Source organism: Apium graveolens, chromosome 9, assembly GCF_009905375.1.
Source record: "Apium graveolens cultivar Ventura chromosome 9, ASM990537v1, whole genome shotgun sequence".
Taxonomy (NCBI): Eukaryota; Viridiplantae; Streptophyta; class Magnoliopsida; order Apiales; family Apiaceae; genus Apium; species Apium graveolens.
Genome location: NC_133655.1, coordinates 30,280,183 through 30,424,361, shown reverse-complemented (window position 1 = coordinate 30,424,361; position 144,179 = coordinate 30,280,183). Strand labels below are relative to the sequence as shown.

General features: G+C 35.1%; 1 protein-coding gene, 2 long non-coding RNA genes, 3 other non-coding genes and 2 pseudogenes across 7 annotated transcripts; 7 read left to right on the top strand and 1 right to left on the bottom strand.

Moving 5' to 3' along the window:
- The first annotated feature begins 74,325 nt into the window (after nt 1-74,325).
- On the top strand, nt 74,326-82,217 carry LOC141686998 (plasma membrane ATPase 3). Its single transcript, XM_074492128.1, has 22 exons — nt 74,326-74,414; nt 74,596-74,672; nt 74,764-74,883; nt 75,129-75,227; nt 75,323-75,460; nt 75,887-76,021; nt 76,110-76,289; nt 76,373-76,579; nt 76,654-76,773; nt 76,855-76,974; nt 77,060-77,182; nt 77,282-77,386; nt 77,505-77,649; nt 77,934-78,098; nt 78,221-78,459; nt 79,498-79,530; nt 79,651-79,732; nt 80,429-80,589; nt 80,950-81,135; nt 81,222-81,404; nt 81,493-81,671; nt 81,894-82,217. Exons 2-22 carry the CDS (start codon nt 74,619-74,621, stop codon nt 81,988-81,990), a joined length of 2,871 nt encoding a protein of 956 aa, XP_074348229.1. The 5' UTR covers nt 74,326-74,414; nt 74,596-74,618; the 3' UTR covers nt 81,991-82,217.
- A 2,444-nt stretch (nt 82,218-84,661) lies between these two features.
- LOC141688182 (U5 spliceosomal RNA) lies at nt 84,662-84,778 on the top strand. The gene has a single exon (XR_012561642.1). It is a non-coding gene; the product is annotated as a U5 spliceosomal RNA (small nuclear RNA).
- A 674-nt stretch (nt 84,779-85,452) lies between these two features.
- On the bottom strand, nt 85,453-102,434 carry LOC141682983 (uncharacterized). Of its 2 annotated transcripts, XR_012560031.1 has the most exons (15): nt 102,123-102,434; nt 100,677-100,742; nt 99,500-99,594; nt 99,174-99,235; nt 98,973-99,059; nt 98,139-98,219; nt 97,324-97,403; nt 96,543-97,241; nt 94,822-94,942; nt 92,996-93,275; nt 92,587-92,712; nt 91,457-91,581; nt 90,326-90,451; nt 89,296-89,421; nt 85,453-88,402 (listed from the first exon to the last, which is right to left on the bottom strand). It is a non-coding gene; the product is annotated as an uncharacterized LOC141682983 (long non-coding RNA). The 2 variants fall into 2 exon arrangements; XR_012560032.1 differs by lacking the exon at nt 99,500-99,594.
- Nucleotides 85,968-86,113, top strand: LOC141687834 (U4 spliceosomal RNA). The gene has a single exon (XR_012561315.1). It is a non-coding gene; the product is annotated as a U4 spliceosomal RNA (small nuclear RNA).
- LOC141687950 (U4 spliceosomal RNA) lies at nt 93,507-93,642 on the top strand (annotated as a pseudogene).
- On the top strand, nt 94,383-94,577 carry LOC141688668 (U2 spliceosomal RNA). The gene has a single exon (XR_012562101.1). It is a non-coding gene; the product is annotated as a U2 spliceosomal RNA (small nuclear RNA).
- On the top strand, nt 95,299-95,393 carry LOC141688303 (U6 spliceosomal RNA; annotated as a pseudogene).
- Nucleotides 102,435-105,329: 2,895 nt separating the features above from the next.
- Nucleotides 105,330-108,959, top strand: LOC141683225 (uncharacterized). The gene is made up of 3 exons (XR_012560168.1): nt 105,330-105,452; nt 105,605-105,682; nt 108,533-108,959. It is a non-coding gene; the product is annotated as an uncharacterized LOC141683225 (long non-coding RNA).
- Nucleotides 108,960-144,179: the final 35,220 nt, after the last annotated feature.

The window sequence follows — 144,179 nt, the reverse complement described above, 5'->3', positions numbered from 1 at the left end:
CAACGTTATCCAATATCTGATTCGTTTTATCCAGTTTCAAAATCACTTTACCTATCTCTTGTTAAAATTAATTCTTTCACAGCACACTATTCAAAACCTCTTTTCCATTTTTAATCACACTTTAGAGATAGGTATTTTCAGAAGTTACTTTCCCCCAAAAACACATATTTAACAACATTTTCAAACACAGGGGATACGTAACTTAAAATGTTTATGTTCCTGTTCAAAAAAAACAATATTTCATTCATTAATACTGAACATAAAGAATGGTCAGGGGTACTTCCTTGCAGAGCTTTACCACTACTACCGATCGACCTTGGACTAACTTGGACACTCGGCTTTATCGCCTTACTATCGTACTATCTTGGATCTGACTTCAACGTTCAGGTCTTTTGCTTAGAACCTTGCTACGCTTGTCGACTGATCACTAGGTTATCTTTAGTTCAATTTCACTTCTGAAGTCCTTCAACTACAACCTACAGAGCCGAAATACCCTACATTAGACGTCTAGGTATGCTTGCCATATCCTCGACACCAATTCTACCCAACAATATTCAAACCCGACTCATAATTATATACATTATTACAATACAATAACACACCCAACAGTCAGGGTTCACGTTCTCGAGAAATCGGTTTGGTGTTCGTTTTCAGAAATACGTATACTCGTCATTTTACGAAATTAGGGTACTGGATTTCGACAGCACATTCATCACAGCATACAATCAGGTTTCTTACAAAATATATGTATATACTTATTTATACCCGTTCGACGTTCCGATAATTACAGGGTACGTCCCACATTTTTGAATTTTAATTTCTAAAAATTCGGGCAGCACCTTCTCTGTTTATCGGCCTACCCGTCGAACAACTCGACGTCACAACCACAAAATTCACAACAATAGCAACTCCAATAAATCACCAATCCATTTCAAAATTCCCAATCACCAGTATAGTTCAATAATCACAACCAATTCAACCCTCCTGATACAATATGTACTAATTAATTAATTAATTCGATCCAGAATAAAAACACAATACCAATTTTATTTATTTTAAAATTTTAGGACTCAGAACAAATCATCACAGTCCACCATCCGCTCGTAAAAAGTCATCGCGAACGGCGGAAAAATTTCGCGGGTACCCTATTAATTCTCGGGTTTCCAACACGAAATTGCGCCGATTAAGTCATATTTCCCGCAAATAATATTTTTATATTATGAAGTTTACTCAAATACTTTATCTGCAGAAAATAATTAAACTGAACCAAAAGTACAGGACCAACAGAACTGAAATCACGCAGCAGCAGCAACAGCATACACGCGCAGCATGCGCATGCACACTGCATACACACATCGCACCACACACACCACACAAATTACACACACACACACATTCACATATACATACACGATACACGCTTACAATACACACAATCGAGCACACACACCACCACCATTACCTCGCCGGAGAACCGGCAACAACAGGCCGGCCGGATACAGAAGAAAACGACAACACTCAGCGGAAAACCGGAAAACCGGAAAACCACGGAAGGGAAGAAAAAGGGAAGAAGAAAAGAGAGAGAGAGAGTGATAGAGAAAAATGAGAAAACAGAGAGAGAGAGGGAGAGTCGGGAGATTCAGAGAGACGGAGAGATTGAATACGCGAGAGAGAGAGCCGAGGAAATTAGAGATTAAGCTGCTGTTGTGTTTGTTTTTTTTTTCCTTTTTATTCTTATAACAGCAATACACAACAACAAATAAAATGTTGCCATGATGTTTAGGAATTACCAGGGAAGCCACACGCGTCCCACTACTTACTGTAGATCCAATTTCTGACCCGTGTTTTAAAATTAACGGACCAAGGTGAACTTAAAATGACTTCCGAAAATTATGGAAATAGTCTCAGAATATTATAAATATCCTGAAGTTCATTAAAACGTAAATTTTGAAAATTTTAAACAATTTCAAAATGCAACTTGTACCTGTTTTGCTCAATGAGATGAACCAACGCGCAGGTGAAATTTATCTCAAAAATCCCCAAAATAATTTTAAAATTCTCGGAATATTCCAAACTTAAATAAATACGAGTTTCATAATTTTTAAAGATTTCCTGAATTAAATATAGGTTTTACAAATAAATACAATCAGAAAATTATACAAGGCTAAATAATTGATGAAATATTGATTTCTGAATTTTATAAAATCCCAAAAATAAATATAGAGATTATAAAGTCATGAAAACAATTTTAGAGACAATCCACATATTTACACAAATAAACTTCTATTAAATTCACTTTTAAAAGTGAAAATAATTCAATACAAGTCCATAATTAATTACACGAACCACCCTGGACACCATAATTCACACACATAGATAAAAGTAAAACAACACATAGCTGATAGAAGCTATACACATATATTACTCATTTATTAATTCCATAATTACACTTTAATTAAATATAAAAGTATACGAGTCGTTATAGTACCCAAACAAGATGACTTCACTATAATGATATCAAAATGATTACAAGTGGTTACAATCAATGATATAATAAGAAAACATGGTCGAAAGTTCCTTCTTTGATTCTGCAGTTTGGACGAGTGCAGAAAAGTATATTGATGATCAGTTGGTGTAATAACCCCAATTTTTGGAAATTTTTGAAACCCTTATGAATAGTGTTTTTGCTGAATGAGAAAACTGTTCATGTCACGCTATGTAGGGGTTCTGTTATTGATCTTATGGGATATTATTAGTACTCTATGAAGTATATAAGTGTATGTAAAGATCGTCAGAATCCAATTCCGAACACTTTGGTTTTTCCCGGAAATCCACAAGATACGGAGAGAATTGAGTATAAGGTAACAGGATAAAAAGGATTTAAATTAAAGGATTATAATAGAGGATCATAAAAAGGAATATAATGTATTGAGAAAGGTTAAGGGAACCTAAGTAATAAGATCCCGGGTGTGATCCTTCAAACGATAAACGAGAACGAAAGTTAAGCGAACCGTATAACAGATCAGCGATCATTAGGCAAACGATTAGGAAGTTAATCAAAGGGATTAGGGGGAAAGATGTCATCCAACCAATAGAAAGAGGACAAGGAAGGGAGGATGACATCATGAGGATGACATAAGCATGATATGGGAAGGAAGGAGGTGTGGTGGCTTTGTAACCACATAAATCCAAGGGCAAGAAGGTAATTGACTAAAGCAAGCACAAAAACCAATCAACCAAGCCAAGTAAAATCATTTTCATCAAAAATCAAAAGCAACCAAGGCTTTGTTCTTCATTGCTCACGGCTTTTCACTATTCAAAAGGCAAGAGAAATTCAAAATCCAAGATCCAAGCTTCCTAAATTGGTAAGATAATTCCCTAATCATCTTCATGCTTAGTTAGGACTATATCATGAGTTTAAGCCATTAATTCCTTCTCAATCTTCTTCATTTAATCAAAGAAGAAGACAATGAATAGTGTTTTCAAGTTTTTAACTTGAACTTTTTTTGGTTTTCTTGAAGATCCAAGCATTCTTAAGACTTCTCCAAGCTTCTTAAGGCTTCCTAGCTCCACCCACCACTTCAAGGAAGGTATACCATCTCCAAACCCTAGATTCCTATATATTATAAGATGATTTTGATTAGTGGGTTGATATTGTAGCTTGTTGTTATGATTTAGAGTTTGGGATTTGGAATGGTAGTGAAATGGAATGGTAATTGTTGTGGTTTTGATTTAAAGGAACTTAAGTTTGATTAAAGATAAGTTTAAGCATAAGTATGAATGATTAAATTGAATTGGTTGGGGTTGTTATGATGTGATAAGGATGGATGTTGGTTGTATGTTGGATTTGAGGTTGGTTTGTGGTTGGTTTTGTATGGTTTAAAATTTGGAAATCGCGTAAACATAGCCGTCGTAACGTCCGATTTTCTTTGGACTGTTTTTGTGCATAGCATTAGGACCCGAGAACCCCCTGCTAGATTATGACCACTGCCATGATTAGATAGCTCATGTTACGAGCTTCGTTTTGATATGTAGTTCGTTCGATTCCGATGCACGGTTTAGGAGAAACGACCGTTTCAAGTAACGGCGTTTCGCGAACGAAACTTTTCCCCTCGCCTTACTTTGAAACATAGGTTAAAGACCAAAAAGGGTTAATTAATGTATGAAACATTTATGGTAAGTGTGTTAGGCAGTTGGTAAGACACTCGCGAAGGAATCGCTTTAAAACTCGTAAAGGTTAAATTATTAAAAATGGTGGAGCCGAGGGTACCCGAGTGACTTAAGCGAATCGGTGAGCGCAAAACAAGCGTTAGAGTCTAAGTTAGTTAAAGTATAGGTTTACAAGTGATTTTGGTTTAATTCCAACTTACTTGTTGTTTATAGGTTATCAGACTCGTCCCGAGCCTTTCTCACCCCCAAGTCGCTCAGGCAAGTATTATATCCGTTATACTGTTGTTGTGATGAATATATGTATTTGCATTATCTTGCGATAGATGCATGTTGGTTAATTAGCAAAATCTTGCGATATATTGTAGCATGTGATATGGTATATATATGCATGCCTGTTTCATATTCTTGAAATATATATCTGTTGGTTCAGTTGATAATACCTATGCTAGAGGATAGCGGTATCTTGCATATACCCTTAGTATAGGGACCCAAAGGTGAAAATATTTTCTAAAACCGGGAGTCGAGGATCCCGAGTAGATTTTGTATACATATGGATATGGATATATATATATATATATATTTATATATATATATGGTTATAGTTTTTCCAAACTATTAATCGAATAAGGTTTATTCGATAACTTTAACTTTATTTTATTATTGAATATTATTTCGAATATTATTCGAAGGCGTATGACTCCGTTTATTTTATTAATAAATATTATTTTGAATATTCATTCGAGGACTTATGACTCCTTTTATTTTATTAATTGAATATCATTTGAATATTCATTCGAGGGTTATGACTCAGTTTATTTTATTATTTCAATATGATTTGAATATTCATCGGAGGACTTATGACTCCTTTTATTTTATTAATTGAATATTATTTGAATATTCATTCGAGGGCTTATGACTCAGTTTATATTATTTAATGAATATTATTTGAATATTCATTTGAGGATCTATGACTCCGATTATTTGCTGAAATATATTCTTTATTTTATTAAAGAATAAGGTATTAATAATCAAACTTATTTTCGATTATTCAAATAAGGATAATACTTTCATATAAGTATATCTTTGGTTATTTAATACTCGTTTCAAGTATAAGTTTTAATACTTCTACTTCAATTATTTTTATAAAGATTATTCTTATGGGAATATTATTTAAATAATAATATTCAGTCATTTTCTAAATATTCTGGGGACTGATTTACTTCATTAAATCAGCTTTACTCCAAACACTCTATAAAGTGTTTTCGAGTCTTCAAAATGATTTTTAAAAGTTAGAGCGGATCCCAAAACTCAATTTTATATTTAAGATCTTCCTTTTTAAGGGGATTTAAATACTCGCTTAAAACCTGAGGGATCCGGCTCTGTGGTGTATTTTATATTCGCAACAAGGTTGCAGTTTTGGTAAATGAATTGATTACTTACCCAACGTTCGGGAAGTAAGTCCATCTATTGAGTCGGCATAAGCAACATGGGCTCAGTGGGCGTCCATGATAGTGTAAGTGGCTCAGTGGGAGTCCATCAAATGCATAAGTGGTTGAGTGGCAGTCCAGCATAAGGTCCTAATTATGACCAGGGTGATGACCAGTGGGGAATTCGTCCATCTACTAGTAGAAAAGGTTACTAATGGGTATCTTTGCCTGATCAGCAAGATATCTGGTTTATGCCAAAGGTTTTCTTTTCCTTCCAAATTTATTGGATATTGCAACTCTGTTCATACTTTACATAACAGAGGTTCCAGGAAATGTTTAAGAGATATATATATATGTGGATATATATATATATATCGGGACTAAATAAAGTATCTCGTAACTTTATTTCATTCAATAATATTTCAAAGATTGAATCTATTCAAATCTTGTCTTGTAGTCTCATCTATGTGATGAACTTTTGAAACTGATTATAACTTGAACGGTGGTAGTTCAAGTAGTATTGGGAAAGATATAAGTATATTGGGGTATTTGGTAACCTCATCTTTTAAACTTATATCTAATTAATAATTGTCTTATGAATGACAAAGATTTTCAGAAAAACGTTGAGACAAGGTTAGATATATGAGATCACCTTGCAACGATATTTTTTTTATACAGTTATACACTGGGACTTTGTGTATATTATGCATGGAAGAGGACTTCCAATATTTTGAAAAGAATATATGTATATATACTGAATATTTTGCGACTTCATCGCATTAAGATATCAAACTTGGTTCATTTCTTTTGACCAAGACTTTCATGAGTATTATGAGTAGGCTCATATATTGTAAATCATTATACATATTATTTTGGTGGGCTTGCTGCTCACCCTTGCTTTATTTCTTCATCACACAACAACAGTTAGGAAAGATGGCCAGACTCCAGCAGACCCAGCGCAAGCGCGTGGGAAGCGTCCCGCGTCTTCCCGTTGATGTTGTAGCTGCTATAGCTGCAGAGGTAGATCTATTGTAGATCAGACCATCTACTTTTGAGAATCAATTATGTATAATTATAACTTGTGGCAGATAATGGCAATTAACTGTAAATTATCAAGTAATCATTTTGGGTTGTAATAACTTTTAAATTGTGGATTCAAAGACTTGTACTTATTTAAATTTCATCTCTGAGACTATAACGGGTTGTGGTGTGTGTTAGTGTGGGGTCACAGCATAAGGTTATTTATTATTAATTAATGAAGTGATATTGTGGAAAGAAAGACCGTGACGACCCGGATCCCCGACCCCGGATCTGGGGGTGTTACAGAAATGGTATCAGAGCTAAGCGTTATAAACCTCAGAGATGATGGGACGTTAAGATAATAAGTTCACTAAGATAATAAGAACTCTTGCCAAGTTCATAGTCGGGCTACCTAACGTAGTACTGACAGTTAAAACCCTTATGGGAACCCTTATAAATATCGTGATAGGAGCATAGTTCGTTATCGTATATGGTAGCGGGACTCCGAACCCTGAGGTTGAGGAGCAACATCGCGATGATATTTTATTACTAATTGGAGATCGGATTGTGGATCCGATAGAGTGTCCTAATGCAGGACCGGATGATGTTGATATTGAGGATTTAGCGGTTGAGGATGTTGTCCTAGAAGGGATAGTTGTTGAGGAGGATCCCATGGAGAATCCTGACAAGATTTGGATAAAGAACCACTGATGAATTGATGACCATGGTTAGGTCGACTACCAGAGGTAGGATTGGTCGGTCACTACCAGAGGTTCGTTCAAGTTTGTAAAGATAGTAGCCCCTTTAACGTGGCTTACTCATAAGACTGAGAAGTTCGAATGGACAGAGAAATGCGAGAACAGCTTTCAAGAACTGAAGCAGAGGTTGGTGATGGCCCCTATGCTGGCGTTGCCGGATGGAAAAAGGAGATTTTGTGATTTGTAAGTGACGCTTCGCATAAGGAATTAGGGTGCTTCTTAGCACAGGAAGATAATCGCGTATGCGTCAAGACAATTAAGGTAATATGAAATTCGATATCCCCGCCCATAAGCTTAGGCTCGTGGCAATAGTTTTACCCTAAAGATTGGAGGCACTACTTGTATGGAGAGAAGTGCGAGAATTACCTAAGCCATAAGTGCTCTAGTACATTTTCACGTAGAAAGAGCTCAACATATGCCAGAGGAGGCAGTTAGAGCTAATCAAGAATAATGATTGGGAGATTCTTTATCATTCGGGGAAAGCCAATGTGGTGGCTGATGCCCTTAGTAAAAAGGAGAGACTCAAGATGATAATGTCTTTGGGAGAGTTTATAAGAGATTTTGGAAATAGTAGTGAAGGTAACCGGAGCCGGTACCGAAAAGCTGTTTGAGATTGCAATACAGCCCGAATTATTGGAAAAGATCATATTATGCCAGAAAAAGTTATGAATGAAGGCAGGGAGCCAACAATTAGATAAAAGATTAATATCGAGAAAGATGATAAGGGAATAATGAGGTATTCCTATAGAATTTGGGTTCCGAAAGTTCAAGAGCGTAATGATGAGAAATTAGATGAGAGCCATAGTTTGAGGAATAAGATTTAGAGCAAACCCTGAACGTGATAGTCAGGGAGGTCGCCATCAAGATAGAAGGAACCCATGACATAATGGAGTGGAAAATGAGGATTTTAAATTAAAAGATGACCCCAATTATGGGGAGTAGGATGAAACATTTCATACTAAGGAAACAGAAAGTCGAGTAAGGAAAGGAGACCCGGGACGGTACTCCTATACGGCAATTCATGGACCTGTCTAAAAAGAACTTAGACTATTATCCCCAACCACCACCCTGAGGAGACACTGCGGTGAGAAATTCTTTCAGGATCTTTAAATCGCTAAGATCTCAGAGTTCCAAGGAACAAGCTGACCCAGTCGAGGCAAGAGCCTGGCTAAAGGAAATATAGGAATCATTTGAGATTCTAAATGATTGACGAATCACAAAAGACTGTTTTTATCACTTACCCTCCTAAGAGAGAGACCACCCGCCGGTAAAAGGCCAAGGAAGGCACGGAGCAAGAGATTATAATAAACTGATTTAAGTTCAGTCAATTGTTTTCGGGAAAGTAATTCCCAAAGATAAGAAGATAGTGTAAAAGCTTTAGAGCCAGAACAAAGGCATACGAGTATGATAAATTATGAATCTAAGTTGTAAAAGTTATCAAGATTCGTTCTGAGGACACGAATCCAGAATGACGGGATGTTTGAAATCAATGCTTATGTTGTGTTGGTTCATGAAATAATGATAAGAGAAAGGAAAATAAAAAGAAATTGAAGTGGAAAGGAATATAACGGCAATAGAGTTTGAGGTATGATAAGGGAGTTGGGTATAAGGAAACCCTAAAGACTCGTAGTAATAGAAATAGAAAAGTATGCATTTGTCAGGATGAGGGTGATTCACCATGAGTTAAAATTGATGGTTGAAGGCATAAGAGATACATATATTTTATCCCCTGTAAGTTGGGAGGATTCAAGGAAACCTTGAGATAGTTCGAAGGATAAATAATGAGACGCGGATAGACTGAGGAGACAAGGAAGTAAGAAATTAGGAAAAATTGGATGAAGGAAGTGACCTTCAAGAATGTGAAGTGTAAGACCGGTGGCATGATACCCAGAAAGGGAGACGCCAGGTATGAAAGATATCCCAACATTGAGGTGACTGTTGAGATAAACAACAAAAGTAAATAAGGAATTATTAAGAAGAAGTTCATGTTGAACATGACCAATATCTTCGAGAACATCCATGTTATCATTACCAAATCAGGAAAGAAAAGCGGATGACCATTGTTATCTTTTGGAGGCCATATGGATTGACCTCAATTTGAATAAGGATGCTATTATGAAGTTAGGTATAGACTATCGAAGTGGGGAATGATGAATAAGATAATCTATCTAGGATATATGACTTGATTTATCCATGGAAGGATGCAGGTACCTTTTAAAGGTGGAATTAAGGATAGAACATTGGTAACTTAAAATGAATCCTAGGGGACTGCATAAAGGTTGGCATGTCACCCTTAATAGGGACAGTATGAGTTTTGACAGTATGATTGGGAAAGGGTTAAGGTAACAACAACCTTTAAGGATCAGTGGAGAAATTTTTCAGAAGTATATAGACAATGGTTCTACTATTAGTAAATGGTATTGTGATATGCCCTGTATCTAGGGAATACAGGAGGAACGATTGAAGGATAACCTTAGAGGTTTTATAAGGAAAAAGGTAATATTCAAAATTCTCAAGAATAGAAATGTGGATAAAGGAAATATGACGTAATTATAATGATGCCAAGTGGGGCACGTGTTGAACCACGAGAAAGTATGAATCGAACCAGTAAAGGTCGAAATTGTTCAGGGCAATTAGGGCCCAGGATAAAAGATGTTCTAAGTATGATTAAGAGTCAGTCATGACAGTGATTAACCTCTAAAGACTGAGGCAATAACTTATGGAAAAATGGTGATATTTTTTTTAAGGAATACATCTTCACAAAAGCAGTGATTGAAATAAGGTAGAAAATTTATTTGGAGGTGGTTAAAATGACATTGACTATAAGGAAATTTTACTATCAGGAAAGGCCAAAGAGGTGGCCGACACTTTAAAGGTAAGAGGATAATTATAGGCGCTTGTGCCAAAAGAATACAGTAATGATGGTTAAAACTGTGAAGGTTGTGTTATGGTTTGGAAGATTGACATTCCTTCTGATGACTGTGCAATACCCAACCGTAATAGTAGTTGGTAAAGGTTTAATTCATATAATCGCCATGAACGGGCTATCTATCTTAGAAGGTCCTATCTTGAGATAAGCCAGGACCATGTTTCAAAAAGGACTAGATGAACCCTTGAGTTAAGTCTTCTATTTAGGGCGTATGATTAAGAATGGTATTAACCTACTATCGTTGCTTGGATTGAAACTCTTCTGCAATTTTATCTGCTTCATGTCATGTATGTATGTCAGGATCAGGAGTGTTCTTCACGAATCAGAAAAGGTGATTATGTTACCTCCTTAGAAGAATTAGATACGATATATATGGACTCCATATGGCTAGCTATTAAGACTTCATGGAAAATGAATGACTACAGTAGGTCAGTGGTGGACCATGGTAAGGCAGCAATGATTATGCGAGTATTGAGCTGATTACAACCATGAGAGTTGTATTGGAATGGGTGTTGAGATTGAGTACCACTAATCGGGTCGTGGTAGTGTATAAGTTATCGTTGATAGACTAATTAAGTAGAGTATCTACCTAGTGAATTATTATTCTTCCTTATCAATAGAGAGTCGTATTATTATACGAGGAAGGTTGCAGTGCAAGCATAGAATTCTAGTAACGATGAGGTATAGAATGAGATCCCAGATTTGATTTTCGATATCGAGGGAGTTTCAAAGGTGATTGTGTATAAGCTCGAGGAAGAGCATGGGTCCATAGAATGATGGACGGAATGGCGAAAATATTTAGGCACGTGAAATGCGATGCTATAATACTTGATGTTGATATAAATACATATATGTTTTGTTCTTCTATGACAAACCTCTATAGTTCAGAGGTAGATTCCAAGCCAGATATTTTATGGCAATAAATTTTTTTTTAGAATATACAATTCTCTTCAATTCGTTCTTTTCTCTTCTTTTCATTTCATGTAAGCTGAGAAGAACAACCCTTCCAGAAGGGGAGGTATTGCCGAATGACTATCTATCTGTGTGATAGAAGCCGAGTAGGATACCAGCTATTGTTTAATTGCTTGTCAAGTACTAAAGGCTGGCCACCTTCTGTACTAACTATGCGATATAACAAGTGTTCATGATCATAGTGATCTCTCAACAAATTCCTTTACTTCTATATGATTAATCAAATTTTGGAAAATAGAAGCAACTGAAAAAGGAGTAATAAAGTGGTGGTAGTATGCGGAATGGGAACACATTCGTGATACTAAGGTTGACGTGGTTATTAAAAGGTTATAGAACGCTAGCGAGCAAAAGTATAACCCGTATAATATTAGGAACGGAAGGTAGTAGCGATTACGAACTGGAAAAGAATGGGTATTGAGAAGCAAGAGCTCTAATGATTGGAAGCTATGATGAGAGTCTGTGTAATAGACTTGAAAGAATTTGGAATGATCACTTAATTCGGATTGAGTTATCTTACGACAATAGATCATATGTCATTATCGAGATGTCGCCTTATGAGATCCTTGAGGGAAGACAATGTCGATCTCCCTTATGTTAGGATGAAGTTGTAGAGCGCAAGATGCTCGGACCCGCAATAGTCCAAAGGACCAAGGATATGATAGATCTAATCAGAGGACGGCTGGTAGTAGCCCAAGATGGTCATGATAAGTATGTTGATTTGACACGAAAGGATAAAGAGTATGAAATAGGGGACCTAGTAATGTTATAGGTATCCCTTGGAAAGGATTGATGAGGTTCGGAAAGAAAGGAAAGCTAAGTCTACAATTTGTTGGACCCTTGGATATATTAAGACGTTTGGGAAGTTAGCATATGAGCTAGCCCTAACCCCGAACATGTAGTAGGTCGTAACGTGTTTCACGTATCAATGTAAGGAAGTGTAAGTCAGATGCCAGATAAATAGAGGCATATGAGCGCATAGATATGCAACCCGACTTAACCTATATGGAGCAACCAGGAAGGGTTATAGAGTGAAAAGGAACAAGTGCTTAGGAGAAGGATTATCAAACTAGGCAGAGTTTGATGGTAGAACCACAATGTGGGAAAATTGACTCGAGAGTTAGAAAGTGCAATGCTAAGAGAGTATCCCTGTTTATTTTCAATTTGATTCCGGGACGGAATCCTTTTAAGGAGGGGAGACTGTAATAACCCCAATTTTTGGAAATTTTTGAAACCCTTATGAATAGTGTTTTTGCTGAATGAGAAAACTGTTCATGCCACGCTATGTAGGGGTTCTGTTATTGATCTTATGGGATATTATTAGTACTCTATGAAGTATATAAGTGTATGTAAAGATCGTCAGAATCCAATTCCGAACACTTTGGTTTTTCCCGGAAATCCACAAGATACGGAGAGAATTGAGTATAAGGTAACAGGATAAAAAGGATTTAAATTAAAGGATTATAATAGAGGATCATAAAAAGGAATATAATGTATTGAGAAAGGTTAAGGGAACCTAAGTAATAAGATCCCGGGTGTGATCCTTCAAACGATAAACGAGAACGAAAGTTAAGCGAACCGTATAACAGATCAGCGATCATTAGGCAAACGATTAGGAAGTTAATCAAAGGGATTAGGGGGAAAGATGTCATCCAACCAATAGAAAGAGGACAAGGAAGGGAGGATGACATCATGAGGATGACATAAGCATGACATGGGAAGGAAGGAGGTGTGGTGGCTTTGTAACCACACAAATCCAAGGGCAAGAAGGTAATTGACTAAAGCAAGCACAAAAACCAATCAACCAAGCCAAGTAAAATCATTTTCATCAAAAATCAAAAGCAACCAAGGCTTTGTTCTTCATTGCTCACGGCTTTTCACTATTCAAAAGGCAAGAGAAATTCAAAATCCAAGATCCAAGCTTCCTAAATTGGTAAGATAATTCCCTAATCATCTTCATGCTTAGTTAGGACTATATCATGAGTTTAAGCCATTAATTCCTTCTCAATCTTCTTCATTTAATCAAAGAAGAAGACAATGGATAGTGTTTTCAAGTTTTTAACTTGAACTTTTCTTGGTTTTCTTGAAGATCCAAGCATTCTTAAGACTTCTCCAAGCTTCTTAAGGCTTCCTAGCTCCACCCACCACTTCAAGGAAGGTATACCATCTCCAAACCCTAGATTCCTATATATTATAAGATGATTTTGATTAGTGGGTTGATATTGTAGCTTGTTGTTATGATTTAGAGTTTGGGATTTGGAATGGTAGTGAAATGGAATGGTAATTGTTGTGGTTTTGATTTAAAGGAACTTAAGTATGATTAAAGATAAGTTTAAGCATAAGTATGAATGATTAAATTGAATTGGTTGGGGTTGTTATGATGCGATAAGGATGGATGTTGGTTGTATGTTGGATTTGAGGTTGGTTTGTGGTTGGTTTTGTATGGTTTAAAATTTGGAAATCGCGTAAATATAGCCGTCGTAACGTCCGATTTTCTTTGGACTGTTTTTGTGCATAGCATTAGGACCCGAGAACCCCCTGCTAGATTATGACCACTGCCATGATTAGATAGCTCATGTTACGAGCTTCGTTTTGATATGTAGTTCGTTCGATTCCGATGCACGGTTTAGGAGAAACGACCGTTTCAAGTAACGGCGTTTCGCGAACGAAACTTTTCCCCTCGCCTTACTTTGAAACATAGGTTAAAGACCAAAAAGGGTTAATTAATGTATGAAACATTTATGGTAAGTGTGTTAGGCAGTTGGTAAGACACTCGCGAAGGAATCGCTTTAAAACTCGTAAAGGTTAAATTATTAAAAATGGTGGAGCCGAGGGTACCCGAGTGACTTAAGCGAATCGGTGAGCGCAAAACAAGCGTTAGAGTCTAAGTTAGTTAAAGTATAGGTTTACAAGTGATTTTGGTTTAATTCCAACTTACTTGTTGTTTATAGGTTATCAGACTCGTCCCGAGCCTTTCTCACCCCCAAGTCGCTCAGGCAAGTATTATATCCGTTATACTGTTGTTGTGATGAATATATGTATTTGCATTATCTTGCGATAGATGCATGTTGGTTAATTAGCAAAATCTTGCGATATATTGTAGCATGTGATATGGTATATATATGCATGCTTGTTTCATATTCTTGAAATATATATCTGTTGGTTCAGTTGATAATACCTATGCTAGAGGATAGCGGTATCTTGCATATACCCTTAGTATAGGGACCCAAAGGTGAAAATATTTTCTAAAACCGGGAGTCGAGGATCCCGAGTAGATTTTGTATACATATGGATATGGATATATATATATATATATATATTTATATATATATATGGTTATAGTTTTTCCAAACTATTAATCGAATAAGGTTTATTCGATAACTTTAACTTTATTTTATTATTGAATATTATTTCGAATATTATTCGAAGGCGTATGACTCCGTTTATTTTATTAATAAATATTATTTTGAATATTCATTCGAGGACTTATGACTCCTTTTATTTTATTAATTGAATATCATTTGAATATTCATTCGAGGGTTATGACTCAGTTTATTTTATTATTTCAATATGATTTGAATATTCATCGGAGGACTTATGACTCCTTTTATTTTATTAATTGAATATTATTTGAATATTCATTCGAGGGCTTATGACTCAGTTTATATTATTTAATGAATATTATTTGAATATTCATTTGAGGATCTATGACTCCGATTATTTGCTGAAATATATTCTTTATTTTATTAAAGAATAAGGTGTTAATAATCAAACTTATTTTCGATTATTCAAATAAGGATAATACTTTCATATAAGTATATCTTTGGTTATTTAATACTCGTTTCAAGTATAAGTTTTAATACTTCTACTTCAATTATTTTTATAAAGATTATTCTTATGGGAATATTATTTAAATAATAATATTCAGTCATTTTCTAAATATTCTGGGGACTGATTTACTTCATTAAATCAGCTTTACTCCAAACACTCTATAAAGTGTTTTCGAGTCTTCAAAATGATTTTTAAAAGTTAGAGCGGATCCCAAAACTCAATTTTATATTTAAGATCTTCCTTTTTAAGGGGATTTAAATACTCGCTTAAAACCTGAGGGATCCGGCTCTGTGGTGTATTTTATATTCGCAACAAGGTTGCAGTTTTGGTAAATGAATTGATTACTTACCCAACGTTCGGGAAGTAAGTCCATCTATTGAGTCGGCATAAGCAACATGGGCTCAGTGGGCGTCCATGATAGTGTAAGTGGCTCAGTGGGAGTCCATCAAATGCATAAGTGGCTGAGTGGCAGTCCAGCATAAGGTCCTAATTATGACCAGGGTGATGACCAGTGGGGAATTCGTCCATCTACTAGTAGAAAAGGTTACTAATGGGTATCTTTGCCTGATCAGCAAGATATCTGGTTTATGCCAAAGGTTTTCTTTTCCTTCCAAATTTATTGGATATTGCAACTCTGTTCATACTTTACATAACAGAGGTTCCAGGAAATGTTTAAGAGATATATATATGTGGATATATATATATCGGGACTAAATAAAGTATCTCGTAACTTTATTTCATTCAATAATATTTCAAAGATTGAATCTATTCAAATCTTGTCTTGTAGTCTCATCTATGTGATGAACTTTTGAAACTGATTATAACTTGAACGGTGGTAGTTCAAGTAGTATTGGGAAAGATATAAGTATATTGGGGTATTTGGTAACCTCATCTTTTAAACTTATATCTAATTAATAATTGTCTTATGAATGACAAAGATTTTCAAAAAAATGTTGAGACAAGGTTAGATATATGAGATCACCTTGCAACGATATTTTTTTTATACAGTTATACACTGGGACTTTGTGTATATTATGCATGGAAGAGGACTTCCAATATTTTGAAAAGAATATATGTATATATACTGAATATTTTGCGACTTCATCGCATTAAGATATCAAACTTGGTTCATTTCTTTTGACCAAGACTTTCATGAGTATTATGAGTAGGCTCATATATTGTAAATCATTATACATATTATTTTGGTGGGCTTGCTGCTCACCCTTGCTTTATTTCTTCATCACACAACAACAGTTAGGAAAGATGGCCAGACTCCAGCAGACCCAGCGCAAGCGCGTGGGAAGCGTCCCGCGTCTTCCCGTTGATGTTGTAGCTGCTATAGCTGCAGAGGTAGATCTATTGTAGATCAGACCATCTACTTTTGAGAATCAATTATGTATAATTATAACTTGTGGCAGATAATGGCAATTAACTGTAAATTATCAAGTAATCATTTTGGGTTGTAATAACTTTTAAATTGTGGATTCAAAGACTTGTACTTATTTAAATTTCATCTCTGAGACTATAACGGGTTGTGGTGTGTGTTAGTGTGGGGTCACAGCATAAGGTTATTTATTATTAATTAAGTGAAGTGATATTGTGGAAAGAAAGACCGTGACGACCCGGATCCCCGACCCCGGATCTGGGGGTGTTACAGAAATGGTATCAGAGCTAAGCGTTATAAACCTCAGAGATGATGGGACGTTAAGATAATAAGTTCACTAAGATAATAAGAACTCTTGCCAAGTTCATAGTCGGGCTACCTAACGTAGTACTGACAGTTAAAACCCTTATGGGAACCCTTATAAATATCGTGATAGGAGCGTAGTTCGTTATCGTATATGGTAGCGGGACTCCGAACCCTGAGGTTGAGGAGCAACATCGCGATGATATTTTATTACTAATTGGAGATCGGATTGTGGATCCGATAGAGTGTCCTAATGCAGGATCGGATTGGGGACAAAATAGGGGATATGGTTCAACCATTCTTCAAATTTCCGAGGGTAATTGACTCTTCAAGTTGTTCCATTATTGTCCTTTACATGTTCATGCTCTTTTAGCTACACCCACGTCCATATCTAGTCTCCATGTCAATAATCACGTCTAGAAATATTCATGTCCCGATGGGTGAAAATTTGTTACTAAGAGTTTCTTTTTTTATCTTTGAAAGAACCGGTGTTCCCAAAATTAAGTGAATTCTTTTTACAAATAGTACTAAAGAGTTTGGGTTTAGCGTATGATTGAGCGGGTACATGGGTACCTGTAACACAAGCTATGAGTCCGCCTATGAAAGTACTCATTTCTTGTTAATATGACTTGAACAATATATCTAAGAAGTTGCACGTAGGAGTTGTCACGAGGTCAGATTTTCAACCCTGAATTTTTTTGAATCCGTGCGGCCTACTCGATCACCCCAATGCCCAGGTAGTCAGCCTTCTTAAGAGGTTGTCGCCCAGCATCCCTAGTATCCCAAAAACAACGGATGTAACTAAGAAACCCACGCACAACAAAGATCTAATCGTGTGTGAAAATATGTCTAATTACCAGGAAATATAAAGACACAACAAAATTACGAGCATGAATGCTCAACCTTTTATTGACCAACAATATAAGGATACAACCTCAATATATGCTTAGAGACTTTTCCTACTACCTAGCATACAGTACAAGTGCTGAATACACTATGAACTTGTACAAAATGATACTTGATAGAGTATATATTTATATATTTTTTAAAGTATTTTATTCTCATATTTATAATATTATATCATTAATTGGATTTTATTAATTAGAGTTTAATATTTTATGACAGGAAATAAAAAATTCCCAACTTTAGATGGAATTGGGCTTAATTGGACTTAAATCATAAGGAAGTTCGGATTTATTGGGCTGCACGCGCATACTTCACTGTTTGGGCCGTAACTTGGGTTTTTAGGCATCAGAATCGGGCGATCTAACGGCCCATTCGAAGCTAACAGAATTATCTAAGGTTTAGAAGTGGTCCAATATCAAGAATCTAACCGGAACAGCCCAGAATCAGGTCTGGAAGACAGCCTACGAATTTTATATCAAAGTTTAATTTATTTTGGGAAAAGCATTAAAAACTCTTTTATATTAGGTTTGAGACATATTGTATACAGAAAACCATAACATATTGTATTAGAGAATAGTTCGATAACTGTATTCTTGAGATAAGGGAGAGAAGCAACTTGAGAGGGAGATTGGAAGAAGGAGTGAAGGGATTCATCTAGATTTCCAAAGGAACTTTAAAGTTGTATTCTTTATACATCATTATTAAACTCATGGTTTGCATTCTTAATATATATTTTATTTATCCATCATGAGTAACTAATTCCTTTATCCAAGAGCTGGGTAGTGTTTATTGGCTTAATATGTTTGTTTGATTATATTGTGATTTTCTTGTTATTGTTAATTTATCATTGAGCGTTTTATACAATTAGAGGAGTAGCTAACTTCTAGTTGAATCATTAGGAGGTATAATGAATCGGGAGAGGAGTTGTAATTCTAGTACATGATATGATAGACACAATTTAAGTATTAGATCGGGAGATTGATATGAGAATTGTGAAACTTATAATCCTTGGCTTTTAATAGTCTATAATTGTACTTTCCGTGACCATGGGTGTGGCGTTCAATGGATACTTGTAGGCACTATATTCTACCTTGGGAAAGGATTTTATAAATATTAGAAGGATTGTTTTTAAAAAACAAGAACGCAAATTAGACATTCATGATAGCCATTGAAGAACCCTGATTCTTGGATTATTTTCTCTCATAGATATTATATAATTTTATTTATTTATTAGATTAATTAGTTGTTAATTACATACATCCACAAATTATTCTCCATATTTCTGAATTGTGAGAAACAGGAGACTTGAGATTGGTATTGATATTAGTCCTTCCCTGCAAACGATACTCTAAAATTACACAACAACAAATTGGCGCCGCTGCCGGGGAAGGCAGCAATATTGATTTTGAGTTAATTATTTCCTATAGTTTGGATTTTATCTTTGTATATAGTTTTTTTCCTTCTTTTTGTTTTTTTTTTGTGTATCTACAGGTTTCTTTGAGGTAGACAACATAAATATTTGAGTTGAGGAGACGACATGGATAACAATTTTGGCTGGGATAACGCTCAAGATTTCATAAGCATTCAAGAACGATATCAAAATTTTAATTCTTTTCAGGATTTTAATGCGTATCGGGTGAACTCGTTCGATTGCTACAACTCATATTATGCTCCATACCCTCCTAGCACAGATTTTTCATATTTTTTGGATAATCAATACCATGATGATTCATATGTATGCAATGGTGTTGATGAGAGTTTGAGTCATTCTAATCCTTATTTACTTTCTTTGGGACTTCTTAAACACTTTGATGACTTAAATTTTGAGATTTCTAATAAATGTGATATTCCATGTGAAGTAGAATCAATATGTTGGTACGAGGAGAATGCTAAAAGGAATAGGTTTATAATGGAAGTTCAACTTGTGATGTATGATGGTTGTCTTCAAGTTCCTCCTTGTGTCAATTTTCCAACGATCCATGATTATTATTTAGCAATTGATGAAAATTTGTGTTTGATGAGACTACTTGCTTAGTTGATTATAGTCACATGTGTGTTAACGATAATTTGGATGCAACTGAAATTCTACCAAATTTAGAGAATGTTGTTGAGCTTAGTAAATTGGTAGAAGAGATAAAAAATGATGAGTGTCCAGTTAAAATTGAGGAGGAATTTAATATTGATGAAATTGAAAGTCTTGCTTTGGAATATAGGGATCCAATTTGAGAGGACTTTATAAGTCGTACTTATGATGATTATTCTGACGACTTTTCTAGCTACTTTGATTTTTCTAAGTCTCTTGAGAAAGTGTGGATCCTAAAAAGTTTCTTATATTTTTATGGATCTAAGATATATCGGCACATCATAATGTTAATACTGATTCATAGATATGTGCATTTATTTGCTTTTTCACCACATTAATGATGCTAGTTGTATGTACACGTCAAACTAATGCCATTAAAGAAGCGCTGCTTGGGAGGCAGCCCAAGATTATAATATTAGTTATATTTTATTTTTTGTTTTCTTTTTTACTCTCACATGGTACTTTGATGTGTTTGTTTGAAGTGATTCAGGCGTTTAGAATGATTTTGGACAAGAATGGATGAACAACATGATCATGCAGGGTGTCAACATGGTCATGTAGCACAACCTATACCTCTCGGTTGATTTTTAAGAATAGCATGATCATGCAGATTTTTGGCATGTTCATGCAGTAGAAAAAAATTCACGGCCAAATTTTTGAGGTTTGGCACAGTCACGCATCATGTTGGCATGTTCACACAGCACAAACCAACACCCTCGGCTTCTTTTTGGTGGTTTGGCATGATCATGCAACCTTACGGCATGACCATGCAGTTGGTAAACAAAACCACGGCTTGTTTTTAAGGGTTTAGCATGGTCATGCATGTTATTGGCATGATCACGCACTGGATTGGCATGCTTGTGCAGTTTATTAGCATGCTCATGCAACATAACTACATCAACAAAAGAAGCGCTACGAGTTTACATAGACTCAATCGAGCTAGACATGGATCAGACACGTCAAGCATATACATAGGGGAGTATTTCTTTCATTTTTTTATATTATAGAATTATTAGTTTAGCGTGTCTTGAAGACACTGACTCAATTAAGTGTGGGGATGTGTTTTCAGTAGTTGCATTATACAAAAAAAAATCATATAGATTGTATTATATCATATAGTTACATATATGTTAGTTGCATTGCATTGTAATCATAATATGATCTCAAATTAGTAGCAGTCCGAGTTGGTGACCTATGATGATATTATGTGTACCTTATATTTGACTATCTTGCTATGATCACATGTTAAAGATGTTACATGCGTAGTGTCACTAGTGCGGAGCTTATTTTTTTAACACACACTTATTGTGCTCTTAAACTGAGACTTAGATATGCTTGTTTCTTGAGGGGTAGCCGCTTATTGATAATTAAAATTTTGACTCTTCCCTTTTGAGCTTAATACGTAAATGCTTAAGTTTGGGGGAAGCTATGGGGTATAAATGTCTTTAAAAAAACAAAAGAAAAAATATATGTATGATAGTAGCAATAAATAACATGCAAAAAAAATGTGGTATAATTGACTAGGTTGAGCTCATTAATACTCGAGTAATTAAGTCTGAGGGGACTTTGTGCCTAGTAACCTAAAGCCTTTTATGGTTTGGGATTGTTGAGCCAACACTCGCTACATGGGTATTAGTACATAAATCTTTAGGGATCTTGACCATTGTACAGTTAATAAACGATTTAGTATATATGTGTGTATAATATGGTTGGCAAAGTCTGATGGAGGTCGTAACTCACTTACACTGAGGAGCCACCCAACTTTAGACCGAGCTTATAAAGTCTTATGGCGGTCGTAACTCAGTTACACTGAGAAGCCGCCCAACCTTATTTCGAGCAGTAAAAAAAAATCATATGTACATATAGTGTAGTATTATAGTAATAAAGAAATACATGAAAATTCCTTGCTAAACTTGAACGATGGCTAGTTTTAAGTAACGAAGTGTTTAAGATCTATTCTAATACTCAAGTTGGGGCTATTAACTCGTATGATTTGTCATGTTGAAACTTGTGTGGCTTTGTTCTTGATTCATTAGAGAGCATGTTGTTAAGCTAAGCACACACGCACACTTTGTACTTGTGTTAACTATATGGTGATATTGTGTGTAAGCTTGATATGTCTAGATTTGGTGCATGAGCTGAGGTTTATTGCTGGCTTGGCATACGCTATGATGTTTGAGATCTTTGCATTTTAGATCATTTAGTTACATTCATGTAGTTGCATATTACATGGGTTAGATGGATTTTGTATGTACATTCACTATAGGCCCTCACGAGACCTTACTCCACAAGGGCTACCTTGGGGTTTAAAGGGCTTGTTGCATATGCCAAATGCAACTGTGATCACCTTACGAAAGTGGTACTAGTTAGTAGTATATTATATTAGTTTGCACGAGGTGTGGCGCCCTCCAAATCCGGGTCAGAAGTTTGGGGTCCACAACACATACACAATATAAAAACCTGTATAAGAAATATTATTTGCAATGACCCTGCTTTACATAACCACGGATCGCAACAGGTTAAAGTATGAAAACAAGCCACAACCTTAACTTTTATTACAACGCATCAAATCAAAACTAATTTAACTTACAATTGATAATGAAATTATTCATACAATCTTACTATCTCACTACCATAAGAAGCTCCTGCTAGCTCGATCCAACTCAATCTAAAATCCTAGCTCGTACTCTGGATTGAGGAACCTCGCTATCAACCATATCCTTTTTAACTGTAGAATACATAAAAGATTCGCAAGAGTGAGCTAACTAGCTCAGCAAGTCATAATAATGATAACTGAGGTTAAACAATGTTCAAATGGGATGATTCAAAAGAATCAAGTTTATTGTTAAACAATCGTTAGAATTGGATATTCATTTTAAGTTTTAAAACCAAGGTTAGGCTGCTGATCAGTCACGCACTAACCCCGAACAAGGCACGCAGCTCTGCTCTAATTACTGGATCCAAGGCACACATTGGCCTACCTCGACCACGAATCTGGTCTGACCTAGAATCTGGTCCACATAAGAAAACTATCCAATTCTAAAACAGTTCAGTATGATAAATAATATACTTCAATAAAACAAGATCATAATCAATGATGATAAAACACTTGAATAAAAGCGCAATGCAATTCATGGGTATCACAAGGGTATATCAGGGTATGATGAGAAACGGTTTTCAGCCTGTAAGAGGATCGGGTATTAGACGAATAATGATTTTTTGAGGTTTAGTTCTTTGATGTTATAAAGAATGGTTGGGGTATAAAAGTTTTTGTGTTTTCAAACGAATCTGTTCCAGTGTTTGGTAGTTATACATTTGGGGAGTAGTATCAAATTTGTGTGGTTTGGTATCTAAAAAATCTACAAAGGATGGTTTACAAAGAATAAGGCTTACGGCTCAAAGATCAAATGATGTGGCTCAGGTTCAAGGCTGAAGGATTCAAAGTACTTACAATATAAAACAGAGCTATTTTGAATACTTAACAATATGTCACAAGAGAATTTAAAAATATTTGCATTATATCACGAAAAAGTTTTAGAAGTACTTGCCTTGCAGGGCTTTATAACTATTACTGATCGACTCTGTCGCTCGGGCTTTATTGTCTATCCACTAGATCACCCTGGATTCGACCTCAATACTTAAGTCCTTTGATTGGAACCTTACTGAGCTTTTCGACTGACCCCCAAACTATCTTTCGTCCAATGCCAATTTTCGGGCCTTCCGACTAGAACTCGTATTTCGGTAGTTCGATTTCCCGGAAATCGGGCAGCATTTCCTTTATTTATCGGCTAACCCGTCGAAGCAATCCGACGTCAATCACAACAATCAAACAATCCAATAACCACTATTTATAATCCAAACCATTCAACAACAACCGCAATCACTTACGCAACCAAATCTCGATATACTTTTATATACCTGATAAATATCTTTCGTTTTGAAAATAACTTTACGAACTAAATTAATATTTTAAAAATTTTAGGACTCAGAATAAACATCACAGTCCACCGTCAACTCATCAGAATTCATCGTTGACGGCGGTAAAACCCAGAGGTACCCGAATTGGGTTTCCAGTCACAGATTTCACCGATTAATTAATATAAATTCCTGCACGATTAACTTAATTCCTGAATGTTAATCATATCGTTCATGTATACACATACACGAGCACACCACACGCGCCCACCGGAAATAAGCCGGAAAACCAAGCAGCGGCAGGACTCCGGGAACAGGGGCAAGGGAAACATACAGGGGAAAACAAGGAAATAGAGGGAGAGAACGAGAGAGATGTGAGGCAACGAGAAAGAGAGAGACGAAACTGAGAGAGATTAGCAGAGAAAGAGAGAAGAGATTAGAGAATTTTTGGATTGAAATTGAGAAATGAATATAACCTGTAAAAAATCACTCTGCAGCCACGTATTATTCGCTTGATAGGGAAGCAACACGTGTATATTATAATGCCTGACAACTTAATTCTGAATCGCATTTTCTCAATTTATCGAACCAAGCAACACATAAAACAATTTCATAAAATTATGAAAATAGCCTTAAAATGTTAAAAATATCCCGGAGTTTATAAAAACGTAAATTTCATAATTTTAAAATAATTTCTTTATATCAGATTTTTAACAATTAAATGAAACAACGCACGGGTGAAATTAATCCCGACAATTTCCAAAATAATTTTAAAATTCTCAGAATATTATAAACTTAGTAAAATATGAATTTTGTGATTTTTGAAGAATTCTGGAATTAAATATGGATTTTACAAATAAACACAATCAGAAAATCATTTAAAGATAAGTAATTAATAAAATATTGATTTCTAAATTTTATAAAATCCCAAAAATAATTATTGTAATTATAAAACCATAAAAATAATTTTAAAGACATTTCAAATATTTATAAAAATAAATTTGCATTAAATCCACTTTTAAAAGTGAAAAAAATTCAATACAATTCCATAATTAACTACACGAACAACCCGATACACCATAAATCACACATAGATAATAATAAAACAACACCGAGCTGACAGAAGCCATACACATATTTTATTTATTTAATACTTCCACAATTACATATTTAAAATACACGAGTCGTTATATCCTTTCCCCTTTAAAAAGATTATGTCCTCAGGATCTGATCTAACTAAACAAGTGAGGATATTTGTCAAGCATATATGACTCTAATTTCCAAGTAGACTCTTCTACTCGAGGATTTCAAACATACCCACTATAGATATACCTTCATTTCCAAGGACTCTCCTTTAACGATTAAGAATTTGGATCGACCACTATATGCAAAACAAATTTGGACAAGAGCCCATTGGCTCCTAATCAGTCACTTGATTCGAATTAGATACTTATCGCCTTAAAATTGACATGCAGAACACATTATATGTGCATATTGTTGTAATGGTAACATCAACTCATGAACAACTTTATCTATATTTATCAATACCTTGAATGGTTTACTAAATTTAGGACTGAACTTGTCCCCCTCTATTTAGACTTATTGAATCTCTTTCAAGGTGAAACTTTTACTAACACTACTGGTCCTATTTTTATATTCATACTCTCTCTCGATACAAATCCGCCTCTTTTTTTTTTCTTTGCCTACTCCAGGCTGCTTCAATCAATATCACTACGCCATTTGGTGTGCTGAATTAACTTAGGATTTGACAACTTCCTTTCTCCCACTTTTCTCAATAAAGTGGGGACCTACACTTGTGTCCACATAAGGCTTGGTAAAGTGGCATTCTAAAGCTGACATTGATGATAAATGATCATCCCAGTTTTCCTTAAAACTCAACCTCTCAACATATCTTATATTTCCTAAATTGCTTACTCACTTTGACCCTTCGTTTAAGGATGATAAGCGGTGTTCATTTTCAACTTAGTCTTCAAACATTTAAACATCTCCTACTTGTTTCCATCAGTTAAGGCTGAAAAGTAATCTCATATATTCACTTATTATCACCTTTAGGTATTTGAACTTCAGATTCCACTCTTTCCAATTCTTTTATTAACTCCTCATTGGTCTTAATTACATCCAATTCTTTCTTTCTGCACAAAGCATCTGTTACCATACGGCTTCGTTTAGGTAGTTATTAATGGATTAAACAGAATCTTTTGTTAAACTCGGTCAAAATTTCATACTTGAAAATTCAACATATAGTTGCTTTCCTTCTAATATTTAGAGAAAAATCCTTGGGCATTCCACACAAACTTTCTTACTCTTTGATTAGCTGAGGATGTTATCAATAAATACAATTTGCTTATCCAAGTACTCCTTATACACCATGTTCCTTAATTCCTTATAGACAGCTGATACACTTGTTATTTCACATAATACCACCAGAGCTTGTAATGCTCATAACTCGTTGTAGTCGCAATCTCTGATATGTTCTCAGGTCGGATCTTAAGTTAATCCCCGAGATATAACACACTTTTAAAATTAGGTCTCGTAAGTAATCAATTCTTTATAAGGGTTACTTATTCTTATTCCTTGTTTTGTTAAACTCTCGATAATCAGTACACAATCTTATAATTTCATCCCTTTTCTCTAACAACATCACAGGTACACTTTACGATTCACTTCTTGTAAAACGACTCCTTGGTCTGCTTTGTCCACTAGGCCTTCGCTTGCCTTAATTCTTTGACATGTCCAACACTTCCTAATCCATTTTGAAATTTCCTTCTTATACCTGGTTATCACTATTTTTCTTTAAATTTCCGTATATCTTGGCATTTCTTCAATAAATTAAATACTTTATATTGTGAATTCCCTATAGGATCTCATTTCTTAATTCTTTTACTTGTAGCATCCAAGTGCTGGAAGAAAACCTGGGGATATCGTTATCGTTCTCCTGGGCGCATAAATTTCCTCTTACTAACTGTTAACATCGTGATCCATTATCTTCTCTTGACATCTCCTTATCTTTTCTTAACAACTCTGACTAAAAGGTCATACTACCCATCCTTGTTTCCTTTGGATTATATATCTAGCTTCCAATTCCAACTTCCAAAATTCTATGGATAATTCTTCGGGTGCAGTCTCTGTGTTTACTTTCTTCTTTTTGCTTATCATTTGCCATTACATTTGCTTTTCCTTGTAAATACATACTTCAAACTCTTATGGTCCGTATAGATCTCACACCTTTCTCCATACATATCATGTTTCCCAATCTTTCAAAGCGAATATTATTACTGCTAATTCCAAATTATAAGTAGGGTACTTCTGCTCATAAGGTTTCGGTTGTCTGGATGCATATATAATAACTTTATTGTGCTGCATCAACACACATCATATTCCCTTATGAGAAGTACCACTATAAACTACAAGATCTCTTTGATACTTTCAAGTGATAAAGCAGGTGTTGTAACCATTCCCTCCTTTAACTCCGCAAAACTTTCTTCACCCTTCTCCATTTCATATAAACTTCTTACTTTTGTTGGTGCTTTTGGTCGTTCTTTATTTATAGTAACTTTAATCCCTGCTGGATCCCCCTTTGGTCTCCTCTTCATTGACTATTTGTACTAAGAATTATACTTCCTACTATCAAAGCTCTCACTTTGCAAACTTTATATACAACTTCTTTCTTCTTCAACTCCCCAGTTATCATTAACTGCTTGGCATGGTCCTCTGTTGACTTTAAGTAACACAAATACAGCTTGTCCAGATATTCCTTAAAGATTCTGTCCATCAAGTTTAAATATTACTGGTATATTGGTTAATCCAAATGACATTATTAGAATTTTATAGCAGCAGTACTTAGTTCTAAAAATTATCCTTGATATGTCCATAGGTTCAGTCTCCAATTGGTAACACCCAAATCTTAAATCAATTTTAGAAAATACTTTGCTTCTTTCATCTGATCAAACAAATCATTAGTTTGAGGTAACAGATACTTCCTCTTGATAGTAAACTTGTTGAGCTTTTGCTAGTTGACACATAACCTCATACTTCCATCTTTCTTATTAACAATTAATATCGGTGCACCTTATGGGGTACACTGGGTCTAATCGCTCCTTCTTCTAACATCTCTTGCATCTGTTTTGCTAACTTCCTCATTTTAACTAGTGCCATTTTGTGTAAGGCCTTGGTTACTGGCTTCGTCTCAGGTGCGAAGTCAATCACGAACTTTATTTCTCTATCTGGAGGAAATGTTGATGACTCATCTGGAAACATATCTTGAAACTCCTTAATTGCTATAAAATCTTCAAATTTTGTTTGCTTCTGACTTTTACTTATCATATAATCACCGTAATGCTCACATCTTGATCACCGTAATCATCGTTAACAAATTCTGTACCTTCCTTCTTCCTTTATACCTCATCATATTATTAGTTAATGTCTTAGGAATTATCTTTTCATCAAGACAGTCTATCTGGGCATCACGCTTAAATAGTTAGTCCATTTCTTAGAATAATGTCAAATTCTCCTATCTTAAATAATATCAAATCCTCACAGACTTATTTCCAGAAATCTCAATCGTACCATTGGTACTCACTTATTTAACAACTACATGTTCTTGACTTGCTAGTCCTTTAATCATAATCTTATCAATTCAACAGGGTAACCCATTTTATCAACAAAACCTTGGGAGATAAACAATCAAGTTGCTTCCACATCTTTCAATACTTTAACGCATAAGGTATCTACAATAATCATTCACGTCACCACATCCATATTCTGAATAACATATTTCACAGACAAATCATAAACTCTCGTTCTTGGAGATGTATTCCTTATTGGAGTAGATTCCCTTGGCTCTTAGTGCATCCCTGACTGGGGCTAGTGATTTGCAATCCTCGCCATATGCCCTTATTTTCTTTCTATGCGTGAAAGGTAGATGGAACTTCGTCCGCTTGATTCAGGATACGTTGATTTTTGTTTGAAAAACTCTTGCAAAGAATGACAGTACAACGAAACAACTAGAAGGGTTAACAATTCAACAAAAATTAGAGTTGAAAAGAAAGAAGAAGTAATGATTTAAATATGAATGAGACAACCACATTGGTACTTAAGATGACCAGTCTTTCATACCATATGGCGTACAGCACATGATTAGGTGGCGTCCCACCCGACTCTTTGTCATCCCGACAAAGCGTCTCACCATAATACTGCTCGTCCCAATCAGAGAGCAAACTTGAGGGGAAGAATTAAATTTAAAAGGAAAGTAACATCCTCATTTTTATTATCACAGTAAAGAATTATCAAGGAAAGAAGTTCATACATATTTAGGAATCAAAAAGAATATACGCTGTAATATTGCAGAAAATAGTGATATGATTGGTCACCATCCACATTTCACCCCTGTACCTCTTCTGAGCTGGTTCGATCAATAAATCCCATTTGATTCATTTAATAACTTCAGAAAGTCCGCTAAAATGTCATCGTAATTTAAGCACTAGGATAGACTCTTACTTATTTGTGTCTTTAGCTTCTTACCTGCACGTTTAATACTCTAACAATTCTATCATAAGTGCGCTCTTACCGGGTAACTTCAAGTTTTATCTATGCCACTTAAAATGACGATTCTTTTGTTAAGAATGTTCTTCCTTTAGAAAAGTCTGAAAATCTTCCCAATCTTCTTCGGTCATGCCCAAGCTCCTTTTAAATCATTGAATTCTTTAAAATTTGATGGTCTCTGCAACTAGATGAATAGCTTTTCCGTACTCTGTTTCTGTTGTTAATCTCATCAAACAAGATTCACATTCTGCTGTTAGGATTAATGGAAACTGCCTCGTAATAGCGGGTCCATTAGGCCCTCGAAATCAACCATAATAATTTCTGGAACACGTACTTTCTAAATAATCTGGTCTTATAACAAACAAAAAACTCAAGAAGTGACTTGACAACCAATTTTTTAAAATTATTTTATTCAAAAAGGCTTTTAGAAATTTTATAAGGGAAAATCTTTTTCGAAAACTTGTTTAAATTTTTTTTGAAAATCGTACATCTGGTTGTCATTACTATATGAGTTGGTTGTTGTCCTTCCTACCAATAACAAGGTATCAAATTAAAGAAACGATCACATAAAGGTCCATTCACTTCAATCCGCCTTCTCTCCTTTATTGGGTCAATTTGCCTTCCTTAATTGACGAAAACTTCAGTTGTCATTGCAAGTTATCTTATTCATAGCTTCACATCAAATCTTCCATATTGGTAATACTCCCGTCATCAACTTTGCAGTCGTTAAGTGGAACAGACTATCCAATAGTCAACAAGTCAGCTAATATCACATTACCTTGTTACTATAAATATATCACATCGTCATAGCATCATTATCTAATTTCAAGAAAGCTCCAGATCCATAATCTTCTCTAATTCTCTTTCAAAACTCATATAATCCATTCTACAAGCTAGTCATGGGTGGCCTAGTCACTAATGACTTATTTTAACCTGGTAGCAGCTATCCTCCGGAACACTTGAATCTTCTTTCTAAACTTCTTCTCTCAAGTACTCACCATTTACTGTAACTCCCGAATCCAACCTCGTAGGTACGATTGCTTCATAGGGCAAGTTTTAAACTGGGTGTATAGAACAGGGTGTAGGGTAAACTGAAAAGATACCTGCACAGCCAAATGTCTAGTAAAACAAGAATAAACAGATGAAGGTTCTTAAATAGGTAGTCTCATATCAAGAGGTGGTAAAATAGCGTAGAATAGCTTGAAGAGGTGCAACTGTTATAACAAAAGATAATACCATTAATATTGATGGAAGAACAAGGCGCAAATCAAATCTGGGAGAAGATGACGATCCTCGAACGGATGGCCCCAAATGATCAGATGATACAGGGAAATCAGGATTTGCCATTGCCGTTGTCTGGAAATCACATCGCAAGCTAAGAATCTCGAGTCGCAACACAAATCATACCGAAAACCTATTATACAGCCGCACTCAACCTTACGACATCTTATCTTTCTATTTCCTATTCCTAATCCTAACCCTCTACCCAATCCCGAAAATCTAGGCTTGTTTTAGTGACTTATAACCTGTAGCTCTGATACCAACCTGTGGCACCCTCCAAATCCGGGTCAGAAGTTTGGGGTCCACAACACATACACAATTTTTATCCTGAGTCGCCACAGCGCCCAATCTGAGTCACCGCCTGGCCACTAGTCCGTGTCACTGCCTGGTGCCTACTCAGTGTCGCTGCTTGGTGACTAGTCCGTTTCGCCGCCTAGTGACGCTCGGTCCCAATTTCACTTGGTTGCCTAGCAAATCATAACCCAAAATTCTTATCCAACCTAAGGGTCTTACAAAACCTCGCACACCTCCTGAGTTTGATGTCCTCATCAAATCATCAATAATTCTGAGAAGTCCGTTTCTCCAAGTAGCAAAACCAACGTCCATGAACCAAGGATGTAAATCCGTCTGCGATTCCTTCCACTTTCAAACCCAACCAGCTACCATAAGTTGATCAGATTAACCTCCATAATTTTCCCCCTTTCGTCACCAAAACCTGATGACCATGTGTAGACGCCCAGTCCCCCACATATCAAATTCCATTATGACTTAATCTCCAGCAGCGCCTCCAACCCTTGGAGAGATTGACTTAGGCCCAACCAGAAAATTACCAAGTTCACTACCTTGTAGAGATGAGTCGCCAACCTGTGATCCAATTTCACAAATCATGTCGCCGACCAAACTTTGAACAGCCCCTTAACTTCTTCATTTTCTTTTACCCATATCAATCTGCATAGGAACAACTTTCACAAAATACGGACATGCCTCATTCATGATCATAATCCCACCATAACGCAACATTATAGTGCTACTAGTCATCCTAAAGAAGTCCATACCTAGGAGGCAATCAAAATCATCTCAGGCAACAATATGAAATGTAAAGTTACCTTGCCAATCAACAAGAGTCAAGCCAATATTCGAAGTACCCCCAATTTTCTGCACCTCAGCATTAGCCATCTCAATCTTATTTGAACTCGATTCCAGCTTTAGACCAAGCTCCTCAACACATTACATTTCAATGAAACTGTTTGTGGCATTCGTGTCTACCATTGCCATGACTGCCTTCCCATTCACCGAGGCCTTAACATAAATAAGTCCATCCCCCTCCATGGATTTTTCAGTTCTTAGTGCAACAAAACACATAGGGTTCACCCTCACTTGAACCCCATCATTTCCCTAATTATTTTCCTCATTCTCTTCATCAACACGAAGAGCATTCAGTCTATATTTCTTGGGACATTGTCTTGAAAAATGTGACATTCCATATATGAAGCACCCATTGTCGCCAACCCATCGAGACTGCTTATTATCATTGGCATCACCATTATTATTTTTCTTGTCATTCTTCTTGTTTTTGTCTTCTCCTTGTAATTCTTGCCACTGTTTTTACCTCTTTCAGCGTCATGAGGACCAGCCTGCTTATAGTCACCCAAACCATCAACATCAATGATAGAATTAGGCAAGTCCCTCACAGCCTGTCGCCTCAATTCTGCATGCGCCCAAGGTTTCAGTCCCGCCAAGAAATTGAACAATTTATCCTCATTCGACGTGTTCTTTAAATCCAACAACAAAGAACTGATTTTTTTAACATAATCTCGAACAATTCCTGTTTGTTTAAGATTTCTTAAACTCTCCCTAGCAAGCCAAGAAGCATTAACTAGCAGCAATTGCTCATTAAGTTCCTTCATCAATACCTCAAACGTGGTTATCTCTGGCCTCAGTACGAGACTACCACCACAATTTTGCAACACCAGCAGAGTACATACTTGTGATTGAAACTTGCTCTGTAAAATCAATATGGGCAGCCCTAAAATACTGCTTAATGTCCCATAAGAAATTTTTCGGATCCTCGGCGACCCTCGCCCCATCATAAGGTTTCGGCCCAGAATTTTCAACTTTGAGTGGCCCTCCCTTCTACTCGATGAACCAGCTATAACATCTCGCTTTACAAGCACCAGTTCATCACGCAACTCCTGAATTTGGGCATCATGACCCTCATTCATAACCCTCACAAGATCATCAACCGTGGCCTTGTATTCATCCAAGCCCTCACTTAGAACCTGAACCTGATTCTCTATAGAAATCTCATCTGTTGATAAAGGCACCCCCAGAAAATCTTCAAACCTAGCCAACCTTTCACCTGTAGAATTTTCACCAACCATGAAGTTGAATCCACGAATCTATAAACACAACTCTGATATCACTTGTCACGGGGTCAGATTTTTAACCCTGAATTTTCTGAATCAGTACGGCTTACTCGATCGCCCTAATGCCCAAGTAGTCAGCCTTCTCGAGAGGTTGTCGCCCAGCAACCCCAATTACCCAAACACAGTGGATATAACTAAGAAATCCATGCACAACAAAGATCTAATCATGTGTGCAAGTGTGTCTAATTACTAAACAAATGTAAAGACACAACAGATTTATGAGCCTGAACGCTCAACATTTTATTGACCAACAATATAAAGATACAACCTCGAGATATGCGCAAACTTTTCCTACTGCCTATCATATAATACAAGTGCAGAATACAATATGAACTTGTACCATAATGATACTTAGATTATATTCGGGAAATGCCTATCGATATATAATAGAGCCAAACTGCCCACATAGCCCATACAGTCCCAACTACCGACGGTAACAAGCAGTTCCAGGACTGGAACGCCTTCAAATTCGAATTTTCCCACCAGTCCTTGAGCCCCAACTGCAAGGTAGTTACTCAGCAACCCACCTGTGCATATACCAGCAAATATTCACATATATATATATATATATATATATATATATATCACATATATAAATCAACCCCCCTTGCCACACATGTGTCCATATTTTTTACTTGCCCCTTAGTCATTTTTGGACTCCAAGTTAGCTATCAGCTCACTGTTGTCCATGCATAAATCAGCCAACAAATTTTTATTCAGAGTCGCCATAGCGCCTAATCTAAGGCGCCTCCTGGCGAATAATTTGTGTCGCCGTTGGTGACATTTGGTCCCAATATTACTTGGTTGCCTATCAAATCAGAACCCAAAATTCTTATCCAACCAAAGGGCCTTTCAAGAGTCCTCTTTCAGTTTTTGCAAGGCACCCATTTAAAGATTTAAAAAAAATTAGATAATACTAGAAAGTTTTTCTATCTTCATTCCTTAATTCACTCTCGGCGAAAATCGACCTAAAAATCGATCAAGTGGCCTGTTTGGCTAACCCAGTCCAAGTAATTTATTTACATATAAGTCTGTAAGTAGGAGGGTTTGTTAACCCTACTTATAATTCGAATTTACAACTTATAAGCTGATAAGTTGAATGTTAGCAACGATGTACTTTTTTTTTCAACTGATTTTGATTTTTTTGCTTTGTTTATTAACTTCAGTTTTGAAATATATGTTTTCAAATTTGTATATAGTATAAAATTAATGAATTAAGAAAATTTTATTTAAAAATAATTTATTTTAGTACATTTAAGAATATAAATTCTGACTTGTAGGTAAATTATTCAAACACTTATATAACTTATAAGTATTTATCTAATTATCACTTACAAGTTATTTATTTTAATATTTCCCAAATGGCACAATGTTTATTAGAAAGAAAATTATGTTGGGCAATTCATGGAATCGGATTCATAACAATTGATTGTTAACAATCATCCATTATTTATAATTGTTTGGGGAGAGCAAAAATTTCTAAAGCATAAAAAAATTAATGTTAGCTTTATTCACCAAAAATTATAAAAATATATAATTGTAAATCATCGTTCTAAAAATCTCCAATTTTATCGATTAGTCCTTTATAATGCATGTGTCCGGTTTTTGAAATCCAATTAATCATATGTATTATTCTTAATTGGCATATTACAAAAACACTATTATATACAAAATAGAATTTTAATAAAATTTAAATAACCTTAAATTATATAATAAAATTAATATATATTAGGTTATAAATTATTAATAAAATAAGGATATTAGCATTAAATATAATTTTAAATATTAATATGTATCCAAATTTTTTCCGATAATTATTTTAATTAATTCTTGATTCTCTAATTAATTTTAAATCGATATTTTGATCAATCTTTTTCGATTATCGATTCTTATAATATTACTGTAAATTGGTACATATATCACGATCCGGACCATATTTAAAACTCCTAATAAATGTTGAAAATTATCCGGACCATGCGCATGTGTTTTGCTTTCTAAGGGGTCATTTGTTAACTCCTGAACCAAACTAAAAGTACTGGACGAGTGATTATTGACTCATTAAGATTGTTTGTATTTTTAGTTATTTTTATGGACGAGGCAAATTTTCCTCCGGATGACAGAGGCTTAAATTTTACTCTGAATCACACCCCACCTGTGTTGTGGTTTGTTGTGTCCATGTTTGTTGGGAAAAAAATGACCGATATGTGTTTTATATTTATTTTATATTTTATTATCATTATCCTTTTATATTCATTTGAAATTATTAATATTTTATAAATCTCATATGAAATATAATTTATTGTAATTAAATAAATACTTCCTTCGTCCCAAAATATATGTCCATTTTGATTTTTGACTGGTCAACTTGACCAATTTTTGACTGAATTTACACCTATTATATAACTGACAAAAATAATTAAAATAATATCATTGGAAAGTACATTTAGTCTATTTTAAAATGTAACTTGCATATTTGAAAAATAATTAATCAATATTTTTTTATATTAATTCAAAAATTGGTCAATTAGACTTCTAGAAAAATAAAATGGATATGTAAATAGAGACGGAGGGGGTAACAAAAACTATTGATTTTATAAGATTATACCTTTCTTTAAAATGTTATGATTACGTATAAACTTGATAAAAATTATTTTATGCTTCTTCTAGAAAATATGAAAAAATTTGACATGATATTTTATTAATAACTTAAAAAATTACATTGTTCACAAAAAAAAAATTATCAAACGTTACTCAGATAATCAATCATCCAGCAATTTTATTCATTCAGAAAAGATGGTTTAGATTTAACAAATGACACCTAAGTATTTAATTTTCTGAAAGTGTCCCTGTCGGTTCGTCTGTTTGTTCTCTGTTTTTTAAAAAACCAAAGTTGCCTTTCTTTTGTACTTTTACCCCTGCTTTACAATTGCTAATACTACACTTGATTATAATTAGTCAATTTAGAATGTAAGATGAGGCTAAAACAAACTAATTCACAGCTGACAAGATATCATAGACTCGTAACCAACTATTGTCCGGCCACAAATTTAATACTCATCTTAATTTATCTTATTTGACTTTTTATGATTAAATTGACTCAATTTTGAACGTAAAATAAAAATCAATCTTTCATTATTTTAAAAAACTGAAAAATACATATTAAAGTAGATTACATATATTTTCTAATGATATAATTTTTATTAATTTTTTTCTATATGTTTCTCTTAATCTGATGTTTTAATTATTGTACATATTTTAATGTGTTTTGATCGATAATTATAAATATTACTTATAATTTTTTTTTAAATAAAATAGATATAAAAAATTTTAATTCAACAAAAAAAATAAAAAAATTATATTTTTAATTAACCGGTTAAATTATATTTAAATATGTGTAAAAGTTAAAATGCCAAATAAAAATAGAGAAAATAATAAAAAAGAGTCCAAAAAGTGAGCTAAACATGTAAAAAATTTGTGCGTAATATGTATTTTTGATCACTCATTAAAAGAACTGAACATAAAATTGGAGAATAGGTTACCAAGAACAGAACTTAAAATTGTAGAATAGGTTAAATAAGTATAGGCGTATCAAATATATTGGAAATTGAAAAGATCGAGGAGAAAAATGAGTGGCAGGGGTTGTGTACGGATGTACTTGTAAGGACAAAAAACATGTGAAGTGATTTCATATCGAAATCGAATGTATATATTTCTGTAGGACGGAGTAAATATTACCTCTATCCAGCTGTACATTATTATTGTTGTTGCATTGTACGCTCTGTTATTTATTACCACTGTGCATGTAACATGTCCACATGTTATCTTGTTCCTTATTCCCAAATTCCTGTCACATGCTACCTTTTCGTTCATGGACACTGCCTTGACCTTTTACCTTGATTTATTTCTGATGCTACGGACTCCCAACATTATAAAACATAAATTAAACCCCTAATTTCTATTCTAAAAATTATCGATTTTATTGATTAATCGCTCGATTAATCCTTTTAATATATTTTATCTATTTAATTTATAATTCGATTAATTACTGTATTATTTTTTTAAATTATTATGTTTAGTATAATAAATTAATTATTTTTATATTTTATTAAATATATACGATTGATACTCCGATAAATTAATCCAATTAATAATCAATTATTCAATTAATCACTGAAAAATTATTATACTTTCCCGTTGTTAGAACAATACCCTAACATATAATATCATTGATGTTGTGAAGTTAGTACGATAACTTTAGGTAACCTCTAAACCAGAATACAAGTTTTCATATTTGTTGGGGGAGTCGGGCAGATCATAGAATTTTTGTTTAGGAAGATGTCAGGCGAAAAAATTTTAAAAATAATTTATATTTTTGAATTTTGAAAAAATATTTTCATATAATTTTTAAAAATTTAATAACAAAAAATATAGAATTAAATTTTTATGAAAATACGTGTCTCTTGTTATTCTTCAATACATTTTCTCACAGAGTGATGGTTTATGTGATTGTAACAATACTTTGTTACGTTCTTCATAACACAATATGTAATGAATGACAAATTATGTATTCGGTTAGATCTTTATGTGAATATTATTTTGAAAATAAACATTAAACATGAATAAATACTCCGATACAAGTTAATTACGGATTGTCAACTAAAACACAGTCAAGTGAAGTAACCAGACCAAAGACACTTCATTATCCTTAAAGAGCATGTTAGGCATGATTACAAAAATTAGAAATATTCGGTTGAGATATCGATATATAATTTATAGGATGTTTTTTAAAAAATATAATGATTTACCGATAATTTATCGATTAAATTAGATAAATATTTTTAACCTATTTATCAGAAATTTTTGAAGATTTTTAGTTCGCTAAGGGAAATTTTATAATTTTATATTATTCTTAATTTTAACTAATAATATGTAAAAATTATAAATATTATTAAATTATATATCTTATTGTCAAAATTATAATAAAATTTGTAGATATTATTTTACATTTCTCCACAATATTCTTTTATTATTTATAGTTTAATAAATTTATTGAGTGAAAAAATTTAATGATTTTAAAATTAAAAAATGAAGTTTCAAGTAAGAAAATACAACAATATATAACTAAAATAATAATTTTTTGTTAATAAAATAATTTTCAACAATTTATTAGGGATTGAGGTATTGTTTTACAATTTTTCCATATATAAATTAAGTTAAATATATATTACAAACTCACAAAAATATATATAAAATAATCTGCACATTACATGAGATAAAGCTAGTAAAAGTAATAATAGTTGATTGTAACCAGTATTATAAAAATCGGAAATCGGGGAAGATCGGTTGAGCTACCGATTTATGATTAATTGAAAATGGGGGATTAATCGAAGGATTAATAAAAGTAAAAATCGGATGTATTATAATATTAAATTATACTTGATAGGTGAGTTAGGTGATTCAGAGAGCCACATTTCTCACATCTCTTTCTTGAAGCATCTGCAACATAAGCAAAATTGTTGCTTTTGTTTATCACAATTTTCTCATTTCTATTTTTCTTCTTCTTTCTTGCATCTTCAGTTTTGGTTTCTTTGACAGGTGTCTTGGAACCTTGGTTGTCCATGAGATTCTCTTCAGCTTTGGAAGATTGAGTTGCTTCTTCATTTTTCTTCTCAATGTCTTCATCAGCAATTTCTTACTTGATAATCAACTCTTCTTCACTGAAGTTAACTTCACATGTCTTGAACATAGGTGAAACAACCTTTTTCAGCATTGCTGGAACATTTTCATTTTTTGTTGTTTTTTCTTTGTCACCTATATTTTTCTTCCTGTTGTTCAAGGCATCATAATGAAGACCAGCATCAATATTTGCACATGGCTTGTTTATCTCATGGTATTGTCCAACCAACTCAGATGCATTCTTGAAGGACTTCAGTTTCAATTCATTATTTTCTAGCTTCTCCTTTAACACTGCTTCAATCTCACTTGCACACTTGAGTTTGTTCTTCAGATATGCATTCTCTTGTCTCACAGCTTCAAGCTCTACCAGCAACAATTCAGCTTCTTGTTTCTCATTTGTAAACTTCTCATTTATCTTTGTCAGTCTGCTAACCTCTTCATTAGCAGCAACCATAGTTGTATGAATGTGAAACATTTCTGTGCTCATCTTCTCTAAAGTTTCCTTATATTGACTCACATTTAAATCAATGGTGGTGAGAGTTGGTACCTGTGATTTTGATGAGGATGACTCTCCTTACTCTAAGGCCATTAGTGCATAATTTTCAACTTCCTCATCTTCATCATTATCAGAATCATCCCAACTTTTTCCCTCTGCAATATAAGCGTTGCTTTGTTGTTTCTTCAGAAAGAGCTTTATACTTTGCTTTCAGTTCAAGATAAGTTTTGTCTTTCTTTACTTTCTTGGGTTTCCTGCATTCTGTAGCAAAATGGCCTAGTTCATCACAGTTGAAGCACATTATCTTTGATATGTCCACATATCCAGTTTTGTAACCATTTTTACTATCAGATGTGTACTTCCCTTTTCCTTTTCAACTGATGTCTTTGTTAAATGATTATCCTTTACCCTTGAAGAATCTTGGCTTCTTTACTCTAATATTAGAGAACTTTCTTTCCAGATAGTCCATTGATTGATCAAGCTCATCAAGTTCATCCAGGGTGTAGAAATCATCTTCTTCCAATTCCAGTATGACTTGTTCCTGTGAATCGTTGTTTCTTTGCTCACTTGTTGAGGCAGCTGGAGTCTGGGATCTTGCCTCATCAATAGAGGTCTGGATTTCATTGACAATTAGAACACTTGAACCATCTACAATATGCCTTGACCAGCTCTTAATGATTTTCTTTAAATTATCTCTAATTCATATGTTTTTAAGATTCCATACAAAACTTTCAGAGTTATTTTGCTCAAGTCTCTCCCTTCTCTGATAGCTGAATTTTTTTGTTCCAAATAATCAGGGAGTGTAAGCAAAAATTTCAAGTTCACTTATTCAGCTTCATAGTATTTGTCATGGAGCTGCAAGTCATTTATCAGGGAGTGAAATGTGTTAATATTGAAATTAAACAAGTAAGAACAATGGACACAAATCTTTCAAAACTCACTTAATTTTATATTAAAATTAAGAATGTTTTACTACAAAATTTCTAGGCTCTTTGTTGATACAGAGCTTAGCATCTTCCTTGAGAGAATACAAGATTTTTCTTATCTAAATTGTTACAACTAACAAAGGACCGGTGTTAACTTTATATGATAGTTAACTACTAGTTTACACAGTGTATAATAAGAAATACTAATCACTTTAGTAAACTGTCACTAATCATTCCATTTAAGGAAAAGTATATCTTCCATCTGACTTAGCATATCTTTGCATACTGTGTTAAGTTTGATCTTCCTTTGTCAGTTAATCTTCACCCTTGATCTTGCACGCTCTTCAGACTGCTTTTTCTAGACTTGTCAATTGAGACACCCTCCAAACCCGGGTCAGAAGTTTGGGGTTCACAACACACATATAATATATAAACCTGTATATATAATATTATAAGCAATGACACTTCTTTACATAATCACGGATCGCAATAGGTTAAAGTATAAAAATAAGCCACGACCTTAATTTTTATTACATTGTACCAAATCCCAAATAGTTTAACTTACAACTGATAGTGAAATTATTATTACAATCTCGCATAACTCAACTACAATGTAAAGTTCTTGCTAGCTCGGTCAAACTCAACCTGGAATCCTATCTCGCATACTGGACTGGGAATCCTCGCTACAAACAAATTCCTTTCTAACTGTAAAATCATATAAAAAAATCGCAGGAGTGAGCTAACTAGCTCAGCAAGTCATAATAACAATAACTGAGGTTAAACAATGATCAATTGAAATGATTCAGAGGAATCAAGTTTCTTGTTAAACAATTATTAGAATTAGATATTCATTTTAAATTTGAAAACCAAAGTTAGGCTGCTGATCAGTCACACACTAACCCCCGAGCAAGGCACACGACTCTGCTCTATAAGCTGGATCCAAGGCACACATTGGCCTAATTCGACCACGAATCTGGTCTGACCACGAATCTGGTCCGACCACGAATCTGGTCCACATAAAGAAAACTATATAATTCTAAAACAATTCAATATAATAAACATTGTAATTCAATAAAACAGAATCATGATTAATATTAATAAAATATTTATCTCAGAGTATAAAGCAATTACTGAGTATCACCGGGGTTTATCAAGGTATATATATATATGAAGAACGACTTCAAGCCAGTTGAAGAATCGTGTATAACATGAACCATGGTTCAATGATTATACAAGGTGTGGGTCTTTGATGTCATAAGGTATTATAAGGTATATAAATTTCTGTATGTTCAAGTAATTCTGTTTCAGTGTTTGGTATATGGTGTATATGTATTTGTTGGGTGGTATTGTATTTATATGGTTTAATCTCTGGAAAATCGAAAATCGATGGTTTACAAAGAATAAGGCTTATAGCTCAAATATCAATGATATGATCAGGGTTTAAAGTTGAATGTTTTGAATCACTTGCAATATAAAACATGATTATTTTGTATACTAGCAACATGTTACGAGAAAGTACAGAAATACTTGAAATATATCTCGAGAAAGGTTCAGAAGTACTTGCCTTATCACAAATGATTTCAACTTCACTTGTACTTGTCTAATGATTCTATTCAACAACCACTTGTCTACTTTTTCTATGCCTCGCTTCTATTCACTGATCACTTGCTTTCTTTTCTACGCATCGGTTCTATTATCTGATCACCTGGTTTCTTTTTTCTATGCCTTACTTACTCTGTTGGGCATCATAAGTATCTATCAATATTTAATCTCATATTATTCTAATCATCACATAGACGTCATAAGATTTTACCTACCCTTCGTTTCACCCAATTCCGATTTACGGATTGAAAATTATGACTAAAACAGTCAAACACTAAACACATAAGCATATATCACATTAATCAGATAGCACATAGCACGTAACATGCAAGGTATTCGATAAAAATAAATTTTCAAAGAGGTTCGGGGTTAAAAATAATTTTTCTGGTATTTAATACTAATTTTTAAATATTTTTCAAATTTAAAACGGGTACCAGAATCATTTTATAAATAATTAACAAGTTTCTAATACCCGAACCTGACTTTAAAATCATTTAATAATAATTATCGAGTCTTGAAAATAATTTAAAATAATATTTTAAAGGACGAAACTATTTTTCGGAATTTTAAAATTAAAAGAAATTATTAAATCTAATTGAATAATCAATTAAAATTAATTAATAAATAATTAAATCAATTAATCAATTAATATTTAAATTATTTGACCAGTTAAATAATTAATTATTAACTAAAATTAATAAATAAATAATTCAGATTTATTTCTGAATTTTTTAAATAACTAAAAAGTATTTTTAAAATTAAAAATGATTTTTAGAAATTAAATAATGAATTTATAAATTTATAAAAATATTTAAATCCAGAAACACTTCTTAAAACAGAACTTTGGGTTGAGGAAGATCAAACCCCCTTTTATCAAGAACATGACCGGAGGCTGAAGAACCCTACCGGAGTTCGTGCCGGTTTCTAGAAAAGCTCTAGTTTCCGGCGGAACACCAGCAGCGCTCCGATGACCACCACGGGGTAAAAAGGATGGTTTTCGAACGTTTCTCATACAAAATCCATTCAACAGTCACCCAGAAACTTGAATAACCCCATGTCAACAACCATAAAGCAAACGAACTCGGATTCCGGCCAAAAGCCGAACCCCGCCGGCGAACTTCACCGGAAAAACATAATGCTTGATTTCTATACTAAATTCGATGAATCATGTGGAGAATTAAAGTCCAGAACCTGTAAAATCTAACACCCTAACTTTTAACGATCACCAATCAAGAACATTATCATAAAATTCAAATTGAAAATTGGACAAAACTTGAAATTCGCTTTTAATCAAAACAACACCAAAATCATGAAGTCTACATACCAAAATGATCCTCATGACCTCTATAATCATATTATAACATCAAATTATTCAAACAATTGCCCTAAATAAAAAAACTGATTTAAATTTAAATAAATACGAAAATAAAAATACAAAATCAATAAAGATACGACCTTATACGATGATTCTAATACGGATACGATCGTCTCGTCGAGAGTTTCGATTTGACTACTCATACGCCTCCATCGGATTCCAATAACGTCTTCAAATTCTCGTTTGATTGCGAAGAACGCGGTTCCTTTCTCTGGATAATTATCTATTTTTACTGTATAATAATGTTTATCTGTACAAAATATAATATTGTATTGGCTATTTATATTTACGGAATATTAGTACCCCGTTGGATCATACCGAATATAAAAATAGAATACTTAATCATTAAGTATTGACAAAACTGATCCAATTCAGTACCGGTTTTAGGATAATTATCCAAATCTATACATTTTAAAAATATAGACTTGGTCTCAGCACTTTGGTTACACGTATTACGAGAAGATAATATAATAATTTAATCAAAAGATCCCGTTTCTAAAAAATACGGGTTTTATCGATTTACCGAAACGAATATTGTATCGAAAATTTTGCGCTGGGACCCGCACAGGGAAAATCGTACTCTGGATCGAAAAAGTCAAAATATTGTATCGAAAATTTTGCGCTGGGACCCGCACAAGGAAAATCGTACTCTGGATCGAAAAAGTCAAAACATGGAAAATGCTCGGAATATTGCAATTAGGCTAGGAAGGAGTTTTTCCGAGACTTCCGGGTTGTAAAACGTAAAAACAGTTGAAGTCGGTTGGTTCCCGATTATACAAAATAGTTTATAAATATTCGGAAAATTATTTATTAAATTCATAAATCTTATATAAAATCATATAACAACATAAAAATTAATAAAAAAATATGACAATTATTTATACCTTATTTTGGACATATAAAAATTAAAATACTCAAATTATATCATATTTACACATCCAAACACAGATACCACTTAACAGATAATTTACCAAAATTCATATAATAATCACAGAATATTTATTTATTGATAAAAAAATAATTATACAATATATCCCAAATATTACATCCTTCCCCCCTTAGAAGGATTTTGTCCCCAGAATCACTTAAGCAATCACTAAGGGTACTATTTCACGCGTATCACTTTCTAAACCTCAAATTGACTTTTCAACCCTTGGGTTTCTCCACAATACTCTTACTAATTTTATAACTTTCTTTTTTAACATTTTCTCTCTCTTTTCTATGATCCCTATTGGATTCTCAACATAGGACAACTCTGCCTGAAGTTCTATTGGCTCATATTCTATCGCATGTCTGGAATCTGGATTATACTTCTTAAGCATCGATACGTGAAAAATATTATGAATATACTCCATATGCGGGGGTAACGCTAATTCGTATGGTATCTTGCCAACATGTTTCAAAATCTCAAAAGGTCCTACGTATCTAGGACTCAGCTTTCCTTTCTTTCCGAATCTAGTCGATCCTTTCCACGGTGACACTTTTAACAATACTAAATCTCCTTCTTCAAACTCCATATCCTTCTAACTTGATCTGCATATTTCTTTTGACGATCTTGTGCTGCACTTAGTTCTTTTCTAAATAATCTTAATGTGATAACTGTTATTATAAGCAAATCCCACTAAGGGCAGATGCTCATCTCAATTTCTTCTAAAAATGATTGCACAAACACATAACTTATCTTCAATTGTTTGAATTATTCTTTCACTTTGGCCGTCAGTCGGTGGATGATAAGTTGAACTCATATTCAACTTAGCTCTTCAAACATTCTTGAAAACTTTTCTAGAACCTTCAATTAAATTTTGAATCTTGGTCGAATACCATAAACACGGGAACTCCATGACGAACTACTATCTCATTCAATTACATGTGAACCAACTTGTCCAATGAAAATCTTCCATCAATAGGTAGAACATGAGCTGACTTAGCTAGCTTGTCCACCATAACCCAATTGGCATCGTGGTTCACTTTTTTTCTTGGTAATCTGACTATAAAACCTAGAGCGATATGCTTCCATTTTCATTCTGCATCTCCAATGGTTGCAATAATCCACTAGGTCTCTGATACTTCGCCTTAATTCTTTGATATGCCTAACACCTCCTAATTAATTTTGAAATTTCCTTCTCATATCTGGCTATCAATATTCTTCTCTAAATTTTTGTATATCTTGGAATTTTTTAAATAGATTAAATACTTAATATTGTGAGTTTCCTGTAGGATCTCATTCTTTAACTCTGTCACGTGTAACATCCAAGTTCTGGAAGAAAATGTGAGAATATCGTGATCATTCTTCTGAGTGCATAAATTTCCCTTTACTAAACTGTTAACATCATGATCCATTATCTCCCCTTGATATCTTTTTATCTTCTCTTAACAACTATGGTTAAAAGGTCATACTATACATCCTTATTTCTTTTGGATTATAAATTCTAACTTTCAATTCCAACTTCTGAAATTCCATAGACAATGCTTCCGGTGCAGGCACTACGTTCACTTTCTCCTTTTTGCTTATCGCGTTGCCACTACATTTGGTTTTCCTCGTGAATACATACTTCAAACTCTTATGGTCCGTATAAATCTCACATCTTTCTCCATACATATAATATTTTCCGAATCTTCAAAGCGAATACTATGATAGTATAATTAAATACTGCAAGGTGTGGGCTGCTAGGCCCAATAAAAAGATATATGATACTCAGACCAGAAAGGTTAAGCCTGATGGACCAGATCAGGCCTGATGGAATAAAGAAGGCCCAAAAGCCCTGATTATTAATTAATTTCGTAATTAATTAATAAGGGAAAAATCAGCTATTGAGAAAAGTCCCGATAAGGATATAAATCCTTATAGATTAGCCTCAAGGGGACCTAAAAGGATAAGGAATCAGTTTCCTACTATCTAGGACTCCAAAGTCCATTCTAATTATGAGACTTACCCACCAAGTCTCCTATACCAAGTCCAATTCAAGGACTCCCAACATCTATATAAGGGGCCTCACCCCACAAATCAGAACTACGTTTTTTGGCTTGATTCTCTAATTCACAGAGATACGTAGGCATCCCGTAAAGGCAGAATTAAGCTACGAAACACGAGAGCAGCCATTAAAGGCCTTGAGCTCCCGAATCTTAGTAATAAATACAGCAAATAATAACCTTAGTTTTTTATCCATAACATTTGGCGCCGTCTGTGGGAAAGCACAACAACAACCATGGCGAGAACACGGAGAACAATTAGAGATCTAGAGGAAGGAACACCATCAGAGACAACCCAGGTGATTTCGTCAACCGTGGAGGTTCCTCCCCATTCAACTTATGCATCTACTCAGCGGGAAGCCCAGATAGGGGCAACTCAACCTCAGCCACAAGGGACAACTCCCCCGACTATTCAAGGTACGAATCCTCAAGTTCAACAAGTACATATACCTGTGAATTCTCGACCCGTCGGGTATGAATATTCAACTATTGTTGCTACTAACCCCCCTTATGGGATGCCCCTTCGCCCTGAGGTTGGAGGAAGCGGATATGCTGGGCGAAGCGAAGCACGAGGGCAGTCGCCCCCCTATATACGAGGTTTGGGTCCTATCCCTGAGGATCGGGAATTTTCTGGTCCTTACACTGAGAAAGACTCCGAATCTTCAGATGATGAAGTGGCCCCGAGAAGGAGGCATCCTGGAAAAGAGCCAATGGCCGATGGAAGGCAACGCCCCCAAAGCACCCCAGGGGCGAATCCCCAAGAAGTGCAGGAAAGGATCAGGGCTCATGAGGCTGAAATCCAAAGGCTGAGGCGTGATTTGGAGGCTCACCAGACCACCAGACCCCAGATACCTCCTAGGGGGAGAAATCCTCCTCCTGTCATAGACCTAGATGGTCCGGTACGAAGAAGGGCTGCTGTCCCAAGAACTGATCCAAGCAATCACCTTCCCCTTGGAGATCCTGATGATCCAACTCCACCCTTCACAGAAGAGATAATGAATGCCCATATCTCAAGGAAATTCAAGATGCCCACTATCAAAGCCTATGATGGCACGGGAGACCCCGTTAATCATGTTAGGACATTCTCTAATGCACTGCTGCTGCAACCCGTGAATGATGCTATAAAGTGTCGGGCCTTCCCTCAAACCCTATCGGGTATGGCTCAAAGATGGTACAGTCGCCTGCCCCCAAATTCTATTGGATCGTTCAGAGAATTAAGTCAGGCTTTTATTAAGCAATTCATCAGTGGAAGAGTCCATGAGAAAAGTTCAGCATCTCTTATGAGTCTTGTGCAGGGAGCTAAGGAATCCTTGAGAGATTACCTGAATCGTTTCACAAAGGAGGCTTTAAAAGTCCCGGACCTTGATGATAAGGTAGCCATGATAGCACTGCAACAAGGAACTAGGGACGAGTTTTTTAAGATGTCCTTGGCCAAACGTCCCCCTGAAAGCATGTTACAGCTCCAAGAGAGGGCAGGGAAGTATATCAAGGTTGAAGAAAGTATGAGGAAGACCGTAGTAAGTAATGAGCCCACTGGAGGCAAGAAGCGGAAAACTGATTTAGAATATATTGCAAAGGACAAATATCCTAGAACCAAACAAAACCCTGATTCAACCCCCAAGAAGGGAGGACCTGGGAAAAAGTTCACGGAATACGCTAAGCTGAATGCTCCTAGAAGTCAGATTTTGATGGAGATTGAGAAAGATAGAGATATTCGCTGGCCTAAGCCCTTGAAGGCTGATCCCGCCAAGCTAGATAAGAGCAAGTATTACAGGTTTCACAAAGATGTTGGCCATGACACCGATGAGTGTAGGTAATTGAAAGATGAAATTGAGTTTTTGATTCGAAAAGGAAGATTGAACAAGTATACTGGAGATGGAGGGGACAGAAATAATAATGGAAGGAAGAACTTTGAAGATCGTAGGAGGGACCAAGACGATCAGGGGTGAAATCCCCAACCCAGAGGGCCGGTTATAGATGCGATTTTTGGAGGACCGCGACGCCCTCGAGGACCTGTGATAAACACGATCTTCGGAGGTCCAACTGCTGCTGGATTGTCCAAAAATTCCAGGAAGGCATATACTAGGGAGGTTATGCATATTGTTGGAGAAGCCCCGAAGAGGGCCAGGACAGAAGTAACATTGGCTTTTGATGATTCCGACCTAGAGGGTGTGAAGTTTCCCCATGACGACCCGCTGGTCATAACACCGATAATAGGAAATAGCCCGGTTAAGAGGGTTCTTGTGGATAATGGTGCTTCTGTGGATATCTTGCTCCACGACACCTTCCTAAGGATGGGGTATAACGACTCCCAGTTGACACCAACCGACATGCCGATATATGGATTTGCTGGAGTAGAATGTCCTGTGGAAGGGATAATCAAATTGCCGACCACCATAGGTACGGAACCAAGGCAAGCAACGCAGATGCTGGATTTTGTGGTGGTAAAGGCTAGTTCAACTTATAATGCTATCATGGGGATAACAGGGATACATGCCTTCAAGGCAGTCCCCTCTTCCTACCATTCAGTCATGAAGTTTCCCACCCGAAACGGGATTGGAGAAGAGAGAGGAGATCAAAAAATGGCTAGAAGCTGTTATGTGGCCTCTTTGAGGGCAGATGGAGTCGGGGGGCAGGTTCTTCCTATTGAAGATATGGATGTTCGAGAAAATGATGAGAATAGAGGAAGGCCAGCAGAAGAATTGGTTTCAGTTCCTTTAGACCCCGAGAATCCTGAGAGGATGACTTTCATTGGAGCCACATTAGAGGAGCCCCTTAGAGGGAAGTTAGTGAAATTTTTGCAAGAAAATAGTGATGTGTTTGCATGGTCAGCAGCTGATATGCCAGGCATAGACCCGGAGTTAATTACTCACAAGCTAAACGTGGATCCAAACCGGAAGACAGTGAAACAAAAGAAAAGAAATTTTGCCCCGGAAAGACAAGAGGCTATAAAACAGGAAGTAGAAAAGCTCTTAGAGGCTGGTTTCATTGAGGAGATTCAATTTCCGGAGTGGTTAGCGAACCCTGTAATGGTGAAGAAGGCTAATGGAAAGTGGAGGATGTGTATAGACTTCACTGATCTGAATGATGCATGCCCCAAAGACTGTTTTCCGCTGCCTAGAATTGATACTTTGATTGATGCCACTGCTGGACATGAGATGCTGAGTTTCATGGATGGATTTAGCGGATACAACCAGATCAAAATGCATAAGGATGACATTCCAAAGGTATCATTTATCACTGACTTTGGTGTTTATTGTTATCTTGTTATGGCATTTGGTCTCAAGAATGCAGGAGCCACCTATCAAAGGTTGGTGAATAGAATTTTTAAGGATCTTATTGGTAAGACTATGGAAGTCTATATTGATGACATGTTAGTCAAGAGTCTAGTAAAGACTGATCATATAGCCCATTTAAGGGAAGCTTTTGAGGTTCTGAGGTATCACAAGATGATGTTGAATCCTACGAAGTGTGCTTTCGGAGTAGGATCTGGAAAATTCTTGGGACTGATGGTCTCAAAGAGGGGAATTGAAGCTAACCCGGATAAAATAAAGGCGATCCTGGACATGGAACCACCAAAAACTGTTAAGGATGTTCAGAAGCTTACAAGAAGGGTTGCTGCGCTAGGACGATTCATCTCCAAGTCAGGAGACAAGTGCTTGTCATTCTTCAAGTCACTAAAGAACATCAAAGACTTTGTATGGAGTGAGGAAAACCAGAAGGCATTTGAAGAGTTAAAGAAGTATATGGCCCAGGCCCCGTTGTTGGCCAAGCCAGTTCTGAGTGAAATTTTATTCTTGTACTTGGCTGTTTCAGAGAGCGCCTTGAGCGCGGTGTTGGTTAAAGAGGAACTGAAAGTCCAGAAACCCGTATACTATGTCAGCAAAATTTTGCATGGTGCTGAGTTGAATTATTCAACTATTGAGAAATTCGCTTTAGCTTTGGTAATGGCTTCAAGAAAGCTGCGTCCTTATTTTCAAGCTCACCAGATTGAAGTGCTAACAAATCAGCCCCTGAGAAATATCATTCACAGTCCCAAGGCAAGTGGGAGACTGATTAAGTGGGCAATAGAGCTGGGAGAGTTCGATCTCAAGTATAAGCCACGTACGGCAATAAAAGCCCAGGCACTAGCTGACTTCGTGGTGGAATGTACCATACCCAACCAAGAAGTCGGGGGCAGGAAGATGCCATACCTCAAGACAAGGGAGTCGATAATGGGGGTAAAGAGAAGGATGAGAAAGAATATTGGGTTCTCTATTTTGATGGAGCATCAAAAACAAACTCCAGTGGAGCAGGATTGGTTTTGCAAAGCCCTGATGGGTTCTTAATTGAGTATGCTATGAAGCTAGACTTCCCAACAACAAATAATGAGGCAGAATATGAAGCCCTGATAGCTGGCCTTGGTCTAGCTGGGACACTTAGAGTCAAAAACTTAAAGGTCCGCGGAGACTCAAAGCTGATTATATCCCAGGTAAAGGGAGAATTTGAGGCAATGGATGATACGATGGTTAAGTATGTTCGCCTAGTAAGGGCTGTGATGACACAATTTAATGAGTGCCATGTTGAACACATTCCAAGGGAAGAAAATGCTAAGGCAGATGCGCTATCAAAGTTTGCTTCATCTGAGATTGAAGAAAGTTCAGGAAGTGTATACTTCCGTGTTTTGAAGACACGAAGCATAGATGTTAAGCTTGTGGCTCCCATAGACTTGGGGACGTCATGGATTGATCCCATCAAGGCTCACATTCAGACCGGTTGGTTGCCAAGTGATGCAACTGAGGCACGGAAGTTAACTATTCGAGCACTAAGGTACTCCTTGATAGATGGAATTCTGTATAAGAGATCTTTCGTGGTTCCTTACTTGAGGTGTCTCAGGCCCGACGAGGCACGCTTGGCTCTTGAGGAAGTGCATGAAGGTATTTGTGGGCAACACTTGGGGGGCAGGGCCTTGGCTCATAAGATAACCCGTTTAGGCTTCTATTGGCCAGAAATGATGGCTGATGCCAAAGAATATGTGAAGAAGTGTGATCGCTGTCAGAAGCATGCACCAGTTGTTAGACAACCCCCCGAGATGCTGACCTCTATCAACTCGCCTATTCCCTTTGCTATGTGGGGGATGGATATTCTAGGGCCTTTTCCTATGGCCACGGCACAAAGGAAGTTTCTGATTGTAGCCATTGATTATTTCACCAAGTGGATCGAAGCCAAACCCTTGGCCAAAATCACAACTAAGCAGGTTGCACAATTCCTGTGGGAAAATATTATGTGCCGATATGGAATTCCCCGTATCCTCGTCACTGACAATGGAACACAATTCAACAATGAGGAATTCAAGAAGTATTGTGAAGAAAATGAAATTGAGTTACGATTCACCTCTGTGGCTCACCCGCAAGCCAATGGGCAAGCAGAGGTAGCAAATCGGATAATCCTGGATGGACTAAAGAAGAGGATCGAGAAGTCAAGAAATAATTGGGTGGATGAAATACTTCCAATATTAAGGGCCTATAGGACTACCTGTAGAGTCACGACAGGAGCAACTCCCTTCATGTTGGCATATGGGGCAGAAGCAGTAGTTCCAGTAGAGATATCACATTCCTCTCCAAGGATTCAGGTTTTCAATGCAGAAGAAAATGAGGAAGGGCAGAGGTTAGCCCTGGATTTAATCGATGAAGTGCGAGATAAAGCACATGCAAAGATAGTAGAATATCAGAAAAAGGCTTCATTCTACTACAACCTAAGGGTTAAAGAGAGGTTTTTCAAACAAGGTGACCTAGTCTTGAGAAAAATAGAGGCTTCTAGTGTCGGACAGAAAGGAAAGCTTGCCCTGAATTGGGAAGGGCCTTACAGAATCAAGAGCGTTCAGGGTAGAGGAACCTACAGGCTGGAGACTATAGATGGTTTTGAAGTCCCGAGAACCTGGCACGCACAAAACCTGAAGGTTTACTACGTGTAAGATAGGCGAAGTACGATTCTCACTTGCATTGTGACAAGTAGGTTTAAAAGCACCTTGAAGCTTTGCTTGCGTAGGATTTTATATTTTAGTAGAATTTACATTGTCTAGTTTTGTTGATTAGGGTCGAACCCATGCTGTGTAAGGTTTTGGAAAACCAGACTTCATATTAAAGAGTTTGAAATTATTTCAATCTAAGGATGTTTAAAGTTCAAATGCATATTAAGATTGTAAAGTTAAAATAGAAAGAGGCAAGAAAAGCAACATATGAAATATAACCCCGAAGGGTAACAAGTTCTGATATGAATGAAGTTCAAAAAGAAGATATACAAAAAAACTTAGGCCTTGGAAGGCTGAGATTCCTCAGAACCACTATCCGAAGTCTCCTCGGATGTCTCAGTCGTTCCCTCGGACGTCTCGGTCATCCCCTCCGAAGTCCCTGTAGAGGTTCCCTCTGCGGGAGATGCTGGCTGTTGAGCCGCTGCTCTTGGAGGTTCTTCCACCCTGGCCTTCTTAGTGACAGGCTCAAACTCCTCTTCGGAAGAATCTTCCTCCTCTCCGTCCTTGATCATATCAGCAAGCTTTTCAGTAACACCTCCAAGCTCTGGAACTCGCACAGGACAAGGAAAGGAGGATTGCTCGAGGACCTCTAGAAAATCATCCTGGATAGCCTCCACAGCAGCATCCCAGCCCTCTTTGTAGCTAACCGGGTGAAGAAGGGCATCATGCTCCACCATCAAGTCTTTGAATTCCTGGGTGTCCATCCAGCCATCAAAAGCTTTGTCCTTCTGCGCCTTCAGAATAACATTTTCGGCCCGGGCTGTTTCCAGGTCAGAAGTGGAAGAGGCCAGTTGAGCTTCAAGGGCCTCTATTTTTTGGTTGGCCTCCTCCAACTTCTTGTTGGCATCTTCCAGGCCAACCTTCCAAGCCTTAGCTTGGTGAATTGCCCCTTGGAAATGGGCGTTAGCCTGCAAGAAAAACAGCAAAAGTTTAGAAAAGAAACATGGAAAGATAAGTATGAAGGGCGTAGGTAAAGGACGTACCGTCGCCAGAGCCTGGGCTCCAAATAGCTCATTCCCCTCTAAGTCCTGTTGAAGGACAAAATCTTGATAGTCCACCGGGGAGATGGAATGCTTAGACCATTCCTTGGACAGTGCCGTGCTGCCCACGATTGAGTCCTTGCCCCGGATCCCCCAAGCAGGTTGAAAATAGGCCCCTGGCCTCTGCTTGGTGCGCAAAACTTGGCTGGGGCCTTCCTCGCTTGGCTCCGTTGCCTGAAGGAGGAACTCAGGGAAGCGGTCACCAAGTCGAGGGTCTTTGAAGACCTTCCCAGCCCTCTTCATCCTGGTTGTCTCCAGGTCCTTAGGCTTGGTAGCCTCCTCAATCTTCTCAGCCACTGCAACAAACGAAGTCAATTGAAAATCAATAGAATAAAAAATGCAGGAAATAAAGGAGGTAAGAAAGGGAACTTACTTTTCTTATGAACGGGCGAGAGGCCGCGTTCTACCAGGACGGTCTCCCGGATAAGGTCCCAAGAATGGGAAGTACCGTTGTCTTGCGTAAGGAGGTTGAAAGCTCTAGCCTCCTCCTCAGACAAAGTTATATCATTTGGGCTCCCGTCCACGGCCAGCCCAAAGGATGATCGAAACAGGGAGTCCCAATCTCCACCTTCCCAAACAATGAACAAAAAATCTTTCTTCCACCCCAAGTTGTTGTCAGGGATGGACTTCCCATTCACGATATGGGGGATAGTGGGGCGCTGATTTATAGAAACCCAACCCGGACTTTTATCAGGGCTGTTCTTGAACTAAAAAATCTTTCTGAAGACAGCAACAGATGTGGGGACATTGTGCTTGGCGCATTGCGACAGATAGCACAGAATCAGCCTCCAAGAATTAGGGGGAGTTGGCAAGGGCTGATGCTCACATCAGCCAGTAACAAGGGAATAAACGGATGAAAAGGGAGTCTGATACCTGCCCTTAGAGTATCCCTATAGACGCATAGTGCGTCCTTTTTCCACTGGCAGGCCCTGTCGGCCGGACCCGCAAGAACCAACTTAAAAGGCTCCTTGATTTTGAAGCAGCTGCTCAACTTTTCCAGCTCCTTGGGATCCCGTAAAGCACTAATATAATCGTGCGCGTCCAGATGCGCATCAGACGGGTACTCGTCCCCTCGAGTATTGATCATGTCGATTAAGGAAGTATACCTCGATCGAATGGGAAATTCGTTGGACTTTCTAGCCACGTTCATCTTGGCCAAGCGGGTCATTTTTTTGTCAGCCATCTGAAAAAAGAAAGGGGCACGTAAACAGGCAATCTTAAAATGGCACACAATGGAAAAATAGACACGAAAAGCAAAGGGAGGAATTTTACCTGAAGAAGCACTCCTGAAAAAGGCTTTGAGCTCCGACTTGCTGTTATTGCTCTGAGAATCTTAGCAGGAGGAGAAAGAAGAAAACTTAGAAATGAGAAGGTGAGGAGTAGTAGCCTTTCCTCATTCCTTTATATAAGAGGAAAAGGAAGTTGAAGGGACGAAAGCTCATTAAGGACAATGACCCATAGGAAAAAGCCCAGAAAAAGGAATATTCCAGAATATTCCTAGGAATTCTAGAGCATTCTAAACAGGGTGTATTAAGCCCAGATCAATAAAGAGGCCCAGTAATATTTGGTAAAGCCCAATAAACGAGGCCCAGTAATATTTGGTAAAGCCCAATAAAAATGGCCCAACAAAATTTGAAAAAACCCAATAAAAGAGGCCCAATAAGATTTGAAAAGGCCCAGTAAGATTTGGAAAAGCCCAATAATAGAGGCTCAGTAAAATTTAATAAGGCCCAATAAAAAAGGCCAGGCCCAAATCCAATTAGGATTTGGAAAATTCAAATTTAGCCCTAAAAGATGTAAAGACCAATGGAGAAGGGTAGAAAAAGACCAGAATCCAAGTCGAAATCCAGGTCGTGAATCCTGCCCAAAATCTTTCGAGCAGACACCCGAAAATAACGGGTAATAAAGACCAGAATCCAGGTCGAAATCCAGGTCGTGAATCCTACCCGAAATCTTTAGAGCAGACACCCGCAAATAGCTGGAATAACAGGACTGAATTGAGGTCGAAACTTCGACCAGGAATGAGGTCAAATAAACCAAGCATCTTTCAAAAATGGGGATTAAAAACCCAGGTCGAAGTTCGACTAGGATCCTGGTCGAATTCCAGGTCGTGGATCCTCGTCGAAATCCTTCGACCAGGAAGCAAGAAACCAGAGAATTTTCGAACAGGATTCAGGTCGAAATATCGACTAGAATCCTGGTCGAAATATCGACCAGAATCCTGGTCGAAATCCTAGTCGATAGGCTCAAGACCAGAAGAGGGTGAGGGAATTTTCGACCTAGATCCTGGTCGAATTCCAGGTCGTGGATCCTAGTCGAATTCCTTCGACCAGGATGGCAAGGCTGACCCCTATTTCGACTAGGATCCAGGTCGAAATTTCGACTAGGATCCTGGTCGAAAAAGGGCTGGAAATCAGAAAAATTCAGAAATTAAGGAAAAATCCCAGAAAATTAGGGGAAAATCCAGAAATTAAGGAAAAATCCCATAAAATTAGGGAATAATCCAGAAATTAAGGAAAAATCCCAGAAAATTAGGGAAAAATCCAGAAATTAAGGGAAAATCCCGAAAATTAGGGAAAAATCCCAGAAATAAGGGAAAAATTCCCGGAAATTAAGATAATTCCTGAATAAAAGGAAAATTCATTGTAAATGTGTAGGTTACTCCACACTTTACGCGAAAACAAAACCGTGTAAGGGAATAAACAGACTTAACTTCTGCGAAACCTAATCAATGTTTCCCAAAAGTTGGGGGGCAAATGATAGGGATAAATAAATTATGATAGTATAATTAAATACTGCAAGGTGTGGGCTGCTAGGCCCAATAAAAAGATATATGATACTCAGACCAGAAAGGTTAAGCCTGATGGACCAGATCAGGCCTGATGGAATAAAGAAGGCCCAAAAGCCCTGATTATTAATTAATTTCGTAATTAATTAATAAGGGAAAAATCAGCTATTGAGAAGAGTCCCGATAAGGATATAAATCCTTATAGATTAGCCTCAAGGGGACCTAAAAGGATAAGGAATCAGTTTCCTACTATCTAGGACTCCAAAGTCCATTCTAATTATGAGACTTGCCCACCAAGTCTCCTATACCAAGTCCAATTGAAGGACTCCCAACATCTATATAAGGGGCCTCACCCCACAAATCAGAACTATGTTTTTTGTCTTGATTCTCTAATTCACAGAGATACGTAGGCATCCCGTAAAGGCAGAATTAAGCTACGAAACACGAGAGCAGCCATTAAAGGCCTTGAGCTCCCAAATCTTAGTAATAAATACAGCAAATAATAACCTTAGTTTTTTATCCATAACACTTAGCATACAACTTCTTCTTTCTCAAAATTCCCAAAATTATCATTAAATACTTTGCATGGTCCTCCGTTGACATCGAGTAAACCAAAATATCATCTACAAACACAAATACAACTTATCCAGATACTTCTTAAATGTTTTGTCCATCAAGTTTAAATGTTGTTGTTAGGTCCCAATGTGTTTGTAGAAGGAGGGTTGAATACAAACAGTACCGAATAATCGAATTAAATGCGGAATAAAAAATGTGAAACAAAATTCAAGTTAAATAAAAATATTATTAAACTTGAAAGGTGTTACAACAACTGTATCGATTACAAGGAATTAATCTCAAATTAATTATCACAAATCTAGAATAAATTCGACATGAACTTTTTCTATTTTTGTAATAAAAAGATTCAAATGCTAAACGCAATTTGAGATTAAGTTCTAGGGATTTTGATCCGCTAGATTTTTACACAAGAACAAGATAAAGATTTCTAGTTGATTGGATTTAACTTTACAATCTAGAAATTGATCTTGAATTAAACAGATGAAAAATGTAATATTTCAAGGCGGCTGCTTTTCTTGTTCTTTTTCCTTCTGTTTGAATGATAGATAATTGAAAGAAGGTCTTCTGCTTCTTTTTAATCAACAGTCGAAATGTTAAGCTGGTATGACAATCCTTTGTGCTCAGCAAGACTTTCGGTAGGACTATCTTTTGAACTAGCAAGACTATCAGAATGAACTAGCATGACAATCAGAATGAACTAGCAAGACAATCCTCCTCCTAGTGTAACTTTCGGTGAGACTATTGAAAATGGCCTAGCATGACAATCGGTATGACAATCCTGATTGTCATGCTAGTTCATTTTCAATTGTCTTGCTGATTTAATGCAGATTTTAATCCAATTTAAATTCTGAAAATTCCTAAAATTAATTCAGAATTAATTAATCAATTAATTCAATTAATAAATAAATTATTCTTCGCAGATATAATTTATTTTCTTAATTAAATTAGATGACTTAATTAATTAATAGAGAATTAATTCTAGTCTTGAGCAGCAACCATTCTTCTGCAAATCTTCTGAAAATCACTGAAAATTATGAATCAATTCCACCACTTCAACGTTGACACTCGATGTACTGTCTGGTTCATGAGTGACTAACTTCCGTGACGTTTCTTCATGTGTTGACTTTGATACTCTGATTTTCTTCGGATTAAATCCTTGTAATTTATTGATACCCTGACGAGATCTCTGTCACTTGATTAAATCCACGATCTTGATTTATATCACTGAGGCATGATCAACTTCTTGAACTTCTTCCAGTGAATTAACTCCTCAAGTCTGTAGATGAACCTTGTTTCTGAATCCTTTGACAGATATTACTTTACGAGATCTCTCTGACGGTAGATCCACTATTTACTTATTACATTCTTATTTGAGTTGAGTTGAATCCTCGAATATACAAATAGGTCTATGACATATGACTTACAATCTCCCCCTATTTGTTTGTTAGACAATAACACACAAATACCTAGAGGATAACTCAACTAACAAATAAGAAAAAGATATAAACAGAAATGCAAAGTAAATAGTAGAAAAGTTCTGGACTAGATTTAACATTTTCCAGATTCCAAGTAGATGTTCCTCTAGACTGAACATATCTTCAAGTAGTTCCATCTTCATTTGTACAACCACATTTCCTGTTGAGAAGCCCATATCTCTTGCTTCTCCCCCTATGAGAATCAACTGATTAAAGAAGATCACCTTTGTTTTACCACCTCTCCCGTACAATAGGATCCGCAGATAAAAACCAATGGTACTCCCCTAACAGCTTCTTCCCTTACTAGGAAATCACCTTGTGTTTACCACCTCTCCCGTACAATAGGATCCGTAGTTAAAAACAACAATGGTGTGGTGTAGTGTACATTTTTAGGATCTTTTTCTTCCTCCCTGCTATTTCTCCCCCTTAGTTGAGGAATCCTCCAAACTATTTCTTAAGCTTTTATCTCCCCCTTAAAGAAGGAATGTATGCCGTCGTCTGAAAGAGTTCTCATATTTCACTTGGTTGGAAAAGAAATAACAAGTAGTTTCTCTTTCTACCTCACTGTGAGTGTGTGATTCTGTTTAGTGTACCTCACATGTGTTTCACTCTTCTCTCCACTCGTGTTTACACTCATTCTCACAAGTGTATCACTCTTCTCTCATAGCTCCATAATCCAGCTGTACCTGCAAGGAAAATCACCTTAGCCATCCTTAAGGAGGTCACAGGTGGTGCAATGGGAGTTCACAAATCCCCATCCTTGTTAAACTCGTCAGATAAATCTGAGTCATAATCTACAAGTTGCTAGTTTCCCTTTCAGGGTTCCAGATTTGAATTCTGGGAAGGTAAACAATGATCCAAAGAATTTAGCATAAAGATCAAGGTTCCCTTCTAATGTCTGTGAAGACATTTCCTTGTGACTTATCAGGTAATATCTGAATCATTGTCAACAAGTTGCCGATCTGCATCTATGTCAGATCCACTATCCGCAGATGCATCCAGGGGATTTAAGCCTGGGGAGGTAGACACTGACCACTGACATATGGCTTTTGGATCAGTATCCTCTCCTAACACCTGTAAAGGCAATTGGTCCACTAACGAACCTTGAACAATCGAATCTGACCTTAAAATGGTCGAAACTCTTGTTTCCGTCAACTCATCCTTTGTGTGTGTAACCTCTCCTTGTGCATCAAGAATTGTTTATGTTTGAAGTGGTGACACTACATCGGATACCTTGGCCGACAGGCAAAATTCAATAGACGCACCCTGTTGAGAGAATGAATCTAGTAACTGTTTTTGTGCCTTTTCAGCCATTACATCTTTTTGAGAAGATGTATGGGAGCTAGCAGTTGTCTCGGTTTAAATACTACTCATCTATGTATGAGACAGAGCTACTGGGTTGACTACAGAACCTTCCTTATGTGGTGCACTAGGCACTATCTCCCTCACGCTCATTCATACTACATTTAGTGATAAAAGAGTGTTGGTTGGTTCTATTTTTGTGTTTGTCTTTACAGTCTGGGATAGACGTTGTGGATTTTCAACCTCATGACTGTCAATGAAAGAAAGTCATTGGAGACTGAACCTGTAACACAGAATATATGGTAATAGAGAGAAAATGATTTACAATAGTGATTTCAAAAGATTTTACATGAAATAAGAAATCACTAATGTAGAAAGAAGTTTGATTTTGTTTTTCAATATGAATGAGTTTTTGATAAAACATTGATCACTTAGGGTAAAGTCTAAGTAATTCTCATTCATGTCAAAAGCTTACAAATATCTGCAACATAATGTTAACAAGATATCATTGACCGATACTTGTCAAGTACTTTAGATACTAATTGTTATGTTGCATAATCAATATACCACTGCACATATAAAACAATATGATTGTGCTTAGTGATAAGATAGTTATTAATATGACGACTCTACTTATTCGTATAAAATTATAACTTCTGTTAGAGTGCCATACCATGTCCTTGACGATTGCTTGAGCAGTATACTAGTTCATACCAACCTGAAGTGAGATTGTGAAGAAGAGATTGCATAGTCCAATAGATCTGCAGCTGCAAAGTCCATGAACTGTGGTGCACTGACTTCATCTTTTAACTCACCAACCAGGAGTACACTTGTACACATCTTACTAGAGTACAATTCCAAGTGTAATGTGCAGCAGGTGCTTGATATGTCGTAATATTCCCAAGTCTCGTCACTGGTGCTATATGTTGGATACTGCTTCCTGATAATAACCTAGCACAATATACAAAATTACAATGATAACATTCCCAGCTTGCAAACAGCCATATCCCTCAGATAAACCTTTGCTGTTATCTCCAAAGGTAACCAGGGGGCCAGCTTTCTCAATCCACATTTGATAGCAGGGCTCTATCTCCGGTCATATGTCTTGATGATCCACTGTCAAGAATCCACACTACCGGTTACACCTGTTTAATGCTCTGCACTACAAATGGATTAGACCTTCTTCGGAACCCAAACTTGGTTGGGCCCGACATACTTGTAGAACTGTCCTTTGTCAGGCAAAACAACATTTTTAATTTTAATTGTCTCAACTTTCTCAATGACTGAACATTTGACCTTGTAAACAACCTTAACAAATTTCTGTTTAAGCTTAGGCACAAATGTCTCCTTTCTAGCCTTAGAAGGACTGGCAGTCTTAGACCTATCATGCTTCTTGTTATTCACATGCTGACGAGGAGTAGTCTTATCATTAGACACATGCTTACCATTAAAATAAGCATACATCATATTAAAAGCACAAGACATACAATTAGCAACACCACATGCTTTATGAGAGTGATTAACAGCAGGTAATTTATGCATGGTAGACATGGCATTATTGTTATCCAACTCATGTGTGTCTGAGTTAGTCTCAGTTGCTTTCACAACTTTGACTGGAACTTTCGACTCACTTGACTTGGAAACAATCTTCTCATAAGCATGATCCTCAGCACGTATTTCTTCTTGAATAACAGAAGAGGTCGCATCAAATGGTTCAGCAATTGATGCTTTATAGAGGGGTTCATCAACACCCTTAAGCACATGTGGTACTTCCCTCCCTTTAGCACAAACATGAGGAGGGGAGTTTATGCCTAATTCTCCAATAGCAGCATTGTAATCATAACCTATTCCAGATGTTTGATTAACAGCTTGCTTACTGTAGAACTCTTTAGCCTTCGAACAAGAATTGAAGTAGGCTCTAACCTTAGTCTCAAGACCGGTGATCTTGTCTTTGAGAATAGTTTCGAGTTTTCTATAACAGTCAACTCTATTCTCTAGAAAAGATACCTGTTCTTTTAATTTGTCTTGATTAATATGCACAAGTCTTAATTCATTGACCTCTTTCTCAAGGTCTGTGATCTTTAAACTTAACAGTTCATTATCACGACGTGCACAATCTAAGTTACCTCTTAGATGATAAACCATTTCAGCATCAGAAAGTTTTACCTCTATTCTTGACGATGAAGCTTTTCCATCAATAGCCATAAGAGCAAGATTTCCTTCTTCTTCATCTTCACTGTCAGTATCATCCCAGCTTCTTCCCTTTGCCAGATAAGCCCTTTCAGAGTTCTTTCTTACTTGCTTTGGCTTCCTACATTCTGTGGCAAAGTGTCCCAACTCATTGCAGTTATAGCATCTAATGGTGCTTCGATCAACCATCCCTGTTTTGTACCCACCACTGCTGGTGTTAAAGGATGAAGATCCACCTTTCTGGAATTTGTTGTAGTTGGACTTGTACTTAAGCTTGGGATTCCTCCTGAATCTGACATGGGAGAATCTCTTGACAATTTGGGCCATTGATTCATCTTCCAATTGCTCCAGCTCTTCCAAGGAATAAAAATCATCACTTGATTGATTTGTAGTAGGAGGATCATATTCTGCTACTAACTCATTTTCCTCACCCTTGGAAAACTGTACCATTCTTTCTAACTGTTGAGATTGTTGTTGTTGTTGACCTTCAGCTACAAGTGCAGTAGATGTGCTGACCATTCTATCCTTCCCGTAGACTTCCTTCTGTTGAATCTGCTCCAACTCATAGGTTTTTAACACTCCATAGAGCCTGTCCAAAGAAATCTCACTCAGATCTCTAGCTTCTCTAATGGCAGTGATTCTATGTTCAAGATGAGCTGGCAGTGTTAAAAGGAACTTTTTGTTGACCTCCCTGATTGAATAATACTTTCCATTGATGTTCAGGTTGTTGATCAACGCATTATACCTCTCAAACACTTCAGTAATTCCTTCTCCTGGATTTGATTTGAAATGTTCATATTCAGAGGTTAGGATTTCCAACTTGTTCTCCCTAACTTCCTCTGTGCCTTCATTAATCACCTCAATAGTTTCCCACATGTGTTTGGAATTTTTACAGTTCATCACATGTCTGTTCATCAAGGGATCAAGGGAATCAATTAATATTATTTGAAGGCTGGCATCCAAGGAGGCTTCTTCCTTCTCAGCAGGAGTAAAATCTTCAGGCTCTTTTGGATAGGTTCTAGCTTCAGTAGTCACCACACCATCTATTATTACCTCCGGTTCAATAACCATCGGAGTTTTTATACCCTTCTTTAACAAGTTTGAATATTTGGGATTTGCAACTTGTAAAAATAATAGCATCTTCTTCTTCCACATGATATAATTCTCTTTATCAAATTGTGGAATTTTAACGGTTCCAACTTTATGTGAAGTCATTATGAATTTTTGAATAAATAAGAATTCAAGGAGTTGAAAAATCACAAAAGCCTAGGATCTTGATTTGTTCGTTAATCAGAAGGCTCTGATACCAATTGTTAGGTCCCAATGTGTTTGTAGAAGGGGGGTTGAATACAAACAGTACCGAATAATCGAATTAAATGTGGAATAAAAAATGTGAAACAAAATTCAAGTTAAATAAAAATATTATTAAACTTGAAAGGTGTTACAACAACTATATCGATTACAAGGAATTAATCTCAAATTAATTATCACAAATCTAGAATAAATTCGACATGAACTTTTTCTATTTTTGTAATAAAAAGATTCAAATGCTAAACGCAATTTGAGATTAAGTTCTAGGGATTTTGATCCGCTAGATTTTTACACAAGAACAAGATAAAGATTTCTAGTTGATTGGATTTAACTTTACAATCTAGAAATTGATCTTGAATTAAACAGATGAAAAATGTAATATTTCAAGGCGGCTGCTTTTCTTGTTCTTTTTCCTTCTGTTTGAATGATAGATAATTGAAAGAAGGTCTTCTGCTTCTTTTTAATCAACAGCTGAAATGTTAAGCTGGTATGACAATCCTTTGTGTTCAGCAAGACTTTCGGTAGGACTATCTTTTGAACTAGCAAGACTATCAGAATGAACTAGCATGACAATCAGAATGAACTAGCAAGACAATCCTCCTCCTAGTGTAACTTTCGGTGAGACTATTGAAAATGGCCTAGCATGACAATCGGTATGACAATCCTGATTGTCATGCTAGTTCATTTTCAATTGTCTTGCTGATTTAATGCAGATTTTAATCCAATTTAAATTCTGAAAATTCCTAAAATTAATTCAGAATTAATTAATCAATTAATTCAATTAATAAATAAATTATTCTTCGCAGATATAATTTATTTTCTTAATTAAATTAGATGACTTAATTAATTAATAGAGAATTAATTCTAGTCTTGAGCAGCAACCATTCTTCTGCAAATCTTCTGAAAATCACTGAAAATTATAAATCAATTCCACCACTTCAACGTTGACACTCGATGTACTGTCTGGTTCATGAGTGACTAACTTCCGTGACGTTTCTTCATGTGTTGACTTTGATACTCTGATTTTCTTCGGATTAAATCCTTGTAATTTATTGATACCCTGACGAGATCTCTGTCACTTGATTAAATCCACGATCTTGATTTATATCACTGAGGCATGATCAACTTCTTGAACTTCTTCCAGTGAATTAACTCCTCAAGTCTGTAGATGAACCTTGTTTCTGAATCCTTTGACAGATATTACTTTGCGAGATCTCTCTGACGGTAGATCCACTATTTACTTATTACATTCTTATTTGAGTTGAGTTGAATCCTCGAATATACAAATAGGTCTATGACATATGACTTACAGTTGTTGGTATATTGGTCAATCCAAATGACATTACTAAAATTTTATAATAACTGTACTTAGTTCTGAAAGTTGTCTTCGGTACGTCCTCAGGTTCAATCTTCAATTGATAATACCGAAATCTTAAATCCATCTTATAAAATACTTTGCCTCTTCCAGCTGATCAAACAAGTCCTTAATTCGAGGTAACAGATACTTGTCCTTGATAGAAAACTTGTTGAGCTTCTGCTAGTCGACACATAAACTCATGCTTTCATCTTTTTTAGTAACAAATAATATCGGTGCACCTTATGGGGTATACTAGGTCTAATCACCCATTCCTCTATCTCTTGCAATTGCTTTGCTAACTCCTTCATTTCAACTGGCGCCATTCTGTACGGGGCCTTGGACACTGGTCTCATTCCAGGTGCTAAGTCGATCGTGAACTTAATTTCTCAAAGATCGCGACACCTTGGAACTTATTGATTACCAAAAAAATTTCAAGTATTACTGGCTCCTGACTTCTATTTATCATATAATCAACATAGTGCTCGCATCTTTTGTCACCGTAACTTTTTGGTTTGAATCATTGTTAAAACTTCTATACTTTCCTTTGACCTCTTAAACGTCACCACTTTCTCACCTGGCATCTTCAGAATTATCCTCTTATCACAACGGTCTATCTGAGCATCACGCTCCAATAGTCAGTCCATTACCTAGAAAAATGTCAAGTTCTCCTGTCTCAAATGGTTTCATATCAGCACAAACTTATTTCCAGAAATCTCAATTTTGAAATTGGTACATACTTATTTAACAATTACACGTTCTTGATTTTCTAGTTTTATGGTCATGACCTTATTTAACAACTCAACAGGGTAGTTCCTTTTATCAACAAAGCTTGAGAAATAAATGATCAAGTTGCTCCCACATCTACCAATATTTTAACACATAAGGTATTTACAATAATCATTCTTTCCCTCACTTACGTATTCTGAATAACATATTTCACAAACATATCATAAGTTCTCGCTTTTGGAGACGTATTCATTATCGGAGTAGATTTCCTTGATTTTTAACGTATCACTGACTGGGGATGATGATTTACAATCCTTTCCATATGCCCTGGTCTCCCACACTTGGAACAGGTAAATCCAATGGCTGAAACTGTGTCTGCTTGATTCATGATAGGTTGATTTTTATTTGGAAAACTTTTTTAAAGAACAACAGTGCACCAAAACAACTAAGAGGATCCATAAAAGAAATAAGAGGTAATAATTTAAATATGAATGAGACAACCATATTGGTACTTAAGATGGATAGTCTTTCATACCATATGGCATACAACACATGATTAGCTGGCGTCCAACACGACTCTTCGTCATTCCGACAAAGCGTCACACCATAACACTGCTTGTCTCAATCGAGAAATAAAACTTGAGGGGAAAATGATTTAAAAAGGAATACAACAATTTTCTATTTCTTATCACCTCATAGAACTTATAATGAAAGAAGTTCATACTTATTCAAGAGTCAAGAAGAATATATATTGTAGTATTGTAGAAAAGAATGATATCATTTGTCACCATTCACCTTTCACTTATATACACCTTCAGAGCTTGTCCGATCAATAGATCTCGTTCGATTCATATAATAACTTCAGAAAGTCCGCTGAAAGGCCTTTATAAATTAAGCACTATAATAGATTTTTACTTATTAAGTCTTGTGTCTTTAGCGTCATACCTGCACGTATAATACATTAATAATTAGATTATAATTGTGCTTTTACAAGATAACTTCAAGTTTCATCTATGCAACTTAGAATAACCACTAATCATTCAACAAATCGATTCTTTTGTTAATAATGTCCTTCTTTTAGAAAAGTCTGAAAATATTCCCAATCTTCTTCGATCATGCTCAGGCTTCTGTTGAATCAATGAATTCTTTGAACTCTGGTAGTCTTAGTAATTAGATGAATAGTTGTTCCATACGCTGATTCTGTTGTTAATCTTATCAAACAAGATCTGCACTAATCTGTTAGGAATAATTGAAACTTCTTCATAATAGCAGGTCCACTTGACCTTCTGAATTAACCATACTAATTTCTAGAACACGTATTTTCTAAGTAATCTGGTCTTATAAAAAACAAGAAACTCAAGTAATAACTTTGACAACCAATTTTTAAAACTTATTTTATGCAAAAGGGCTTTTAGAAATTTTGTTAAGAAAATCTCTTTTGAAAACTTGTTTTTAAAAAAATAAAAAATTGAAAATTGCACATCTGGTCGTCTTTACTATATGAGTTGGTTGTTATTTTCCTTAATCATAACAAGTTACCAATCACATAAAAGTCCATTCATTTCAATCTACATTCTCTCCTTTATTGGGTCCATCTTGCTTGCCTTAATCAATAAAACTTCAGTTACCGTTGCATATTATCTTATTCGTAACTTCACTTCAAAGCTTCCCTACCGGTCATACTCCCATCATCATTTTTTTTTGCAGTCGTTAAGTACAACAAGTATATCCAATAGTCAACAAGTTTATTTTATAAAACAAGTCTGTTGATATCACATCACATTACTGCTATATATATCACATCATCATAACATCATCATCTAACTTCAAGAAAACTCCAGATCTATACTCTTTTTTTAACTCTCTTTCAAAACTCATCTAATACATCCCACAAGCTAATCATGGGTGGCCTATTCACTAGTGGCTTCATTTAACCTGGTAGCAGTTACTTTCCAAAACACATGAATTTTTTCTTCTAACCTTCTTCTCACCTTTATTAATATATCATGTACTCACCATTTACTATAGTTCTCAAATCCATTCTATTAGGTACTGTTGTTCCATAAGACAGGTTTTAAGCTGATGGTATAAAACATGGTATAGGGTAAACTGAAAAGATACACTCATAGCTGAATGTCCAGTAGAACAAGAATAAGCACATGGAGGTTTTTAAATAGGTGGTCTCACATCAGGGGGTGGTAGAATAGCGTAGAATAGCTTGAAGAGGTACAACTGCTACAACAGGAGGTAATACCGTTAATACTGATGGAAGAACAAGATGTGGATCAAATCTGGGTGAAGATGACGGTCTTCGAACAGAATGCTCCGAATGATCAGATGATACATGAAAATAGGATCTACCATTGCCGTTATCTGGAAATCACATTGCAAGATAAGAATCTCGAATCGCAACATACATTCGCCCTCAATCTCACGACGTCATATCTTTCTATTTCTTATTCCTAATCCTAACCCTCTACCCAATCCCGAAAATCTAGGCTTGTTTCAGTGACTTATAACCTGTAGATCTGATACCAACCTGAGACGCCCTCTAAACCCGGGTTAGAAATTTGGGGTTCACAACACACATATAAAATATAAACCTGTATATAAAATATTATAAGCAATGAACCTTCTTTACACAACCACGGATCGCAATAGGTTAAAGTATAAAAACAAGCCACAACCTTAACTTTTATTACATCGTACCAAATCCCAAATAGTTTACCTTACAACTGATAGTGAAATTATTCTTACAATCTCGCATAACTCAACTACAATGTAAAGTTCTTGCTAGCTCGATCCAACTCAACCTGGAATCCTATCTCGCACACTGGACTGGGAATCCTCGCTACCAACAAATTCCTTTTTAACTGTAAAATCATATAAAAAAATCGCAGGAGTGAGCTAACTAGCTCAGCAAGTCATAATAACAATAACTGAGGTTAAACAACGATCAATTGAAGTGATTCAGAAGAATCAAGTTTCTTGTTAAACAATCATTAAAATTGGATATTCATTTTAAATTTGAAAACCAAGGTTAGGCTGCTGATCAGTCATGCACTAACCCCGAGCAAGGCACACGACTATGCTCTATAAGATGGATCCAAGGCATACATTGACCTAATTCGACCACGAATCTGGTCTGACCACGAATCTGGTCCACATAGAGAAAATTATCCAATTCTAAAATAATTCAATATAATAAATATTGTAATTCAATAAAACAGAAGCATGATTAACATTAATAAAATATTTATCTCAGAGTATAAAGCAATTACTGAGTATCACCAGGGTTTATCAAGGTATATATATATATATATGAAGAACGACTTCAAGCCAGTTGAAGAATCATGTTTAAGATGAACAATGGTTCAATGATTATACAAGGTGTGGATCTTTGATGTCATAAGGTATTATAGGGTATATAAATTTCTATATGTTCAAGTAATTCTGTTTCAGTGTTTGGTATATGGTGTATATGTATTTGTGGGGTGGTATTGTATTTGTATGGTTTAATCTTTGGAAAATCAACAATCGATGGTTTACAAAGAATAAGGCTTACAACTCAAATATCAATGATATGATCAGGGTTTAAAGTTGAATGTTTTGAAGCACTTGCAATATAAAACATGATTATTTTGTATACTAGCAACATGTTATGATAAAGTTCAGAAATACTTGAAATATATCTCGAGAAAGGTTCAGAAGTACTTGCCTTATCACAAATGATTCCAATTTCACTCGTACTTGTCTAATGATTCTATTCAACAACCACTTGTCTACTTTTTCTATGCCTCGCTTCTATTAATTGATCACTTACTTTCTTTTCTACGCATCGGTTCTATTTTCTGATCACCTGGTTTCTTTTTTCAACGCCTCGCTTACTCTGCTAGCCATCATAAATATCTATCAATATTCAATCTCATATTATTCTAATCGTCACATAGACGTCATAAGATTTTATCTACCCTTCGTTTCACCCAAATCCAATTTACGGATTGAAAATTATGACTAAAACAGTCAAACAATAAACACATAGGCATATATCAGATTAATCAGATAGCGCATAGCACGTAGCATGCAAGGTATTCGATAAAAAATAATTTTTCAAAGAGGTTCGGGGTTAAAAATATTTTTTATGGTATTTAATACGAATTTTCAAATAATTTTCGAATTTAAAACGGGTATCAGAATCATTTTATAAATAATTAACAGGGTTCGAATACCCGGACCTGACTTTAAAATCATTTAATAATAATTATCGAGCCTTTAAAATAATTTAAAATAATATTTTAAAGCTCGAAACTATTTTTTAGAATTTTTAAATTAAAAGAAATTATTAAATCTAATTGAATAATCAATTAAAATTATTTAATAACTAATTAAATCAATTAATCAATTAATAGTTAAATTAATTGACCAATTAAATAATTAATTATTAACTAAAATTAATAAATATATAATTCAGATTTATTTCTGGATTTTTTAAATAATTAAAAAGTATTTTTGAAATTAAAAATGAATTGTAGAAATTAAATAATGAATTTTTGAATTTATAAAAATATTTAAATCCAGAAACACTTCTTAAAACAGAACTTTGGGTTGGGGAGGATCAAACCCCCCTTTATCAAGAACATGACCCGAGGCTAAAGAACCCTACCGGAGTTCCTGCCGGTTTTTGGAAAAGCTCCAGTTTCCGGCGGAACGCCGGCAACGCTCCGATGACCTCCACGGGGTAAAAAGGCTGGTTTTCGAACGTTTCTCATACAAAATTCATTCAACAGTCACCCAGAAACTCAAATAATCCCATGTCAACAACCATAAAGCAAACGAACTCGAATTCCGGCCAAAAGCCGAACCCCACCGGCGAACTTCACCGGAAAAATATAATGCTTGATTTCTATACTAAATTCGACGAATGATGTGGAGAATTAAAGCCCAGAACCTGTAGAATCTAACACCCTAACTTTTAACGATCAACAATCAAGAACATAATCAGAAATTCAAATTGAAATTTGGACAAAACTCGAAATTCGTTTTTAATCAAAACAACACCAAAATCATGAAGTCTACATACCAAAATGATCCTCATGACCTCTATAATCTTATTCTAACATCAAATCATTCAAACAATTGCTTTAAATAAAAAAAACGAATTTAAATTTAAATAAATAAGAAAATAAAAATACGAAATCTATAAATATACGACCTTATACGATGATTCTGATACGGATACGATCATCTCGTCGATAGCTTCGATTTGACTACTCATACGCCTTCATCAGATTCCAATAACGTCTTCAAATTCTCGTTTGATTGCGAAGAACACCAAGAACGCGGTTCATTTCTCTGGATAATTATCTATTTTTATTGTATAATAATGTTTATCTGTACAAAATACAATATTGTATTGGCTATTTATATTTACGGAATATTAGTACCCCGTTGGATCAAACTGAATATAAAAATAGAATACTTAATCATTAAGTATTGACAAAACTGATCCAATTCGGTACCGGTTTTAGGATAATTATCCAAATCTATACATTTTGTAAATACAGACTTGGTCTCAGCACTTTGGTTACACGTATTACGAGAAGATAATATAATAGTTTAATCAAAAGATCCTGTTTCTCGAAAATACGGGTTTTATCGATTTACCGAAATGAATATTATATCGAATATTTTGCGTTGTGACCCGCACAGGGAAAACCGTACTTCGGATCGAAAAAGTCAAAACATGGAAAATGCTCGGAATATTGCAATTAGGCTAGGAAGGAGTTTTCCCGAGACTTCCGGGTTGTAAAAAATGTTGAAGTCGGTTGGTTCCCAATTATACAAAATAGTTTATAAATATTCGGAAAATAATTTATTAAATCCATAAATCTTTATAAAATCATATAACAACATAAAAATTAATAGAAAAATATGACAATTATTTATATTTTATTTTGGACATATAAAAATTAAAATACTCAAATTTTATCATATTTACACATCCAAATACATATACCACTTAATAGATAATTCACCAAAATTCATATAATAATCACATAATATTTATTTATTGATAAAAATAATTACACGATATATCCCGGATATTTATTTATTGATAAAATAATTACACGATATATCCAGTTAGGCATATAGAGAACTTGACATCTTGATAAGTATATTGGCTTAGCGAGATCTTTTATACTCCATAGTTGATTTGACTTGTAGAGGTCTTTGAGTTCTCTATAAGAGAATTTAGTTTGTCGAGATCTCTCTACTTCATGTCTTAACTTTGGCCTATAGACATCTCCGAGTTCTCTAGTGACTAATTGACTTTTCTATAACTCAGAGTTCCCTAATGATATTTGACTTGTCGATATCTCAGAGTTCTCTAGTGATAATTGACTTATCGATATCTCAGAGTTCCCTAATGATATTTGACTTGTCGATAACTGAGAGTTCTCTAATGATATTTGACTTGTCGATAACTCTGAGTTATCTAGTAGCTTTCCCGAGTTCTCTATAAGTCATTCTGGAGTTCTCGAATGACTTCTCTATAACACTAAATTTGTGACTTTTAGATATCTTGACTTAGAACATTTTTCTCAAAACAGATTTATTCAACTCCAAGCTTCTTCATAATTTTTCTAAGGCATGATCTTCTTGATCTTCTTCCAGATAGAATTCTTAGGCTTGATACTGTTTACGGAAAAAGATTTCAGTCTGCTTATTGAAATTTTTACAGATTTTAAATGTTACAATACAAAATGCAAACTAAGATTACAATACAACTTACATAGGGTTGTCAATTTGACTTAATCTTGTTATTGTACAGGCATGTCTTGCACAACATAAAAATTAATCGGATTTCAAAAATTGAATCGTTCAGATATTTTGTAGGGGATTAATCGGCTGAATTGGAAATTTATCAGAAAGTTTTAGAACATTGATCGTAACATATTAAAGTGAAAAAATAATTTTGGCAAACACGAATATAAGCATAATATTGACTCACCGGAAATGACGTGAACTACAGAATATATTAAATATTAATATAACATATAATTGGTTTAATTATTGATCCAATTAATTATTTCGATTAACGGATTACCTTTTTTCTTATATATTGGATTGCTTTGTGATCTGATCGATTACCAAATACTTACATGACAATCCCAATTCCCAAGGTAGATATTTATGGAGTGCGACCGATAAAAATTAATTAATTAACTTTTTATTTATTTTTTGTTTTCTTAAAAATTATTTTTGTTGACTTCTTTTTATAATTGTTATTTTGGTCAGTAGGACATAGTTTGATCCTAATTTTCGATTTCTTTGTCAAAATTACTTAGTAATAATATTTTAAAATAAAGTAATGGGTTGATAGGATTATATCTCAACATAAAATATCCGTTAAATACTAATATAAAATTTTGAAAACTATATTTTCAAAGTAACTTATTTGTTAACAAGGTTCGATTCATATCATTTCCAATATTTTCACAAATTATATCATGAATAATAAATTAATGCTCTGTTTTTTTTGATTATACAAGATATTTGGTTCCACTAAAAAGGTAGAAACTATTTTATTTTATAAGTTACGTAGACCTATCTCTAAAATGTTAAAAGAAAATAAGAAAATTTAATTTCCTTAAGTTGTTTATGAACTCCTTATGGATCACTTAAAAAAAGGTAGCGTCTATCTAACCGTGAATTTTTCGGATTTAGATTCGATGTGATTATCTTAATTTTGGTTGAATTTTGATATAAATATCTTAAATTTCACGAATAATATCGGCTCGCAAATTATACATTATAGAATGTGGTCGTGGATTATGTTGTAGTTTGTTATGTGTTTATTTTATCTTCTATTTGTATTTATATTTTGGGTGGTATTTGTCTATGTGCATTTAAATATAAAAAATACTAGATTTATGAATTTGGAAACAAAATTTTGCATAAAGGAACATTTGATAAATTTTGATTTAAATGACTCCTATATAGACATTAATATGCCCTTTAACTCTCTCATAATCTCATTTAACTCTTTTTAGATATTTTCATATATTTTTTCAAAATTATTACCTAAAATTTTCAGTTTAAAATTACTTATAGTTTAAAAAGAATTACTTTTTCTCAATTTATTTTTTTTCTCACGAATATCAAACTTTTAAGTGGCTTTTTAACACATATATCATATATTAAATATATTTGTATTTTGTACTTTAATGTTATATTTAAATAATATAAACTTGTAACTTTTGTCAAAAATTATCAAATTATTTCACATAAAGTAAAATATTCATACATATACAATAACTTAAAGTTAGTATTCTAAATGATAAGTATTTTTTTAAATTAAGTCAAATGTTATCTAAATACTATTAGTATGACATACATGTTTACATATATATATTGGGATGGTCTATTAATATTTGTATTATATAATTTTTTAATAAATAAAATCATGATTTTTCATACCTCCGATGGGGTGGACAAAAATGCTTAAATTTGGGAAAGGATAACCATCACAGACTTGAGAAAAATGGACACTTAGACTACGGAAGTGATAAACATGTGTGATGCATATTGTTATACAAATCAAATGCAAACCTCATGAGAAAGAAAAAGTTAGAAAAGTAATATACAAAAAGTTAAAAGTCCCGGGTGTTGGGTGTTACGTCCTGGGGTTACAATTTTAATTTATATATTTTTAATGTACATGATTAAAATAACAAAAATATTAATCACATTTTTATTATGTTCATGTATATATTTTGTCAAAATATTTGGATTGAATATACAATTATATTAATTAAGTAAGTGGTATTAATTAAGTATTGGAAAATTATTTTAGTTTGAATTATACTAACCTATTTCAATGTCATTTCATATTTGTCATTTAAAACAATCTAAAATATCATAAACTACAATTAAATAAAATTTTAAAAAAAAGAATAATATATATGTTATATGTATACATTTATTAGATTTTTTTAATATTTTTAAATAAAATAATTTAGATATTACTCAATTTTACATGGGACCATGTTCATTTTTAGTTGCCATTCATCTGTCATCCATATACAATATTATATATATTATATAGCACCGAGTTATCCAATTTTTTATTTAAAGAGTAAGAAGCCTTTGAAAAATGTAAAGAACATTATGCTCCATCTCCTGATAAATACAAACACATCTATACCAGTGGCCAGTAGAGCAGTGAGTCCAATTACAAAGAAAAAAGTTTTATTTTATTCCACTAATTTAATAATCTAATCTCCTCATCATATTTTATATTAGTTAACCCCCCTCATCATATTTTATATTAGTTAATCACTTTCGTCATAAATTTCAAGTGGTTTACACAATAAATAATTTTTGTGTTTTTTTTGGTTTGATTAAAAAAACTAATTTTAAAAAATTAGATTTTTCAGGATTGTTGTTATTTTTAATTTTATACTATTTTATCGAATATTTAAATTTTGAATTTTAGGATAGGTCCCTTTCCTTTTAATTCCATTATATACAACATATATGCTAAAAAAATAAGAAGAGCTTATGAACTGTAACAGTTGGTACTTCTGTCTCTCTCCGCTGTTCTAACTTGTTTTAGATTTGGTGTTGGTGGGTCTAACTCATTCACTTCTTCTCTAAATCTATCTTATTTTTCTATTACAAGTTTTTGTTATTACAACTGTCTGTTTTCATTTCTTGAAATTCTAAGTACAAATGTTGTAAATTTTATGTTTTGAGCATTTGCTTAAGGTAGGATTAAATGGGTTGTTATCTTTATATGATTGTGTAGATAAGTTGCAATAAAAATCTAAGATGGAAGACAAGTCTGAGGTTCTTGAAGCTGTGTTGAAAGAAACTGTTGATTTGGTAATGGATCTGTCAACTTTGTGTTGGTTGTGTAAGAATTGTGTACATTGGTTTGTTATTTTTGATGATTTTGAACTGTTTGTGTGTGCAGGAAAGTATACCCATTGAGGAAGTTTTCGAAAATCTGAGATGTAGTAAAGATGGTCTTACCAGTTCTGGTGCTTTAGAGAGATTAACTATATTTGGACACAACAAGCTTGAAGAGAAAAAGGTGTTTATGTTTTTTTGGGACCATTTATCTGTTTTTACTTTTGTTGAATTGCAGAATTTAGTTGGTTTGGTGATTACTATGTCCAGGTTCATTGTTATTATGTTTCTGTGGGTTATCGTGTAGTTTTGATGCTAGCACTTTTGCCTTTTCTTTTGCTATGTGTTGTACATTTTTATTGCTTTATGTGTTTCTGCTAGTTTTAGAACTTGACTTTTGATGAAGTTTTTTCTATTGGTTGTCTGCAGGAAAGTAAATTCTTGAAGTTTTTGGGGTTTATGTGGAACCCTTTGTCATGGGTTATGGAAGCTGCTGCAATTATGGCAATTGCTCTTGCTAACGGAGGAGTAAGATCGTTAATTTGATGCATAGATTGATTGAAAGACACTCCTTTTTTCGGCAATTTATTTAGTTAAAGTTTGTTTTCTTTATATTCTTGCAGGGAAAGCCTCCTGACTGGCAAGATTTTGTTGGTATTATTACCTTACTTGTGATTAACTCGACTATTAGTTTTATCGAGGAAAACAATGCAGGAAATGCAGCAGCTGCGCTCATGGCACGTCTTGCTCCAAAAGCCAAGGTACCAGAATTTGATTAAGGATTTAGTATATCTATTACACTTTCCAGAAGGATCATGGGAGATGAGTGAATGTATCCATTTTAGATACCATGAGGTTGGAGTATCTCCTTTGCTTTCTTCTGTTAAATTGTAACGAGGGGGAAGCTGAAGAAGAAATGTGCAAGTCATATGTTAAGATGCGTCATTACTAATTTTCTATTTCTGTGAACTACTCTTTGTTGACGGAGCAATTTTGGGGAGGATTTTTTTTTACCCTATCAGCTTGCCAAATAGCTTTAAAAGAATATTCACTTCCATCCAACTTCAACCATTTCCTCCTGATTTCCCTATAGAATGCAAACATATTATAACTTAATATAAAATATAGCTGTATATTATTTTAGCAGAACGTAGCTTGATTAGTTGTTTGTTATCATTTTTATAAAGGTTCTTCGGGATGGGAAATGGAATGAGGAAGATGCTGCAGAGTTGGTGCCTGGTGATATTATCAGTATAAAACTTGGTGATATAGTTCCTGCGGATGCTCGTCTGCTTGAAGGCGATCCCTTGAAAATTGACCAGGTGAAGTATGCTGTTAATTTTTTGTACCAGCTTTTTTCATATCTCACATCTGCTGAAATTGTAATTTTTACTGTTTTACATATTGCAGTCTGCTTTGACTGGCGAGTCACTTCCAGTTACTAAAGGCCCAGGGGATGGTGTGTATTCTGGTTCGACGTGCAAGCAAGGGGAGCTTGAGGCTGTGGTCATTGCCACTGGGGTTCACACATTTTTCGGGAAGGCTGCTCACCTTGTAGATTCCACTAACCAAGTGGGTCACTTTCAGAAGGTAAGTGAACACAATCATCTTTGTTCTTGATCTTCTTTTTCCATTAAATAAATTTTAATTTATTTCCATTTACCTAATTACAGGTTTTGACTGCCATCGGAAATTTTTGCATATGCTCTATTGCTGTGGGAATGATCATAGAGATTGTCGTACAATACCCCATCCAAGATAGAAAATATCGTCCTGGGATTGACAATCTTCTTGTGCTTCTTATTGGCGGAATTCCGATTGCTATGCCCACTGTTTTATCAGTTACAATGGCGATCGGTTCTCATCGTTTAGCTCAACAGGTTTTATATGTTCCCTTGGTTGATTTATGTGGTATTAGAAATCTAGTGCTAAAAGCATGCCTCAATTGTAACAGGGTGCAATTACGAAAAGAATGACAGCAATTGAAGAGATGGCAGGGATGGATGTTCTCTGTAGTGATAAAACAGGAACTCTGACACTAAACAAGCTTACAGTTGATAAAAATCTTATTGAGGTCTGTTCATGCATACCAACGGCTGCTTTAGGAGCTAATATTAGCTTGCCTTTTGATCTGGAGCTTTCATTATTCTTTCAGGTATTTGCCAAAGGAGTAGATGCAGACACTGTTGTTTTAATGGCAGCTCGAGCCTCTCGAACTGAAAACCAGGATGCCATAGACGCTGCTATAGTCAGTATGCTTTCTGATCCAAAAGAGGTATATAATCGAGTAATGTAAGTAACATCTATTTATGTATAATAACTGTTATTGATTTACCAAGAGAATTTTCACCCCCTCGCAGGCACGTGCTGGTGTTCAAGAACTTCACTTTCTTCCTTTTAATCCCACTGACAAGCGTACAGCCTTGACTTATCTTGACAGTGAAGGGAAGATGCACCGGGTTAGCAAAGGTGCTCCAGAACAGGTATATTTTCAGTATCATTTTCAGCAAGCTTATGTTTATGAGTTGTGACCATATTGTCAAGTCAATCATTTGGCCTTACTTTCTTTAATACGACTTCAGATCTTACATCTTGCACACAACAAGTCAGATATAGAGCGCAGGGTACATTCTATAATTGATAAGTTTGCAGAGCGAGGGTTGCGGTCACTTGCTGTAGCGTACCAGGTCAGGGGTTTTTTCTGTACATGATTGAATTGATACACAAACACGCACACACACATGTTGATACTTTCTCTTTCTCGTTATTGCAATTCTTAGTTTGCACTTTGTCCTTTCCATGCAGGAAGTTCCAGAGAGGAGGAAGGAGAGTGCTGGTGGACCATGGCAGTTTATAGGTCTCATGCCTCTCTTCGATCCACCAAGGCATGATAGTGCAGAGACTATTAGGAGAGCTCTAAATCTTGGAGTAAATGTAAAGATGATCACAGGTACTTCTCTTTGTGTTTGAGGTATCTATGGTTATATCCAGGGTGCTATTAAACTCTAGTTACTTGGAGAAAGTGTTGTGGCGTCTGCATCTACGCAATGTCGACGTCATATTGCTTAAATATATTAATGAAATACTATACATATCTCTTTTATCTTCGTGTCCATTTGATTATCATGTCATTTGTGGGGTTGAGCGGCTGTTGTTTGAGAATCACTACTTTCTTAAATGCCTTTTATTTTTTGAAATTTGGTGTTTAATTTTCGAACTGGAACCTTGTAACAGGGGATCAACTAGCCATAGGAAAAGAAACTGGTCGTCGCTTGGGTATGGGGACCAACATGTATCCTTCTTCTGCTTTGTTGGGACAGAACAAAGATGAGTCAATTGCTGCCTTACCAATTGATGAGCTCATAGAGAAAGCAGATGGTTTTGCTGGTGTTTTCCCAGGTCCACCATTAAGTGTTTTCTTTCATTTCATTTATATGCATGGGAAGTTGATAACTAAGGCTTGCATAGGTTTCTCAGACTAGGTTTCCGAAGTGTCCTCATAGTTTGATCTTTTGTTTCAGAGCACAAATATGAGATTGTGAAGCGCTTGCAAGCTAGGAAACACATCTGTGGGATGACTGGTGATGGAGTAAATGATGCTCCTGCTCTTAAAAAGGCTGATATTGGAATTGCTGTGGCTGATGCAACTGATGCAGCACGTAGTGCTTCTGATATTGTACTTACTGAACCGGGACTCAGTGTTATCATTAGTGCTGTCTTGACCAGCCGTGCAATCTTTCAAAGAATGAAAAACTATACGGTAATCCTTGATTTGACATTGTGATGGGAATTCTTTAATATGCATCTTACTTAATTGCAGTGTTATAAAAATCGGAAATCGGACAAGATCGGTTACCGCACCTTACAAGGATTAATCGGTGAATCGGGGATTAATCGGAGGATTAATCGGTAGAGAAATCGGATCAATTAAATATTAATAATTTAATATATAATTATATATACAATGAAAAAACATGAAAACAGAATAGAGAAATAACTAAAATCACTAAAATCCCTTATGGATTGGTGGCGGTGCAGCATCTAATATAAAACTACACAATTACATCAAATCAACTCAGCTTCCCCTGTACATAAACTCCAAATAAACGAGTCTCCATTCATTCAAACAAACAAAAAAATACTAACATTCCTGATCAACCACTTCACAGAACACACACATATATCACCGCCATGCCTGTCGCCGTAGCTTTATCAAACTCCCCGGTATTTTCGCCGTCACATAGACACTCTCCAAGTTTCTGCAAGCCGTCAATGAATCTTAACACAATCTCCGCCGTCACCTCCGCCGTTATCGCGGTTAGGTTTCCGTCTACATAAATCACAGTCTCAATTGCAAACACAATCGCAATCGCCGGTGTGTAAATCTCCGTCGTCGCTGATTTTGAAGCGGAAGAGGCCGTTGAGAATTGAGCTCTAGAATCAATTGTTGATACTGAATTTTGCATCGTCTGTTTTCACTTTAGTTAACCTGCTAACCCGATTTTTCGGGTCAAACCCGAGTTTTGACCCGTTTTTATCCAAACCGGTTAATGAGCCGATCCAGCCCAATAAGATCGTAGCTGCAGGATTTAGCAATTTCTCGGCCGATATATCGGCTACGCGGCCGATTTCTGGAAAACTGCTTAATTGTGGTTTATGTGTTTGCCATATATTTTTTTAATTATGCGACATGCCTCTGGAGTTTCTATACTGATCTGATGTGATTTATTAAATATATTTAATTAACCTGATATACTTTTCTAAACTCATCACATTTCTTTCCTCTATTGTTTGGCAGATATATGCAGTTTCTATTACGATCCGTATCGTGGTATGTCAATTTTTGCCATTCCTTCCACCCCCTTACCTTTGTTCATTGGCATCATGTAGTTCTTATTTTTGGGCGGTGGTAGTGTAATAAATTCTTCTGTACTGATTTTTGTTGCAACAGGTTGGCTTTATGCTGCTGGCTCTGATATGGAAATTTGATTTTCCACCCTTTATGGTCCTTATCATTGCAATCCTCAATGATGGTAAGTTTTCTCTTCTGCCACACTGAAGCGTCTTCTCCTCCTTTCACAGTTGCAGAATGTTTCGACTACTCGCAGACATGTCTATAATGATTTGGACATCTTGCAAGATAAAGCTGAAAAATAAATATGGTCAAGACCAGTTGCTATATTATAACAAATGAGTTTGTGCAACTCTTTATCCGTTTAATGTTAGAATCACATTTAGTCTTCCTTTCTGCCAATTTATTATTCATTCATCTTTTCAAAATCCAATTTATGCAAGTAGTTATAAGGTGTTTGGAGTGTGTTTGAGATGGTTCTTTTTTATATTTTGACGGACTAGAGATTAAGTACACCATCGTGTGTGAATATAAATGCTGGTGTGCTCAATTTGAACACGGGTGCAAAACTTGTGCCTGGTGAAAACCTTACACCTTGGTGCATTTATTGGGAATAAGGTGGCTGGAATAAAATAGGTAATTATTGGTTTAAGTACAATGTTCAATGTAATTTGTTTAGGAATTGAGATTTAATTTAGTGGTAAATGACCGAATCTTGTTTCTATAATATTTCATGTCTGCATTTATCACAAAAAGTGATGATGATATGCACATAACTGTTCTATCGAATTTGAAAATATCAAGAAATATTTCTCTTTGGAAGATTTATATTGATGAGTTCCCTGCTTTGCCTCTAACTAGAAGCTGTTCATGCCAGGTACTATTATGACAATTTCTAAGGATAGAGTGAAACCATCTCCTCTACCAGATAGTTGGAAGCTTGCTGAGATTTTTACCACTGGTATCGTTCTCGGTAGTTACATGGCAATGATGACGGTTATATTCTTTTGGGCTGCATATAAAACAAACTTCTTTCCGGTAAGGGAGCCACCTTCCAGTCTTAAGTTTCTTATATCATCGTTGTATGTCAGTATCTGAGGTACTTAAGTATGTCATGTTTTAAAATTCATCTGATGCTGTGAAGGATAATGCTTGTCACACGCAGTTTGAACAAGAAATTTTAAAAGGAATCTCCTTAACTGGTGGCGGGTCTATACTTCTTAGACCTGGCTAAAATTTCTTACATGGTCTAATTATTGTGTGCTTGCCAATCACTTTTTCTTCTTTAAATATACTATTTTGGCATTAATATCTTGTATGTTACTAATAGTCTAATTAACCAGTGATGATGGAACTCGTACTGATTATTAATTATATTCTATTCTTTTGATATGTAAGAATACCTTTGGGGTAAGTTCACTTGAGAAAACTGCTCACGATGACTTTAAGAAGCTCGCTTCTGCAATATATCTTCAAGTGAGCACTATTAGTCAAGCTCTCATATTCGTCACAAGATCTCGGAGTTGGTCGTTTGTTGAGCGTCCTGGTTTGTTGCTCGTTGCGGCTTTTGCAGTTGCTCAATTGGTGAGACAATTATATTATACTTTTACGTGTCTGGGTACAGAGATGCCCGTAAAAGTTTCTAAGCCTTAAATTTCTGTGACAAGCAGATTGCTACCTTGATTGCGGTTTATGCAAATTGGAATTTTGCTGCAATTGAAGGAATTGGATGGGGATGGGCTGGTGTAATTTGGCTGTACAACATTATCTTCTACTTCCCACTCGACATCATAAAGTTCTTAACCCGATATGCTTTAAGTGGAAGAGCGTGGGATCTTGTTCTTGAAAGAAGGGTAGGGGTTGTTGTCTGATATAAGTGGATCAGACTGTTGATGTGGTTTTCGAATTTGTCTTAATGAAAAAGATTTTTTGTCGCTGCAGATTGCTTTTACTAGGCAAAAGGATTTTGGAAAGGAACAAAGGGAGCTTAAATGGGCACATGCACAGAGAACCCTTCACGGGCTTGAAGTACCTGACACCAAGATGTTTAATGACCGGACCAATTTTACGGAGCTCAATCAAATGGCTGAAGAAGCTAAAAGAAGAGCAGAAATTGCCAGGCAAGTAGCTTGTCTGAAATCAGCAGTTTGAAACTTGTAAAATCTTATCTAACATGTGCTATATCGCACAGTTGAGCGAAGTTCATCTTGTGATCTTTTAAGCTCACTTGATTGATTTGGCTTCTGAAATCTGCACTTTTTGTTATTCGTTTTAGCTTGTAATTTGACAAAATTAGTGGTTTTTAAGTTGCAAATTTATTAATCCACTTCGTTTGCATGCAGGTTGAGGGAACTGCACACACTCAAAGGTCACGTTGAGTCGGTTGTGAGATTAAAGGGCCTTGATATTGACACAATTCAGCAATCTTACACTGTCTAAGAAGAGTATAGTTTACTTGGGCTACCCCGAAACTAGTGAGAAAGTGAGAATTGTCTTTTCCTTGTCCTCAGCTCTTAGGTTGTCTATCTCATGTTTTTTTTTCCTTTGTTTATATAAAATGCTCCATCAAATGTTTATCAGTTGTGTCAGTTGGCAATATGACTAAACTGGAAGGTTAACCTATGCTGTGTTTATACTTCATATATAGATAAAGGTTCTTCCATATATATTACTGCTTATATTTCCCTGTGGCCAGGTATAACTAAGAACAGGGACAACAATTAGGGATCCAGTCCTGTTTATTAGTAAATATGCTAATTCTGTGTCATGATGAAATTTAAATGAATCAACCAAAAAATGTAATAGTGAGTGGGTCTGAATGATGTTTGAACCAGTTTCATAATGTCTGTCCTTTGCAGATGTTATTCACTGTCACTCAATCTCTGTAAATAAATGAGTGAGTTTAAAGCTTTAGAATTCTTTTGGGTCAAGAACCCCAGGACATACCTTGTGAGTGGCCGAATGGGCTATCCCGGGCCTTCACTTTGTTTTATAACAATTACAAACTAAAAAGCCATGGACCAGCTGATATTTGTTTTTTCCAAGACTCATTGTTGTTATTGAATTGCTCTAGGAAAAGCAGCTGCTCATCTATCTATTTATACTAACTACTGTATTAAATACTAAACATTCTTTAGGGTAGTTTGTTAGTAGCCTGGTCGCCGGTAACTTGGTCAATCAATTTCTAACTGTTGTCAAATTGATGATTATCGTTTGATATAATGCTAAAACTTATCACACCAACATTTCATGGTTGCAAAGGAATTGAACACACAATCAATACAGAACTGTATTCACAACCAAGATGCAGAATGCACTTGGAAAAAGATGAATAAATTCAGAAGATGACGAGGGGAGTTGCGATAAATTTGTGTTCATAACTTCATTATCATGCGGCTATGTCCATAACTTAGTGTTAAAACCCAGTATATATAAGAATATTAAATGTTGAATGAGTTTAAAGTTTAATCCACTTAAGAGTATTCACATCCGCTCCCCTATCCTCATCCTCATAATTTTACTAAAAATAGTAAGTTTGTAAATTTATCCCTATAATCTATCTATCATCCAAAAAATTTCATTTTCTAAGTCCCAATCCCCATTTTCATCTCTATATATTATTTTATTACTTCTTTCTCCCACTTTCTTTAAAACTTTAACTATTATTAATATTATTTTATTATTTCTCTCTCCTCCTCTACACATAAATATCATTTAAATATAAAATGGGGATTGGAGAGTAAATCCCCACCGGATAGAGCCTTATTTTTTTTTTACTTAAAATTCATCATTTTCTCAAATTATAGGGATGGGGGAAAAGAATGGGGCAAATTTGGTTAATTTTTTTAATGGCTTATATTTGCGATAATCTCATTAATGGGAATGCTCTAAGGCATTTATAATTCCAAAGAAGACGGATTTTTTAAAATATTAATGGAAGACTGGCTCTCTTTTTCTCGTCGGTGCAAGACTGAAGTTTTATTTACCGATATATTGATGTGACATCTGAAAATTAGTGGTGCACTGATAAGCTGGGAAATTATTAATAATGATGGACAAGATAAGTTTGTAATCAAAGTCCGGTTTGGTCGGATTAAGTATCCAGCCGGCACTAAATCGAAAGTTAAATTAACCCATAATTTCAAATATAATAAAATCACTTGGTTTGGTTTTAGTCAATTCGTATTAACTACTATTTGCGCTATAATTTGATTGATAAATAAAATAATAAAATTATATTTTTTTAGTTAAAATTTTCTTGTATAAAAGCTCATAATTAATAATGTGATGGGTCTCTCTCTCTTTTGGAAGAGTGAAAAAGGGGTTTTGAAAATATAAGCTGCAGTACAAGTATATACTATATATATAAAAGAGTGAAAAATGAGAAAGAATATAAAAAAAATAGATTGTGGGGGCAATGGAAAAAGGTGGCTTAAACTAATAAGGAAAACAAAGCCAACGGGTAGAGCATTCATCATGTGTTGTACACTCCGGAGGATGAAGAGTTGAAATCACAGCAGTAAACATGTATCACATCTTGCAGTTGTTTCGTTTCTCACAGCAATGATGCATTGAGAGAGGATTGTAATACACCACCATAGACGTCAGTTTAGTCCAATTATAAGTTTACTTCAATTAACTGTTTTATTAATATCAACTACACTTAGATATGAGGGTGATTCTGTAGCTCTGATCCGACATGTTGTTAATAGCAGCAAGCTCGTAGATATTGTTGACCGTACCTGCTGTTGAAGTTCAAACTTGATGGAACATGTAAAGTAACAATGGAATTAGATATGATACTTTCCTGGATCATCATCAATTTATCAACACCACGACAAATTGAGGGAGTGTTCCAGCTTAAAAACTAAGTGCCATGGCAGCTGTTGCACATGGAGTATCATAACCACCATTCCAACATCTCTTATTAATCATGTAAATATGTAAAATAGGAAGTATCATCACCTCCGTCCCTGTCAGAGGACTGCAAAGTATGAAGTGAGCACTAGATCCACTCCATGTTGGTATAGCAACCCACATCCAAAACCTTACAAAAAACATCATCTAGCCATCTGTTAACAACTACTGCCCAAGACCATTGAACTCATGCAGCCATGTGATGAGCCCAAAACGAACTATTCTTTCGCCTTTTACTAAAGAATACCGTGTGCTCGTCACTTATAGTGGCATACGCTTATTTTTGGAGGGGCCTTTCTTTTGCTTGGCTCCCTACAATATGAGTTCAAACTTTTTAGGAATTTGTCTTTGAAAATGAGGTGCATGTCCTACCCTGCAAATTTCGGTTCTGTATTCCCACCACTAGCAGCAGAGTATATAATTTTCCCAAGCTTAGTCCCACATTGTAAAATATTACAACACTATCTAATCATAAAGATTAGTTTTCCCAAGCTTAGTACCACATTGAAAAATATTACAAAACTATCTAATCATAAAGATGACAGTTTAACCTTTAATGTTCGTAGAAAGGAGACTTGGTTGGCACACATCCGGATAAGGCCCTCCACTTCGGTGGATCTTATAACCCAATTTTTATTTGCAAATTATCATTTATCTTTAGGACAGTGGTGAGCAGGAAAAAAAAAGGAAAACCGGATCGAAAAATCTTACCGAAAAACGGAAATTAACAAAAAACGAAAAAAAATGTAACTGAACAGATTAAACGGTTTTGTTTTTATAACCGAACCGGAAAATCGAACCGCTTATATATATATAATATTAATTTTAATAATATAATATTATTAAATATTTAATACTTTTGGTTTAAAAAAGGATATAAAATATTTTATTTTCTATACAAAATCTAGTACTACCTTGAGCTGTAATGATCAGAATATGACATTTACTTCTCTGTAGTCTAAACCGAAGTTACCGTTAGTCCAGTTTTAAATTTACATAAAATCACTTTATAATTTTATAATAATACAAAGTGTGTAACTAATTTACATAAATTCTAAACTTAAATTTTTTATGTTATAAACTTTAGGGTCTTAAGCCATTGACTCTGGATATCTAATTTTGCGTATTGAACATTTAATATATTCTTGCCTCATGCTTCACAATAGATCAATCCTACCTCTTTACATATTCACTTTTCATTAATATCACATAATCTCGTTCTAACCAGAATTACATTGGTTATTCAAGTTTGAAACATTTTCTTAAACAATGTGTAAAACATATGTAAACTCTCGGATTTGAAGGACTTGATAGATTAGAAAACAAATTCTTAACCTTAAAATAAGATTAAAATTTAAGAGAAATGAGTGAAGGACCAAAGTTTAGGAAGTTTTGGTTACTAGTCATACGTGCTCAAATCGTTGTACCACATCGCTCATTTTATCAATACAATAAGGAGACAACTGTTTAAAAATAGGACCAAGGACAATTCAGAAACCATCTTTGCGCTTGGGGCAATGATGCAGCTAGTGAGGTATTAACCGAGGCGCGTCAATTGCTGGTTGAAAACTATTTCCAAACCCCCTCTTTGGTCTTGGCTTTGCCTTGTTCCATTGAGAATTTCTGGAAATTCTAAGTTAAAGATTATTCTTAGCTCTATTCTGAAAATTGAAAAATGTTTTTGAACAACGGTTTGAAATCCTGTATTTACAAAAGTTAATCAGTGCAGCATTATCATGTTACAGAAATCATCGTTAATCAGGGGAAGATCGGGTTACGTCATCGGAGATTAATCGGAAGGATTAATCGGTAACAAAATCGGAAGTAAATCAATATTAATATGTAACTATATAAATATATAATTATATATATATAATAATAATAATAATAATAATAATAATAATAATAATAATAATAATTACAAACATGCATGTGAAATGTACAATATTTCAGAACGAATGTCTAAACAAACCGGAAGTAGCAAAACTAAATATTATAATAAAAAGCATAATTTCACACATTCACAAACATTATTTTGGACAGAATCATGACGAGAAAGAAGTGAGTGTGCTACGCTAAAGCCGAGAACACAACCCTCTCGGAAGCAAACCATCCATTCACTCTCAACAATCTATACCTTTTTCCGATTATTATATTATAGTCTAGATATATAAAATATTCATTTTAATCATAATCCTTATTTATATATCTAAATAATGTATAAAAAATATCAGTTATAAGTTACATTTGAAAGACAGTAAACTAACAAGGGCTCCCAACAAGCAAAGGCAAAGCTCAACAACCATCTTTTTTATTGATTTTAGAATTGCAAGAGCCTCTACAATTGTCTTGGCATGAGATAAGATAACTGCAAGAGCCTGTTACATATTCTACAATTTGCTATTAAAACAATAAGTTATCTATTATATCTTTTTAGAAGCCCCAATCCATAGATCGAACACAACCAATCCAATTTTAAAAAGGGCTCCCAACAAGCAAAGGACAAAGCTCAACAACCATCTTTTTTATTGGTTTTAGAATTGGTTTTAGAATTGCAAAGCCTTTTATGTATGTACTCGGTCCACGAATTCACTTTAGAATTTAATTCTGGGACCATGTTGTTACTACTTAAAAATTGTAGAATATGAACCTCTCAAACCAACAACCATCTATTTTTATTATTTTTAGAATTTGCTTACTGCAATTTGCTATAAGAACAATAAGTTATCTGTTATATCTTTTTAGAAACCCCAATCCATAGATCGAACACAACCAATCCAATTTTAAGAAGAGCTCCCAACAAGCAAAGGGCAAAGCTCAACAACCATCTTTTTTATTGGTTTTAGAATTGCAAGAGCCTCTACAATTGTCTTGGCACGAGATAAGACAACTCCAAGAGCCTGTTACATATTCTACAATTTTCAAGTAGTAACAACATGGTCCAGAATCAAATTTTAAAGTGAATTCGTGGACAGAGTACATACATAAAAGGCTCTCATTTATGGTTGTTTTTGTATTTCTTTTTTCTGAATAAAAAAATAAGGAACAACATACGAGCCTTTTATGTATGTACTTGGTCCACGAATTCACTTTAGAATTTGATTCTGGGACCATGTTGTTACTACTTGAAAATTGTAGAATATGAACCACTCAAACCAACAACCATTTTTTTTTATTGTTTTTAGAATTTGCTTACTGCAATTTGCTATAAGAACAATAAGTTATCTGTTATATCTTTTTAGAAGCCCCAATCCATAGATCGAACACAACCAATTTTAAGAAGGGCTCCCAACAAGCAAAGGGCAAAGCTCAACAACCATCTTTTTTATTCGTTTTAGAATTGCAAGAGCCTCTACAATTGTCTTGGCATGAGATAAGACAACTGCAAGAGCCTGTTACATATTCTACAATTTTCAAGTAGTAACAACATGGTCCCAGAATCAAATTCTAAAGTGAATTCGTGGACCGAGTACATACTTCATTTATGGTTGTTTTTGTATTTTTTTTTCTGAATAAAAAAAATAAGGAACAACATACGAGCCTGTAAACCAGACCAGGACTAAAACACTTATTTGGTTTCTGACTAAGCTAATTTTGACATCCTGTATATTTTAGCTGCCCATGGATGCTTTCCAGTATATTAATTAAAATCCCTTCACATATTTTACCTAATTTGGTGTCCGGTTTGGTTGCAGAAATTTGCAGAAATCAAATAGGGCATCTTAAATCACGATGGGCCATAAAAAGCAGCTTACTTAAATAATATTGAATTGAAAATGCATACTTAAGAACTGATCTCCGTCCGTACCTGTCTTGCCGGAAACATAATACCGACCCTCCTGGTTCCCATCTCAACTTGTCACCAGTCTCAACTCCAAAGCTAGAAGATGGTAGAAGAATTTATAAATATATATTTTCTTTCTGAGAAGGCATTCTGCATTTAAAGACTAAGTCAGCAACAGGTCAATACCCTTGATAGCAACACAAATAACTGCCCAGTCCCACTAACTCTTACAAATCTGTTGCAATGAACTGGAAAAAAGGAAAGGTAACATAAATTACTTGACTACAGAGCAGCGATCACTTCCCCCTCCTGTCGGTGGAAGGATAACAGGCTTGTTCTTGGCAAGTGCCATCAAGCACCTGATGAACCTCTCAAACCAACAACCATCTTTTTTTTATTGTTTTTAGAATTTGCTTACTGCAATTTGCTATAAGAACAATAAGTTATCTGTTATATCTTTTTAGAAGCCCAATCCATAGATCGAACACAACCAATCAATTTTAAGAAGGGCTCATAACAAGCAAAGGGCAAAGCTCAACAACCATCTTTTTTATTGGTTTTAGAATTGCAAGAGCCTCTACAATTGTCTTGGCATGAGATAAGACAACTGCAAGAGCCTGTTACATATTCTACAATTTTCAAGTAGTAACAACATGGTCCCAGAATCAAATTTTAAAGTGAATTCGTGGACCAAGTACATACATAAAAGGCTCTCATTTATGGTTGTTTTTGTATTTCTTTTTTCTGAATAAAAAAATAAGGAACAACATACGAGCCTGTAAACCAGACCAGGACTAAAACACTTATTTGGTTTCTGACTAAGCTAATTTTGACATCCTGTATATTTTAGCTGCCCATGGATGCTTTCCAGTATATTAATTGAAATCCCTTCACATATTTTACCTAATTTGGTGTCCGGTTTGGTCGCAGAAATTTGCAGAAATCAAATAGGACATCTTAAATCACGATGGGCCATAAAAAGCAGCTTACTTAAATAATATTGAATTGAAAATGCATACTTAAGAACTGATCTCCGCCCGTACCTGTCTTGCCGGAAACATAATACCGACCCTCCTGGTTCCCATCTCAACTTGTCACCAGTCTCAACTCCAAAGCTAGAAGATGGTAGAAGAATTTATAGATATATATTTTCTTTCTGAGAAGGCATTCTGCATTTAAAGACAGGAAGTCAGCAACAGGTCAATACCCTTGATATCAACACAAACAACTGCCCAGTCCCACTAACTCTTACAAATCTGTTGCAATGAACTGGAAAACAAGGAAAGGTAACATAAATTACTTGACTACAGAGCAGCGATCACTTCCCCCTCCTGTCGGTGGAAGGATAACAGGCTTGTTCTTGGCAAGTGCCATCAAGCACCTGATGAACCTCTCAAACCAACAACCATTTTTTTTTTTATGTTTTTAGAATTTGCTTACTGCAATTTGCTATAAGAACAATGAGTTATCTGTTATATCTTTTTAGAAGCCCCAATCCATAAATCGAACACAACCAATCAATTTTAATATGGGCTCATAACAAGCAAAGGGCAAAGCTCAACAACCATCTTTTTTATTGGTTTTAGAATTGCAAGAGCCTCTACAATTGTCTTGGCATGAGATAAGCCAACTGCAAGAGCCTGTTACATATTCTACAATTTTCAAGTAGCAACAACATGGTCCATGGTCCCAGAATCAAATTTTAAAGTGAATTCGTGGACCGAGTACATACATAAAAGGCTCTCATTTATGGTTGTTTTTGTATTTCTTTTTTCTGAATAAAAAAATAAGGAACAACATACGAGCCTGTAAACCAGACCAGGACTAAAACACTTATTTGGTTTCTGACTAAGCTAATTTTGACATCCTCTATATTTTAGCTGCCCATGGATGCTTTCCAGTATATTAATTGAAATCCCTTCACATATTTTACCTAATTTGGTGTCCGGTTTGGTCGCAGAAATTTGCAGAAATCAAATAGGACATCTTAAATCACGATGGGCCATAAAAAGCAGCTTACTTAAATAATATTGAATTGAAAATGCATACTTAAGAACTGATCTCCGTCCGTACCTGTCTTGCCGGAAACATAATACCGACCCTCCAGGTTCCCATCTCAACTTGTCACCAGTCTCAACTCCAAAGCTAGAAGATGGTAGAGGAATTTATAAATATATATTTTCTTTCTGAGAAGGCATTCTGCATTTAAAGACAGTAAGTCAGCAACAGGTCAATACCCTTGATATCAACACAAACAACTGCCCAGTCCCACTAACTCTTACAAATCTGTTGCAATGAATTGGAAAACAAGGAAAGGTAACATAAATTACTTGACTACAGAGCAGCGATCACTTCCCCCTCCTGTCGGTGGAAGGATAACAGGCTTGTTCTTGGCAAGTGCCATCAAGCACCTGATGAACCTCTCAAACCAACAACCATCTTTTTTTTATTGTTTTTAGAATTTGCTTACTGCAATTTGCTATAAGAACAATAAGTTATCTGTTATATCTTTTTAGAAGCCCCAATCCATAGATTGAACACAACCAATCCAATTTTAAGAAGGGCTCCCAACAAGCAAAGGGCAAAGCTCAACAACCATCTTTTTTATTGGTTTTAGAATTGCAAGAAATCCATAGATCGAACACAACCAATCCAATTTTAAGAAGGGCTCCCAACAAGCAAAGGGCAAAACTCAACAACCATCTTTTTTATTGGTTTTAGAATTGCAAGAGCCTCTACAATTGTCTTGGCACGAGATAAGACAACTCCAAGAGCCTGTTACATATTCTACAATTTTCAAGTAGTAACAACATGGTCCCAGAATCAAATTTTTCTAAAGTGAATTCGTGGACCGAGTACATACATAAAAGGCTCTCATTTATGGTTGTTTTTGTATTTCTTTTTTCTGAATAAAAAAATAAGGAACAACATACGAGCCTGTAAACCAGACCAGGACTAAAACACTTATTTGGTTTCTGACTAAGCTAATTTTGACATCCTGTATATTTTAGCTGCCCATGGATGCTTTCCAGTATATTAATTGAAATCCCTTCACATATTTTACCTAATTTGGTGTCCGGTTTGGTCGCAGAAATTTGCAGAAATTAAATAGGACATCTTAAATCACGATGGGCCATAAAAAGCAGCTTACTTAAATAATATTGAATTGAAAATGCATACTTAAGAACTGATCTCCGTCCGTACCTGTCTTGCCGGAAACATAATACCGACCCTCCTGGTTCCCATTCAACTTGTCACCAGTCTCAACTCCAAAGCTAGAAGATGGTAGAAGAATTTATAAATATATATTTTCTTTCTGAGAAGGCATTCTGCATTTAAAGACAGTAAGTCAGCAACAGGTCAATACCCTTGATATCAACACAAACAACTGCCCAGTCCCACTAACTCTTACAAATCTGTTGCAATGAATTGGAAAACAAGGAAAGGTAACATAAATTACTTGACTACAGAGCAGCGATCACTTCCCCCTCCTGTCGGTGGAAGGATAACAGGCTTGTTCTTGGCAAGTGCCATCAAGCACCTGATGAACCTCTCAAACCAACAACCATCTTTTTTTTATTGTTTTTAGAATTTGCTTACTGCAATTTGCTATAAGAACAATAAGTTATCTGTTATATCTTTTTAGAAGCCCCAATCCATAGATTGAACACAACCAATCCAATTTTAAGAAGGGCTCCCAACAAGCAAAGGGCAAAGCTCAACAACCATCTTTTTTATTGGTTTTAGAATTGCAAGAAATCCATAGATCGAACACAACCAATCCAATTTTAAGAAGGGCTCCCAACAAGCAAAGGGCAAAACTCAACAACCATCTTTTTTATTGGTTTTAGAATTGCAAGAGCCTCTACAATTGTCTTGGCATGAGATAAGACAACTCCAAGAGCCTGTTACATATTCTACAATTTTCAAGTAGTAACAACATGGTCCCAGAATCAAATTTTTCTAAAGTGAATTCGTGGACCGAGTACATACATAAAAGGCTCTCATTTATGGTTGTTTTTGTATTTCTTTTTTCTGAATAAAAAAATAAGGAACAACATACGAGCCTGTAAACCAGACCAGGACTAAAACACTTATTTGGTTTCTGACTAAGCTAATTTTGACATCCTGTATATTTTAGCTGCCCATGGATGCTTTCCAGTATATTAATTGAAATCCCTTCACATATTTTACCTAATTTGGTGTCCGGTTTGGTCGCAGAAATTTGCAGAAATCAAATAGGACATCTTAAATCACGATGGGCCATAAAAAGCAGCTTACTTAAATAATATTGAATTGAAAATGCATACTTAAGAACTGATCTCCGTCCGTACCTGTCTTGCCGGAAACATAATACCGACCCTCCTGGTTCCCATCTCAACTTGTCACCAGTCTCAACTCCAAAGCTAGAAGATGGTAGAAGAATTTATAAATATATATTTTCTTTCTGAGAAGGCATTCTGCATTTAAAGACAGTAAGTCAGCAACAGGTCAATACCCTTGATATCAACACAAACAACTGCCCAGTCCCACTAACTCTTACAAATCTGTTGCAATGAACTGGAAAACAAGGAAAGGGAACATAAATTACTTGACTACTATAAAAAAAATGTAAGAAAAGCTCCATTTATCTTTCATTTTTGAGTTTTGATGCCAAATAAAGTATTTGTATTTTTTTGTATAGATCAGACTCGCGATTGCACACTATCCTGCAAGTCAAAGGCAAGCAGCAACGAATCGTACCTGCACATTTTTTGCTGTCCAAGAGCATCAACTTGTTGGAGATGGTAGTGAAGCACAGATTCTGGATATAATCAGAACCGACCAATCTATCTTCAGTGTCGGAGACTTCTGGAACGCAACTCCAACACATGCCTAGAACAGAGATTGTTTTGTCATACAATGTCACGACAAATTCTATAGTAGCTCCCAAAATTCTGGACCTATTGTGGTCCGACAAACCGAGAAAGTCCCCTTGACTGCATTTCTGATAGCCTTGTCTTGTAACCTTTGTTCCCTACAGCTAAATACGCATATAAATATTTTGATAAGCACGAGCCTAATGATAATTTTTCCGGGAATGCAAGAGACTGAAATGTTGATACCCGTAGGATCCAAAATTAAACACAACCCTAGCTTAGATTCTTTGTACGCGATACTCACCGCATCGCTTAGTGCGAAAAGCAGGCAAGGGAAAAGCAGTTTAAAATAAGAAAGGGCAGCACAGTTATTTTTCAGGGCTTCCGCCCTCCCTATCCTTGCGCTAGGGGCAGTGACGCAGCTAGTGAAGTTACTAACTGAGGCACGTCAATTGCTGGTTGAAAACTATTTCCAAACCCCCTCTTTGGCCATATGCCATTGAGAATTTTTGGAAGGGCTCCCTTTAATCCAGGGTGAATTCCCATAACTCTAGTGTAAAATATTTCATTGTTCATTAAATCTGGGGAACAAACAAAACAGATTGAAGTTTAAAGACTTGAATCAGAATCGCATTGACCAAAAGAGTTTGACCATAGAACCAAAAATGAAAATTATGAAGCTTAGATGTCTCCGCCAGCACCTAAAATCAATTGAGTATTCTGCTCTAGACTAAATATATGCAGGATACTTTAGTACAGAATGTATCAACTCTGAGTGGGACTCGTTGGAAATTATGATAAAAGTTAAAACACGGGACAAAGGGGGCTCATAAAATAGAAGAGAATACAAATTACTAAATGTGTGTGTACAAGCTGAAACGGATTGAAAACTGGTCTTTGTGCTAGTGCTTTATTGAGTTTTACATGATGCAATCGCAAAAGTTGCCATGAAAGTTTTTAAAAAACAATTTTTAAAAAAATTTAGCAGCATCCATGACAGTATAACCATGTTCATCTAGGTAATCAACAAAGTTAAAACAGCAGATTTTGTAAAATAAACTTTTACTTCGAGTGTGCAATTAATAGTTAATTACTATTTGGGACAAAAAAAAACAAATCAATAATGAAGATGTCAAAGTCCAGCAGATTACATTTTAGTTCAATAGGCAGACCATGTGTTTGCAACAAAGTTGCTTGTCCCCCATCGATGTCTAAATAAAATGTCTGGTTAAACTGTTGTATAAAAGAAGAGCTGGCCCATTGTTTAAGGCATACCTTTCTCGGCCTTTTGTCTAAGATCAAGTGTAGTATCTGTTCTTATCAGTTTAATATCTGATATGTGGGCCATTGGTTTACATGATATTAAATTAATTTTTTAAGGGGAAGGCCCATCACAATAGCTCGCTATTGGGGTCTTCAAGAGTAGCCCAAGTTTTGCACTACTGCTTAGGCCTGTCTCATGCCACCAAAACATAGTTCAATTTTATCAAGACAATTCACGTTCAAACATTCTGACCATTGACAGTCATGTTTTCTCACAACAAAGTTGCATAATACCGAAAATTTAATTATTATGGGATTAATACAAAACATTTAATTATTATAATTCGAACATGTTTTTTTGCAACCCTAGTGACAGCAAAATTGCATAATATCCAAACATCTAATTATTATGGGTTTAATACAAAACATCTAATTATTATAGGATACCTGCGAATGTTTCAGCCAAATTCAAGCAGAACTATAGAGCGACCATTTCTAGACACTCCCAAGGAAAAAAGCCATGCCGTCACTCTGATAATTTAATCGCTCCTGGATCAGTTGTAATAACCTAATAAATGCAATATTTTACATTAAGAACCCGTCGGATCCATATGAATGGTACGATGTCATGAAGGAATTGTATTTAATGACGAGCACAACATAAAGAAAAGTCTCACCACAACATCAAACAAGTTAAAAAAATATAAGCAGTGGTGGCTAGCTTAGAAGTTAAGAACAATCCCATAGGAAAGCAACGCCGCTCAGCTTTGCTATCCATAACATCTAATTCCACGAGACGTTGCATGAGCACAATTATAGATTCAAAGCCTTCATGCTAGCATGCTTTATTAAAAGTATCTCACATATTGGCTAAGGATAGAGATAACATGTTCTTCAAAGACTAACAGTTTCAGTACATAACTTGTCCCTCCGGGGACATACGATAAAATTGGAACGATACAGAGAAGATTAGCATGGCCCCTGCGCAAATTAATTAAAGGGGGTAGTAATAAGTCATATAAAATAAATATATTTATGTTATAATCCCTCTATGATGTATTTTAGTACAATTTTTTTAGGGATTAAATGATGACACGCACAAATCGAGAAATGGTCCAATTTTTTTTTTACGAAATCAAATGGACCACAATTTTGTTTCAAAAAAGCTCTGCCCAAAACTCTTTTTGTTCAAATCTAGCCATGCAATCAGGGGTGGAGGAAACCGACTGCGAGTCTTAGATGACCCGGAATATATATTTTAAAAATATTCCATAAAAATAGGTATAAAAACACAAAATATTTGTTGAATTGTAAACTATTACCTAAGATACGACAATCCGAAAACGAGTACCCTACTTCAAGATTTTCTTAATGGTTGAATGGCCATTGGATGCACTAACTTCTTATGAACTTGTACTAGTTTGACATTTTAATTTATTCAGTAAGAGCTAATGAATATTATTGGAATACAACTCGATCATAATTTAATACCTATTACTAGTTATATTACAGGTTTAATAAAGTTTTAGAGATTATGTATATTATTATAATACTAAAAGGAACTGGTTCTACGCAACAGCCTACTCTAGTTACAAAGTGACTCAGCATCAGCCCCCTCACCCATTCTCTTACAAAGTAACTCATGCACTCGCCCATTCTTTAACCGCACAATATACTACTTTAGTCCTTTATTTTTAAAAATCGAGTAAACGGCGTGGTGTTTTAATTCTCATATCAAATATAATAAATGGGCCATTTTTCCAAGGGCGAATTTGTAAACATGCAATAATGTACCACACCCTCTTGAACCTAACCATAAAATCACCTTCATTTTTTTCTAAGTGCGCGACTGGAAATGAAGCGATCAAAAGGTTTGTACTTGCACAAGTTGAGGTTTCCATCCTGGATTCCTCAAGCCCGCTCCGATACAATTTGCTTGTGAACTTAAGTTTCGAGATAACCCAAAAGCTATACTGTCTATCTAATTAAGCTGTTATTGAAATCAATGAGCTAAATCTGTCGCAATCACCGGGATAACATGAACAAGAAAGGATTAAATTTGTACCAATTAACAGAATATTGTAAACAAGAAAAAGTAAACAGAATTTAATAGACTTGTACATTTATAGATTACATTTGCATACTTCATAGACATGTGAAATGCATACCTGTTCCGCATAGACACATGGAACCACTTAATGGAGGAGGCGACCTTTCCTAATGCCGGAACCTAGGAAGCACCGACACTGATACGGCGACACGGGACACGGGATACGGGGATTCGTCAATTATCAAAGTGTCCTGGATACGGGACACGGCAAAAAAAAGTAAAAAAAATATAAAAAATAAAAGATTTGTATATGTCAAATATGGATTCCTTGCCTAATGAAATGGCAGTCCAGAAGAATAAAACATTCTTGAAATTTCAGCAGTCTGTTCTCTGGCTTCATTATTAAAAGCTTCTCCAAAGCAGATGCCCTCCTCTTTCTTGTTTCCAATCCACAGCCCAACATTGTAGAAGACAGAGAGACATAACATTAGGGTTGATATAAGATGGTTTGGGCTTTTAAAAACTAATTTTGGGCTTTTTAAAGATGATTTTGGGCTTTTTTATATGGGCTGGGTCGGTGGGCCGTGTCGGTCGCGTGTCGAACCCGTGTCGATCACCTTTTTCTGTCGACACGCGTGTCGGACACGCACTCAGCCGTGCCGGTGCCGTGTAGCCGTGTAGCCGTGTCGCCGTGTCGGCCGTGTCGGACACGCATACGGCATCCTTTTTGGAGTGTCGGTGCTTCCTAGGCCGGAACCGACACAATCCTTGTTTCCTTTTTCAACCAGCCAAGGTCTCAACTCCAAAAAGTTGAACACTGATGGAGAATAAAATAGTATTTTAAGAAGTGTCACTGCAGACCAACGAAGTGTTTGCGATTTAGCTAACTTTGCCCTTACCAGATTCATGTCCACTTGTGTTTTTCGCCATAACTTTGTTCTTTAAAATTTCGTACACGTAATAAATTGCTTCCTTGCCGCTGTATTACATCAAATATACATTATTAATCATTTTTATTCAAATCATGTTATGTAAAGCAGAGTTTTGCAGAACAGATTATATGGCAGGTACTTGCAGAAGGAAAGAGTAAGGGCAGATTGCAGGCACTTTACGCTCTGTCACCATCCTTTTCTAAAATGACCGTATAGGCGTTAAAGTGAACTACAGCTTGTCACAAGTTAACAGACTACACAAAGAAAGCGAGCATGATAGTTTCCCATGCGTGCAATCAATACATCATGCACAGGAATTCGACCTTGCAATAAAAAACTCTAGAATCACCAATCCACATATCCCACGTCTATATTCCTATCGCTGAACAGATTAACAACTATTTACCCACCTGGTTGGGAACTGTATTTAGAATTACACAATCCCCTCTTACAAGGCTTTCTGACCTCCAAGGCTCTGAGTCTTTTTTATGGCGCCCTATAAGACTACTAGTTATTTTGGTTGTCAACGGAAAAAGGACACGTGGGGAGTACATTGGATTCATGTTGTCAATTATTCACATACAGAAGGCCGGAGTCCTGGTTTGTTAAGGTTTACAAGAGAGCACACAAAACTATGTAAGCCAGAGAGAACGTATATAGAGATCCAAGAATAATCATACAATACCTTTGCATCTTCTGAATTCTGATTTTTTTAATTTTTACCAGGAAGTTCTAAAATTAAGATTCAGTTCTGATGCTACTTTCAGGGGCAGAAAATTTACCTTTCCAGTTCAACGAACACAGTTACTCTGTGATCACTCACGACTGTCATCCAAAAAGCAATTCAACTCACTGGCCACAAACTGTAAATATGTGCCCAAAGATACAAGAAATTAGTTTGGACAATTAAATATTCCGCGTTTTGCATTTAAAAATAACAGACGAAATTTTAAAATAAATAAATTGTCAATCAGATGTGCCAGCTATACATCAAACTGAAGTGAAAATACATTCTCACATCTCTGCATTATTCTTAACAAGTAAAAGGAACTTGTTCTAGGAAACAGCCTACTCTAGTTAGAAAGTAACTCAGCATCAGCACCTCACCCATTCTCTTACAAAGTAACTCATGCAGTCGCCCATTCTTTAACCACACAATATACTACTTTAGTCCTTTATTTTTAAAAATCGAGCAAACGGCGTGGTTTTTTAATTCTCAAATCAAATATAATAAATGGGCCATTTTTACAAGTACGAATCTATAAACATGCAATAATGTACCACACCCTATTGAACCTAGCCATGAAATCGCCTTCTTTTTTTCTAAGTGCGCGACAGGAAATAAAGCGATCAAAAGGTTTCTACTTGCACAAGTTGAAGTTTCCATCCTGGATTCCTAAGTCCGCTTTGATACGATTTGCTTGTGAACTTAAGTTTCGAGATAAATCAAAAGCTTCTGTCTAATTAAGCTGCTAGTGAAATCAGTGAGATAAATCTGTAGCAATCACCAGGATTACATGAACAAGAAAGGATTAAATTTGTACCAATTAACAGAATATTGCAAACAAGAAAAAGTAACAGAATTTGTATACTTCATAGACATGTGAAATGCATACCTGTTCCTCAGACACATGGAACCACTTAATGGAGGAGGTGACCTTCCTGAATGCCGGATCCGACACAATCCTGTTTACTTGTTCAACCTGCCCAGGTATCAACACCAAATAGTTGAACACATAAGGAGAATAAAATAGTATCTTAGGAAGTGCCACTGCAGACCAACGAAACGTTTGCGATTTAACTAAATTTGCCCTTACCAGATTCATGTCCACTTGTGTTCTTTAAACTTTCGTACACGTAATGAATTGCTTCCTTGCCGCTGTATTGAATCGAATACACATCATCAATCATTTTTATTCAAATTATATTAGGTAAAGCAGAGTTTTGCTTAACAGATTATATAGGCTGCATATGGCAGGTACTTGCAGAAGGAAAAAGTCAAGGGCAGATTACAGGCACTTAACGCTCTGTCACGATCCATTTCTATATAACTAGGGAATACTTATTGTATTTAAGGTTCCTCGTTACGTTCTGAATTAGTAATTACAATTTCTAATTCAGTGAAGAAAAGAAAACTTAATACCTACTATTAAGTTCCGAAACCTCTACGAATTTGCATACCAAGATTGCAGGCCAGGTCGGACACGCAACAAACGAACGAAAGAAACCAAGCTACATCTGTAAAGTACTTAAACTATCATCATTCATGCAATCAACCGATGAAAAGGATATACAAAAATCTTAAATTTGAAGTTCTTTAATAAACACATTCTAGAATTGACATGCTTCTCCCTTTAAGAATGAAACTAGATTATTGAGATGTGTAAGAATCAGATTTGATTTTGTTTGATTAAAATATCAGACAAGTCGACAACCAAAACATATATTATGCAACTACATGAAAATGGAATAGAAGTAGAGCCGGCAATTATACAGCATTAAAACGACACGATATTTTTGTGTTTGTGTGTACCACTGTACCTTTTCGGTACACGAGCAAGAAATTATACAGGTAAATTTAGAGTCGATTTTGGGTTTACCGCTAAGGCACACGTGACACGACACTAAACAAAAATACACCAAATAATAAATATTTAATAAATATATTAAAATTATATAAATACATATCACAACACAAAAATACATATTTTATATATAATTTTTAATAAACAAATAGCAAATTGTTTCAAACTTAAGTTTAACATGATTTGACTACACCCGACTCGTTATGACTTAAATTTAAGTTTAACATGATTTGACTACACCTGACTTGTTACTTGTTATGACTTATTGAATAAAACTCAACTAGTAATATTTAACTGAAAATTTAATATATAAATACTTTTATTTATTAATTTTATATTATATTTTTATTTAGAATTACATGGAATACAACACGAAAAGTGCACGAAACAACGGTACAATTTGGCATTCATATACACGAAACGCAGAAGTACACAACACTAAAGTATAAGAAACCTACGAATTGCCAGGTCAAGATACAGGCACTTCACAAATGATTTTCACTTTGATTTTTGACTAATAATATCCAAAAAAAACAAGATTTGCAATTGAACCGAGTGCATTTATTTTCTTATACCATTTATTTTCTTATTTTATTATACCGAGACATTATTTTTAATTTTTTTGTAACTTTATAAACAGAATGCGGTACTTTTTTGGGATGCACAATTCAAAATATCCATCATTTCTTTCTAAAATTTACTTGTTTCGAGAATTACTCTAGGAAGGATTAATACCTGAAGAACATATTGTTTGAGAACTGAAGTAACAACCGCTTGGTCAAAAACTTTTAGTAGAAATCCCTGTGTCATTCACAACACCACATGAGATCCATTGTATTATTATGTTAATACATTTAAATTAGCAAACACTTCCCAGTAGAAGAATTAATTTTCGTAAAAAATGAAGCAAATGTGTATCCTAAGACTGTGATGCTTTAATATTTCATACTTATGCTTTTTTGATTATTTTTGGTGATAACCATTTGTCAAATAGGGGTACCCTGAGTATTAGTGATAAGTGATTACCACTAAAGGAATGTGTATCCCCATCCGTATCTTTGGCCAAATTTTCAAAAGGGGTATTTTCGTTTACTTTTAAAAAATCGGAATTTTAGCCATCACACTACACTGGTGGGCGGATCTAGAACTGTTATTTAGTGAGGACACCCAATAAATTTTGGAAAAACACACATACGTTAAAATTTTTGTGAGGGCACCTTCCTAATTTTTTTTTAAAAATGGTAAAAAAAACGGGTTAAATATCAAAGTGGTCACTCAGCTGAAAGGCCATATATCAGTTTCATCATCAAATTTAACGGGGTATCATTTGAATCACTAAAATCGTAATAAATATCAAACAGATACCTCAAAATAGGTGCTCGAGAATTAAAAATTCTTTTTATGGAGTTCTATACATTTTTATTGAATCATATTACAACCAAATGAAAATTTATGAGTTCCTAGTATTTTAGATGATATAATGAGATTTTTAAAATTTTATCTACTAATTATTGTTATTTAAATGAAAAATATCACTACAAAAATAAAAATAAATAGTAGATCAATTTTTAAAAATCTCACTATATTATCAAAAATACTAGAATTCATACATTTTAATCTGGTTGTAATGTAATTCTAAAACTTTATAAAATAGTTTTTAATTTTCAAACACACATATTTTGAGGTATTCGTTTGATATTTATTAATTTATTATCAGTTTAGTGATTCAAATGATACGCCGTTAAGTTTGATGATGAAACTGATATATGGCTTTCACTTGAGTGGTCATTTTGATATTTAACCCCATTAACTTATGTTGTTTCGGGAGACCAGTTGTCCCTTACTAAATCCTGCGGTCATCACCCTAAGGCTACTCCTTCAACATGAATTGTTAAAATTACCAAAAAAAACATGAATTGACCATGTTAGTATACTCCAAAACCATTAAAACAATTAATATATTAAAAAAAAGACATACTATACTAGACCGTGTTCTTATGTACCAAAAAGCATCTATTCTTATGATCTAAACACCATTTGGACAGTGAAATAGGAGATGGAATAGAACTATAAACATATATTTCTACTGCCTGCATATATTTGCATAAAACAAGGAAACATAATCTAAACAACTGAAACATGTTAATATGTATAAAAGAACATATCGGACAAAAAAGTTACTAGCCGGAAGTTGCATTGATCGACTGCATGAAAAGACATCGACCCCCCTCCCCTTTCATCTTCTACTTTCCTTTTTGTATGAGTTTTGAGAATCCCAGAAAACCCTCGCTCGTAAATAAATGATAATGATATACTTCTACTAAACAAACACTGCCTTGTGTGAGTGGACGATGAACAGAAAGTAGGTTACATGCTTAAAAATGTCTTGGAAATCGTGATGCTTATCTCCGTGTTCACTCGTACGTGTAATGTGAAAGAGCTACGGCTCTTCTGTTTCCTTTTCAGGCACACTTGTCGAGGAGGTCGGGGATTTGTACAAAACTCCGTGTTTTTATTATAAAATGAACTGTCTTTCTAAGTTTGTGCATGATAAGAATAAAATTTTATGAATTTGATGAATTTTTATTGGTGCAGTTGTTGTAAATGAGAGTTTCATCAATATTAATCGGAAGAATATAAAAAATATTTTTAATTTTATATTTATATAATGATCAATATGTCATATATTTGTTTAAAGAAAGAAATTAGAATGATATTAAATAATATTTACACATTTGACATGCGTTATGCGTTATGTACTAATTATTGAGTTATAATATTAATTATATTTTAATTCACACTTTTAAATTAATTATAATATGTTATTTTTATATTTTAAGTTAGAAAATAAATATATTAGATTACTTGTTAATTCTTACCAATACTTTATATTAGACTTTGACATGATATTGTGTGAAATTATAAAATATTGAATTAAATTTATAAAAACGTAAAAAAAATATTTTTTTAATTAATTTCCGCCTAAACTAGACAGGACCGATTTTTGACCGCCTAGCACGCCTAATCCCGATTTTGATCCAATTTTTTGAAAAAACGCCTAAATCACCGCCTAGATCCGAGTCGGAGCGTTTTACCACCGCTTAGCGCCTAGGCGCCGCCTAAACCGATTTTTAGAAGACTTATATTTATGATTAGAGAATCAATCAAAATATAGTTAGTACGTATTGTGTGTTCTTGACCACGTATTATAAAATCGGTAAAACGAAATCTAACAAAACTGGTATAGTTGCATTTAACATAACAAAAATGGTTCAGCTAGTTTTTTTCCCTTGTTAGCTAATCAATTCAAGCGATGTTCAGTACATTCGAGATATTCTCCAGAACGTCATTTCAGACGGCATTTCGTACTGTAATCTTGTATGTTATTTAGGGATATGATGATGGTTTTAGTTTGATTTTTTTATAATTTGAATCATAATTTTTATATTTTGATGAGATAATTATTTTTATTTAGTTTAACTAAGAAAGATAGTCACACGAAAATTTCTTGTAATATATAAAAATATGTAAATAATTATTTTTCCTAAAATTTACCTACAATAATTTTAATAAAGTTTCATGCTTCGCAAATCTTTTAATAATTGTTAAATGTTATAAATATAAATAATAAAGTAAATATATATATAAAAATCTTAGGTTAATAATTTTGAAAGAAAAAAAACTACATCAGTATATCTAAAGTTTATTAATTTATATTTAAATTTAAATTATTATCATTATCATAATTTTTTAATATTATATTGTGTATTATATAAATTATTTTATTATCTTAATAGTTCTTACTCTTATCTTATTTCAAAATTGGTAGTCCTCTCTCTAATAATTTTTTCAGCTAACACCCTCAAACAATTAAAAAAAAAAGTAAATTTAAGAGACAAAAAGTAATATAAATAATTTGCTAGATAAATATACATGGTCAAGTCATTTAACGTTCGATCAAATTATGCCAACTTAGAACATTGCTTCATTACTTACATATACTCCAGTTATAGACCCATGAATTGTCCATTATTTAACTTTGATACATATAAGAACGCTAAAAAACACATAGGAAGCCAGGTCAAATATTAAAGTTATTCAGGTATTTTATTGAGGTATTATATTTGCTTCTGACTTTAGTACCCAGGGTAAATTGGACCGGTATCATTCAACTATATCTTCACCCATGTTGCATTCATCCGATTAATCGCCCCAGACTTCAAAGTGAGAAATGCATACAGAGATTTTCCCCATTGTTTATCGCCTATCAACTACTAATGCCTCTATAACTGTGGGATGTTTGTAGAGAGAAATCAGATTCTTGTATTATAAATGCCTCCCCTATGCATCAATGGAATAATTGTATAAATGCCAAAGTTGCTAGCAGTAAAATCTAGATAAAAGATGAAAACAGATTTCGTTAAGAATAGATTTTCGTATATAATCATGAAATGTTATTGATTTCATGAGACATGTCAATGGAGTATATGATTTCATCAAATGTTATTGAGTATGGTTCAAGAGGTCGAACCATTCATTTTCTTTTGTTATGAGCCTCCACGTTATCTTATGTTCTGGTGGATGAAAATCAAGGTAAGTTTCTTGTAATTTGATCACCCTCCGTTTGCATCTCAATGAATTTTATCTTGCTGAAACCTGCTGATAAATATTTTTTTAAGCTACGGAGTCCGTTATTTTATTAATTTTCCAAAGCAGCCCTTAGCAACCCATATGCCTCAGATATATATTTTTTAATGTCTCTATCAAGCTCATAGGAAGCAGATTTTGTAATAACCCCAATTTTTGAGAAATTTTTGAAACCCTTATGAATAGTGTTTTTGCTGAATGAGAAAACTTTTCATGCCACACTATGTAGGGGTTCTGTTATTGATATTCCGAGATTTTATTAGTACTTTATATGGGATATAAGTGTATGTAAAGATCGTCAGAATCCAAATCCGAACACTTTGATTTTTCCCGGAAATCCACTAGATACGGAGAGAATTGAGTATAAGGTAACAGGATAAAAAGGATTTAAATTAAAGGATTATAGGAGAGGATCATAAAAGGAATATAATATATTGAGAAAGGTTAAGGGAACCTAAGTAATAAGATCCCGGGTATGATCCCTCAAACGATAAACGAAAACGAAAGTTAAGCGAACCGTATAACAGATCAGCGGTCATTAGGCAAACAATTAGGAAGTTAAGCAAAGGGATTAGAGGAAGTGATGTCACCCAACCAATGAGAAGAGGACAAGGAAGGGAGGATGACATAGCAATGTGATGTAAGCATGACATAGGGAAGGAGGAGGTGTGGTTGGTTTATAACCACACAAATATAAGGTTATTAAGGTAATTAACCAAAAACAAAACAAAAAACAACCAAGCTAAGCCAAACAAATCAAAAAACACAAAATCATTTCATTCTCATCATCTTGCTCTCGGCTTTTCATCTTTTTCAAGGGCAAGAATTTCAAAAATCAAGTTCCAAGCATTGTTAAATCACAAGGTAATTATCTAAGCTTCCTTGTACATAGATATGGATATGCTATAAGTTTAAGCTCCTAATTCCTTCACAATCTCTTCCAATAAATCAAGGAAGAAGATGGTGAATAGTAACCTTCAAGAAATAACTTTAGTTTTCTTGAATTTTTATGAAAGATTAAGGTTATACAAGCAAGGATCAAGGTTCTTTTAGGCATTCAAAGCTCTTGGGTTGTGTTAGGAAGCTTCAAGGAGGTATAAACAACTTTCACCTTTAACTTATAGTTTGAACTTTGAGTTTTGATGAGTTTATGGATGGATTAATGTATATAGAAATATCCATGTATGTATAGCAAGATCCATGTATGTTAGATAGTTTGGTTGGATTTGTGGTGATTTTGGATATGAATCTTGGTTAATGGTTAATGAATCTTAAGTTATGGTTAGTAGATCATGTTTGCGGTTGAATAAGTTGGAAAACCTTGAGATTATGGACTGACTTTGCCTTGATATAAGTTGTGTTTGATGTATTGATGATGGTTGGGTGGTTTGTAGTGAATTGGTAAAGAATTGGAGTGGTATAAATATTGGTAATCGCGTAAACATAGCCGTCGTAACGTCCGATTTTCTTTAGACTGTTTTGTGCATAACATCAGGACCCGAGGACCCCCTGCTAGATTATGACCACTGCCATGTTTAGATAGCTCATGTTACGAGCTTCGTTTTGATATGTAGTTCGTTCGATTCCGATGCACGGTTTAGGAGAAACGACCGTTTTAAGTAACGGCGTTTCGCGAACGAAACTTTTCCCCTCGCCTTACTTTGAAACATAGGTTAAAGACCAAAAAGGGTTAATTAATGTATGAAACATTTATGGTAAGTCTGTTAGGCAGTTGGTAAGACACTCGCGAAGGAATCGCATTAAAACTCGTAAAGGTTAAATTATTAAAAATGGTGGAGCCGAGGGTACTCGAGTGACTTAAGAGAATCAGTAAGCGCAGAATAAGCGTTAGAGTCTAAGTTAGTTAAAGTATAGATTTACAAGTGACTTTGGTTTAATTCCAACTTACTTGTTGTTTATAGGTTACCAGACTCGTCCCGAGCCATTCGTAACCCCCCAGTCGCTCAGGCAAGTATTCTATCCGTTATACTGTTGTTGTGATGTATACACTTGTATATGCATTATCTTGCGATAGATGCATGTTGGTTATTTAGCAAATTCTTGCGATATATTGTAGCATGTGATATGGTATATATGCATGCCTGTTTCATATTCTTGAAATATATATCTGTTGGTTCAGTTGATAATACCTATGCTAGAGGATATCGGTAATTTGCATATACCCTTAGTATAGGGACCCAAAGGTGAAAATATTTTCTAAAACCGGGAGTCGAGGATCCCGAGTAGATTTTATATATATGGATATAAATATATATATATATATATATACTTATATATATATATGTTCATAGTTTTCAAAACTATTAATCGAATAAGGTTTATTCGATAACTTTAAACTTTATTTATTATTGAATATTATTTCGAATATTATTCGAAGGCGTATGACTCCTTTATATTAAATGAATATTATTTTGAATATTCATTCGAGGACTTATGACTCCTTTTATTTATTTATCTGAATATTATTTGAATATTCATTCGAGGGCTTATGACTCAGTTTATATTATTTAATGAATATTATTTGAATATTCATTTGAGGATCTATGACTCCGATTATTTGCTGAGATATATTCTTTATTTTATTAAAGAATAAGGTGTAAATAATCAAACTTATTTTCGATTATTCAAATAAAGATAATACTTTCATATAAGTATATCTTTGGTTATTTAATACTCGTTTCAAGTATAAATTTTAATACTTCTACTTCAATTATTTTTATAAAGACTATTCTTTATGGGAATATTATTTAATTAATAATATTCAGATATTTTCTAATATTCTGGGGACTGATTTACTTCATTAAATCAGCCTTACTCCAAACACTCTTTAAAGTGTTTTCGAGTCTTCAAAATGATTTTTAAAAGTCAGAGCGGATCCCAAAACTCATTTTTATATTTAAGATCTTCCTTTTTAAAGGGGATTTAAATACTCGCTCAAAACCTGGGGAATCCGGCTCTGTGGTGTATTTTATATTCGCAACGAGGTTGCAGATTTGGTAAATGAATTGATTACTTGCCCAACGTTCGGGAAGTAAGCCCATCTCATTGAGTCGGCATAAGCGACAGGCCGGGGTACGGTCTATTATTGTGTAAGTGGCTGGGTGGCAGTCCATCAACGCGTGAGGGGCCGGGGTACGGTCTAGCGCAAGGTCCTAATGCGGCCAGGGTGATGACCGGTGAGGAATTCATCCATCTACAGTAGAAAAGGTTACTTATTGGTATCTTTGCCTGATCAGCGAGATATCGGGTTTATGCCAAAATTCTTTTCCTTTCCAAAATTCATTGGATGTTTCAAACTCTGTTCATACTTTACATAACAGAGGTTCCAGGAAATGTTTTAGAGATATATATATGTGGATATATATATATATATCGGGACTAAATAAAGTATCTCGTAACTTTATTTCATTCAATAATATTTCAAAGATTGAATCTATTTAAATCTTGTCTTGTAGTCTCATCTATGTGATGAACTTTTGAAGCTGATTATAACTTGAACAGTGGTAGTTCAAGTAGTATTGGGAAAGATATAAGTATATTGGGGTATTTGGTAACCTCATCTTTTAAACTTATATCTAATTAATAATTGTCTTATGAATGACAAAGATTTTCAGAAAAACGTTGAAACAAGGTTAGATATATGAGATCACCTTGCAACGATATTTTTTTATACAGTTGTACACTGGGACTTTGTGTATATTATGCATGGAAGAGGACTTCCAATATTTTGAAAAGTATATATGTATATATATACTGAATATTTTGCGACTTCATCGCATTAAGATATCAAACTTGGTTCATTTCTTTTGACCAAGATTTTCATGAGTATTATGAGTAGACTCATATACTATTAATCTTTATACATATTATTTTGGTGGGCTTGCTGCTCACCCTTGCTTTCTTCTTTCATCACACAACAACAGTTAGGAAAGATGGCCAGACTCCAGCAGACCCAGCGCAAGCGCGTGGGAAGCGTCCCGCGTCTTCCCGATGATGTTGTGGCTGCTATAGCTGCAGAGGTAGATCTATTGGTAGATCAGGCATTCTATTTTTGAGAATCAATTATGTATAATTATAACTTGTGGCAGATAATGGCAATTAACTGTAAATTTATCAAGTAATCATTTTGGGTTGTAATAATTTTAAATTGTGGATTCAAAGACTTGTACTTATTTCAATTTCATCTCTGAGACTATAACGGGATTGATGCCGCCGTAGCTGAGGTAGGAACTACCAATAGGCTAGGCTTTCAACTTTTGATGGACCAGATTTATTTATATTTATGAATTGTAATAATGGCAAAGAAATGTAAATTTATTCAGAACCTTTTTAAGGTGTATCGACATATAATTGTGGAATAAAACGACTTGTGATTATTTTTGGATGTTCATCTCTGAGACTATAACGTGTGGTGTGTGTGTTTATTGTGGGGTCACAGTACAGAGTAGTTGAGAAATTATTAAGATTGGGTGTTAATAAGGGAAATGGAACTCGTGACAACCCGGATCCCCGACCCCGGATCTGGGGGTGTTACAGATTTTGTAGAGAGTTTAAGCAGATTTTGTAGAGAGTTTGGCTTGAGAGTGCAATCCAAGTCATATGCTTCTTATTCTTTATTATTTCACTGCTCTGAAGATCATTGGTAGTGAGCAAAAATGATGCTTTACTCCACATGATGTAGGATTACATTGACACTTTTTAGAGGATTTGGGCAGCTTTCAGGAGTGCATTGGCACTCCGACCACATAAATATGATAAAAGAAAAGTATAAGTTCTAGTTTTCTTGTGATTAAGAGGTTCAGGAGTTACTTTTGATTACTCAATACTTCAATTCATGGTTGATTGTTGTTGTTTCGATCTTTGCACAAAATTTTGATAGCTACCAGATCTTGTTCCACTATTTTTTCGATATTCAAACCTAAAAAATGGAATACAGAAAGGTCACTCAGCTGCTACAACAACAGTTGGGTACTAAGAATCAGAATTCATTAATTTCCGGTGTCATCGTTCAAAAAATATTTGCTAACCTAAGATATTATAAATCTATAGTTTACACGTATAGATAATAAAATAACAACAAAGTTCACATTAATGTTGAAACATAAAAATGTAGTGTCAAGTCAAAGCACCGGTTCTTTTAGTTAAAAATAAAGTCAAGGCACCATTCTGTTAAACAAAAAATTAAGAATACGTACCAGTTGTGAACCGTGCCAATCAAGCCTCTATTATATAATAGCTTCAATATGTTGGGTTCCTCTTCAGAGACAATATTAATCACCCAGACATCCTTATTCTTCAGTGAAGCTCCGAATGCGGCTAGATTTGCATTCATGTCCATTATGTTCCTCAAGGTGTCAAATGAAATCTTGGGACTCGGTAGTTCCCAGCATTTATCGACCCTTTTCTGCCAAAGTTTTTGTGCACAAATATTGGGAGCAAGTCAGAAGATAAATCCACTAAGGTCAGAGGGTTACTTCTTATATCCACATGTTCATACCTTTAAATTTAATCCCAATCCTCTAATCACAGACATGAGAATAAAGCTATCTACAGATAGTAACTATATAAATTGAGGAAGTGCTTTTAGGTAAGTGGAGTTTGAACTCAAAACGATGTTTATAAGATTTGGTAGTCAACACAACACAACCGACATATTGATAAATCATCTCAAAGAAAAAGGTTCATTTTACAATATCAGCAGAATTAAAGGGATTATGAATGGCTTTGGTAATTTGCTTGATCTGAAATGACAACAACTAAGGAAGTTGTAACTAATTTACAAATGACATGATGGTGGAAAAAAGAAATACCACCTCTTTTTAAGTTACCAGCTCAACTTGCTTCTTCAAATTGTGTATTAAGATTCTTCCTGCCAACTAACCTTTCAGAAGATGGAAATAAAAACTTATGCCCCATGTCTCATAAATACTTATGTCTCATGTATTAAAAATTCATGACAACAAAGACTTCTTCCCAATGTCTCACAAATAGTCTCAAAATGCTCTCTATTATCCCAGAAGCACGACATGTGACCAATGCAAATTTTTTGAAAAAAAGAGAGCAATAAGTATGAGTGTAAATGAACAACTGCGGATTATAAATGAGTCATCAATCGCAGATTTGGCAAAAAAACCCAAAAATACATAAAAAGGATAAACAATTTATATATGTGTTGTCATTTTTAAATTGAGCACATCCAAATTTGATTAAGTAACATCTTTGAGCATTATAATTAGTACACAAACTGAGAATATTATCAGTAATAAATAGACAAAATTTCTCAAAATATATAGAAAAAGAAAAAATTGCTTCGTGTGTATTTTTAGTGTCATTCTTTGGTGCATATAGATCTGAATACATATAATAAACATGTATGGGAACTTAAAGAGGTGCAAAAACTGAAATTATGCAGTTGGTACTTGTAAGTAGCTAATTTTGACAAAAAATTGACAATACAAACCCTAAAGATAAAATTGCATAAAGTGCATTTATAATGTAATTGTTTGGTAACGAAAATATCTGAATACTTATAAGAAACATGTGCAACACTCACATTGCTTCGAACACTACAACTTTGCAAAGTTGTACATGCAAGTAGCTGAAATAAGAAATAAAGTCCAAAAAATACACAAAAAGGAGAAAATATTCCATTATGCATTTTTGTTATCATCTTATGACTTGAGCACATCCAAGATGTTTAAGTAACATTTCTGAGCATCAAAATTTATGAACAAATTGAAAATATATAAAGTGGTACTTGCAAGGAGCTAAATTATGCGAAAATTTTGATAATACATACTAAAGAATAAAATACGTGTAGAGTGCATTTCTAATGCCATTTTTTGATATGAGTAGATCAAAATACATGTAATAAACATGTCTACGAATTCATAATAGTGCAAAAACTGAAATTTTTGCATATTTGTGCATGTAAGTGGCAGTATTTGGCAAAAAAAGACCAAAACACACATAAAAAGGAAAATATATTCTATAATACTTTTTTTTGTCATTTTTTGGCTTGAGTACATCCACATATGTTAAGAAACATGTTCGAAGATTAAAATTGGTGGAAAAACTAAAAATACAACAAATGGGCACTTTAAGCAGCTAAATTAGGCGAAAATGTCGAAAATATATACTAATTTTTTTTTTTGAGATAAGTACATTTATAATCCCATTTTTTGGTATAAGCATATCCAGAAAATGTAAAGAACATTCTAGGAACTCACATTGGTGCAAAACCTAAAATTTTGCAAATTTGTGCATTTAATTAGAAAGATTTGACAAAGAAGACCAAATACTTGGATGCCTTATGGCCTGCACAACGGCTAGAATGTGCAAAAAAATTTCTACTCACCAGCTCGTTGTGTCTGCTCTACTGGCTTCATTGTCTGCACTGCATGTGGAACGTTATGACTATAGAAAATCCTATATGCAGTAGCTCATTAGAATTTCCTAATTGACAATTCAAGATTTATCATGTTAAAATCGTGATAAATGATAATTCAGATTTTCTTAATTTATCATGTTAAAACCAAGCTGGAGACATCGTTGATTACGTAAATAATAAATATAATAAACTGATTAAACCAAACTCTTTACCTGTAAACAGACGAAATGTTTAACAAACATAGTCTCTCTCTCTCTCTCTCTCTCTCTCTCTCTCTCTCTCTCCCTCTCTCTCTCTTTCTCTCTCTATATATATGTGTGTGTGTGTGTGTTTGTATAGCGAGAAATCAAATCCGTAAAGTATTCTCTAACATGGAGTTTGGTGAGATACAATGCCAAGTTAATATCCAGCATATCATATGACAAAAAATAATATATAGTAGGATGCATAAAAAAGAATATAAGTTATAAAAAAACTTATAACTAAAAACTGAGAAATAATCTAGGGAATCTGTAAATGTGTAGTTACATTAACTGGAGATTGATCATCCAGTTTGTTAGGAATATGTTGTGAACTTGATGATAAGTTAAACAAAATACTTAGTAGATATTATTTAATGAATTTGTAGCTTTCAACGGATTATCAGTTCAACATCCGTTGAAAGAGTAGATTATGTTACAATAAGATTAGTACCTGCATATTATAATGCCTTAGTGAACTAGATGTTGTAGAATGTTTAAGTCATGTTGAGTACTAAATTGATATGCAAGATAGGTTGGTTAATTGTAAATATTAGATGTCTTATAATCTTGTATAAATGAAGTAGAGTTAACTGCCATGAAGACAGTCTCAACGGATGTTCCACAATGCTTCAACGGAGAATCAACTAATGTCACAACGGATGATCAACCAGACTCCCAACGGATGATCCAATAAAGCTTCAACGGATGAACAAATTCAAAAGAGCAGTTGATAGTGACTTGACAATCACATGCGTTGATTGTATGCAAAAGGAAGGTGACAGCCTATTATCGAGGTTTGGAGACCAAAAAAGCATTTCCATTTCCATGCTAAACTGAAGATATTCAAAGATTTTGGATTAAAAAATGAAGAAGCACGAGATTAGACTAGAAACACTTTATCTTATTTGTTTGTCTTTTCATCATGTAACTTGGTAATATATATATCAAGCGTAACAAGTAGAACTATAACTATCTAGGTTAGTAAGCAATTACTAGAGAAATAGATAATGCAAAATCTGTAAAGAATTTCTCTGTTCTTGTAGTTTAATTTATAAGCAGTTGTGTACAACATTGTAACACATAGTTCTCTACTTAATATATATCTCTGATGGAAAAGTTCAATCCACCAGAAAATTTTTAAATACTTGTATTTGATTACTTTGTGATTTGATTTCTTTACTACTTTCATTCCGCACCATTGCTAAATCAAACACAATTATATATTTATAGCAGAATTATTCTTAAAATTGAAAAAGAAGCCAGAATTACATTCAACCCCCCTTCTATAATTTTTTGTTAGATTGTTTGGGAATAACAATTGGTATCAGAGCAAGCTCTTGTAGAACAAAGAGTTTAAAGATCACAATAACTAACAAGATGAGCACAAAAGATGTTGGAGTAAAAATTCCTTTTCTGGACAAAGACAACCATCACCAATGGAAGGTGAAGATGCACCTGCATCTCCTATCTCAAGATGAAGCATATGTGGACTGCATTGAGAAAGATCCACATATCCCTATGAGAGCTGCTACAGGAAATGAAGCATCCATCCCAAAGCCTAGAGTAGAATGGTCTGATCCAGATATTGAACAAGTTCATAAGGATAAAAAGGCCATGAACATTTTATTTAATGGTGTTGATGGTGACATGTTTGACAACATCATAAACTGCAAAACTGTCAAAGAGGTTTGGGATACAATTCAAGTTATATGTGATGGTACTGAGCAGGTAAGGGAAAATAAAATGCAACTCTTGATTCAGCAATATGAGCATTTTCATAGTGAAGAAAGTGAGTCACTCACTGACATATTTAGTAGATTTCAAAAGCTACTAAATGCTCTAAAGTTGCATGGAAGAGTCTATCAAACAAAGGACTCAAACCTCAAATTCCTTAGATCTCTGCCAAAGGAATGGAAGCCTATGACAGTCTTATTAAAAAATTCTCAAGAATACAGAGAGTTCACCTTGGATAGACTGCATGGGATTCTAAAGACCTATGAGCTTGAAATAGAGCAAGATGAGAAGCTGGAGAAAGGAAGAAAGAAAGGAGGATCCATTGCATTGGTTGTTGAGCAAGGAAAGGAGAAGGAGATAAAGGTTGAAGTTGTTGAATCTGCACCAAACCCTAGAGTTTGTGAAGGAAAGGGAAAATGGCTAGTAGCTGAACATGAAGACCATGTTAGTCAAGATGACATGGATGACATAGATGAGCATCTTGCTTTTCTATCCAGAAGGTTTGTCAAGCTCAAATTCAAGAAGAATTTTGGAGCAGCCAAGTCAAGCAGAAATATGGTTGATAAGTCTAAATTCAAATGTTTCAAGTGTGGCTTGGCAGGTCATTTTGCTAGTGAATGCAGAAAGTCTGATTCTGGTAAAAAGAAGTTTGAGCCTGTTGATTATAAACAGAAATATTTTGAGTTGCTCAAACAAAAGGAAATGGCTTTCATCACACAAGAAAATGACTAGGCAGCAGATGGATTAGAAGAGGATGAAGATACAAGCTATGTCAATCTAGCACTTATGGCCAAGTCAGATGAAACATAAGTAAGTTCATCAAGTAATCAAGTAATCACCACTAATCTAGCACATTTATCTAAAGCCGAGTGTAATGATGCTATAAATGACATGTCTACTGAGTTATATCATCTGCGTGTTACATTAAAATCTCTAACTAAAGAAAACACTAAAATTAAAGAGAATAATCTATTTTTTAAGTGAAAGAAATAATGTGTTAGAAACTCAATTTGTTGAGTTTGAGAAATTGAAGATAAAGTGCAAGATTGCTAAAGACGAACTAACTGAATTATTAAGGAAAGAGGATATTTTAAGAAAGCAGCTTGAACGAGAACATAAAGTAATTAAGGAATGGAAATCATCTAGATATGTCCATGCTCAAATTACTAAAGTTCAAGGTATAGAATCCTTCTATGATGAAGCCTGGAAAAAGAGCAAGGAGAAAGTAGATTCTAATTTGGTAGAAGGACTTTCAACGGATGTGGATTCGACGGATGATGAATGTTATCCGTCAAATGATCAAAAAGATTATCCGTCGAAAGACAAGGAATCACATCCGTTGAATGAAAGAAAGCCAGTTAGCAAAGCCAAACTAGCTAAGCTAAATGAGAAATATGGATCAGTTTCTAAGAGCTTTGTTGCAGGAGAAACAAGTCAAGTGAAACAGGACAAGAGAGTCAATGTAGGGAATCTGTCTATTAAGCAATTAAATGACAGATTGGAGAAGATTGAAGTGAAAGTAGAGTCTAAAAGGAAAAATAATATGAATGGGAAAGTAGGAATTAACAAACATAACAACTACAAACCTGATAAATATGCACCAAGAAAAATCTGTGTTAAGTGTGGTAGTGTTAATCATTTATATCTTAATTGCAAACTTGTTATGCCTGCTCCCATGTCTGCACCTCCTTCATTTCCCAGTATGCCTACAATGCCTGTGAATGTTATGCGTGCATATAATTTGAATGCTCAGTTTGCTAATATGCTATTTGCATAAAATCCTTACTATGCTGCATTTAGTATGCCATAAATGCCATTTAACATGCCATACTGGACCAACATGTTTGCACAGAATATGCATTTCCATGTTAATCAGCCTGTGCATGATAATTCTGCAATGATGAATGACTTTAAGGGTTCTACTCAATTGACTAAGGATGAATTTCAAATGCCAAAGTTAAATGGGGACAAGCCTAAAAAACATAAGAAAAAGGCTAACAAAACAGGACCCAAGGAAACTTTGGTACCAAAATTAACTTGATTTGATTTTGTTATGTTCAGGGAAACAGAAAGAATCTTTGGTATTTGGATAGTGGGTGCTCAAGGCACATGACTGGAGATTCTACCCTGCTCACTGAGTTCAAGGAGAGAGCTGACCTAAGTATCACTTTTGGAGATGACAGTAAGGGTTATACTGTGGGATATGTCTTGATTTCAAAGGATAATGTCATCATTGAGGAAGTTGCCCTAGTGGATAGACTCAAGCACAACTTGTTGAGTATCATCCAGTAGCTTTGTGATAAGGGCAACTCAGTAACATTTAATTCTGAAGCTTGTGTTGTGACCAACAAGAAAAGCAACAAAGTGGTTCTCACTGGATTAAGAAAAGGAAATATGTATTTAGATGACTTCAACTCATCAAATACAGAATCTGTCACTTGTCTCTTCAGGAAGGCAAATCAAGATGAAAGTTGGCTATGGCACAAGAAGTTGTCCCACCTTAACTTCAAGACTATGAATGAGCTAGTCAGGAAAGATTTGGTGAAGGGTATTCCTCAAGTGGAATTCTCAAAGGATGGACTGTGTGATGCCTGCATAAGGGAAAGCAGATCAAGGCATCATTCAGAAAGAAGCTTGATTCAACAATTGAAGAACCTTTGCAACTACTGCACATGGATTTATTTGGACCAGTCAATGTGTTGTCTATCTCAAGGAAAATATACTGCCTAGTAATTGTGGATGATTTTTCAAAGTTCTCTTGGAGATACTTTCTCAAATCCAAAGATGAAGCTAGTGAAATTATCATCAATCACATAAGGTAAGTCAACAATCATCCTGATTTTAAAGTAAGAAGAATCAGGAGTGAAAATGGAACTGAGTTCAAGAATTCTGTGATGAGATTATTTTATGAAGAGAATGGGATCATGCATGAGTTTTCAGCAGAAAGAACTCCACAACAAAATGGAGTGGTGGAAAGGAAGAACAGATCTCTTATTGAAGCTGCAAGAATCAAAGTTGCCAATATATTTTTGGGCAGAAGCTGTAAATACTGCATGCTACACTCAGAATATTTCTTTGGTTAATCAAGAAAAATGTATGACACCCAACCAATTGTTCAAGAACATGAAGTCAACATTAAACTTTCTTCATGTCTTTGGCTGTAAATGCTATATCTTAAGGAATCAAACTGATTGGCATGGGAAGTTTGACGCCAAAGCAGATGAAGGCATTTTTGTTGGATATGCAGTTGGAAAAGCATACAGAGTCTACAATCTCAGAACCAATATTATTATGGAATCTGTACATGTTGTGTTTGATGATAAAAAGATTGAAGGACTGCAATAAAAGCCTCAAATTTGACAATGTTGAGATGATTTGTGATGATAGTGATGATGAAAGTGATCAAGAAATAATATTTAAGGACAATGTAGAAAAGTCTACAACTAGTGAAGTACACAATTCAACATCCGTTGAAAGACCAAGTGCATCATCCGTTGAAAGACAATCTGCATCATCCGTCAAAAGGCAAAGAAAAACATCCGTTGATCCATCAATAAGAGTTGAAAGCCAAGTTAGATCACAATCAGAAAGAACCCCAACTTCAAGTCAAAGATCCAAAAACTCAGGAGGAGTTTCTTCTAATCAAAACTCTGTCACACACCAAGAAAATAATGAGGCCTCTTCATCTAGAGCTAATCTACCACAACAGAGAAAATGGACTAGAGAGCACCCATTTGAACTAATCATTGGTGATGTATCTTCAAGGGTGCATACAAGAAAAGCAACTCAAGAAGAATGTATTTATAGCAGCTTTCTATCTCAGGAAGAACCTAAAAAGGTAGAAGAAGCTGTTTTGGATCCTGATTGGGTTTTAGCCATGCAGGAGGAGCTAAACCAATTTCAAAGGAATAAAGTATGGAAGCTGGTACCCAATACTAAAGGAAAGAATTCTATTGACACCAAGTGGGTATTCAGAAACAAGATGGATGAAAATGGTATAGTAGTCACGTACAAAGCTAGATTGGTTGCTAAGGGCTATTGTCAACAAGAAGGAATATATTTTGATGAAACTTTTGCTCCTATTGCAAGACTTGAAGCCATCAGAATTTTCTTAGCCTATGCAGCCCATGCCAATTTCAAGGTCTATTAAATGGATGTCAAAAGTGCCTTTCTGAATGGAGATTTGGAAGAGGAAGTTTATGTCAGTCAGTGTCCTAGTTTTGAAGATCCAATTTTTCCAGAATATGTCTACTATCTTTTGAAAGCACTTTATGGACTGAAGCAAACACCTAGAGCCTGGTATGACACTTTGTCAAAATTTCTCATAGAAAATTATTTCACCAGAGGTATTGTTGATAAACTTTATTCTATAGAAATGTCAATGGTTCTAGTATACTTGTTCAAATTTATGTAGATGATATTATATTTGGCTCTACAGATGAATTTTTTTGTAAAAAGTTTGCCAAATTGATGCAAAGTAAATATGAAATGAGCATGATGGGAGAACTTACTTTATTGATTTACAAGTTAAACAAGTTAGTGATGGAATATTCATTAGTCAAACCAAATATATTTATGATCTTTTGAAGAAGTTTGACTTAATGGATTGCACATCTGCAAAACTCCCATGACCACTGCAACTAAACTTGAACTAAACACTACTGAAAAGTCTGTGGATATTTCAAGTTATAAAGGCATGATTGGTTCACTTTTATATTTAACGGCTAGTAGGCAATATATAATATTTGATACCTGTCTTTGTGCTAGATTTCAGGATGATCCTAGAGAATCTCATTTAATAGCTATTAAGAGAATTTTCAGATATCTCAAAGGAACACCAAAACTTGGCATTTGGTATCCTAGAGATTCTGGTTTTGATCTAGCTGGTTATTCAGATGCAGATTATGCAGGTTGTAAACTTGATAGATGTTATTCCCAAACAATGCAACAAGAATTACAGAAGGGGGGTTGAATGTAATTCTGCCTCCTTTTTAAATTTTAAGACCGTTCTTACTTAATATATAACAGTGTTTGATTTTGCAAGAAGTACGGAATGAAACTTGAATTGAAATCAAAACACAAAGTAATAAAACACAAAGCTTTAAAACTTTCTGGTGGATTTGAACTTATCCACCAGAGATATATATTAGTATGATAACTCTGTGATGCTTGAATAGCACAAAGCTGCTTACAAGTGAACTTACAAACTTACAGAGAAATTCTTAACAAATACAACTTTTTCCATCTCTCTGTAAAGTAAGTTATCTCAGTTATTAGTTCTACTTGCTACACTTGGTTTATATATTACCAAGTTACATGACCATAAGATAATATAATAAGACAAACTATATTTAGTCTAACTCCATGATATTTCACTACTCTACTCCAACATCTTTGAATATCTTCATAATTGCATGGAAATGGTAATGCTCCTTTATTCTCTAAAACCTGTAATTAGGCTGCGACATTCCATTTGCAAACACCTGACGCATAAGACTGTGTTGTCACTGTCAACTGCTCTTTTTGAATTATGATCATCCGTCGGGACTATGTTAATCATCCGTTGGGAGCCTAGTTGATTATCCGTTGGTAGTCTTTGTAGATCATCCGTTGGAAGCCTTTCTGTCACTTGACTCCATTTCACTTATACAGAATTACAAGACATCTCATATTTACAATTAGCCTGACTTAGAGAATCCTATAGAATCTACTAGACTAAAAACATTGTTATTTGTAGAAATGTGCTGCAATACTTATTATTGAAAGAAATGTGTCCTAAGTCCAATCATGTATGATGATTTAGGAATAAATTTTATGTAATATGTTTTGATTTCATTGATATTAATAAAAGACTTGTTTTGGTTTTATTGCGGGCTTTATCTATTTAAGTGTTTAAATAAGATATACCATAGTTTAGAGTAAAGATTTTTATGAATTATGATGAGATCATAATAATGAGACCTAAAAGATTATAACTCTAAACTTAAATATTTCCTGGTCGTAGGATTACTAACTGGTAATTAGTAATCCGCAAAGATCGGTACATACTATGCTTGCTTCATTATGAAGGATGTCTGTTCTCATAGGAATTTGTGTGGTGACACTATAGCTAGTATGTAGGTGCTTATTATAGAATAAGTTCACTGAACATGACTCACACATCTGAACAACTGATGGAGTTCACTCACGTGTCAGCAGTTGTCTACATAGTGATAGTTATACAAGTATCATTAGACTTGAGGTCATCATAGTCATCTTGTGTACACTGAACTATGCTTTGGTTTAGTTCTTAGTCTCCGGAGACCATTATAAGGGCTCTACTGGGTATAGGAATTTGTACATGAAGATAGTGTATGATCAATAAAGGATCTACCCCTTTCAGTGAAGGAAAAGAATGTTCAATGCTGATCCACTTAAGCTAGTTCAGGAATCTCTGGCCAGAGTGAATGAAATTAGAAAGGAGTTTCTAATTTACATTAAATAGAACTAAGCATAGTGAATGGGAAAGCAAATGATTAAATAAGATAGGCCTGACACAAGTTTCATGCCTTGTATTTAATCGTGACATTGTAGGGTAGAAGGAATTGATTGTACGGTAACTACTCACTGAATAGGTTCTTGGTATTCTAAGCAGTGAATTCGTATTATCCGGATAGTCGCGATATGCTGAGAAGTATCCCTCACGATGTAGAATAAATATGATTAATTTTTAATTAATCATATTTAATGAATTAGAGAATTTATGTAAATAATGATAAAATAGTTTTATTATTATTTATTTCTACTACCGACTTAATATTGAACCTACATGGTCACACCATAAAAGAGAATGATTTAATGGTGGAGAAATTAATTAATAATGGCTGGTAATTATTTATTTTTGAAATAAATAATTAATTAGCAGATTTAATAATTGATTAAAAGAGATTTAATTTATTCTTAATATTATTAATTAAGAATTTAATTTTGGAAATTAAATCAAGTGAGAGAATTATTTTTCTAAAGTGTTTAGAAAAAGGGATTAATGATTAAAAGGTGTTTTAATTATTAGTTAATTGGTTAATAAGAATAATCAATTAAAGGGTTAATAATAATAATATTTTATGGAAAATTTTCAGCTGAAAATTTTGCCTATAAAGATACTATTATAAACCCTATTTGCCTCAACCCAAATAATTAACCCTAATTCTAAAGTAGAACAAGAGGGAGGCAACTAATTCTCTCAAACTCTTCCTCCTCCATCACATTGTACTCTTGGTGGATACCAGTGGAGTGCTTCACACTTGAGGAGCAGCTGCTAGGGATTTCCGTTCATCGTTCTTGGATCGCTATTAAAGACCTCCATCTTTCCATTAACGTAAAGCTTCTTAAGGTAAACATACTGAACTACAAATTAAATATTATTTTTCGCATGGATCCTGCGGAGGGTTTCGGTTTTTTTAAGATTTAAATTTACGTTTTCGTTGTGTTTATGTGCTAAGAACCTTTCAATTGTTACATAAGCTACACTCTCGATGGATGTTTAGTTGTCATAAAGTTCTTGCTTCAATCCATAAAGTGCTTTCAAAAGATAGTAGACATATTCTATAAAATTTGGATCTTCAAAACCAGGAGGCTGATTGACATAGACTTCCTCCTCCAAATCTCCATTCAGAAAGGTATTTTTGACATCCATTTGATAGACTTTCAAATTGGCATGGGCTGCATATGAAAGGAATATGTCCTAAGTCCAATCATGTATTAGGATTTAGGAATAACTTCCTGTGTAATCTGTTTTGATTTCATTGATATTAATAAAAGACTTATTTTATTTTTATTACGGGCTTTATCTATTTAAGTGTTTAAATAAGATATACCATAGTTTAGAGTAAAGCTTTTTATGGATTATGATGAGATCATAATAGTGAGACCTAAAAGATGATAACTCTAAACTTAAATAGTTCCTGGTCGTAGGATTACTAACTGGTAATTAATAATCCGCCGAGATCGGTACATACTATACTTGCTTCATTATGAAGGATGTCTGTTCTCATAGACATTTGTGTGGTGACACTATAGCTAGTATGTATGTGCTTATTATAGAATAAGTTCACTGAACATGACTCGCACAGCTGAACAACTGATGGAGTTCACTCACGTGTCAGCAGTTATTCACATAGTGATAGTTGTACAAGTATCCTTAGACTTGAGGTTATCATAGTCATCTTGTGTACACTGAACTATGTTTTGGTTTAGTTCTTAGTCTCCAGGGATAATTATTAGGGCTCTACTAGGTATAGGAATTTGTACACGAAGATAGTGTATGATCAATAAAGGATCTACCCCTTCCAGTGAAGGAAGCGAATGTTCAAGGCTGATCCACTTATGCTAGTTCAGGAATCTCTGGCCAGAGTAAATGAAATTAGAAAGGAGTTTCTAATTTACATAGAACTGAGCATAGTAAATGGTAAGCAAGTGATTGAATTAGATAGGCTTGACACGAGATCCATGCCTTGTATTTAATCGGGACATTGTAGGGTAGCTATTCACTGAATAGGTTCTTGGTATTCTAAGCAGTGAATTCGTATTATCCGGATAGTCGCGATATGCTGAGAAGTATCCCTCACGATGTAGAATAAATGTGATTAATTAATTAATCATATTTAATAAATTAGAGAATTTATATAAATAATGATAAAATAGTTTTATTATTATTTATTTCTACTACCGACTTAATATTGAACCTACAGGGTCACACCATAAAAAGAGAATGATTTAATGGTGGAGGAATTAATTAATAATGGCCAATAATTATTTATTTATGAAATAAATAATCAATTGGCAAATTTAATAATTGATTAAATGAGATTTAATTGATTATAAATTAATTAAGAAAAGTTCTTAATATTATTAATTAAAGGATTTAATTTTTGGAAATTAAATCAAGAGAGAGAATTATTTCTAAAGTGTTTAGAAAAAGGATTAATAATTAAAAGGTGTTTTAATTATTAATGAGAATAATAAATGGGATAATAATAATAATATTTATGGGAAAATTTCAGCTGAAAATTTTGCCTATAAATATACTATTATAAACCCTATTTTTATTCTAACCCCAAAATTTTATAAAACCTAATTCTCTCCACCTCCTCCTCCTCCTTAACATCGTTTTCTTGGTGGATACCGGTGGAGTGCTTCACGTTTGAGGAGCAGCTGCTAAGGATCTCCGATCGATGCTTTAGGATCACATATTAAAGGTTAGTAATCGATCCATATGTTTTTACCATGATTTATATGCTTTTATTTCGATTTTGTATGTGTAAAAGTGGTTTACCATGCCTCCGCTGCGATTAAAATCCAACAATGGTATCAGAGCTTAGGTTGTATGCATATAGATCTGTGGTAAAAATTTCAGAATTTTATGTGCTTGTATGAATTAATTATGATTTTTACAAGTTATATTATGGATTAATTTTGTCTGATGAGAAATCGTTTCTCAGAATAATTTTGAATGTTGATCTGGGTTCTACAAGTGTTGTAGATCGTATGGGTATTTTTTTCATAATTTTATGATGTATAGATTTTTTATTATGAATTTTTGAAGTTGTTGCAATTAAATTCGTAATTAAATAATCATATATATATATATGAATTGTAAGTATATATATGTACATCTGTTATCTGCTGTAATCTGTACTGTTGCACGGAAGAAGAAGACATAAAAGATGTCAGTCGGCACAGATTTCCGTGCGAGAAGCTGTCAGGCAGAAGCGGTACGGCGCGTGCAGCGCAGGCAGAAAAATAGGGGTGTCGCGCATTCCAGGAATGCGCTACACCCTGTGGCGCATTCACGGAATGCGTTACACCTTTTAATGGCTTAAAAGGGTTGTAACGCATCACCGGAATGCGTTACAGGGCTTGTAACGCATTCCTGTAATGCGTTACAACCCGTCTGTTATTTTTAAATTTGATTTCTGGGAGTTTCGTAACTCCGTTTTAGGCGTGCAATATATCGTTGGATTCGTTTTTCCGAGACGGATCTAATGGAGTAATCAAATTTTAATTTATATAAAAGTTTTGAACTGATTATATTCCATGAAGTGTTTTAAAGCTGTTTTTGACTGTTTTAATTGCTTTTAAATGCTTCATGTGATACATAGAGATGTATAATGCTTATACTAATGTGCTAGATGATATAACATGCCTACCTTGATGTTTATTCATTTTTATATATATGATATATGCTTAGTTTATCATGCGATGATAGATTTAGGTGAACTTAAATGAACATAAGGCGTTTGTTAGACAACCTAATATAGTGAAATTGTTTCATAACCTTAATAATAATATTATGAATACAATCATGAGATTCTTGTGTTTATGAAACACGTAATTGAATATGAATTTTCAATATGAGAGAAAGGATGATTCTGTCAACAACAGATTTTTATCTGTAAGAAAGGGTTATTAAGTGACGCCTCTTGACAATGCTCCACCCGATCTGGGAATCATCTGATTATTGATTATTGATTTGAAATATTTAATTTAAAAGGAAGAATCTCTTTATAATATGATTATGATTGTAACGTAATATAATCCCTCTAAAATTAAATAATATCAAGTAGTAATTGGCCAATGACACAACGAGCTTGTGTCGGTCATAGTCTTCCAACATGATAGAAAAGTAGTTCTTATTTTTGAATCATTGTCGGTTCGTGCTACAGCCGAGGGCTTTGATTTCGAAATAAGAAATACTTGTCTATTACATAGAGATGTGTACATTTAATAAGAATCTAAAGGTCGGTACGTGCCACAGCCGTGGGCCTTTGGGGACTGAATCAATTGTACGGAATGTTGGGTTAGACTTGACTTAGAATATTGAGTTTGTCGTGCCACAGTCGTTACTCAATTATTCAAGAGGCTAAAGTTTGATTAGGGAATAACATTAGATGTAATTGACAAGAGTTGTCTGCCTATTGAACATTAGATAGCGGTTCGTGCCACAGCCGGGGTTGTGTAATGGAATGTAGGATCCCTATTCCCACTAGCATTATGAATGCTTAATTTTTCACGTAGGGGGTTGAATAAATTAGATAAACTAGTGGGAGCCACTTATGAATAAAGACCCGATTCATATAGTGTTTTAAAATGAAATCGAATATTTGCTAAGTGTTGTTATGTGTTTATCATTTACAGATTTACAATATAGATTATGTCTTCTGCACTATCACTCAGGAGCATACTGGATGCTCACAAATTGACTGGTCCTAATTATGCTGACTGGCTTCGAAACTTGAGAATTGTTCTCAGGATTGAGAAGCTGGAATACGTGATTGACTCACCTAAGCCTACTGAACCTGCTAGCGATGCGCATAATGATGAACATGTTGTGTATCGTAAGTGGATAGATGATGCAAATATTGCTCAATGCATCATGCTAGCTTCCATGAACATTGAGCTACAGAAGCAACATGAGCATATGGATGCTCACACTATCCTCATGCATTTACAAGAGTTGTATGATGTGGCGGGGAGGACAGCTCGATATGAGATATCGAAGGAGTTGTTCGGTTGTAGGATGTCTGAGGGATCATCTGTGAATGACCATGTACTTAAGATGATCAATTTGATTGAACGTCTTGGACAACTTGGTTTTGCCATGGATTGGGAGCTGAGCCAAGACTTGGTCTTGCAATCGCTTCCGAGTTCGTTCTCACAGTTTATTGTGAACTTTGACATGAATAAGTTGGATGTCAGCCTGCCTGAACTCCACAACATGTTGAAGACTGCGGAATCGAATTTTCCCCCTAAGAAGAGTTCTGTTCTTCTAATTGGTGAATGTTCCAATCCTAAGAAAAGGAAGAGGAACCCTTCCAAGAAGAAGAAAGTAGGTGAGAAAATGCCGGTTCCACCAAAAGCTGAAGACCCCAAGAGCAAAGTTGTTTGCTTTCACTGTAACAAAGTGGGGCACTGGAAGAGGAACTGCAAGGTTTACCTTGCAGAATTGAAGAAGAAGAAGGGTAGTGAGACTGCCGCTTCTGATTCGGGTATGTTCATGATAGAAGTGAATATGTCATTAAGCCAAATTTCTACTTGGGTATTAGATACCGCCTGTGGTTCTCAAATCTGCAATTTGTTACAGGGACTAAGGAGAAGTAGGACTCTTGAGGAAGATGAGGTGATTCTACTGATGGGAAATGGAGCAAGAGTTGCTGCTGAAGATGTAGAATCATTTCATTTACATATGCCTACGGGCAGACTATTGTTTTAAATAATTGTTATTTTGTTCCCTCGATTGTGAGGAATATTATTCCCATGTTAGACTTGGCTGGATTTTCATTTATTATTGAGAATAATGAATGTTCTATTCTTAGAGATAATATTCTTTATGGACGCGGTGCTTTAAATAATGGTCTGTATATATGTGACATAATTTACTTCAGATTGAACAAACTAATAAAAGAAAAGGGATGATGAAAATCTCACTTTATAGTGGCATTGCAGTCTCCATTTAGTAGACATGGAGAGAGGACTGCAAATTTGCTAGGAATGGTACACACAGATGTATGTGGACCAATGTCTAAGCAAGCCATGGGTGGATTTTCATACTTCATTACTTTCATAGATGATAGATCTAGATTCAGATATGTGTTTGATGAAACACAAGTCTGAAGCCTTTGAAAAGTTCAAAGAGTATAAGTATGAAGTGGAGAAACAAACCAAACATAGTATTATAATTCTTCGATTAGATCGAGGTGGTGAATACTTGAATGGAGAGTTTCTGGATTATCTCAAGTAAATGGTATAGTCTCCCAGTGGACTCCTCTAGATTAGTATCCGAAAGGAGAAATCGAACTTTGTTAGACATAGTTCGGTCCATGATGAGCTATGCAAATCTTCAAGTATTCCTACGGGGTTATGCATTGGAAACCTCAACATATTTACTGAATAAGGTGCCTTCCAAATCTGTTCCTCAAACTTCGTATGAGATATGGAAAGAAAGGAAACCGAGTCTTAAACACGTTAAGATTTGGGGATGTCCAGCTTATGTCAAGAAAGTTGACCCAGATAAGCTGGAATATCGATCCGTAAAATGTAGTTTTGTGGGATATCCTGAAGAGACTTTAGGGTATTACTTTTACACCAATCATCGGGTGTTTGTCTCCAGACATGCTACCTTCGTGGAAAAGGAGTTTATCCTTGAAGGAAACAGTGGGAGCAAAATTGAACTTGATGAAGTTCAAGAAGCACAAACTACTACGGATCGAGTGGAAACACCTGTTCTGACTGAACAACCTTTTGTAGAACAGCCCATTCATAGATCAGGGAGAGTGTCTCGCCAACCTGAGAGGTAATATGGCCTTGTCATTAAGAATGACAATGAGTTGTCGATCATTGATGATGACGACCCTTTGACCTATAATGAGGCTATGAGTAGTGTTGACTCAGAGAAATGACATAGTGCCATGAAATCCAGAATGAAATCTATGTATACGGGATACGAAAGAATGATTAGAGCAGATGGCCAGGTGGAGACCTATAAGGCCAGGCTTGTGGCAAAAGGATTCAAACAAAGGCAATGGATTGACTTTGATGAAACCTTTTACCAATAGCCCTGTTAAAATCAGTTCGGATTTTGCTTGCGATTGCTGCTTACTACGACTATGAGATCTGGCATATAGCCAGATGGTTTTCTTTCCAAGGGAAATGAAAACCTAGTGTGTAAGCTACTGTGAACCATATGTGGTTTAAAGCAAGCTTCTCGAAAGATGGAACATTCATTTTGATGAGACAATCAAAGAGTTTGATTTTATGAAAAATGTAGATGAACCATGTGTCTACAAAAGGGTTAGTGGGAGCGCGATGACATTTCTTGTGTTGTATTGAAATAGAGTTGACATAAATAAAAACATAGCAGACCCACTCACAAAGCTACTTTATGAAAGTCACTTTGATCGTCATAAAGACAAGATGGGTATTAGATACCAGAGTGATTGGCTTTAGTACAAGTGGGAGATTGAAAGGAATATGTCCTAAGTCCAATCATGTATTAGGATTTAGGAATAACTTCCTGTGTAATCTGTTTTGATTTCATTGATATTAATAAAAGACTTGTTTTGTTTTTATTACGGGCTTTATCTATTTAAGTGTTTAAATAAGATATACCATAGTTTAGAGTAAAGCTTTTTATGGATTATAATGAGATCATAATAGTGAGACCTAAAAGATGATAACTCTATACTTAAATAGTTCCTGGTCGTAGGATTACTAACTGGTAATTAATAATCCCCAGAGATCAGTACATACTATGCTTGCTTCATTATGAAGGATGTCTGTTCTCATAGACATTTGTGTGGTGACACTATAGCTAGTATGTAGGTGCTTATTATAGAATAAGTTCACTGAACATGACTCGCACAGCTGAACAACTGATGGAGTTCACTCACGTGTCAGCAGTTGTTCACATAGTGATAGTTGTACAAGTATCCTTAGACTTGAGGTCATCATAGTCATCTTGTGTACACTGAACTATGCTTTGGTTTAGTTCTTAGTCTCCAGGGACAATTATTAGGGCTCTACTTGGTATAGGAATTTGTACATGAAGATAGTGTATGATCAATAAAGGATCTACCCCTTCCAGTGAAGGAAGCGAATGTTCAAGGCTGATCCACTTATGCTAGTTCAGGAATCTCTGGCCAGAGTAAATGAAATTAGAAAGGAGTTTCTAATTTACATAGAACTGAGCATAATAAATGGTAATTAAGTGATTGAATTAGATAGGCTTGACACGAGATCCATGCCTTGTATTTAATCGGGACATTGTAGGGTAGAAGGAGTTTATAGTACGGTAACTATTCACTGAATAGGTTCTTGGTATTCTAAGCAGTGAATTCGTATTATCCGGATAGTCGCGATATGCTGAGAAGTATCCCTCACGATGTAGAATAAATATGATTAATTAATTAATCATATTTAATAAATTAGAGAATTTATATAAATAATGATAAAATAGTTTTATTATTATTTATTTCTACTACCGGCTTAATATTGAACCTATAGGGTCACACCATAAAAAGAGAATGATTTAATGGTGGAGAAATTAATTAATAATAGCTAATAATTATTTATTTATGAAATAAATAATCAATTGGCAAATTTAATAATTGATTAAATGAGATTTAATTGATTATAAATTAATTAAGAAAAGTTCTTAATATTATTAATTAAAGGATTTTATTTTTGGAAATTAAATCAAGAGAGAGAATTATTTCTAAAGTGTTTAGAAAAAGGATTAATAATTAAAAGGTGTTTTAATTATTAATGAGAATAATAAATGGGATAATAATAATATTTATGGGAAAATTTCAGCTGAAAATTTTGCCTAAAAATATACTATTATAAACCCTATTTTTATTCTAACCCCAAAATTTTATAAAACCTAATTCTCTCCACCTCCTCCTCCTCCTTAACGTCGTTTTCTTGGTGGATACCGGTGGAGTGCTTCACGTTTGAGGAGCAGCTGCTAAGGATCTCCGATCGATGCTTTAGGATCACATATTAAAGGTTAGTAATCGATCCATATGTTTTTACCATGATTTATATGCTTTTATTTCGATTTTGTATGTGCAAAAGTGTTTTACCATGCCTCCGCTGCGATTAAAATCCAACAGCATAGGCTATGAAAATTCTGATGGCTTCAAGTCTTGTAACAGGAGCAAAAGTTTCATCAAAATCTATTCCTTCTTGTTGACAGTAGCCCTTAGCAACCAATCTAGCTTTGTTCCTGACAACTATGCCATTTTCATCCATCTTGTTTCTAAATACCCACTTGGTGTCAATAGGATTCTTTCCTTCAGGCTTGGGTACCAGCTTCCATACCTTGTTCCTTTCAAATTGGTTTAGCTCTTCCTGCATAGCTAAAACCCAATCAGGATCCAACAGAGCTTCTTCTACCTTTTTTGGTTCTTCCTTAGAAAGAAAGCTGCTATACATACATTCTTCTTGAGTTTTTTCCTTCTTTGAACTCTAGAAGATGCATCACCAAGAATGATCTTAAACGGGTGATCTCTAGTCCATTTTTTCTGTTGTGGTAGATTAGCTCTAGATGAAGAGGCCTCATTGTTGTCTTGATGATTAGTAGAGTTTTGATGATCAGAAACTCCCCCTAAATTTATGGATCTTTGACTTGAAGATGGGGTTCTTTCTGACTGTGATCTTATATGACTTCCAACTCCTTTAAAAGGATCGACGAATGTTGATCTTTCCCTGTCGATAGATGATGTTCTTTGTCTGTCAATGGATGATGCAGATTGTCTCTCGACGGATGATGCACTAGGTCTTTCGATAGATGTTGAATTATGTGCTTCATTAGTTTTAGATTTTTCTGCATTGTCCTTGGATATTGGTTCTAGATCACTATCATCATCACTATCTTCATAAATCATCTCCATATTATCAAATTTGAGGCTCTCATGGAAATCTCCATCTTGCAGTCCTTTAATCTTTTTATCATCAAACACAACATGTACTGATTCCATAACAGTGTTGGTTCTCAGATTATAGACTCTATATGCTTTTCCAACAACATATCCAACAAAAATTCCTTCATCTGCTTTGGCATCAAACTTTCCATGTTGATTAGTTTAATTCCTTAAGATATAACATTTACAGCCAAAGACATGTAAGAAATTTAGAGTTAGCTTCCTATTCTTGAACAATTGGTAGGGTGTCATGCATTTTGCTTGATTAACCAAAGAAATATTCTGAGTGTAGCATGCAGTATTCACAACTTCAGCCCAAAAATATATTGGTAACTTTGATTCTTCTAGCATTGTTCTTGCAGCTTCAATAAGAGATCTGTTTTTCCTTTCCACCACTCCATTTTGTTGTGGAGTTCTAGCTGCAGAAAACTCATGCATAATCCCATTCTCTTCACAAAATGATCTCATCACAGAATTCTTGAACTCAGTTCCATTGTCACTCTTGATTCTTCTTACTTTGAGGTCAGGATGATTGTTGACTCACCTTATGTGATTGATGATGATTTTGAAAGAGATATGTCCTAAGTCCAATCATGTATGAGGATTTAGGAATAACTTTTATGTAATATGTTTTGATTTCATTGATATTAATAAAAGACTTATTTTGTTTTTATTGCGGGCTCTATCTATTTAAATGTTTAAATAAGATATACCACAGTTTAGAGTAAAGCTTTTTATGGATTATGATGAGATCATAATAATGAGACCTAAAAGATGATAACTCTAAACTTAAATAGTTCCTGGTCATAGGATTACTAACTGGTAATTAATAATCCACAAAGATCGGTATATACTATGCTTGCTTCATTATGAAAGATGTCTGTTCTCATAGACATTTGTGTGGTGACACTATAGCTAGTATGTAGGTGCTTATTATAGAATAAGTTCACTGAACATGACTCACACAGCTGAACAACTGATGGAGTTCACTCACGTGTCAGCAGTTGTTCACATAGTGATAGTTGTACAAGTATCCTTAGACTTGAGGTCATCATAGTCATCTTGTGTACACTGAACTATGCTTTGATTTAGTTCTTAGTCTCAAGGGACAATTATAAGGGCTCTACTGGGTATAGGAATTTGTACACAAAGATAGTGTATGATCAATAAAGGATCTACCCCTTCCAGTGTAGGAAGAAAATGTTCAATGCTGATCCACTTATGTTAGTTCAGGAATCTCTGGCCAGAGTGAATGAAATTAGAAAGGAGTTTCTAATTTACATTAAATAGAACTAAGCATAGTGAATGGGCAAGCAAGCGATTAAATAAGATAGGCTTGACACAAGTTCCATGCCTTGTATTTAATCGTGACATTACAGGGTAGAAGGAATTAATTGTACGGTAACTACTCACTGAATAGGTTCTTGGTATTCTAAGCAGTGAATTCGTATTATCCGGATAGTCGCGATATGCTGAGAAGTATCCCTCACGATGTAGAATAAATATGATTAATTAATTAATCATATTTAATGAATTAGAGAATTTATATAAATAATGATAAAATAGTTTTATTATTATTTATTTCTACTACCGGCTTAATATTGAACCTACAGTGTCACACCATAAAAGAGAATGATTTAATGGTGGAGGAATTAATTAATAATGGCTGATAATTATTTATTTATGAAATAAATAATTAATTGGAAAATTTAATAATTGATTAAATGAGATTTAATTGATTATAAATTAATTAAGAAAAGGTTCTGAATATTATTAATTAAGAATTTAATTTTTAGAAATTAAATCAAGTGAGAGAATTATTTCTAAAGAGTTTAGAAAAAGGATTAATAATTAAAAGGTGTTTTAATTATTAGTGAGAATAATAAAGGGTTAATAATAATAATATTTTATGGCAAAATTTTCAGTTGAAAATTTTGCGTATAAATATACTATTATAAACCCTATTTTTTCCTCAACCTAAAAGTTTTACAAAACCCTAATTCTCTCCACCTCCTCCTTCTCCATTACATCGTTTTCTTGGTGGATACCGGTGGAGTGCTTCACACTTGAGGAGCAGCTGCTAAGGATCTCCGTTCGTGGTTCTTGATCGTTATTAAATACCTCCATCTTTCCATTAATGTAAAGCTTATTAAGGTAAAAGCTTCTTAAGGTAAACATACTGAACTACAAATTAAATATTATTTTTCGCATGGATCCTGCGGAGGGTTTCGGTTTTTTTAAGATTTAAGTTTACGTTTTCGCTGCGTTTATGTGCTAAAAACCCTTCAGATTTCACTAGCTTCATCTTTAGATTTTAGAAAATATGTCTAAGAGAACTTTGAGAAATCATCTACAAGTACTAGGCAATATCTTTTCCTAGAGATGGACAACATATTGACTGGTCCAAAAAAATCCATGTGTAACAGTTACAAAGATTCTTTAATTGTTGAATCAAGCTTCTTCTTGAATGATGCTTTAATCTGCTTTCCCTTTTGGCAGGCATCACACAATCCATCCTTTTAGAACTCCACTTGAGGAATACCTCTAACCAAATCTTTATTGACTAGCTCATTCATGGTCTTGAAGTTTAGATGAGACAGCTTCTTGTGCCATAGCCAACTTTCATCTTGACTTACTTTACTAAGAAGACAAGTTACTGATTCTGCATTTGATGAGTTAAAATCATCTAGGTACACATTTCTTTTTCTCACTCCAGTGAGAACCACTTTGTTGCTCTTCTTGTTGGTCACAACACAGGCTTTAGAATTGAAAGTGACTAAGTTGACCTTATCACAAAACTGGCTGATACTCAACAGATTATGCTTGAGTCCATCCACTAGGGCAACCTCTTCAATGATGACATTATCCTTTGAAATCAAGCCATATCCCACAGTATAACCCCTACTGTCATCTCCAAAGGTGATACTTGGACCAGCTCTTTCCTTGAACTCAGTGAGCAGGGTAGAATCTCCAGTCATGTGCCTTGAGCAACCACTATCTAGATACCAAAGATTCTTTCTGTTTCTCTGCACACATCAAAATCAAATCAAGTTGATTTTGGTACCCAAGTTTCCTTGGGTCTTGCCTTGTTAGCCTTTTTCTTTGGTTTCTTAGGTTTGACCTCATTTGACTTAGGTATTTCAGATTCATCCTTTGTCATTTGAGTTGGACCTTTGAAACTGTTCATTGAAGCAGAATTATCATGCACATTTTGGTTTACATGAAAAGGCATGCTGTTTGCAAACATGTTATTCCAGTAAGTCATGCTAAATAGCATTTGAGGCATAGTAGATGCAACATAATAAGGATTAGGTGCAAATGGCATATTAGCAAACTGTGTATTCATATTCTGTGCAGGCAAAACATTCATAGGCATTGCAGACATGGCAGTCATGCTGGGAAAAGAAGAAGGTGCAGACATGGGAGTAGGCATAGCAAGTTTGTAATTAACAGACAAATGATTAACACTACCATACTTAACACAAATTTTTCTTGGAGCATATTTATCAGGTGTGTAGTTGTTATGTTTGTTAATCCCTACCTTCCCATTTCTATTATTTTTCCTTTTTGATTCTGTTTTAACCTTATTCTTTTCTAATATGTCATTCAATTACTTGATAGATAGATGCCCAACATTAACTCTCTTTTCTTTTCTCACTTGACTTGATTCTCCTGGAACAAAGTTTTTAGAGACTAGTCCATATTTATCATTCAACTTAGCTAGCTTAGCTTTGCTAACTGGCTTACTAACATTCGATGGATGTGGGTCATTGTCTTTCGACGGATAATCCTTTTGATTATTTGACGGATAATTTTCATCATCCGTCAAATCCATATATATTGAAAGTCCTTCAAACAAATTGGAATTAAGCTTCTCTTTGTTCTTTTTCCAGGCTGCATCACAAAAAGATTCTATACCTTGAACTTTAGTGATTTGAGCATGGAGATCTCTGGATGATTTCCATGCCTTAATCACTTTCTGATCTCATTCAAGTTGCTTTCTTAAAATCTCTTCTTTCTTTAAAGATTCAGTTAATTCATCCTTGGCAGTTTTACATTCAATTTTCAATTTTTCAAACTCAATGAATTGTGACTCTAGCACATTATTCCTCTCACTCAAAAATAAATTGTTTTATTTAATTTTAGCATTTTACTTAGTGATAGATTTAAGAGTTACACGCAAATGATACAGCTCAACAGACATATCATTGTTGGCATCATTGCACTCAGATTTAGTTAAATGTGCTAGGTTAGTGGTGCTTACCTGATTGCTGGATGAACTAAATTCTGCTTCATCTAACTTGGCCATTAGGGCTAGATTGACATAGTTTGTTTCCTCATCTTCATCCAATCCATCTGCAGCCCAGTCATTCTCTTGTGATATGAAGCCCTTTCCTTTTGTTTGAGCAACTCAAAATATTTTTTCTTGTAGTCAACATGCTCAAACTTCTTCTTACTGGAATCAGACTTTCTACATTCTCTAGCAAAATGACCTTCCAAGCCACATTTGAAACACTTGAATTTAGACTTATCAACCATGTTTCTGTTTGGCTTAGCTGCTCCAAAATTCTTCTTGAATTTGAGCTTGGAAAATCTCCTGGATAAGAATGCTAGATGCTCATCTATATCATCCATGTCATCTTGGCTCAACTGTTCTTCATTTTTAGCTACCAGCCCTTTACCCTTGCTTTCACAGACCCTTGAGTTTGATGTAGATTCAACAACTTCAACCTTCATCTCCTTTTCCTTTTCTTGCTCAGCAACTAGTGCAATAAATCCTCCTTTCTTCCTTCCTTTCTCAATCTTTTCATCTCGCTCTATTTCAAGCTTATAGGTTTTTAGAATTCCATACAATCTTTCCAAGGTGAATTCCTTGTAATCTTGAGAGATTCTTAAAGAGACTGTCATGGGCTTCCATTCCTTTGGTAGAGATTGAAGGAATTTGAGGTTTGGGTCTTTTGTTTGGTAGACCCTTCCATGTAACTTGAGAGCATTTAGTAGCTTTTGAAATCTACTAAATATATCAGTGAGTGACTCATTTTCTTCAAAGTGAAAATGCTCATATTGCTGAATTAAGAGCTGTATTTTGTTCTCTCTTACTTGCTCAGTTCCATCACAAATAATTTGAATTGTGTCCCAGATTTCTTTGGCTGTTTTTCAGTTAATGATGTTGTCAAACATATCACCATCAACACCATTAAACAGTATGTTCATGGCCTTCTTATCTTTCCTGACTTGTTCAATGTCTGGATCAGACCACTCATGTCTGGGCTTTGGAACTGATGGCTCATTTCCTGTAGCAGCTCTCATAGGAATATGAGGACCGCTCTCAATGCAGTCCATATAAGCTTCATCTTGAGAAAGAAGATGTAGGTGCATCTTCTCCTTTCAGTGGTGATAGTTGTCTTTGTTCAGAAATGGAAATTTCACTCCAACATCCTTTCTAATCATCTTGCTGATTGTGGTGATCTTTATACTCTTTGTACTTCAAGAGCTTGCTCTGATACCAATTGTTATTCCCAAACAATGCAACGAGAATTACAGAAGGGGGTTGAATGTAATTTTGGCTATTTTTAAATTTTAAGACCGTTCTTACTTAATTTATATAACATTGTTTGATTTTGCAAGAAGTGCGGAATGAAACTTGAATTGAAATCAAAACACAAAGTAATAAAACACAAAGTTTTAAAACTTTCTGGTGGATTTGAACTTATCCACCAGAGATATATATATATATTAGTATGAGAACTCTGTGATGCTTGAATAGCACACAACTGCTTACAAGTGAACTTACAAACTTACATAGAAATTCTTAACAGATACAGCTTTTTCCATCTCTCTGAAAATTATGCTTTCTTAGTTAATAGTTCTACTTGCTACACTTGGTTTACATATTACCAAGTTACATGACAATAAGAAAAGATAATAAGATAAACTATATCTAGTCTAACTCCATGCTGTTTCACTACTCTATTCCAGTATCTTTAAATATCTTCATAATTGCCTGGAAATGGTAATGCTCATTCGTTCTCTTAAACCTATAATTAGGCTGCCACATTCAATTTACAAACACCCGATGCATGTGACTGTGTTGTCACTTTCAACTGCTCTTTTTGAATTATGATCATCTGTTGGGACTATGTTAATCATCTGTCGGGAGCCTAGTTGATTATCCGTCGGTAGTCTTTGTAGATCATCCATTGGAAAGCTTTTCTGTCACTTGACTCCATTTCACTTATACAGAATTACAAGACATCTCATATTTACAATTGACCAACCTATTATGTATAACAATCTAGTAGTCAACATGACTTAGAGAATCTTATAGAATTTACTAGACTAAAAACATTGTTGTTTGTAGAAATGTGCTGCAATACTTATTGTTACATAAGCTACACTCTCGATGAATGTTCAGTTGTCATCCGTCGGGACTATAAAGATCATCCGTCGGGACTATATTAGAACATCCGTCGAGAGCTACAAAAACACCAAGTTAAATCTAATAAGGTGTTTTATTTAACTTATCATCAAGTTCACAACATATTCCTAACAATAGAAAAAGTACAATAGGAACCTGTCAATTTCTAGGAAATAAGCTAGTATCATGGTTCATTAAAAAGCAAAATTCAGTCTCTACTTCTATAGTTGAGGCTAAATATATTGCTGCTGGTAGTTGTTGTGCACAGATTTTATGGATGAAAAATCAACTGCTGGTGTGATGCCCTCAATCTCGGGGTCAGGAAATGAGGACTCACACACCTCTAATCAAGTAATTAAATAAGCATAAACCCCGATTAACTACTAATAGGATCAACAGGATAAAGTATGAGACAAGATTACAACTACCAATCATAAAATATAACTCACAAACCTAAAATATTATTAAATAAACAATATTGATTCCGGCTGGGAACCGACAGATAACCCATTGTATCTTTAAACATTTCCTTCTAGGCACGAGCTCACTCACAAATACCACTACCTGCTCTGGCAACCGGAAGCCCTCAACACGGTAGGGACCACCAGGTACGCTCTTACGAGCAGTGCGCCTAAGCCTGGCCATCTTCTTGCTAAACTGCCAAGGTTAGATTAAAATAAAACAAATGAGTATAAAACTCAGCAAGTAACTATATAGCAGTTCTACAATATCAATTCACAATATGCTTTACCAAACTCAGGGCATTCTACTCTATTTGATCTAGGTGGCAGATTTCCAGCTTTTGGGTTAAAGAAAGGTTTTTGAAGGATAATGTGGGGCTTTCAAGGAACAAGGCTCAAACCAGGACGAAAGCCGACATTCATCACAAATCATTAAAGGATCATAATAGATCTTTCAAAAAAGGAAAGCAACAGTATTTCAATATATGGAATCAATCATATGATCAACAAATTCAAGAATCAGGGTTCTCGAGCTTTAAACTTCATATTAACATAATCAACTCTTTTCAAAGCAATATAAACCATTTTCATCGTCATGTTAAAGGTCCTAGCTCTAGGTTGAGCTGATGGTGCTGGGAGAGACGGCGGTCCAGCAATCCTGAGAACATTAGCCTTCTGAACAGGCTCCTTGCAATTCCTGGCCATATGGCCCACTTTACCACACTTGAAACAAGCCAAATCAGGCTTCCTCGCTCCACTTGGGCATTCTGAAGAGTAATGTCCCTTCTGGTTGCACTTAAAACACGTTATATCCAGCTTATTACACCTTCCCGGGTGTCTCTTTCCACAATTCCAGCATTCTTCAATCTGGGGTCTGCTATCCTTCCCCGGTTGTCCAGTTTTCTGGAAGCGGTTCTTCTGAACTCCGTTACCGGGTTTAAACTTCTGGAACTTTTGGTTCTGACCTCCACCATTCTTTCCAAACCTTCCTCTAAACTTTGAGCTTCCTTGCTCTTGCTCAGAGCTTTGAAACTTCCTCTTTCTCCCCTCATTTTCTCTCATTGCAGCTTCCCGCTCACCTTCCACTATCATTGCTTTTTGAACCAAAGCAGCATAATTCTTGATCTCCAACATTGCTATTTGACTTCTAATCCATGGCTTAAGTCCCTGTTGGAACCTCTTAGCCTTCTTCGCCTCTGTATTCACATACTCAGGTACGAATCTAGAAAATTCCGAAAACTTTACTTCATATTCTGCTACTGACATATCCTCTTGTCTAAGATCCAAAAATTTCATTTCCAACTGATCTTGCATATAGCTTGGTATATACTTCTCCAGAAACATCTCGGTGAACTTCTCCCAAGATAAGTCTTTACCTTCCAACAACGCCTTTGAAGACTCCCACCAGAAACTTGCTTCATCTTTCAGGTAATAACTTGCATACTGAGCTTTCTTATCATCCTTAACTTCTGCTAACTCAAAAGCTTTTTCCATTTCTCTCAACCAAGACTGAGCTTTAATCGGGTCTGGCAAACCTAAGAATTCTGGGTGATGAACAGATTGAAAGTGTTTGAAATTTCCAACTTTAGGGGCCACAGGTTGTTGCAAAAGCTGAGCAAGTCTGCTCAACATGGTGGTTTCTGGATTTACTTCTGGGTCTTGGGTGGGAATTTCTTCTTCTCGGTGATCCGGTGAGTTGGCCATTTCTTACAAACCTGATTGAGCAATTATTTAGCAATATTATAGCATGGCATAACAACAGTTTCTATACAAATCTCTTTTGTGGGTTTTAAGTTTTACCCAATTTGCACATGCAATCCTATTACTACATAATTCTCATATCAGTGTTGTTTTATCATGGCATAGAATAGGGTTTTATGATCTTTAAACATGGTTATACGAAAACATGGTTGTATAGAAACATAATATTGAGAACGGTTTATGAGATATTTAAGGTGCACAATGGAAAGCAAGACAATGGATTTATTTAAACAAGGGTACATAAAGATAGTTCTGGCTATCACAGGTTCTGAAATAAGGTACAATAATATAGCAGGGTTAAACAGAGGAAAATCTGGAAAATATCCCCCTATCTACCCCTAACTTCCAACAACTACTACTACGATACAGATCTGAAATATAACAAAATAAATGAAAAAGGGATCCCGGCATCTGACCAAGTATCCCAAAGCCTACCGGCGCTGAAAAACAACAATCTACGGGCTCAACCAACAGTCCCGTCTAATCATCTAGAATCTCTCTCAACACAACCAACATCCAGCGAATGATCTTATGCAGCCTCCGGGCCTCAGCATCCGCATCACTAGTGGATGGTCCCTCATCCAATCTCATCCTGGCAACCTGCTCCACCATCTTCACCCGAACTCGCCACTCATCATCCATAACTGAAGCACTCTGCCTAGACTCTCTAGTTAGCCTATCCACCAAAGCTCCCAACTCAGGAATGCGGGAGTACACAAAGTCTCGATCTTGGGCTAACTCACTGACAGGTACAGTCTTAGGCATCTCGGACTCTGGCTCAGGGGTCTCTGAATTTGACCTCAAGGGTGAAATCTGCATAGGGATCTCACTACTCTCAGAAGGGTCCTCCTCTGGGTCTGAACTAACATACACAGACTCCTCTGGAGAGGGTGGAATGGGGTCCACAGGGGTACCAGTCAAACTAATCTCTGAGTCTGAGTCACTACCACTACTATGATCCTCAGAGAAAACACAAAACAACAACCAAGAAACAATGTTAGGGTTAAATAAAGCTTCCAGCTAACTCACACCCTAACTCTAGTTTCCACTTCACCAATAAACACTTTCCTTAGACTATACCTAATAGTCTAACTCAACTCTATATGAGTCGAACTCTCTCGCGATATATATATATACCCAAAATACCCCTTTTTAATCCTAACTTGTCTCAGGGACTAGATCCTGTAGCTCTGATACCAACTTGTGATGCCCTCAATCTCGGGGTTAGGAAATGAGGACTCACATACCTCTAATCTAGTAATTAAATAAGCATAAACCCCGATTAACTACTAACAGGATCAACAGGATAAAGTATGAGACAAGATTACAACTACCAATCATAAAATATAACTCACAAACCCAAAATATTATTAAATAAATAATATCGATTCCGGATGGGAACCGACAGATAACCCATTATATCTTTAAACATTTCCTTCTAGGCGTGAGCTCACTCACAAATACCACTACCTGGTCTGGCAACCGAAGCCCTCAACACGGTAGGGACCACCAGGTACGCTCTTACGAGCAGTGCGCCTAAGCCTGGCCATCTTCTTGCTTAACTGCCATAGTTAGATTAAAACAAAACAAATGAGTATAAAACTCAGCAAGTAACTATATAGCAGTTCTACAATATCAATTCACAATATGCTTTACCAAACTCAGGGCATTCTACTCTATTTGATCTAGGTGGCAGATTTCCAGCTTTTGGGTTAAAGAAAGGTTTTTGAAGGATAATGTGGGGATTTCAAGGAACAAGGCTCAAAGCAGGATGAAAGCCGACATTCATCACAAATCATTAAAGGATCAGAATAGATCTTTCAAAAGAGGAAATCAATAGTATTTCAATATATGGAATCAATCATATGATCAACAAATTTAAGAATCAGGGCACTCGAGCTTTAAGCTTCACATTAACATAATCAACTCTTTTCAAAGCAATATAAACCATTTTCATTTTTTAAGAATCAATTTACTGAACATAAAGTTTCAGTTCCCTTTTTAAATAATCATTTAGAACCCTTGATTGGATCACTTTATCTTTCCATTTCATTATATACGGGTGATCAGCCCATACCGACCTCCATTCCGGTCTTTAAGGTACCAATCGGCATAATTTTAGCCTTAAATTGGACTAGCCCCGCTAGCCTCTTACCATGACTGGACTAGTCCCACTAGCCTCTTACGTCTCAATCCAATCCATCAGGAATTCGTTTGGAAAACCTCGAGTTGGAAAAACAAATAGGTTTTCTAAAATCCATTTTATCATTACCAAGAATATGAAATCATTCAGACTCTTTCGAGTCGAAACTCATTCTTAAGTCAGATTTTAAGAAAAACAAAGTTAAGGGAATGATTCAAGGATAAACAAGGAACAATTCTTAAGGATTCTGTATCAAGGATAACAAGGCATTTAAGTTAAAAGGATCAACATTTGTCTAGGGATCAATAGGGTGATCAGGAAATAAAGTATCATTAAACAGGGTTCACAAGGATAATTAGAGGGTTCAATACAATTCATGGCTTAATAAATAACTGGAACAAAAAGGACAAATTATCAAAGGGTTGAATCATTATGCTTATCTATAACAGTTTATCAAGAACAAAGGCAGGGTATCTCAAATCAATATCAGGGTTTCACAATTCAACAGTTCAATACTCTACATGGCATGAACAACATTCTCTTTATAACCATTTACACAAGTAATCAGAGTTACTTGCCTGGATTTGCTTTCCTGAAGGTTGAACTACTGCCACCTAGTATATCCTTTCCTTTCCTAGCCTGAATGCCCTCACGCTCCGAATCTACAATAAAACCAAAACCTTAATCAGTTTCTCAACTCTCGTTCCCAGAATGATCACTCAATAAGATAACTCGATTATACCTTTGACTCGAACTATACGAGTATAGCTTATATACACACAACACATAGCACATTCTTTACTTATAGCCTTATATCACTTTACATATACTCGTTAAACCTTGACTATTTTCCCCAAATCATATATTTATAACTCGTACAAACACATAATGATATGCACGGCTATTACTTATAGCTTTTAACCTCTATTAACTCAATTCCCTTTCCTTTTATCCATAATTCGAACCAAAACACAATCCAACAAGCAAAATTCAAAGGTTTTCATACATAAACATTCAATCATTCTATCGTTTACCAAAAATCAGATTTTTGACTTTGAATTTCTTTGGCCTATTCGGCCTTAACCACAATCATAATCAAATCAAATCATGCATCAACAAGTCCTTTTCTAAATCAACAAGTCCTTTTCTAAATCATGCACCAACATCCAGCGAATGATCTTATGGAGCCTCCGGGCCTCAGCATCAGCATCACTAGTGGATGGTCCCTCATCCAATCTCCTCCTGGCAACCTGCTCCACCATCTTCACCCGAACTCACCACTCATCATCCATAACTGAAGCACTCTGCCTAGACTCTCTGGCTAGCCTATCCACCAAAGCTCCCAACTTAGGAATACGGGAGTACACAAAGTCTCGATCCTGGGCTAACTTGCCACCAACACTGACAGGTACAATCTTAGGCATCTCGCACTCTGGCTCAGGGGCAGGGGTCTCTGAATCTGGCCTCAAGGGTGAAATCTGCATAGGGATCTCACTACTCTCAGAAGGGTCCTCCTCTGGGTCTGAACTAACATACACAGACTCCTCTGGAGAGGGTGGAATGGGGTCCACAGGGGTACCAGTCAAACTAATCTCTGAGTCTGAGTCACTACCACTACTATGATCCTCAGAGAAAACACAAAACAACAACCAAGAAACAATGTTAGGGTTAAATAAAGCTTCCAGCTAACTCACACCCTAACTCTAGTTTCCACTTCACCAATAAATACTTTCCTTAGACTATACCTAATAGTCTAACTCAACTCTATATGAGTCGAACTCTCTCGGGATATACATATACCCAAAATACCCCTTTTTAATCCTAACTTGTCTCAAGGACTAGATCCTGTAGCTCTGATACCAAATTGTGACGCTCTCAATCTCGGGGTTAGGAAATGAGGACTCACACACCTCTAATCTAGTAATTAAATAAGCATAAACCCCGATTAACTACTAACAGGATCAACAAGATATAGTATGAAACAAGATTACAACTACCAATCATAAAATATTACTCACAAACCCAAAATATTATTAAATAAACAATATCGATTCTGGCTGGGAACCGACAGATAACCCATTGTATCTTTAAACATTTCCTTCTAGGCGCGAGCTCACTCACAAATACCACTACCTGCTCTGGCAACCGGAAGCCCTCAACACGGTAGGGACCACCAGGTACGCTCTTACGAGCAGTGCACCTAAGCTTGGCCATCTTCTTGCTTGACTGCCATGGTTAGATTAAAACAAAACAAATGATTATAAAACTCAGCAAGTAACTATATAGCAGTTCTACAATATCAATTCACAATATGCTTTACCAAACTCAGGGCATTCTACTCTATTTGATCTAGGTGGCAGATTTCCAGCTTTTGGGTTAAAGAAAGTTTTTTGAAGGATAATACGGGGCTTTCAAGGAACAAGGCTCAAAACAGGATGAAAGCCGACATTCATCACAAATCATTAAAGGGTCAGAATAGATCTTTCAAAAGAGGAAAGCAACAGTATTTCAATATATGGAATCAATCAAATGATCAACAAATTCAAGAATCAGGGTTCTCGAGCTTTAAGCTTCACATTAACATAATCAACTCTTTTCAAAGCAATATAAACCATTTTCATTTTCAAGAATCAATTTACTGAATAGAAAGTTTCAGTTCCCTTTTTAAATAATCATTTAGAACCCTTGATTGGATCACTTTATCTTTCCATTTCATTATATACGGGTGATCAGCCCGTACCGACCTCCATTCCGGTCTTTAAGGTACCAATCGACATAATTTCAGCCTTAAATTGGACTAGCCCCGCTAGCCTCTTACCATGACTGGACTAGTCCCACTAGCCTCTTACGTCCCAATCTAATCCATCAGGAATTCGTTTGGAAAACCTTGAGTTGAAAAAATAAATAGGTTTTCTAAAATCCATTTTATCATTACCAAGAATATGAAATCATTCAGACTCT

What these genes read in the sequence shown, in the direction of transcription:
- LOC141686998 (XM_074492128.1), top strand. Translation starts at nt 74,619, where the DNA reads ATGGAAGACAAGTCTGAGGTTCTTGAAGCTGTGTTGAAAGAAACTGTT. An exon ending in CTCATCGTTTAGCTCAACAG is followed by an intron (nt 76,580 to 76,653) that starts GTTTTATATGTT and finishes CAATTGTAACAG; the next exon opens with GGTGCAATTACGAAAAGAAT. An exon ending in TGCTTTCTGATCCAAAAGAG is followed by an intron (nt 76,975 to 77,059) that starts GTATATAATCGA and finishes ACCCCCTCGCAG; the next exon opens with GCACGTGCTGGTGTTCAAGA.